Source organism: Phalacrocorax carbo, chromosome 2, assembly GCF_963921805.1.
Source record: "Phalacrocorax carbo chromosome 2, bPhaCar2.1, whole genome shotgun sequence".
NCBI classification, from domain to species: domain Eukaryota; kingdom Metazoa; phylum Chordata; class Aves; order Suliformes; family Phalacrocoracidae; genus Phalacrocorax; species Phalacrocorax carbo.
The window spans coordinates 90186888-90331066 of NC_087514.1; the positions used below are offsets into that span (position 1 = coordinate 90186888).

At 39.7% G+C, this 144179-nt stretch overlaps 2 protein-coding genes across 7 annotated transcripts; one reads left to right on the top strand and one right to left on the bottom strand.

Annotated features, from left to right (window-relative positions):
- Window positions 1-1890: 1890 nt before the first annotated feature.
- DROSHA (drosha ribonuclease III) lies at window positions 1891-76234 on the bottom strand. Of its 5 annotated transcripts, none has more exons than XM_064443435.1 (33): window positions 76170-76234; window positions 75260-75430; window positions 72612-73469; window positions 68771-68863; window positions 67584-67815; window positions 66613-66754; window positions 62816-62970; window positions 59668-59748; window positions 58007-58093; window positions 57805-57891; window positions 54715-54786; window positions 53065-53146; window positions 51689-51763; window positions 48118-48287; window positions 43096-43220; window positions 39829-39928; window positions 36745-36852; window positions 31960-32067; window positions 29353-29491; window positions 28638-28698; window positions 26684-26743; window positions 24587-24686; window positions 21735-21837; window positions 19184-19254; window positions 18035-18079; window positions 14895-15052; window positions 13388-13493; window positions 9548-9689; window positions 8503-8585; window positions 8286-8389; window positions 6190-6282; window positions 5337-5383; window positions 1891-2333 (listed from the first exon to the last, which is right to left on the bottom strand). In XM_064443435.1, exons 3-33 carry the CDS (start codon window positions 73460-73462, stop codon window positions 2203-2205), a joined length of 4011 nt encoding a protein of 1336 aa, XP_064299505.1. In that variant the 5' UTR covers window positions 73463-73469; window positions 75260-75430; window positions 76170-76234; the 3' UTR covers window positions 1891-2202. The 5 variants fall into 5 exon arrangements, with proteins under 5 accessions (XP_064299505.1, XP_064299501.1, XP_064299503.1 ...); XM_064443431.1 differs by having other exon boundaries at window positions 75229-75430; XM_064443433.1 differs by lacking the exon at window positions 76170-76234 and adding an exon at window positions 76139-76167 and having other exon boundaries at window positions 75229-75430.
- Window positions 76235-76238: 4 nt separating this feature from the next.
- C2H5orf22 (chromosome 2 C5orf22 homolog) lies at window positions 76239-91975 on the top strand. 2 transcript variants are annotated; one of them, XM_064443437.1, is made up of 9 exons: window positions 76239-76419; window positions 78931-79076; window positions 80243-80392; window positions 82706-83168; window positions 85197-85259; window positions 87427-87548; window positions 88439-88505; window positions 89107-89246; window positions 90651-91975. In XM_064443437.1, the coding sequence occupies exons 1-9, from the start codon at window positions 76321-76323 to the stop codon at window positions 90781-90783; spliced, it is 1383 nt and encodes a 460-aa protein (XP_064299507.1). In that variant the 5' UTR covers window positions 76239-76320; the 3' UTR covers window positions 90784-91975. The 2 variants fall into 2 exon arrangements, with proteins under 2 accessions (XP_064299507.1, XP_064299508.1); XM_064443438.1 differs by lacking the exon at window positions 76239-76419 and adding an exon at window positions 76468-76533.
- Window positions 91976-144179: the final 52204 nt, after the last annotated feature.

Sequence of the window (144179 nt, forward strand, 5' to 3'; positions counted from 1 at the left end):
GAGAGCAATTTGCAAAGCAACCATACCTCTGAAAATGAAGTCACTGCATTTTCTACTTGTTAAACACATGAATCTGGTCACAGTTAAGAGGGAAGAATAAAATAAAGGTGTACACAGTTACCCTTAACCCTCTACCAATGCACCATTTCAACTTACTGCTAGAAGCTGATGGGCAATTCTACAAAAGATTTTGAAATACAAAAGACTTGAGGGCAGGGGAGTTGTTGCTGCTTGCTTTTCAAGCCTGCTGCTGTTCAGAGGCATTTCAGCTTTTTATTTACAGTCTGAAGCTATGAGGAGTTACAATCACTTCTCAAAAGTCAAAGAACAGCAGCATCCAGCGGAGAGCAGCTCCTTGCCTTTATCTTGTTTTTATCCCCTCCTTTATGTTTTAATGGTTTATTATCACACTCTAAATTACAGAATGTATTTGTTGTTTTTTTTTTTCCCTCTCATCCTCTGAAATGGATTTAAAGCATCAATCCATTAAGAAAAGGCAATCATAGAAGCTGGAAGAAATGAGGTAGTGCTGTGGGGTCAAGTTTTAAAAAAAAACACATTTAAGTGCATCTCACATTGCATGCGTACAAAAATGTGCTTATGAAAATGCACGTATTGATTAGCTCAGAAGTGAAACTTTGGGAAGACATTTGGGTAATCTGAACTTTTCAGCTACGCTTGCATCTATTTTGGCACCTGCAATAAAGTGCTTTCATGAATGCCTGCCACACACCTACAGAAAGGTGCTTCAGACAACTGCTGAATAAGTTGCTCAGCACAGCATGGCCACTGGGCAGTTTTCTTTCAGGAGTCTGTATTTTGGGCCAGACTTATGCATCCACAATCATGAAGCTGCTCGGTATCTTATCACATACATCTGTTACTTACATCAGAAAAGATGCATAAATAACTCACCAAAAAGGATCTGAAGCAGGAAAAAATGCGCAGCTAAGGAATGTAAGAGTTGCATTTGTTTCACCAATCAGAAAAGATAAAGAAGTGACTACACAACGTGTACTAACTCAGAAATCAGCATAACAAAAATGAATGGCTTGAAGTGGGCAAATTAAAACTAGGAATAACACACCAGTATCTACAACGAAGCTGGTAGCCAGAGGGGAAAAACCACCAACAGACGCGGTGGATGTTCCACTTTCAGCACCATTCAGAGGTTTTATAGAAGAAACATCTGTCTGGCTAATACAAGCTACAGAGACCAGAAATCAAGGAAACTGGGTGACTTAAAACTGTACGCCACCTTTGAACTACACCGTGGGGACAAATCCTGCCCTCCTTCGGATCCAACCAGTTTTCAATTAACCTACCTGGAACAGCACCTGTGTGGAGTTTCTAATACACCATTTGACTGTTATGGTCACACTGGTACCTTCTGGACAAAGAAATCAATTAAAGTAGACACCAATTTGATAGGGCAAGAAGTTGAGAATGAAACTAAAGCTGTAAACGTAAACTCAGTACATTCTCTGTGAAAAATGTCATTCTCTCACTTCAGAATTACCTTTGTTTTTCTTTTTCTTAGAGTTTTATAATGCTGATTTAAATACAAAACCCCCCAGCCTTCCACATACACCTCTGTCACACTCCGGATGTGGAAACCACTGTTTAAAACAAAACTGAGTACCTCCTTTGCTTAAATTAATGTACCAGTTTCTGTAAAAGGACCTGAAGTTTATGGCTCTGGTTTAGCAGAGACAAGAAGTATACTTAGATGCAAAACTTAAGTCAGGCACAGGCTTAAGTGCTCTGCTGAATTAGTTTCTCATAATACTTTCCTCCTCCACAGCGGAGTTCATGCAATAACATTGCTGGTCACTGACGAAACAGCATTTGGACATAGGAGACAATTGTTAAACAGCTTTTCCTCCTACAGGCTTTTGAAATTAATGCTTTATTACTTCATACAAGACAGTAAAAATAATAAAAATAATCCCACAACTTCTCATAAAAATTAGAAGGATTTAAAAACAAATCTTATTAAAAAGCCAAACAAACTTCGCACTTAAAACCAAACTAATGAAATACTATATATATGCACACTTTTTAAAGAAGAGATTATGATTTCCTATTTGATATCAACAGGCACTCTTCATTCATCATCTGCAAGAAAGTAGGTTAGGTCTCCATAGGCCACAGTCAGAGTTATTAAATAAGTAAATACGCCACTGCTTCTGTGCCCTCCTTTTATTTCCTTGCTTCTTCAGTCTCATCTGGCTCTCTCTCTTGATGCTCTCTTTCCCACCTCATTTCTTTCAACTCTTGTCTGTACTTCCGTTCAATGAACCGTTTCTGATGGGCCATCTGGGGAAAGTTATCTATACAAGGAAAAATATTTTACATTAATAAACAAACTGGTAACACAGAAAGCCTCAGCTCTTTTTTTTTTTTTAAACTATGATGAGATTAGGGGTAGGGGAAATAATGTTATTACCATTTTTACTCATTTATTTCTAATAATCCATAGTAAACCAGGGCTGTGTGTCATAAGGCTTTGGTTTCTTTATGATTTCCACATCTGTTTCACCTGCTACAAAGCACTGCCAAATATAATACACTCACAAAAATAAAATATAAAATCCTGGTATAGCAACATGGACAGGTATTACCTGGATTTTACATTCTGTTCCCTTAGCAACAGGTGGTCAATACTGAAAAAGGAATGTGAGACTACTGTCAATGCTGTCAGGGTTTTTGTCTTGTTCTCACTCTAGAAAGTATGAGCCGCTGGTTCCAAGCACTGTATAGATGTTTACATTAATATTATTATTATTTTCATTATTATGATTATTATTATTATTTTAGACCATGCAGAATCCACTAGATGCCACACATTATGGCAGCATTCCTCTTGGGAAAGTAATAGTGTAGCAAAATGGAATGCAGTAAAATTTGTTCCTGAAAAAGTTAGTGCTTGGCTCTGTACCAGAATACAGCCTTAGCGTAGTCTAAGAGCATGGATGAGTGAAGACTGGATAAAGCAGACTAGACAAGGCTGAGGTGATGGAGAAATAGCTGGGGGGACGGATGCTTCTGATTTCAGACATTTGTCCATTGGCTGGGACGTATGTACACTGGTTAGAACTGAGGTTGTAAAACCAGCTTACATAATTGCTCTCAATTTAGTGCACAGCTGACAGAATATGATGTTTTCTGCATGACCAGGGTGCTGACATTCATCTGCCTCTGCGCTGCAGAGACCCGCACCCTCCAGCCAGTCAGGAAACTAAGAGGTGGTAGAGTATGTGGCAGCCTGCAGTTGGTGGTAAACCCTGCTGGGATCCCACAGAGCTCTGGGATCAGCACTGGCTACCTACCTGTGTCTGAGCCGAAGGCAAAAGGTTACTACCGCTGACCTTTAAAGCCATAAAAAATCTGGGAGATGTCTTGGCAAATGACTGCTCTCCCTCTAGTTGGCTACCAAGAGAGAATTCAGCTGAGGCTCCTCAGGGAGCACCAAGGCACCCTCGGCACCAAGCGTCTTCCTCCTCTTTCTGGGTCCCAGGCCACACAGATTTGTTCAGCTAGAGAACACAGTGCAGAAGCCATGTAATATGCAGGAATTTATGGTAGAGCAGAATGACGTCCTACTGCTGTGTTTTATTGGCTGGTGAAATTTGTGCCTTTTATTATATATTACAGGAATAAAAGGTTATTCATCAGATAGTTACAACTCGGCCATAGGAGGGTATATTTATTTAAACCAGAAAGCAATCTAAACAAAAGTAAATTGTTTTCAAATTGCTGCTGTTTTTAAAAACACGAGTGCTTTGTTTAACGGCGTTCTGGAATATTTTGTTGCTCATGTGCACCACAAAATGAAAATCAGATTTTCAGCACTGTGCCTGTCAACGTGATTCTTTAAGAACTCTGAAGAACTCAGCTTGGTAGCAACCTGTTTGTTTACAATCCATTTAATACGTTGAGAAGGAAATTTATGTAATAAACTCATCATGGCTATCATATCTATAAGCAGGTACATGGAAATTACTTTTACTTGAAGTCAATCACTTACACATTAAACCCCCGCCCCGCCCCAAACCAAAAAACTACTTCTCCACAAATACATACATACTAGAACAGATGCCCATAGGGGCTGTGGAGCCTCCATTCCCAAAGACAGTCAAAACTTGACTGGCAAGACACTGAGAAACATGACCTAACTTAAAAGTTGGCTCTGTTTTGAGGGGTGGTTGGAGTAGACGACCTCTAGAGGTCGATGGGATTCAAACAAACACATATGTCAGAAAAGAGCTGTGAAGTCCTTGGACTGACAGGAGATGAAGCTCACAGCTGTCCGAGTGGCAATACTGTCACAAGAAAAGCACTCAAAGAAAACTTCAGTAACGTTTTGTAGATATTCAGTGGAGAAGGGAAGTTACATTCTTCTACTTGTCAAATTTACTGGTGGTGAAAAGTATATGTCTAGCAGATGGGTATAAAAAAATTCTGAATTACAAGGATTCACTGTCTTCTGAAATTTTTAAGCCCTGGGATTTCCAGATGCAGAGATAACAGATTAAAAAACTCTTTGGCGTCTGAGGAACTGCACGTCTTTCCTTTGAATCAAATGCAAAAAACGTACCTCCCCGTGTTCTTCCGAATAGAGAGCTTCTGCTGCACAAAATGCATGTAATCTATTTGCTTACAGTACACTCACACCTGGCACTTTAACTCAATGGACTCAAGTTCTTTCATGTAAGATGTCTGCATACACTCACTCCTTTCATATTTGAGACTCCGCTGCAATGGAGGACTGCTCCCATGCTAGCTATCCTGTGCATAATTTTGAGATGCATACACAGATCACTGGCTCCTCAGCTGATGTAAGCTGTTCTTAACAGACAAATATTGACTAAAATTGGCTGGGGATCTGCCTGCAGATTTTAACCTAGTCTCCTGTATAATCTGAGATCAACTGTTATTTTCTAAATTGGCAACTGAAAAGCATTATTCCTCCTCCCTAAATTAGAAAATGAGACAACCACACCATTAGAGACTAAGCTGTCTTATTCCACTGAATATTTAAGCATGGAAAATCTCAGTGAGACTTCACTGCACAGGGTTCCCTGTAAGTTGCAACCACTGTAGCTGATTAACTCCCTTTAAAAAAATACCTATTGGTATCATATTAACTTAACCCATTAAAGATTTGTCTTGAAAGTACTCAAAGGAAAACCTGCTGCTCAGAAGCTGTCGGCATTCACCACAGACATGCTGTTCAAATCTTATCCCCTACAAAACCTGCACCTCAGCTCATTGAAGACCAAGGATATAAATTATAATTATAAATTATTTTCTTTGTTGCCCAAATATCTTACATTTTTCAAGTGCGTCCATTGCAGCTCCCATTTCTGCTTGCTGAATACTGTGAAAGCCAAACAAAAACATGTCACATGAGATCTAAGTTGTACAGAATAAACTAAAGTTTCTGACAAAGTGAAACACTAGCTACTGTTTCGTAATAAAACTCTTTGGTTAACCAGTAGTTAGTAATTCCCAGAGTGTATGATGTATCAGCCTTTCCATAAATATGTGAGCAATACACTACAGCTCCAGCAGAATATTTTTAAGCACAGATCAATAACACTAACAGAATATTCTAGTCCATTCTTCAGTGAACCGTTTGCTTTTACCTGAGAGAAAAAAAGGAACAAAAACACAGAGGTGGGAACATTACAAAACCAATGATATTTTTATAACCACCAGCAGATTTGGTAGCAGAAAATAAGATGAGGTCTTTGGGGTTCATGGCTGAAGTCTCTGCAACTTGAGAAACCATTCTAAAATGCCTAGAAATAATAACATCAGTAAAAAAACCCGGAGCACCTTGCACCCTTAACTTGCCAGGTTAAGTTTGACAGCAATCCAGTAGCAAAGCCAAAGATAAAGTCACTATTTCCTGGAAGCTGTTCTGCAGTTTCTAGTCTGAGAGCCACAAATGGGTTAGCATTGCCAGCTACCTTATAGGCAAGTTCACCAGAAAAGCTTAAGAACCAAAACTATACAGACATTGAACCTTTCAGGTATTCCTGAGGCAGAAATTCAGAATAGCTTGAAGAAGGCTCTATAGCTTTCTTTTTCTAAGGCAAACCTTGTCTATCTCCATGGCTAGTCATTTTGGACACTGCCACATTCAAACTTTAACACCATGTGATTAATTTTTCACTATACCTTGGGCCTTTACCACACCCTATTCGTTCTCCTTTGAAGTAAACAGCTACTGTGTATGTCCTGGCATGAGATGGTCCCACTGTCTGCAAAGTCCTGAAATAAGACAGACATGATTTATTCAAGCAGGAAGTATTAAAAACCAGAACCTGTTTGTGGCACATACATCACCAAGCTTTCAGTCTGGTCAATACGTAGAGTGGAATTAGTGCAAAGCATGGAGCAAGGGTCGAAAGATGCCCGTATAAATAACATTAACCCAGAGATTACCAGTATGGTACGCAATAAAAAAGAGAAATTTACATAAAATGCTCCTTGCTTATATTGGTTGTACTTATTCCTCCAGGTTCACTCAAGAGCACTAAATGAAAATTAAAACTTTATAGCAAGTGTTTTCATAGTGTGTTACAGTTTGCATTTTTGCTTATAGGTTAAAGTCATATAAATTGATCATAGCTGTGCAATTGCAAATAATCACACCAATATTATTACTATGGGTACTAAAATTTTAGTCCCTGAATGTTGTGCAGTTAGCAAGGTTTTAAAAGGCCTTTATATTGGGCGTGGTTGCTCTCCACATACTGAATTATCACAGGGCAAAGAAATTTTCCATCAGCTTTGAAAAGTTACAGTTTGTCACAAAACAAACTTTCCATTGAGCTAAAGTCTAGGACACACATCAACAACCATCTAAAGGGGAAAAAACTTAATTCCCTAGACATACAACGAATTGCTGCTTCTGTTGTTTCTTCCTGCTGTCCCAAATCTCTCCTCACTGCTCAGGTTCTGTCCACTACCTTGTTTCTTTCTGGAAGAAGCACCAATTTCACATCAATTTTTAAAGGATCTAACTACAGTTCTCTGTCTCGGTGTGCTGTGACAAGAGCAAATAAAACCCACCCCAAATTTAAAAGCAATAGTAGTGACTGCACTGAAACAGATAACCCCAAGAAAAGGAATTTAACAAGATAATGGGAAGATAACAGCATATTACTAGCTCTAAGCTGTACTAAAAAAAATCAATTTATCATCACAGCAAAACAAAACAAACATTTGGTACTTGATACAAAGTGAGTTTTACAAGAATCAGTAATTGTTTCTTTTGTATTCATCTCCCTCACTCAAGACAAAGCTGTGAGTCCTCATATAGAGACAGTGAACAGTCACATTTGCAGAGCATCAGTTGCAGTGTTAAAGCGATCATATTACTGCAGTGCAGTTTGTCACTATAACTGAACTGCTACATTTCATTGAAAACTTTACTTCAGTAAGTGTGACAAACTCACTTAGACTTTCATTCTTCATACCTTTTTGATATAATAATCCCAACAACATAAGCCTTGAACTTTCATAGCCTTTATCTCTTCTTTTGGGGACTAACACTGCACACATCCCTACATCAAATGAATGGATATGGACGTGATACACAACCTTAAATTTGTTATTTTGAAGCAGCTGTTATGCTATTTTACAACTGAGAGAAGGCAGATCCAGCCCATCCAGCTTCATGTATCTGAGGCGTACAAGTTAAGAGGTTCACGGCCCTGAGCTCTTCTACCACTAAATAGGAGGACATACGTGGGCTGAATTGCACAGCAAAAATGTCCAAAACTTGTGTTATCCTTCAGTGCCTGAATCCATGGATTAGAAACAGAGCTTACAATCAGGATGTGTAACACAAGGCATTTACTATGTTTGCATAATAACATAGAGTGTAGAGAAACTTCATACTATGACTAAAAATAGAATGGAAACAGCCATTGTTCCATTTAAAATACTGTCATTCCTTACATTAAAGGAACAAATATAGAATGATGCCAGTGAAATACTCCATTCGAACATTAAAAAAGAGAATATATTTGCCCTTGAAACTGTACAAGGTAAAATGCTGACTAATTTTTCCTTGCAATGGCTTAAAAAACCTAAAGCTTGGAAAACATTGGTTCAACACTCCATCTTCAGACAAAGAGAGACTGGAGGGCTTGGATAACTACAGTAAAACTAAACTATAGGAAAAACATTGGGCAACTGATCACACTTTCCTCCCTATACAAGACAGACTGATAACCAGCTTGTATCCATAAGATGCCAGTTCTTACTTGTAAAGAGGGATGTCTGGCTCTTTTCCTTCTGTCCTGAGAGTCAAGCAGCACTGCTGAAGCTGAGATTTAGGATCATTCCAATCCTGATTTAAAATAAACTCCTGTAAGAAGTTCACAAAGATGCTTTTATGATTGTCAGACTGTGGTAGGAGTCCAAAACACAATAATGTGTTAAAACATAGTGGCAGGAAAGTAGGAACCTGACTGGTCTTACCTTTAGCCGTGGAAAAAAGCATACGTTCATGAAAGTGTGAACATATTCCAAATCTTTATCAATGTACAGGGCAGCAATAAAGGCTGAGGGGGAAAATAAAAGGTACTGTCACTCATCCAAGGAGAACATTAATGGGCTGCACTTTTTGAAACAAGTATCTCTGAGTACTCTAAAGCCATATTCAATTATGTTTCACAGCAGTGATCTGATGAGGGTATTATTATCCTGCACACACAGGAAAAAATAAAGTTGACCAAGAGATTAAGTGACTTACCCAAATCCACTCAGTCATTTAAAGAGCTAGAAACAACACTCAGCTCCTAATCTCACATTTTAACCAGGAGACCATGGATACTTACAAATAAATCAGTACTGGGTACCGCAAAAAAGTTTTAGATATAAATCACTCCTGTTTGTATGCAATTTCCATTTGCTAAGAGGATTTGTCAAAAGCCAAGGGGTCCGAATGGCTCACAAAATACATCAAAATATACCAGATACAGATTAATTTTCTTTGCAGAATATTTATCGCTGTTCCCACTTTCTTTGGAAAGAAGGTAGCACGAACTTTCACAAATGGACTAAAAGTGATTAAATTTCAATGTAGCTTTCCCTCTTGTGGAAAGAAGCCTCCTAAAATGCAGCCAAATGAACCACAGAAACATTCACCTGCTGAAGGAACAACTTTATCTTCCAACAGTGGCAAGAACATATTAATGAACCATTGAAACTGCCGTTAAATAGCTCAACTCTGAATACAAGCTTTAACTTCCTAGACGTGCTTTTGACCTGGCCTCCGTGACCCCTCAATTTCTAAGCCTACAACTTCGTCTCGGCAATTTCGCATCCTTCATGCTTTTGTATAGGCTTCAAAAATGTAGGCTGGTGTTCAAAAATCTGGCTTTCAGAGGTATAGGAATAATTCATTTGAAAACCTGAACATACATTTTTAATGTGATTTTGGGGATTTTAAATGGCTTTTAAACAAGCCCCAAGGAAAAAGAAGTTATGTAAGTACTAAGCTGTTATAACCAAATTAACTCACATTCCAAGAGATCAGCCAAAGTCTTAGTTCGAAGAGCTACAGGTCTTTTTGTCTTGTCGTTAGTGATGGCAAATTCTTGCATACCCAGCTCTTCTGCCACCTTGGCCTGCGTCCTGTTGTTCACTAAAGAACTTCGCAACAGCTGCAACAGAAAGAAGTTCCACCCGACAGTAACAATTAGCAATGTGAAAATATAAAAGGTAGGGAGAGCAGGGGGAAAAAATTACTCTTATCCTTGTAGCCTCTCACTTCTCTCAGTTTATTGACATTTTGTTTCAGCACACCTCAAATAATTTACATAAACACACACTCTCATTCTTTCTACTGCTGATTTTTCCTTCTGTTTCAATTCTTTTCACCAAATTTTATCTACTCTATGGATACATTACTTCTGTAGATACGTCTTGCATTTAAAATGCTTGTTTGTGAGCTTCTTTGCAATCACATACCATCTCTTCATCAGTCCTGTACTTCTTCAGCTAACCTGCATTTTTCTAGTTTAAATAATAGTTATATACATTTTTCCACAAAAAATATAAACATACAGTATTCTGGAGTCTACAGAGCACTCCCCAGTGTCCACCAAATAAGAAGTAAATAGGCAGTATATAAAACAAATGCACATTAAAGCAAGACAGTCTAATGTTTCAGAACAAGCAGATGAGGAAGCTGCTCCATTCGTTTGGCTGGAGAAGAAAATGCATAGCTGGACAGCAGGTATGTACTCTTGCTCTACTGAAGGCAGTATAGGTGAGCCGATGCATCCCTAACCAAGATCCATCTTTAACATTTTCAATGTATGACAATGCCCAGGACACCTGGTTCTCCAGCAGAGTTCCCTGAAGTGCTTAACGCAGGCTCTAGGCAGACTGCTTAAATAAACATAGAGTTCTGCCAAAGATACAATCTCATACAGATTAAAGGAGTATTTTGGAATTTTAGGGTTTCATAAAATTTTTGACCCCCTGGTTAAGGTGAGCTTTTTCCCTGTTTGTTCACTTTTCTGCTTTAAATGAAACAGCATTAATTTAAGAAGTTAGGGATATTATGGGAGGTGGCGGTGGGAGGGAAAGCACGTCTTTATCTTCTACTGCTTATATGTAGGCTAGAGTTGAGAAGCTCAATACACATTTTTTAATTCTCTCTTTGTTTTCCATGTCACATTTGCTCAGCTTATTAGATCCAACTTATATGCTACCTGGCTCCAGCACGTCAACTGAGCTTATGAAAATCAAGATGTATTTGCTGCACTTTGATACTTCGTCTCTGACAACAGATAAATAAAGAACAGTATGTTCATAATTTGTTTGGCAATGATGTATGAAGCAGATACTCACAACTTGATCTTCATCAACTAGGCAGACTGCAGATAGGATTATACCTGCCTCCCTAACCTCTGCTTAAACTCATCTTCTACTTGTTCCTTTCCAAAATTCTTCCCTTTTATGTCCTTAAGATAAATAAACAATACTTCCCCCAGCAAAATCCTAAGTACAATATGCAACCTATGAGATAGAAGAGCAGTATTGTGTGACAAAAATCTGTTTCTTGTAATGAGAGAAGGATCCCTTTTGCTGTGTTTGCAGAGTATTTATTTAGATGGGACCTGTAATCATGATTACTAGTATCATAAAACAAAGAGCAACGTATACACTACACAATGAATTAAAGATGGAAAAAAAAACCCAGTTAATCCTTCTAGCACTGTGGTTATCACCTTGCTCCATATTAGCATTTGCCTCCTCTACAACTGTGAACTGGCAAGAAACTCAATTACCCTGAATCATACAGGGAAAACACAGCACCCATACCTTCCTAGCAACTTTTTTAGAGCTAGTCTCCACTCTGGCAGCGTGCATCATTGTAGAGACTGTAACATGTGACAGATGCTCAACTGGAGCTTAAATCTAATTACAAAGCAATTTTTTTTAATTCTTCCATCTTCACACAGCATACTACTACCCATGACTGTAGCATAAGCCAGTACTGGAGAAGCTGTATCCTCCAACAGCCAACAAAATTTCATCCTCTTTTTCAGCAGATCACTTGGCTATCTCAAAATATGTAGACAAGACTGTGTTCTCCTTTCTTTTTCTTAAATATAGTTAATTTACAGATGTCTCTCCACAAGTAATGACTACACACTAGGAAGCTACTACATTGCCAGTCAAGTGGAATCTTCCCGTCTTTGACCAAAATTGTCCTCGCCACTACAGACACCATTTAGCTGATGTTCCTTTATTACTTTGAACGTAAGTACGTTCCTGGATAAAGGGAGAAAGAGCTCAGTGTTTGCTGTTTCTCTTCAGAACCCACATCATCAGTCTCCTTTCTCACAGGTCTCATTTCATTTGTCCTCAAATTTAAAAACATTCTAAGACAATTTTCTTTTGCACTGCATGTGCATCCCCAAAGCAGAAATTTTATTCTAGGCACTGCCTACTTCCCCATATCTTAATGTGTTTTCAGCATCCATTCCACTCTAACTTTGTAGTTCCCCCTACAAACTTGGACTGTGCAACGTGTTCCACTTGCTAACCCACTAATCGTTGTATTAAGCAACACAGAGACATTCTGATCATTGTTCTGAGTCTTTACGGCCATTAATAGCAACACTTCTTCTCCTTCCTGCTAAACAGTTCTTGAAAGATTTATCTTACTGTAACAACAGTGATGCCTACATTCTTAAAAGTCACTCACAAGGCAAAAAAATCCCACCAGTCTTGGATTTCTGCCTTCTGGTTTTGTTTCCCTGAAGAATTAATATGACAAGGCTCTTCCCTTTTAACTTTTACTTCAAAAGTTCAGGCCTCATCTACACTCCATCTCCTAAATGGTGCAGAGGAATCCATACAAAAGTAAATGAAAATTAAGAACCAGTAAAGAAAAATTAAAATTCCTTTTAGTCAGACCATGTACTTTTCTTCTTGTAAACAGCTTTAGCCCAAAAGACGCAAGAAGCATATTCTTTAAAACACATTGCCTGCTAGAGACTTAGCATCACCATCCCTTTATTGATTTAATAAAACCACCCCGAGTAGCTAAGAACCTACAGTGCTACTTCCTAATTTTAACTAGAAGACTTGACTCTCATTCCTGATGCACGTATCACTTTTTTATTCTAGTCAAGACTTGAAAACTAAGAAAAATTTAGTAAACCTAAGAAAATTTCTTCCTCACAAATAAAGCCACAGCTGTCTAGCTGCAGTACTAATTGAATCAATTGAAAAAAAAAAAACCTACATAGACTACCACCCTTTGTTTTAAAGTATTGTAAGTTGCTGAAAGATCCCCAAACTGGGTTGTTCAGTGCCTAGATAAGAGACGCTGAAAGGCTACAGTAATCAACAACAAATGACTATAACAATAGTAAAATTAAATTCAAAAGCTCCAGATTGAAGACAGGAGCTCCAGACTGGAGACAACAGGAAAACCAGACTAAAACAGATTGCAAAAGCTTCTTACCAGGAAACATAACCCTGCCCAGTTGCAGGTTCATCTGAGTAAAAGTCATGAATAAGAAAAGTCAAGGGATGTGCCTATTTAAATAAATTAAGACACACAAGAACTAGTCTTATCTCCCAATTTCATCACTCACATCCTTAAAATCATTGATCCATTTCACAGACAGAACAAAAATTATTGCACTGGGCTCATAAATCACCATTTCCTATTCATTGCAGTGCTTATGACTTAAAATTAACAAAGCCTTATTAAGAGCAGTGGTTGCTGAGGCTTCTTTTATTAATCAAATCCAGAATAATTCACTAGCTGCTCCCATAATTCCAGTCTCCATCCCACTCTTGCTCTTCTGGAGAGCATGACTGATGGCAGTCTCACCGTTAAGTGCCCTTCATGATGATCGGGGAAATGGATGAATAAATACTCTGTGGCTACCAACTGCATTATGGAGTCACCCAGGAATTCCATCCTCTGGTTGTGGCCTCTGAAAAATGAGACATCAATGCAGCAAAATCAATAAGCACTCAGGGAGGAAAAAACAAAACCAGCATGCACACACAAATTAAAATAAAAAGTGATCTGAAAGTGAGCCTTGCTCATTTCCAAATGCATTTAAGACAATTTTCCAGTGTTAACCAGGTGAGATGAAAACACAGTTCATTACTGTTGTAACACCAACTTTCAGGGTGAAAGCAAATATGGGTAGCTACATATAAACACAATTACTAGCTCACAGATCTGGGACTAACTGAAGGAGAAGAGCAGCTGACATCAAGTTTGTAATGTGATAAGGTCTCTAGCTGTGTTGTCCAAAAAACGGATTTGTCACCTGGTGTGCAATGAGTCGCTAATCACACACTCAGGAGAGACACTGCTAATTTACATCAGGGTTGCGCAAGCCTGGGTGCTTGGTGGATTTCTACAAATCGAGCACACCGAAGACAGCTACCTCATTCTACCCATCTAATACATATTCATTCTAATCTATACAGGTTGCATAATGGCATTAAGTCACTCCTCTCGGCTCCCGTTCAGATTCTTCTGCACATGCCTTCCTCTCTTTGGGGGTCTTTACAGATGAAGTACCCTAACCCTTTCTACTCATATATATGGTCACGTGTTACGCAAGGACAATTTAAAGCTATTTTCTCTTGCCAACTTTCCATAATTTCTTCTAACAGAAACGCTTGTCCTTGATTAAATGTATGATTGCTGATGGTCAAGATATCCCATCCCTAAGCTTAGGTTAAATATTAAAACATGAAACAGCGCTTGATCAGAAAGAAAGGAGTCTACATTTATACATTTAACGTATACAATACCTGTTTTTTTTCAAGGAGGGGTTGTTCTCTTACACCTGCAACTTCTTACAAGAAAGTGAACTAATGAATGCAACAATTTCAACAGAGCAAAAGGTCTGTCCATTCACAAGAAATAAAAGGATCAGGGTTTAAACCAATGTGAGATCCTGGACTGTTATGGTTCTACTCTTCGTTTCAAAGTGGGGCCTGGCAGCTCTACACACCACAGAACACAAGGGCTGTACTTGGACCAAAAAGCATGATTTTACTTCTTTCCTCTTCTCAAATGTACCTCCAAGTATGTTTTGCTACTGTCTCAGGAGTGATGTGCAAATATCAATAACGCAGGAAGCTCAGAAGAAACACTGGGATGGCTCTCTAACATCTTCTATAGTCTTTCCCATGGTATCCATTACTGACTATGGTCAGAGATGGGATACTGAGCCAGGCGGGCTTGCGAACATAGCTGCTCTATTCTCTTCTGGAGAAGAGATGTAACATCTAGAGTTTGTTTACAAACAAAGCAATCTGGGATACTAACAGAAGGACCAACAGAGCTACTTGAGGACTTGCTGTGTACTCACAGAGTCAGATGGTTAAAGCCTACTGTCCTCAGAGTGAACGCACGTGCTAGAAGCCGAACATGAGTAAAGATGACTCCAATTGCATCCTCAAACTCTGTAAGCTTTTGAAGAACTGGAGAAGTCTCAATGAGTTGCCTGTCAGTATTGGACTCCTGCAGCTGTAAATAAAATGAAGTGCAGACAATGACAAACTGACCCTGTTTTAGAACTTTTCAGAAAAATGCTAGCCTTCTGTAAACCAAGGGCAAAGAAGAGTGAACAGGCCATTCTGTGGCCAGCTGAACTGAGAAAACCCAGTTTCCTCTGGCTTTTTTTGTCTTGGATAATTACTGCTCAAAGATGTGAGCTCTGATGTATGCTTTTTTAGCAGTTGCGGCATTTACAACACATTGCTTATATGTTCTTGTCTCTACATGTGGATAGCATGGACTACTTATTTTCACAAAACATGTATAACTGTACATGTCTGAGTTTTCTAATATTATCACATTGTTTGCAACTGAGCAACAGATTCAAAAATTATTAGAATAGGGCTGGCAGACTAACAGCATGTCAAGATGAGAAAAAAAAAATCTATTTCTCCCACTTTCCTTCAGTATCAAAAAATCAAGAATAAATACTTAGTATATGAAATTTAAAAGGGCACAATAACACAAGAAAACTTAAATTATCACTCCGGGTCAGTATCTTTTCTTATCGGTGTCTTGTCTGATGTCCTTGATGTGGTGACACTGTTAAATGGCTTTCTGCAGCTGGGCAAAGGCAAAGGCTCAGGCGTTTCCTCCAGCGACTCTGGGCATCTCTCTTGTATAGCAATGCCTCAGAGGAGGAATCATCCAGATGAGGATGCCAAAGGAAAAGTAAAAATAGCCACAGTTTTGTAAAGTGGCATTAAGATCCTTTTTGGTTTGTTGCCTGTCCCTTTTCTATTAATTAATTACATGCAATTTGACTTTTTCCTTAAACATTACTGAGCTTTCAGCTGACATTTTCATAGAACTACATATTCTGACACCAAAATCCCATGCTTGGGTGTTAATGGTCAGTCTGGAGTTCAGTTGCATGTGGGGTTGAGACTGCTTTTTGCTTCCTTATGCTCCCTTTATATTTACCTACACGGAATTTCATCTGCCTTTTTTACTCCGTAGTTAGTCACTCTTGCATTCTCACAATCAGACTGCAATTCTTCACCCTGCTCTTGTCCCTGCTACCCGGAATAATTTGGTATTGTCAACAAAGTGCCACCTCACTGCTCATCCTCTTCCCCAAGCTGTCGATGCGAACAGCCTGTACTTCAGCAAAGATCCCTAGGGAAATCTGCCAGTGATCTCCATCTCTTGTAAGATGTGGTCATTTCACTCCTGTTCTCTATTTCTTATGTTTCAGACATTCCTTTAAATCTTGTAAGGACTGACAGTATTCACTGGGGATGCTTTTTTTTTCCTTCTTTATTTTTTTAAAACACATTTTTAAAGGCCTTTCATGAGTGCCTTTCCAACAGCCTCTTAGGAAACCCAGCAGACAGTACCATCTGCATCATCACATGCTTTTTTGTCTCCTCTAAAAGTCTCCTATTTGTTAGTGATGCCGGACTTGCCCTTACACGTTGACTCTTTCTAAAGAGACCACATTTATACAGGGGACCATTAATTATTTTTTTCATTACTATTTCTGCTGACTTGACTACTGCCAAATAACAGGGTTACAGGCCTTCAGTTACCATCTTGCCTAAAGCTTTTTTTTTAACTGGCATCTGATCTGCCATATTGTTATTGTGACTTCAATAACTTTTAAAATGCCATTTTCAGGCTAGGTGTGCCCAAAGGCCAACATGAGCGGCCCGTGTTTCCCCTACTGGTAATTAGAGAGACAGGATGGCTTCTGGGACATGGAAGAAAACAGATTTTCATCACACAAGTTAAGGTAGTAGCAAGAAAAGGTAAGCTGCATATACTGACTGTCCCCAGACTCTAAGCAGAGTCCAAGTCTTCTTTGGGAAAGAGGTTAAAATAAAATAAAGTAAGAGAAAAGAAAGAAATGTAGAGTAAGAAGAATTTTCTTGGGAGCTTGTGCCACTATGCAGGACAGCTGGTGCTGAATCTCCAAAGTTCATCTTCCCATTAAGACTCTCTTCTGTTTACAGTCACAGAGACTAGGTCATAAAAAATGCTCCATGTGCACTGACTCGCTGCTGAAGATTTTGTCTATGTGCCCATTGCAAAATCCATACAAATATATGAGACTTTCCACATGGAGGCCTCAGAGTGACCTGCTAGAAGAATACACTCATAAAAAGTTTCAAAGGAGTCAAACGGACTGCACAAAACATCAGAGATTTGGTTGGACAAATGAAACCTCTCAGATGTTCATATGATCCTGAACACCTTACTGACCGGACGATAATTTGAATACAGCCATTCTCGTAGCACCCCTGCACACTTGGAGAATGCTGCCCATGTTTGCTGTGAAGACAAGGAGCTATGGTGCAGAGAGGGTCTGTGACCTGCTCTAGGTCTCCCCCAGAATTCAGTCAGGGAACAAGGACTGGGAATCCATTCTCCCAACTTCCAGCCTCATAAACTAACAACTTGTGAACTTATATGCTCCAATACAAGAAGCATAAATCAGTCTTCAGACACCTTCGTAACTTCAGTGTTTACTTGGTATTAACGCTACTGGAATCACCAAAACAACCATGCTGTCATTGTGCGCGCGCACACACAAAAAAATCAGAATCACACTCCTATTCCGTTCAACTAATCCCTTCCTACTACTAAGGTTTCAGTCTAATTTCAGGTTAACCAAATATGTACATGGATTGTTTTTGTACCCATTTTCCTCCAAGTTTGAGAAGATGAACAAGTTGTTACCAAAACGTTACCTCTCACTAGATTTTTTCCAAATGAGAAACACAGTTATGTATCAAACATGAGCCAAGGAAAGGTGAATGATTAATCCTCAGAGAGGCAGAGACACATTACCAAAAAACCCCCGAACCAAACACAAAGGTAAATATACACCCTCCTTTGGCTACTTTTTAGCACAATTTCCGAGATGTCATTACAATGGAAACCTATGGAAAAGCATCCCTGAAAATAAAAAAGAGCTATGAAATTTATTACAGAAAGGGATACACTTACTTGGAGTGGGTGTAGCGGATAATTAAGCCATACATCCCGCAGGTCCTGCAAACATTGAGAGATGCCTTTAATGCTCAAGGGAGTCATTTAACAAATTCCACAGTACTAAATAAAATGTCATTACTTGAAATACTGAACTATTTCAGAACCTGGCTCTGCTTACTGCAAATTCAATAGTGCTGGCAAACTAATTTTTAAAATCATGTATTTGCTGTTCAAACTGCCTGTAGTTCTCCCAATTAGCTTGTGTCAAAGAGGTGGAAAAATCCTTGAACCAAATAAAAAGTGGTTAAAGGAAGAAAAAGATTTATTTAAGCCTCAGGACTAACTTTATTTGCAAGTATTCCTCAACAGCAAGTTTGACTTCACCAAAGGCAAGGACTAAAAAAGAAAAAAAACCACCCCACATTTATTTTCTTCTATTTCATACAGGCTTCCTTCACTACAGGCACTGAGCAGCAAATAAACACTGAGTTACAATAGGCTTCACAAACCTTTTATTTCTAATAAGCTTTTTAATTTCACAGACTCAGAGATTTTCAAGAAGGAAAAGACTGTATAATTCATCCCTTCAGCACTGCCACGTGTATTGTCCCAGCAGTATGTACTGGTTATTTTCCTTAGCCATTATATGGGATAAATTCCAGCTAACAGTGATCTAGGATACAGTATGGAAGAATAGATCAGACTTCATTATGCAAGCGGGTAAACGTTGGATGAAATTCCCTGTATTTCTTCCCCTAGATATGCTTAAAACTTTTAAGGGTGGGAGGATTTAACTGTTGAAACAGGAATAATCACTCTACTTGTGCATCATTTCCCCAAAGCATGCCGCTTGGATCCATACCGCCCACCTCTGTAGTTAGAGCAGCACTTTGAATGGATGTCTGCAGGTTTCCCACGCCACCCACCCCTCCCTACGCCAACCAACGAACAGCACACCTGAGGAAACACCAAAATTTTTTTTGCCTGAACCAGTACAGCTTGCTGTTCCAAACATGCTATGCTACATTCAGTTTCCAGGCACTAAGTACGACAGGTGTGTTCCCGTTCATTTGTGATTCTCAAGTAAAATGACGGACAGGAAAGCATGTCTTCAGTTATTTTTAAAACCGAAATCAAATCATATCAAATCAAATACGTAAGTACCTTGTCATTGAAGAGTAAACGTCCAAATAATTGTTTTGCTTCTTCTAGGCTCCCCTCTAGATAAACAGCTCCTGCATGAGGGGACCAATACGTCAAAGGTCAATATGGCATTAGTACTTAGAAAATTGCTAAGCACAGGAAGATGTCTGCTTTCTTAATCTCCAATAAATTTATTTTTTAAAAGTATGCTTTCAGTAGTAATAACTATTTTTTTTGAGAAATTTAACGCATGTTAAACACCAGTATAAATCAATGGTCATAAACTGCACTGAAGAACCTGAAATAGTGAAATCAGTGATAGGAAAGGATACATCCACAGAGCAAAGTTTAAACAAACTAGGCTAGAAGCAATTTATTTCTAAATGCAGTTTCCAGTAATCAGCTAACTATACCATATATGTAGATAGTGAAAGCCATGAAATGCATTTCAATAATTTTCATTTATCCTGTACTTTCAACAACATTACATTCTGCAATATAAATGAGGTGTCACGACTATTCCAAACCTCAGTATCTACCCAGTATCACAATAATACACTGTCTGAACTGGAAACTGCACCTCTGCATCCTGCATCTCTCAATTGCTGGAGATTATGATATTACGATCCTTTTTTTTTTTTTTTTTTAAACTGCATATACAGCCCTCTCTAGGCCTCCACAAGGCCATTAGAAACAAGCTCTGCAAAACTTGTGCTAGCATACTGTATGTTTTGTGTGTACCACATACACTCTGTAACTGCAGGGGCACTTTATAAATTCAGTATCAACATTTCATCCTTTGATACTCTTTACGGGTGGGCTTCTGAAAACCTCAAACTAGTTCTTGTAAGCACATTTTTATAAAAGCAAAAGGGATACACAGCTACATGAAGAACACAGAGAAAGGGAGTCGATGTTCCCACACACAGGGAGAACATGGCTTACCTTGCTGTGTCTTTCCCCACCTCTTTCCTTTTGATTCCTGACTAGGTTAAGAACTCTCTTTGGACTCTTTGGAGAACAGTTTGAGGGTTTATAAGACTGTCTTGCCAGAGGCATATTATGAGAGTACAGAATTTCAAACAGGTCCTAGGCAGTCTACTTATACTTCTGGTTATTGCTTTCATCACAAGGAATAAGCACCAGACTTTTACAAAGGTAAAGTAGGAGCTCCAGACCCCACACAGACTTTTACAGTCCCTTAACAAGCTTAACAAGCTCCCAGATTTTAGCTATGGCCTCGAAAAAATCTTATTGCTCAATTCACTTTGTGACCAACTTCATATTGGAGGTTAAACAGCAAGCTTGCTCTCTTAGAAAATCTCAGTGCTTGCTAAGCAGTTCTCATCATTACATCCTAGACAAGCTGAAGTATACGAACAAAGCCACAGATACATATCTAGTGTTTCTTTTCTGTTTCGGGTTTTTTTTTTTTATTTTTAAATTAAAGATCAAAGCACTCATGGAAAGCAAAATAGACTTAAAAAGAAAACTCTTATTTCGTGATGAGATGAAATCCAATTTGGCCCAAGGCAGAATGCACAGAACTGTTGTCATCTAAGCCAACTATGATCTATTTTTCAAAGCAGGACAAAATGCTTTAGGAGCTTGCGTAGTATGAAAAGACCTGGATCAGGGCTAAACCATTTCCATAGCTAATACCATGTACAGTACATTTGAATGAATATGAAGGCCAATCAGTGAGATTTATCTTGCTTTTTGTATTCAAACAAGTAATGTTTTATGAAAATATGCTATTTAAAATAAAGCTTGTGTGGATATAACAGATCAAATTTCCGCCTTATTGCTTGCTTATTTGGTAACTGTGGTCAGGCAGTCCTGATTTCTTCTCCAACACAGCCAGTCACTAATCAGCATCTTAGTGTCCAACAGCGAATTTGACACAACTCCCCTTCATTCTCAGCTACAGGGTTTTGGTAGCTTTATTACACCAGCCATGGCATATTGCCATGCTTTTTATTTGTAAGTAAAATGCAAAGACCAAAAAATATTTACTTGGGAAACGTCACTTGTAATTCACAGGAGAAGGTTAGCAGGACACAGAGGAAGCAGGCTGGTGACTTGGTTGGGAGTGCCTGGTGCATTCAGAAAGCAAACTGCAGAGTGTAAAATTCAGGGCTGACGTACAACTCCACATTTTTCAGGTCTGCAAGTACTATTGGAAGCAGTGCCCTTTTCCTGCCAGGCCATGGTGACTGAACTACTCCCCCAGACGACTGCAGGTGGTGGGCCATGGTGGCGCATGAGAGGTGGAGTTCTGCGGTGATGGACAGAAGTGCTGCGCCACAATGGTATGAAACGGGTGCATCTTCAGTACGTGGGAGGCAGGATACAGAAGATGAGATTTTCATTGTAATATTGCACACTCATCATGTTATACATGTGGCATGTGTGCAGAAGATAGGAAGAGATGAAGATTTAAGGAGCTTTTCTACCGCCTACCCTTACTAACACTACTCAACAGAGACCCATGTCTCTTCCATCACAGTGAACACGGCATATAGACATATTAAAACATAGCTGTCTGCACACACAGGCACACATGCTTTACCTATTAGGGCTTCAAAGCAGTTGGCCATGGCATGGCGGAGATCCGATTCCCTGCAAAGGTCTGGACCATGAGCATAAAGCATAAATCGATCTAGTTCCAGCTTCTGCAGAATATGTGGAAAGAGTTAAAACCATGGCTTTAGAAGTATAAGAGTACCCGTTCTAGTCACTAGAGTTCAGTTACACTATTGTTTTGCAGCAACTGGGTTTGAGGGACCTTTAAAGCTTTTCTCCATAGTGTCAGTTCCTACATAGGCTAAAATTAAAAGACTTCATATTTGTTTATCAGAGGCAAGCAACTATAGTGTGATACCATGGGAAAGCTAGGAATTATCAAACCAAATTGTCAAGAGAAGCCAGATCAAAACATGTTACTAGTGAGATTTAGGAATGAATTCAAGAGGAAGGCTGAGGGTGTGACAGAAAAACAGCCTGATACCAGCTGGATGGTGCAATGTGCCGTGTTTCTTGCTGGTAGTTTGCCCTCGTGTGATTTGCCTTCAAAAATGCCAAAGGAATGTTCAAAGGGTGAGGAGTTAACACTGAGGAAAAAGATTTTGCCTACAAGAAGATAAAGTACAACAGTGAGGAACAGGAACTCTCTTAAACACAATGCAGTGAACATCTGGCTTTTTCCTTTAAGAGTGCCAACAGGTGGCAGGAACAAAAGCCTCTGGGCACTGCAAGCAGAAGACTGATATTTTAACCTGCAGTGCCACCTAGCTTTCTTTTTCTTTTCAAATGTGCATCATTAACATTCATCTGTTGCCTAAACCATAGTTCTGCTTGCCAGTCAGAATCTCAGGTAGTGAGTCAGATACCTTACATAATATATGATAATTCTGCCATAGAAATGCAGGCAAGAGCTACTCGGTTCTTTTTACATATTCATCTTTTTGACACAAAACCATTATTGAGATTTTTGAAGAAGAGATTTGTGCATCTTGCGAAGTCTGTATGAGAACAGGTTCTTCCCAACTGGGTGTAAGTTTCTACTGACTAATTTCTCATTAACTTTCAACTTCATCCTCCTAGAGTATATTTCAGATGTAAAAGTGGAGACTAAGTTGCTTGAGGTGCACGGTTTAGGTGCATTTCAATTGGAAGAAAGGAGTCTTCCATTTTCAATGAATGAGAGCCCATTCACTGTTCCAGAACCCAGGGAATTAGCAGTTACAGTGTTTCACTGCACCTTATGAAGTGCAGGGAGCACTCATTAAAGTCAACATAAAAGTGAATGTTAATTGTTTTATATCAAATTTAAACTTTGTACAGATTATTGTCATTTGTTCATGTTAACTGATGTTGTTTGGGTGTCCCCTCCCTCCAATGGCTTATCTCCTTTTTTTGGAGCTTGCATTCAGCATATTTTGCCTGAGTTTTCCTTCTCAATTTTGATCATAACATGTTTCAGGTTATTTTTGAAATTCCTGCTACAGTGTCCCTTAGAAGCTACAGAAATTTATCATTTGATCCTTAATTAAAACAGCATTCCACATGCACAAGAGAAATTGAGGAGCTGAGAATTATATTGAGGAAGTAAACTGAATGCAACATGACACTGCAGGGGATAATTAAAGGGAATGAAACCAGGAAGGTCATATAGGATATACACGAGGAAAAAGGGTAAGTTGGGAAATCAGGAGTTTACAGATACCTAATATTTACAGGTGTATCTAATAAAAATAAACACAGTTTAAAAAATATTGCAATAAAAATTTTCAGAAGTTGTCCACGTACAACGATAAAGGCTGTGAACAGAGCTTTAAGAATATATAAGGTTTCCTGATGCAGATTTTAAAATAATAACATGAATTCAAATGTCAGACAGTTCAATTTGTTAACAAACCCCTGATTTGAAACATTTCAATCAATTCACGCTTATCTAAATCATTACAGAAAGTTTTGGAAGAAAAAGATTTTGTCCACTCCCTACCCTCTGCCCCTCCTGAGAACTTAGCAAAAAGAAGACATGTTAGAAATGATGCAGTTTTTGCCAAAGTCTCAAGATTGGATATGCTTGTTTAAATTACTGTGTGAATATGAACAGAGAAGATTAAAAGACCACTTGAAAACTATCAGCAATACACAGTGGACATGTGTGTGCGCATGTGTGCGTGCACAGCTTAATACACTACATCAGTAAGTCTCAGACTGGTTTTTAAAAAACAAGCTAACAAAATCAAATCTAAGGGAATACCAAATTATCTACGAATAGAGACTTAATCAACTTTCTATATCCTATTCCCCCCGCCAGTATCATGTAGAGATGTAAAAAGCTCTGTCATTCGACAGAATTAAATGAAACAAAATTCAGAGGTATCTCAATTTTCCCCACGAGGTAATACAACTTTTCACCAAAAGCTTTTCTATTGTATCCCTCTTCCACAGTTCACAGCAAATCTGAAAATGACTCCGTAGGTTAGGGAGCAGACAAAATAATTTTTTTTACCACTTTCTCTACCACCTGCTGTTCTTCCTCATTATTCTATCAGGAAGACCTTTTAAAACAACCAGTTTGTTTCTTTTTCTTCACTAAATTTCTACTATTACTTTCATAACCTGTACAATTTAAAGGTAAATATAGACACATCTTCAACATAAGCATCCTAAAAACTTATCCCTCTGCCTGCAAAAATTACTCCTAAAAACATGCTTTGGAGAAAACCATAAGTCCTACTTCATCTTCAAAATCTACTCCCAAACTGAAAAGAGTTTCCGTATCCTGAATCTCGTACACAAAATATGGTAACGAGACTGATGTTCAAAGCAGGCAGATCCCTCAAGAAGCAATCCATGCACTAATAGCATCCTACCTACAGGTGTCAAATAGAGAGATGTATAAAACTGTACCTTAGCCAGCATGGCCAAGTGTTGGTTCTGGACAATAGCAGTGCGGTATGTAGCTAATCCTCCTTCCTCCAGAGTGGGAAACAGGTAGTACAAGTGGACACTGGCGAAATGAAAAGCAAATCAGATGCTATCAGCATTTGGTTAAAGATGAACCACAAGTGCCTCTAGGGAACAGTGCCTTTCCCTCAGATCCCAGCTGGTAACACAGGTTCCCTCCCAAGGTGGCAACTCAGCTTGAAGTAAGGTAAAGAAACAAACATTAAAACAGTGGTTAATAATATTTGACTGGATAGTACTGGCAGAAGGGGAGAAAGAGTGCTGTTTCTCTACCAGGTAGCACACAATCTCTAAATTCCTGCAAGGACATGCACTTCCCTCATCTGAAGGTTTCTATCTACCAATAGCAGTGGGTTCAGCAAGGTTGACACCTAGAGGATGCTGAGGAATAAAGCACAAGGGAACCATCACCCTTGAGAAACTCTGTGCCACAGTCCTTTAACATGATACTAGTGATTCAGGCTGCACCACCACCCAGGGTACTTGTTTTACAAGTTTCTTACAGTACTTCAACAGATGCTAACGGAGCCAAAGAACAGAACTCAACAGTCTGTATTTATCAAAGGTGTGAAGTCATTAAAACCACATTTTACAGAAAAAAAATTTAAAAAAATCCACAGGCTTTCAACTGGTTTTAATGATATTTGTCATCATGCACGTAAGATACTTCATAAAACAGAAACAAAACAAAAACTAATTCAGCGATCCAACCAAGATCTGAGTAATGGACAAATGATTCTGAATATCTTCATGTATGACTATCTAACCCATGTCAGAAAGAAGTTAATATAGAGAAGGTTTTCAACATCCCACACATAAGGCAGTGGATGTCACTAATTATTTAAGTCTTTTATTAACCCAGTACACAGGGAAAACAGTGCAGATGGATGAAAGATTATTTAAGGAGAAAATTTGCTATTAAACTTCAAGGCAATCTAATCAAGCATCATAATTCACAAAAGCAGAGACCTGAAGCAGAGAGTTAGAAAAAAAATTCAGACTTAAATAGGTGCTTACATGCTCTATTGAAGAGAAAAGTAGCTCAGCCTTTCTCTGAATTGAGACAAAAGTTAGCTCAGAAAGTCAGCTGGTGCTTGATGAACAATGACAAGGAAAAATGCAAGACATTTTAATCAGCAAGTCTTCTATCTTACCAGCCTGTACTGTTGTATGAGAGAAAAGGCCATGGGTTTTAAGGGCAGTGGAGACCTTTATAGACGAATAGCTTTTAATACTGAGTAGCTAATGGCTAGCAGAGGTTAGCAGAGAATGGAGATGGAAGGGCAGTTTTGTTATTCGTATAACGGACTTGCTTAAAGAGAAGCTTTACAGTAAACAAGACTACTCCCCTATTAAAAATAGTAGAAAAAGAAGTTGAAAATGGATTATAATCTTTATTTTGTGCAAACTCCCTGCCTCTAGTACTCAGGTAAGAGGGGCCAATGTAAGTAGCTGGTAATATCCCTGTACTGTTCACTGATTTCAGAATACTGAAAAGAGATCAAAACTGGAACAGTTTTTGATGAACCATGTCTTTTTTTATTACTTCTGAATAAATTACATTTGTGCTCAACTATTTTATTTACATACAGACATTATGCAAGCTACAGCCCTAACAACTAGAAACGTAAGAACTGCAATGTATTCAATATTACCAATAAACGCTTTTTTACTTTCAACTAGAGAAAAAGAACCCATGGAAACAAAATGGCATGCTAAGAAAAATATCCTTCCTTTAAAAAAAGGGTACAAAGTTCAACTTGTCTGTAGCTGAATCATCTCTAATCCCAATCAATTTAAAATTGCACTCCATGAAATAGAAATTCTAGCTTTTCGTTTTGTAATTTTCCTTGTTGTATCATCAGCACTGAAGGAATTTTCAAGACAGCTGCATGTAGATGTGCAGCTCTAAATATCAGGCAGGACTGCAATCACACAGAGTCATAAACTAGACACTGCAAAGCTTAATAAGCCCAGTGGTATGACAGTAACATGACAACAACAATAAAGGTGAGGACTGTTGAAGAATTCCCCATTTACCTCGTTAAGAACTCCACTACAGCATCTCCCAGAAATTCTAAACGCTCGTTGTGGTTAATCCTGAAAAAGGCATTTAAAGGTTTACTATCAGCTAAGTAACACATGCTGGTTATTTACACAATACAATTAAAACAGAACAAATCAGAGTTGATTGCTAATCAGCCACGACAGACGTTCCTGTAGCCTCCCCCACCCTCTCTGGGTAACAACTACATGAATCTTGAAACTCGGGACTGACACCACCACCTTTGAAATTTTCCTATGTTCCATTCTGAGTTATTGCCAGAGCTTAACAAATGGAGACAGGGAACGGTCTCTCTGTCCATCAGAGGGCACCAGGTGATTGAAACAGCCTGTCTTCAGTCTTCTGCATGCAACTAGGGAAGTGTACATAATTAACATCAACACCTGCAGGGTGTGAAGACTCTGCAACAGATTCGTCGGTATGGCAGAGCTACAAGGGCGTAAGTACTTTCATTTTTCACAGCACCGTTAACTGCCCTGTTTTCCGTTACTTCCTTTGAGCTCAAAAGAAAAATGGCTGTACAAGAAGATGCACTCAAAGATGCCATTAACCTAGTAGAATCTTATATTTCCTGTGGTTTCCTTTTCTTCTACCACTGCTCCTGGTTTCCCTTTGTTTTGCATGAAGTTTTATTTCCTCCAAGCTCTCTGCCTGCTTATACAACAAAGAACTAGCAGGATACAGCAGCTGAAAAAGAATGGGAGCTTGTCTTTGAATATATACAAATTTCTGTTCTACAGATCAAAACATGTAAGTAGCACCATTTTGACTTCACACATGCTTGTGACAGAATCAAGGCCATTGCAACAGGATTTTATTTTTGTTTTAATTCAGAAGATCCTTCTCAAGGAAGCTTGAGAAGCTTCAAGTGTGTGAGCGCTTTTATTGTTATTTGCACTCCCCCAATAACTCTTCAGTTAGTTCAGTTTCTGAAATAGCGGGCCTTTGTTATGGGCTGAAAGAATTCAAGTACCTCTGCTGCGTAAAACAAAAGTGTGAGCAAAACTACAACTCCTCTGCATAGCAACACAGCAGAAAACACAGATCTCCCAGAAGTGGGATTTTATATTTGTGTGTTATTCTGTGAAAACTAATGCGATTTAGCCTTACCTCACATTATCTTAAGGCGGCTGAAATAAGCCTGAGGCTGTCTCTCAAAGACAAGGGCGTGGTCTACCTGAAATAGTGTTTGGGGGACACTGCAACAATAATTTATTCTGAATTCAGCTTCTCCCTTTCCTGAGGTTCCTCTAAAATGATGACTCTTAAAAGGTCCAGTTATAGCACTAGTTAACTAAAATACACTCTGCCCTCCAGTTCTTGCATTTAGGAGATTGCACATGCAACTGTTTCTTGCATTAGCCCTGTGAGCTTTGTTCATTCACTTTGGCTATAAACCACATCTTAAACATTATTTATTTGCGCAGAATTCTTAGTGGTCCTTTAAGGATTATCACATTACAACGTTAATGTTTTTTGCACACGTCTTTAAATTACACCAGTAAATCAGCGAAGCCCACGTTCAGTATCACACTCACGTTAACAAGGTGCCGTGCTAGGAAGGTACTACTGTGAGGAAACGTGATGGAGAATCCAATTTATAGCAATGATAACAATAACGACAAATCTTATTTTTTACGCTGCAGAAAGCAAAAAAGTAGCCTTTTAGTCCTCCTCATTTCAAGGATAAACAAAAGTGATAGAATTATCTGTTAAAACCTTCCTCAGGAGTTTTCTGCAGGCATGTCAAACATTTACTATGTCACTTCTAATGGAGGTTCAGCACATCTTCATAATATAAAAGTCAATTCAAAATGACTTTTCATTTCAACTATTTGCCAAAGCTGTTACTGACAGTAAGTTGGTTGTTTCTATTAAACATCTCCCTCTGCAACAGCTTCCCTACTTGAAAACAATTATTTTCATTACCTGGAAGGAGCTGGATCATCCTGTCCCAAACGGGACATAATATTTATCAGGGTGTTTATCCCTAGAAATAGAAACAATGCACTATTAAATAAACAACCACTAATTCAACCTGAATAGGCTTAGAAAATAATTACTCAGAATGTTACTTTGTAATTGCTCTACACAAGATCATCCTGTTATTTACAGGGTTTGCTTACAGCAAGTATAATCCTTACAGATGCTCTCTGCCTAACTGACCGCAGTCCCACTACAATACTATTGCAGTTTTGCAGGGCGCCAGATAAAAACATCACCTTCGCAAGAAAGAGACATTCCAAACATTACCTAAACAATAAAATATTTACTTCATTACGGCTTAATATACTTTTAAGGGGTAACAAATATTCTGCAGCAGACTACATATTTTCACATTAATAAGATATTTTGTAAAAATATCCTCCCGTTTTCTCACCATGTTGAGCAGCAAATTAAGAAAACAATACTTGCCAAAAATAAAAAAATACATCCTCCCGTTTATTATCCTTGCTTTTTCTCAGCTCTTTACTTGTTCACTAATTTGCAAAATCCAGTCTTTTAGAAAGATCTCCTGGTGTCTGTGTATAACCACTGAAATCCTCCACTGAGAACAATGGCCAACGAAACAAAAATGGACAAAAGCTTTTCTTACTGATTAAGCGTAAGGTGAGAGAAAAATGGTAGTGGTGTAACAGCATACCTTTTTTTCTCATGTGCATATGGTGAACTTTTCTATCTCCATACTTTGGTTGTCGAATCCCACAGTTGGATAAGGAATTTCTGGCATGATCTGGATTCATACCAAAGTTTAAGTGATGGCTTGGATGAGTCATGGCAAGCTATAATATAGCATATACAGGAGAAAAAGTGTTAGATGCATTTTTGCAAACGTAAGAAAAATATCTTAGACGGGTAGTTAATAATTGTTATTTTTTAGTTTGAATAAAGGCTACAAAGTGATGTTGTGAATTAGTAGCTTGGTTCCAGCAATAGTACATCCTACATTTGTACTATTTCAGATGTCAGAAATAAGAAACATTTATGCCCAATCATGAGCTTAGCTAATTAACTTTCAACAGGGTTTTTTTTTCTTTAACAAAAAATTAGTTTGGAAGAAAAAAAGCATGAACTGTCAATTTGCCCTAAGAGTTTTGCTTACCAGCTTGTCTGACCTGATTTCAATACGTTTGCTTATTTAAACATATATTCATTCTAACATTGCAGAATAGATCTTCATATTAAAAATATGAACCACTAAAAGAGTTTCTCAACCATCCACATATTTGATTTAGGTTATTTAAATATCTACAAAACTTTCCTACTTCAAAAAAACCTAACAACAACGACCACCAAATATATTATCTCTGGCATGGTTATTCACAGAACTCTTTCTCTCATGACTATACAGGTCCACTCTTTAGTTAGAGGTGAACAGCAATGGCAGGATTGGTCTCTGTTTTAGATTTGTACCATCTAGCATTATCAAAAGCTTACTCTGCTGCTGACACCGCTACAAAAGTGGCTGCAGCAAACAGAACTACAGCTAGCTCTTAAGACTCCATCCTGCAAACTCACACATCTTCTCTTTCTTTACACATACAGGCCTAAAAATATTATGCATGTATAAATGTATGTGTACACACACCTTGTGTATATATACATATACAAGAGATACATTGACAAATTCAAGCTGCAGAAAGTTACTTCTGAAACACTTGCAGGACTGGTGCTGCAGGCTGTGAGCAAAGACAGCCCGGTAGTTCATTCAAACGTTGCCTGTGGCTTTCCAAACACAAGACTTAGAGAAGTTTACTGTCATTATTTTAGAGAGTAAAATTACATTTAATCAACAATAAGAACTTTCTCCAAGTCCTTTCTAATTCCTTTTTAATATTAGTAAATTTGTCATAATTGCACATTCGCAGCTTCTGCTCCATCTGAACAGGATGACACACTACAACTTCTCTGAATAGTTATATTAATGTAATCTTTCTTGCCCAGCCTGTACTTTAAAAAGAACATATCATGATGAAGCCGGTAAAAATCAGTGCAAAATAATACATCTAATATTGCCTATGCTTAAGTAGGTGACTGGTGTTACACACATTTTTAAAAAGCTCGTTCTCTTCTGGAACAAGTTTGTAGGTTTTAAATAAATTTGCATAGGGATCAAGCATTAAAAAGTATTTGTTTTATAACTAAACATTAATTTGACTAATGCCGACACACTTGATTTTCTGCTTTCTCCCCTTTTCAACTGCAATTTGCTTTTCGGTTTGTGTGTTTGGTCTCAACATCATGAAGATTCCCAGCACTGCATTTTTATCTTTCATATTAAAAGTAAGGCAGCCTGCAAACAACCAAATCCTACAAGATGCTCAATGTTTAATGAAACTTTCAGTAGGACAAGCCCTGGAAACCAACTTCTAGAAAACAGAGAAGCTATGAGAAAAACTTTCTCTGTAAGCCTCTGCTTAAAGTAGTCTGGGAGTAAAGTCTCCATACAATACAGAAACTGCAAGTTTTGAACTTAGAGAAAATTCACCTTTCTCAGCTCCAGTCAGTGGAGAGAGAGGGTGCTTATTTCAGGGGGAAATCCTGAACAGAACACTTCCCTTCAGTAACTTCAGAAGAAATGTAAGGAGAAAGGGGCCACCATGCCAAGCGTCAGCCCTCTGGAGCTGATCAGTTCCAAATATGCACTTACATAAATGACTGGTCATGCGACATGGATGCATTTAAAACAAGTAAGAAATTCTCCTCTCCAGTTCCTGTTTGTAAATGCAAAAAATTTTATCATGTACTTGTAGAAATCAAGAGCTGAACCGAAGTTTGCAAATTCCTTTGCACTAGCTATAAATGTAGAACAAAAAGGCAATACTCAGGTTATTCTTTTTTGGAACAACAGACTAGAAAAGTAAGAAGCAAGGCATGTACGCTCATCTGCAGAATAACATCATATTCTTCACAAATATCTAAAAAAAGAACTTACAGGGAAATAATGAGCTATGTACCTCACGCTCTTTTCAGTAAGCGTATTTTTGTCTTTCTACACATCACAAGCAAATCCAGACTTACCGCTGGAGCAAAAGTAGGTGTGTGCCTACATGCACAACAGATGTCTCTATTTAGAAGTCTCTTGGGATAACTGAAACTTTTGAAAGATGTGCAGTGCAAGTAATCAAGTACGCCTAAGCTGTGGCAATGCAGTGCATTTCTCAAGTTTCTGCAGCAGGCAGGATTATGGATAAACTCAATAATATTAGGAAGACAAACCAGCAAGTAGTTTATTTTTTTCATATCTTACCTGCAGCAAGCATCTATCTCGAAAAGTGTAGCCTATCAATTTGTCCAAATGCATCAGACACTGATGGTAGCGGACATGGTGGGTGAGGACAGGAAGCATCATTGCATGCTAAAAAAATAGCAATAAGGAAAAGCATTCAACTTCAGTGCACAAAGTACTCAGCTGACACTTTCCATTTGTCACAACACTGAGTTTTACTGTTTTGGTTTAAATGAGGAAAAAAAAAAAATCATGGTTTCCCAACATTCATCATCAGAGCACTTAAATAAATCAGATTTGCCCATCTGCATAATCACAGTAGGGACACAGCCCCACCCAGACTAAATACATACATACATAAAACTAGTCTTCTACTTAAGTATTTTGAATGAGGTAAAAAAAGTGTCTGGTCACCAGTAACAATAAGCTGTGACTGAATACAATGCTATATGTTTGTGCCTTCCCATTTAACACCCTGCAGGTTTAGGTTAGTACCAAGGATGAAGAAAGACCATTTCCCTCTGCCTCGTAACATCAGGGAAGAAGCACTTTATATCACTTTAACCAGCTTTCATCAAACAACTGTAGCTACTTGATTTTCAAGCACAGTTATTAGTGCCTTGCTTCGTTCCCTTCTGAGGAAGAATTAAAGGCTTTTGAAATGCCATAGTCTGGCACTTCCTGGCTTAATGTGCTAAAAAATATCAGAAAGGTTGCTGTTTGATCATCTAGGAAACAGATAATGGCTTTTTGTTGAGAAAATTTTAATAAAAATTTAACTATGTTGCAACAATGAAAGTCTCCCTCTTTTAGTGTTGTAAAGCAGGAATTCTATACTAATATTGACTTTGGATGGATCTGTCTTGAAATAAGCAAGCAGTACAGTTTGTCAGTGCAATAGTACAGCAAGTATGACATCAACATAAAAAATCTTGCATAAGAGTGAAAAGTAAGAGCTCTAGGAGAAATGTCAGTATTTAACGAATGTTATGCACATGACCATTTTTGTGACACTGATATCAAATTTCAGTTCTTCTATTCATTCCTATTACTGACATGACGTGAACATATTCAAAAGAATTATGTGTTTTAAAAGAATCAAAATCTGAGGACTATCACTACTAATTTCAGAAAGAAGAATGTGTATGATTATAGAACATGAGTGTATAGCGTGGAGAGATGCAAGAAAAGCCAGCACACAAAGCAGAGGTGTAATTTAGAGAATAAATGGTGTTATGCATTTCTGCATGTCATTAAAGAAAGAACAGCAGAAAATATAAACTGATGAATGTTAGAAGTCAAGAATAACCAATGGCAATACTTTCTGTTTAAGTAAGACCGCAAAATTCTTGAGAACTGAACACATTGTTGGAAGGTAAACATAGAATCATTTAGGTTGGAAAAGACCTTTAAGATCATCGAGTGCAACCACAAACCCAGCACTGCCAAGTCCACCACTAAACCATGTTCCTAAGCACCACATCTACACATCTTTTAAATACCTCCAAGAGTGGTGACTCAACTACTTCCCTGGGCAGCCTGTTCCAGTGCTTTACAAATCTTTCAGTGAAGAAATTTTTCTTAATATCCAATCTAAACCTCCCCTGATGCAACTTGAGGACGTTTTCTCTTGTCCTATCACTTGTTACTTGGGACAAGAGACCAACACCCGCCTTACTACAACCTCCGTTCAGGTAGTTGTAGGGAGTGATAAGGTCTCCCCTCAGCCTCCTCTGCTTCAGACTAAACAACCCCGGTTCCCTCAACCTCTCCTCATCAGTCCTGCTCTCCAGACCCTTCATCAGCTTCGTTGCCCTTCTCTGGACACACTCCAGCACCTCAATGTCTTTCCTGTAGTGAGGGGCCCAAAACTGAACACAGTATTCAAGGTGCGGCCTCACCAGTGCCGAGTACAGGGGCACAATCACTTCCCTGCTCCTGCTGGCCACACTGTTCCTGACACAAGCCAGGATGCTGCTGGCCTCCTTGGCTGTCTGGGCACACTGCTGGCTCACGTTCAGCTGGTTGTTGAAACAACACCCCCAGGTCCTTTTCTGATGGATGGAAGTAACTAGTTAACAGCAAGAAAGACTCTCTGGATCTCTGGCAGAAAACTGCAAAACCACTCCAAGCAAACTGAGTAAGTGTAAGTGAAATTTTGTTTTGTTACCATTTCACTCATTTACAGTTTTCTTCGTGTAATCTACAAGTTAGTGGAACACCCCTCTTATCTCCATATAAACTGTACAGGCGTGCTTCCTATGTCTTCCTTGCTAGAAGGAACTCATTACCAGAAAACAAACAAATGAAAAAAAACCCAAACACACAAACACACAAAAACCCAAAACAAAACAAAAAAAACTTGTTTCATGGGGCAATGGGACAACTCTGCTTCCCTGCCTGTATGTTTCACTACATTTGGCAGAAAGAGTCCCTCAAGCAAGGTTTAATATTCTTTATACCAATCCATGTGGCCGTAAGTTTGAGGAGTGAAATATAAAGGTTTAGATTTTTATCAGCTGTGGTGCAGTGAATGAAGAATTGACATCTCCCTGGGAGGACACAGAAGGCCTTTAATTTGACTCTTGCAGTTATACTGACAAAATGCTGCTTTCATGGCACTAAATACTTGATTGATTCAATTAATGTGCATCATGTTGGATTATAGCCACTTGATGTTTCTGATGTTTTATGTATTTATCTCTTTATAAGAAAATAAGATATAAAAAAAGGTGTCATGAAACCATATGGCACAGGAGTTATCCCGTAACCTTGGTACTTGCATCTGGCTATAAACATACAAGTAACTTATTTTTTTGTTTTTAAATATATATGATTTTAACTACACTGCATGTTCTTTTCTTGCTGCAGCTGGCATGGCAAGGCAGGGACTCTCTCAGGTGCCCCCAGCTAGTGCCACCATCCCCAAGGCTGGCAGATGCTCCTGACCTGAAGCTACTAAGAACAGCCAGCTGAGCTGAATTATTTTGAAACGCATAATTTCTCTCCTCACCCTGAACACTTAACACAGCTGTACACGGCACACCAGCACCAAAGCAGGGAGGGTCTGTGCATGGGGGGTGGTATCTTCTCATCATGGCCCCATCCTGCCAGATGGCATAGTAAGTGCCGCCCAGCTTAGTGGCCAAGTAGTGCACTTCATCGACTGGAAAACTTCAAGTGACACAGGTAGAAAACAGCCATTTTACATTTTTGGAACATTTCACTCATCCTTTTTCATCTCCCTCCAAGCACTTCCTTTCTGAGACCACAAAGACCAGTGTTATTACTGCTATGTGGAACTTTAGAGCAACTATAAGCCATCAGAGTGACTTAAAAGAGTTTCAATCTTCTAAATGGCAATGCTTTTAAAAGCATTAATTTTAAATCACTGCACTTTAGTTCTGCCCACAGAGTTGATTTATGTGTATTTAGTTTTAGTCTTCTTTAATCTGGGAAAAAGCATGTAGCAACAGCAGCAATCTTTCATTTTACAGACATACAGTTTGCCTACTCTTGGCCTCTCAAAGAAATCAAATCAAAGGACCTTCATACCAGAACTGGCTGATTTAGATGTTATGGCTGCAGATGGGCACAAAAACGTGAAATAGCTTTACTTTTATTGTTCCTTGTTGCTGTGCTGTCCTTCAACAACAAAATGAAACAGGAATATTCAAGATGACATTAAGAGATGATTCACAGAAGATATTATGAATAACACAGACTATTTGAAAGCTCCTAAATTAGGAATTTACACTGTTTACTGAACCTGTAAAAATAGATACAGTTCAGAACAAAAAGTTGGAAAAGGGCTGTAATTTTCCTCAGCTCTGTGAGAAGATACTGTTCTACTATTCTCTTTCTTTGACTTCAGAAGCAATAGTAGCATCACAAGGAATGTTTCAGACAGAAGAAAAGCAATTTCAGTTATCAGCACTTCTCTCCCATTAGAATTTCCCCTTTGGCCTTACCAGACTTCTAAGATAACAATGGGATTTCTACCTATACCTTTGCCTGGCAACCCCCAAAGTTTATACTTCATACTGTTAAGTTAATATTAAATTGTAAGTATTTAATTTTTAAAAAACTTGTCCAAAACAACAGCTAAAAAATGATCCAAGTATACCTCTAGTATACTTATTTGGCTGTTACAAGTACTTGAATTTGGTAACACAATAGTATATAAATATTGCACTTATTTTTATCCTATCACAAAGCTGGTGGTCGTCAACTGCTTCAGAATAGGATCTGGCAGAGATCTGTACCTTGCAGATGTCATGCATATGAAACAGTATCTGAGAGATATCTTCCTACTGAGGGTCACCCTGATTTAATCCAAAAGTTAGGTGTGGTGGTTTGTTTTTTTTTTTTCTTTCTTTTCCTTCAAGCAAAAAGATATTTCTTCATGCTTCACTGTAAAATTGGTTTTTTTAAAAAAAAATCTCAATAGAAAAATATATCAAAATAAAAATATCTAAAACCAGCTCAATTGATGGATGAAGAAGCCCTTGGAGTCCCCCACTAGGCTCAATATTTGGCTAGCCTCCAGCCTCAAGCTGGCCATTCCTACCCCCTCTCCCTTGTGCTAATGAACCAGTGGCAAGAAAATTAAAATTTTAAAATAACTTTGTGTGTGGAGGGGGTGGACAGAACACTAGAATAGTTCCCTAAATCAACAGATATTACTGAGGCAAAGGTATTAATTTTCATTGGTTCTTCAGCTGAGAATCACAGCAAACCATTGCGAGAGGTAAACGGCAGCTATCAAGAAAGAAAATACATCAAACGTCTCTGCGGTTTAGTCACCTGGCAGACATCAGAGCGTATCCCTGTTTTCCAGAATCCCTGGCTACTCAACTCGACGGTCACTTCACGTCTCATTGTATTCTTCTGACGAATTTTCTGGAGTGCTTCCTAGACAGGGAGAGAACAGAGCTCCTGTGAAGACCTTTCTACAACAAAGCAGTATCAGTGCACACATAAATGCCTTCACAATACCCATTTAAGGTTCGGTTTTGGTGAGCAGTTTCTAAGACTAGTCCAAATCTTGTAACTGCCAGCCACAGGCTGTGGTGGACGTGCCGGAGTACAGCGTAGGCAGAGGATTTTGGTACACCGAGAAGAGAACAGAGAGGACTACATTTTTTACGGCAAATGAACAAACCAGCCCAACTCATACATCTGACAGGATACATAAGAAAGCAAGTTACGGTCCTTATAATGAAAGCACCTTCTTTACCCCTGTGTGCAAAAGAACCTCTTCATTCAGGTCCATCACCGTGAATACACCTGGTTTGATGCATTCAGGGGGAGTAAGACAGTAAAAGAAAGGCTTTGTTTTGTGATCTCGGCTACTTCGTAATAGTTCCTGTTCAACTTTGTCAGTACTCCCAGTCTGGGAAAGGGGTCAGCATTCACTAGTCCTGGAGCCTATTATAATAAAATCTATCAATATTATTTGATTTCAAATATTTTTAAAACTTTGTTATGCCTTGAACACTGGCTGTTTGGTGTTGTGCAAACAGTTTATTTGTCTCGAGAAACTATAAAAGGGACAGGCTCATTAAAAGAAAATACTTTCTATAAAAATGGAACATAAGAAAACCGGCTAAAATAAATCACCCCTGGATCAGGATCTCCTAGTTCCAATTCCACAAAGCCCCCAGGGTATGCAAGCTCCCAACACAGCATGCACGAATGGTAAAGACTCCCTCAGTGCGCTTCTTTCTTCAGAACACAAAACTTTTTAAAGCTGCAACCCATCCTCCCCCTCCTTCTTCTTTTCATTACAGGGCACTTGCTCAAAGCTTTCTCTTCCCAGCTTCCAGTCTGAAGCCTGTGAGCATCTCTGGGCAGGAACAGGCTCTGTCTTCTGTTCTGCAGAGAGTAACAGAGTGGTTCCAAGAGGTGCATCTATCCAGACGCGGATTCATCAAACCTCAGATACCTCAATACTGAGGCATCTAGGGTAGGAGGCTAGTTAGCCCTGGTTCCTTTTATATTCAATGAAGGGGGATAAATGGCTTCAAAAAATGCATTTCTCTCTCCATTGACTTCAAAGTGAGCCTTCAGGTCCAAATTTATGCACCTGCTGTAAACGTTCAAAGTTAGGTTAGAAGAATAAAGCCCCCAGGCATGACCTTGTCGCAAATAATATCATGCAATCTCATAGTAGTGAATGACCGATGGCAGAGGGAACCGAGATGCTTACAGCACTGCACCCCTTGTGCATTGCCTAAAATTTGCATTTCAAGGCTGTGTCATTGGGTGTTTTCTGAGACAGGTGCTATAGTGTTTACTAGAGCTAGCTGTACTTTCACGCTGACTGGCTCAGGAGCACTCCAGTGTTACTCATAATACATGATACATTCATTATCTTTAAAAGCTTATGTACCAGTCAGGTGCAGTCCTACAGGTCCTTCTAAGTTACTGACATATTCATTGGCAAAATGTGTAGGTTATCCTCACATAAAGCTTCTGCTTCAGCCCCGTATGCCTCTCAGATGGCAGACAACTACTTGATAAACCCATTATCCTAGATAATACGGTCTAGAAACAAAAATCAGCACACCACACAGTAAGTGATAGAATGCTCCTTTGGTATTTATCTTTTGAAGCAAAACATAATCACCCCCCTACAAGCAACCTGCTACAATTTTACAAACAAGTCATCCATTAGCCCCTAATGAGGGATGCCCATAAAACAACGGTCTTCCCTTCTACTTGCTCTGAGTGTAGAAAGCTGTAGCAAACACAATCATCTCCTATAAGGACAAATTTTTTTTTCATTACAACTGTGGCACAGTTAAGTCACAACATTGTGTTTTTTCCTATTTACAAGTAAGGAAGCTAAGAGCTTATTTAGTATCAGCATAAGTAAAATGTTAACTAAGACCCTTGCCTATGTAACAGCATACTATGCTTTGCAGAAGTAATAAAAATCAGGTGCAACGTCAAATGGATCATTTATTGCAACCAAACCTACACAATTAGCAAACTGGGGAAGACTCAGGAATTGGACTTAATGATTCTCTTGGGTCCTTCCCAACTCAGGATATTCTATGATTCTATGAAACATCAGGGTTTCTAATCAATAAATAAAAACACAACACCACTTAATTAAATTCCATCCAGTACCAAAGAAGTTAATTTCTCCTCTATGTATTGTTTACGTAAGTTGTCCAATTAAGAGTGCCTGGTAGACATGCACCAGACAAACTCAAAGCTTCAGTCCAAGATCTTAAAAAAGTAAATATCTGAGAGCAGGGTGCTTTAGTCTATATTTAGGTGACTTTATTCTTCTAATTTAATTCCCAATTGGTTGAGTATCTGCACTTAGGAGATGCTTATTGCTCATCACTTCGGGGAAAAGAAAGAGAGAAAAGACAAAAATTCAACACATACCTCGTTTGTCATTAAAGATTACTGAAAATAACAACCACCAGATGATTTCAACTCAAAGATCTGTAGGAATGTCACTAAGACTTCCTAATAAATTACAGTTTAAAACCATGCACAAGTGTGGCAGTTTTTATCTCAGAAGAAAAATGTTTAAAATTATGAGCCAGTTAAAAGCGCACTCTGAAATAAAAAGTCCTTCTCTATGCTAATTCTTGAAACCATTAATGGCAACAGCTATAAAGAAGTTACGGTTCTATAATGATCATTTCTATAACTGGGTAAAAAACTTGCAGTAGTTTGACGGCTGAAAAAAGGGAAAAAAATCCATTCACTAACAAGCAAAGATAAAAATAAAATCAGTGTTAACAGCCTGAAAAGAAAATCTTTTGTGAAGGATTTCTATTGTTTCCAGAAACAGGGCAGTGATATGGCTGTATTCCATCCTGAATTACTGTGCTCAATTATCAGTTACAGGAAGGCCCAGCATACCTCTCTTTGTGATAATTTCTGTTTATCAGCCTGTTTGACTTTGGGACTATTAGCCAGCAAGTGACGCAGCTTCACATAACTCTTCCACAGCTTTTGGTATCTGAAGGACAAAACCAGAAAACAAATATTTTGGTCAATACCACAAAAGTTTCTCACCGTTTGTTCTTACGAACACACCAGCTGCTAACAATGCACCCATATATATGCAGATTGTCCACAAGCATCTTTTTGCTCCAGAAAAAAAAAAATCTCAAAAGCGTTTTCCAAGAGAGGTGACAGTGACCCTGCAGTTGTTCCAGTGGGGTGGACACAGCAGCAGAGAGAAGGCACTACTGCGCAGTGTGAGGTGAACAGCAAAGCTCAGGGCAGAACTCAGGTCTCCCAGATATACACCCATCCTCTCCAAAGGGCCGCCTCTACATGCTGAAAAGACCTGCCTGCAGCACGACATCTCAGTTCAGGCAGGTGAAAACTCCCTCTTCTCCACAAGGTTTAACTACCACTCACTGAAAAGCAGTAGTAACCTTTCCCAAGAGGTGTCTGTCCTTACACTGGCTGAAACATTTCAGTGAAGGACATAAGGAAAGCTCTACAAGTCATGTGCAACGTGAAGTCGTTCTGTGAACAGTGGAATAAAAGTTTCATTCCCTATGGGTTTGTGCTGAATGGAAACAGCAAGTCAAGTCTTCTCTCTGCTTAGCATATACTTAAGATTTCTGGTTTTCTCCAACCATCTAGCCTTTTCATATTTTGGGGGTGTCTAATTACACATGAATTCCAATAACAGAACTTCTTCCTTGGTGGGAGTCCCTCTGCGACCTAGCATGCCTTTTCACAAAACCTGTAAGAACTTACTCCATTTGTAGATAACATCCCACCATTATATTCAGCTGCAATTGGCCAACAGGTTCAGAAGAATCATGACATGGACCCTGTGTCCTTAGCAAACAATGCTATCTTCAAAACAGTATCCCCTCTGTAGAGTTTTTTCACGAAAACCCATAAAACCAGACTTTTAATAGGAAGCCGGGAATTAGAGGACAGAGGAAAGAAGTTCACCCAAGTAATTTATTTTCTTTTATATTTACATTATAAAAGAAGCATCCTCAGCACCAAGAGCAGTGGTTTTAGTAGGAAGTTACTATATTAATGACAAAGCAGTAAATGAAGCAGTAGCTCTTTTAATATTTCCTAATCTTCCCAGCATCCCTCATTCACAGGCACACAAACACATCTTTTCTTATTGGCATTTTTTCCATAGATATTTTGCTGCAGCATTCTTGAATGTATACTCTCTGCCTCTGGAGATGCTGATATTTTTCGAGTCTATAAACACACCTGAAATGGTCAATCCATAGATTTTTCTCAGGCCCTGTTCTCCGCATTTCTGCAATCTGCAGAATAGCACCCCTATTTCTGACAAATCCCCATCCAAAGAAGAAAAATGAGTTAATGAACAAATCAACCAACTAGAAAAGAAACAAATGCCATGAAGAGGTTTCAACCCAAAAATAAAAACGTGAAACTATGATCTACAATGTACATTTTACTAATAGTATTAATATGGGTGGAAGAAGTTCTGTTATTGCAGTTAAGTTTGAGAGTTAATGAACAGATTACAATAACAAAAACTCTGTATTACAACCTCATAAAGAGAAGACACACTAGAGGAAAATCTTCTCTGAACATTACCTATTTCACACATACACCAGAGTTAAGCCTGAGATTTATGATGGCACCACAGAGGTCTTTCACAGAAACTGCTTTGTTACTTTGTCAAAAAGAAGCACACTTAAATTCTGTAAAGCAGCTCTGGGGAAAAAAAAGTCATGGAAATTTTAATGAAAGTTAAAATTTAAAAGTGTGGGAGGAAAAATTTTTTGTATCTTTATACTGTTCTCAATGCAAGATACTAGAATTTTACAAATATTAAGAAATTCAGCATCAAAATAGAGGTGGTTCTTATATTCTTTGGTCTAATTATTCTCTCTTTTTTTTTCTAATAAGAAAACTAAAAGATGAGGAGAATTAAAAGTCATGCTCAAAGTCAGAAGAAGAAATGTTATCTGGATAAGCACTCTCTCTCCCCACTTCCCACCATATTAAATCTAAAATTCTCGGCAAGGAGTTGTAGAAGAATATGTCTGTGATGCATGCACACGTGAGGGGCTGGGCCTCAAAAATGCATGTGAAATTCAACATCCTTAAAAGACACTGGAGGAAAATGCATGAGGAAAAAGACAACCTTAACGATACATGCACAAGAGCTGGGCTCTGTACTGTCAACATTCAAAAAACACATCTCCAAATCATTAGAAGAATTCTCCGAAATTGTCAGAAATTAAGAACTGTGAACAAAATCCAACAATCACTTTTATGTCACTACATGAATCCACAGTGAAAAAGTATTTCTCGCTCTGCCTGAAGTTCTGATTCCTTCTCCACTCCTTCATTACATTCCTCCCAATCTCTATAACGAGATGAAAGGTACAATGAAAAGTAGCATAGACGCAACAGCTTCCAAACTAGGAAACGGTATGTAGGCTTGATCCTTCAAGGCACAGAAAGAGACAACCAAGTACAATATGGTAGGGTACAAAAAATGTAAATGTCATGAATAAAGCGAACAGAAGATGACTATAATCTTCATTATTAGATGTAAGACCTGAAGAGCATCTAATTAAATGATCAAGAAGTAGCTTTGAAACAAGTCAGTCCTTTTTCATACGATGCACGATAATACTGAGGAAGTTATTACCTGGAATCTTCTCCCTGTCAGTAGCATAAAAATATTCAGTGATTTGAGAAATTTAAAGGAGGAAGGTCCATTCAAGGCTGTTAAACAAAATGATCTAAATACATCCTCTGGCTCCGAAGTCCATATGCTCCAGACCTTTGGGAGCCTGGGTAAGTATTTCTCCCCCTCTGCCATCTTGTTACACTATTCTCTCTCTAAAAACCTGCAACTGGCCTCTCAGAGAAATAATGTGGAGCTTGAGGAATCTTTGGTTTGACCTAGAGGAGCTGTTCTTACGTTGAGAAATTTCATACTGCACATGTATGCACATTTACTTCAGCAGATCCTGAATTATGCCAGGAAAAAGAAGTTATACCTTATATTTTCTAATTTACAAGAGCTAGTGTCCAATGCCATAAGCACTAAGCTTTATATTGGACTCAATTAAGCACATAAACAAGCCCTATTTAAGCCACAAATGACAACAGTAATGAGTTTCTAAATGAAAGATGGAAGGAAAAGCATCTTACTGAGGATCTCCAGCATAACTGAGTTGAGCAGGTCGTATGCCAAAGTGGACAATAATGGGAAAAGTAATTACATCGGGATTGAACTGTTCGCGGTCCAGTTGATCAATACGAACTGAGCTGGGTTTCTAAGAGAAAAAACAAAATATACATAATTGACAACAGCCCCATGGAAAATTTATGGCCTCTAGCCCATACTATCCAGGAGCCATGAAGCACCAATATTCCATGCTTATTAAAATGCACATAAAGCTAATCATTAATATTATAATATTTGACAATGACAATGACTGAAACAAAGTGGACTTAACTCTCCCACCTAAAAAAGGAAGTCTCTTTATTTTCATTTTTCAAGTCAGGAAATCTACAGTTTGATTATTTCCGAGGACTTAAAGCAACTTTCTTTCGTTGAACATCACACTGGAAAGAAAATCAGGATTAGCATTCTGCCATCCAAGTTCCCACATGCCTGAATAGTTCACTAAGATCAGGTTACGTCTCTAATTTTAATTCTGTTCCTCATTTCCCAAAGCAAGTGAAGCCATTATTAGATCCATTCAATCACACCGACTAAACAGCATTAAAAAATCTGTCATGCTACTCTTAGAAAAGGCTCCTAGGCTGATGTGTACAATGAGGAATACAGTCTTGTATAATGAGGAGACTTTTGTCCTTTCTACACTTCAAAATAGAAGTTCTTTTTATAGTTAAAAAGGACAGTGTAGAAGGAGGCAACTTTCACTTCACCTCGAAAAACGCAGAAAATGAGTAATTGCACATCACTGTATAAGACATGCTGCTTACAGAACTCTCGATTACTTATCTAACATATTTAAAAACTCAGCTGAAGGTGCACAGTTTGTCTCCAAGTAAACGTTTTCTCCATTACCTGGCAAGCTGCTTCGTTATGTGCTTACTTACTCCCTACTTTGCAATCAGCTGGATGAGGCCATTTTTTTCTGCTTGTCTAAGGTTTCAGAAAAAGGGCATTACTTCTACTTACCTGCATCTCAAAACTTCTAATTTAGCATTGTGAATTTCTCAAAGATGAGTTTCACAGTTACAGAAACAGCTCCCACCATTCTCTTCACAAAACAATAAAAACTGTGTCAAGAACAAAGCTTTTACCCTTCACACCACCTTGGTAGAACCATTCAAAGGAATCATTTTCTGCATGGATAAGCAAAGCCGATTCTAGAAATAAAGGTAAGCCTCATCAGGTGGACACATTTCCAATCTACTCTAGAAAAAAAAAACCAACTTACTTAAAACTTTGATGTTCAGCTACAGAAACATTTCCAAAGGAAAAATGCTTATCAGCTTCCCTTTGGAAATGATGACTGAACATAAAGTTACATCTCCCCAGCCAAAAAAAGACAAAAATTTAAAAATCTAAGTTAGTTAGCTCAAGCTGCCAGGTTGTTTGGTTTTTTTCTCTTAGGGAAAAAAAAAAAAAAAAAAAAAGAGAAAAGGTTTTCCCCATGGCACTTCCAATAAAAAGGGATTAGAAGAACAAAATCTAATGAAAAACATGGGGAGGATTTGTAGCAGCCAGAACGTTGTTCTCTAAACCAGAGGTTAAAGTCCTGAAATTTAAGTTTAGCTGCTCTTGTTGGGTTTGCACGAAGCCAGTTTGAAAAGTTTTTAGCTTCACAGAAGTTGTTCATTGGTTCTGCCCTTTCTTAACATTAAAAATAAGAAACTTCTCCCATTCCCGCCCCTCTCAAAAAAGAAGCCTTGCTACACAACTACTCCTCCGAGATCCAAGGCAACAAAATATGATTAACAGTATATGAAACAATAATTATGCTCTATACACCAATTATAATCAATATATTTTTAAAAATTAGAGACAATATTTTCCTATTCAAATGTTTCACATTTTAGACATTTCAGAAGTAATCTGAAGTAAGTAATCTGATCAGAAGTACACATCAAAAGTAATCTGATCCTCAAAATTGTGAAAGGGAGAAGAGCTTTCAATACGCCTATAGCAGGGTCTGTGTGAAACGTGTGGTCCTGGGATCACTCAAAACTAGACTCTTTACTTATATGCCACTGCCTTTGAGTTTTGTCACTCAGTTACATAGCTGTTCACAGGCGCCTGATAACAACCAGGACGAAAGGACTCCTTATTTAAGACTTAACCACAATTGCTCCTTCACTGATGGTTATGAGAGGGGAGTAGCTAGGCTATGCTTTTCTCCTTCAGCACAGTGAACACCAGCTTCCTCTCCAGCGCCGTTTCTGAAGGTTAAATTAACAAACAGCACCATATGGAAACATACAGTATAAATTGTGCATCAGCCGACAGGACACAAGCAAATTAGATATTCTTCTTCCAGATTTTTATCCTTGTGCTCTTTTAAAAGTGTTGTGATAGACCATCTAATAAACATAACCTTTTAAAATCTCATTGAAAACCAAGAAATTCTAACAGAACAGAGGCTCATTATTTTTGTTTCCTACTCCAAACCTCATGAATCAAGGCTTTGCTGGTATTAGAAGACACGATAAGATTGCATGCTGATGTAGTACAAAAGTATGTTAGAATACATATATATTTGTACTAGTGAGCAAGCAGCAACATTTTAGAAAGAAACAAAGGGTGAAGTATTGAAGAGGATTAAAATTTGTGAACGTTTAAATCTATTCCAACACCAAGTTTCACTGAACTAATGAAACACCATGAATAAATTAAATGGTTTTAAATAATGCTGGACTATTGTTAGTTATTTAAGTGAATGGGCTTTATATGCCTATCCAAATTTTTTCCCTTCTTAATCACACATATACGCACCTCACCTCTAAAAAAAATAAATACGTATATAAAACTTAGGTCTGCTCACAAGACAAATCATTATTTCTGAAGTGATGCTGTTGAGGAAAGCAACAAAATAAAATTCAGTGGTTTTACTTTGTTGTGCCAAGTGGATAAAATTGAATTGAAGAGCTGTCATTTTCAAAAACAGTTTCACATTTTCTCTATAACAGAACTGTTTTATCTTCTAACGTTGTAAAATGCATGGAAAATACTTCCATACTCTATTTTTCACTTACTTTGATACCCAACAGAATATGCTGCCGTGAACAGAAGATATCCACAAACTAAGGAAGTCATTGCAATCTTCTTGAGAGAAAAACACATGTTCTAATGATAATATTATAACATGACAACATTTCAGAGTGCTGCAGATTTCTTTTATGCTTACATATTTTGATGTCCACACACATCTCTAAAAACATTGTCTTGTAGAATGCAAACTTTGTCAGTAAAATCACACAAAATCTCAAAATTAACACTACCACTCACAAACTGCACTGCCTTGTGCTTACAAACATTTACAGTTCAGTGACACAAGGAAGGAGCATACATGTCTTCCTCCACTGTAAACAAAAAAACAAGTTTTCAGCTAGCTGAAATCAGCATATCTTCAGCAAAACTACCCAGGTTATGTCAGCATACACCGTTCAGGTGCTGACAACTTGTGCACTAGCATGTATCTTGTATGACAGAAAGCACAGGCAACATTCAGTTAAACAGTTACGGCTGTCTAACAATTTCTATTATGAGATTTTGGTTTAGCACTCAGTTTTCATCAGCTCAGGTAGAATTTTCCACAGTGAGTGTTCACGTGTATTCTGTATTTCATGTTCCCACAGATTATCTTATTTTCCTTTTGGTCTAGAAAGTTTTAGTCAGGACAAAACCACTCAGAACTAAATCAAGGGAAAAATAAATTATCCTGCCCAATTTATGATTAGCTTATAGTTTACTAAATGTAATGCTGCCACACTTAAAAATATGAACTTGAAAAATATATTTAGGAATTCACCTTGGCTGCAGTTTGGGGACAGGTTTTTCAGTTAACAAGCTAAATGTCTCCTTAGGCATGATGCCAAGTCACACTTTTTCTGGAGAAACTAAGATGTTGAGTTATGAGCAAAGGAGGAAAATGAAGTTAGAGAAAGAAAGGTATTACAACGGCAAAAGCTGCATGACAGTCTAAAATATTAGGTCCAAAACACGTCTCTACTACCAAGATACCACTTTGCGATACCGATCAAAGCACGCAAACAGAATCACAGGTTGGAAGGGACCTCAGGGATCATCAGTCCAACCTTTCTGGGAAGAGCACAGTCTAGACAAGATGGCCCAGCACCCTGTCCAGATGACTCTTAAAGGTGTCCAACGTGGCCGAGTCAACCACTTCCCCGGGGAGATTATTTCAACAGTTGACTGTCCTCAATGTGAAAAATTTTCCTCTGGTGTCCAATCAGAATCTCCCCAAACCCTGCAGCTTTTAGCAGACATCATCTGTTCTTGTGACCTACATTTCTTAAGCATGAAAGTCAGGAAAATGGGCTAAATTCCCATAAACACTGGAGTTGAAAGGAGCTGTGTTCAGAGAACATATGCTTTAAAATACTAATTGTTCCAAAAATAATAAGGCCATAGGGGTTTCAAGCTTGGCACTGAAAATTAATGGATGCATTCATTAATGCACACAAAATTCCTCAGTGTGAGAGAGCGCAACATAGAAACAATGTGGAAAAAAACACATAAGCAGAAAACACCTTTTCCATATTCAGGGCAGAATCTGGACAGAGCACTTTAAATAGAGCTAGGGTGTCAAAAGAGGAAGATGAAAGAAAATAGCAAATTGTTACTAATTCCCTAGTCCTGTGTCAGGGAAAAGAGAAAGAAATCATGCACATAAAGACTGAGAAAATAAGAAAGTAGAGGAGCAAACTACAGTTTCAAATACATAAAATGCAGCCATTCCTTTTAACATGCACATTTGCAGATTGAAATGGTGCATATCTGGAAATCTGCCCTTCAGTAGAGCAGCAGAGAGTGCAATTCTTCCCAGGGTTGGAATAAGTCAGTGAATTGTTCCTATAGCAATCTGCAACTGTCACTGGTCATTTATTCCTTTTCCAATTCAGCCTGTAGCGGACTCTCCGAAACAAGACATGTACTTGTCATTGGGTTGTTCATAAAAGCAGAATTATTTGCCCTACCATGCCAGGACTGGTAACAATCATCCCTTTGCATTCTTCTGCATATTTCTGCCACTCCAATTCTTCCCACTGAAGCATGTTGGCAATCTCCTCTTCAGGCACCAGAGCTTTATTGCACCGTAACAAGTAGAGAAGAATCTGATGCATTGAGAGCACTTCTTTTCCTCCATCTTAAAAACATAAATAAACAAACAAACACATTGCAGATATTCACTCCTAAAGCATGAGCAAAAGAGAAAATATGCAGAACACAAAATATTTAGATGAGCAAAATAAAATGCAAAATGCTTAAGCAACTTGTCAAATATGAAGGCAAATGTTTTATTGATGAATACTGCACGCGCCTAAACACTTTGCTAAACTGGAAACAATAATGGTAATGGTAGCAAAAGTAACAGTTTCATCATAATGCAAAGCTGAAGTTTCTAACTTGCCTGAAAAAAAACTTCAGAATGAGTAGGCAGAACAATCAGTTACACTGTCCAGTTATGTCTTCCTTTTCACACTTTTATCATTCTTTTTACAACGGTAGTTAAAAAGCCTTTAGGCATTTATGTGGCTTTTATAAAGAACACTCAAAATTTTACGGGATACTTCTGGATGAATGTAGCAAGTTTTCCTTGCATTTTAAATTCATCTGTAGCACTTACACGCTGTACCTGCAGTAATGAAGAGCCTCGTGCTGTCTTCTGTTACTAAATGAATCAATAGTACATGAAAACTGCTAAATACTTCCAAGACCCCGGGAAACATGCACAGCAAAGGCTGCTTGTAACAAAGGAAGACAGTACACAGTACAATACACATCTGACTGGCTCCAGGTAGCCAGTTACAGATGTGAAGATGCAAACAGGAAAAACGAGTGAGTGACAGTCCTGACAGACCACCACCCAGAAGACACTGACTACTCAAATTCAGTACTTCCGCTCATATGAGTAAAAAGATAGACATGTTAGTGCAATGCTTTAATTTTGACACATATCCCTCCAACCTCCCTCGTTCAACGACGGGGTGTTAATTTGTAGGTGTGAAGGCATCTTCAAGTTTCATCTGCACAGAGCACAAATGTTGATTTCCCTTCCCCAGGGAGCAGGAGCAATCTGGGCCTGCCACTGAGTACATTCTCTCTATCACTAGACACAGGCAAAAAAAAAAAAGAATGAATGGATTAAAACCAGAAGTAAAGCCTTAGAGCAACATGGGAGATGATGCCACAGCACAAGGAATGTGGTCCCAGGCACACAGGAAAAGCGTTGCAGAACTGCTGCATAACACCAGTGTCGTGTAAAATCATGTCCTCTACAAGACACAGGAGGGAACAGTGCATCTCTTACTTCAGCTGGGATTACAGCACTATGGTACAGAAAAGATGAAAGGGCTTGGCCCCTTAGAACAATTAACCTCATTCAAGCTCCAAGAGGGATTCTTAAGTGGGGAAAATACACCCCAAACCTCACTGGAAACAGAAAATTCTTCTAAATCACTACAGGGGCACATATTTAAATGTGCAACTTTTTCCTTCAAATTAAAGGTGGATTCAGTTTACCAGACTTGTCCTTGTCAACAGCTAGATTATACTGTTATGCAAGAGGTAGCCCATGTCCAACAATCACTAAAAAAAAGTGCAGCCTCACTCACTGAAGACCATGTACCAGAAGGGTACAGGTTGCTACACATAGCTGTGCTAAACAGTAGTTAGAGACCTGACCTTTTCTAGGTCAGGCTATGCAGCACTTGGGACCCTAAATGCTTTTTCCAATCTTTTACTCTCTTAATATGTTTATCATCATAAACATCTATGACAATGAATACAATACAGCAACTATTCTGCATGCTATGCATCTCTGGCATCCAGTAAACCAGGTATGATTAGCTCAAAGCCTAGAGCTACCCCAAGGCCTGTCTCTAAGTAATCCACATAGAAAACCTGACATCCCAAACCTCATATTTTCAGGCCACGGTAGAAAAATAAGAAAGAAAGAAGAGTAGAGGGGATGGGAAATCACCAATTCATTTCTATCTTTAAAGAGACAGTTGATGGATGTGTGGAGGTCTGTTGCACCAATACATCTTCTTTGATTAGACACAGATAAAGTAAGTTCTGCAAACATACCTGAAGGAAATAGATTCCCACTCTCTGGAAATTAAAAATCTCCAAGGATATCTCAAAAAATAATCAATACAAAATGCAAACTTGATGAAAAAAAAAAGTCATAAAGATGCTAAAAGGCAACTATATATGCAGAAACATCAGGGGAAAGGCATTTTTATAAAGATTTAGAAAGCTGGGAACTTTAAAGAGGAAGCACACAGAAATACATGTTATAGAGACTTATCTCCCCCATCAGTAAACAATCCAACAGCGCAGAAAGAGCTGACTTCTAAACTAAAATAAAAAAAGCCAGAATATAAAACCCCCAAACTAACAGGAAAACACCCTCAAGCTACACAAACCAGGCAGGTCAAACTTGTTCTCATTTTGTGATGAGGTCAAGTTAATCAGCCACATGTGGCTTGATAGCTTATTTTGTAAATTGCTTCAGCAGAACCAAATCAATGTTTGCTAGTAAGCCTCAGAGCTCTGCTTCTGATTGAACAGTGTTGTACATCCAGGAAGGAACAACAATTAGAAATATAGTCATCTTGCCATCAGTACTCTCCACAGTAATGAGCCAAACCTCATTTAGCCACAGCTATAATTAATATCCCAACTAAGTTTCAAAGCCCAGAGCAGAGAGCACCTCCAGGCCACAGCCCTCTTGATGAAGATTGCTCCATGTCTCATCTGCACCCTCAGTCCAGCAGCTGAAATGCATCCTCCTGTCCACACAACCCTTCTGGAGCAATCACTGGCAGGATCTCAGCGGGACATATTTTCAATGGAGCCATGACATTTATATCAACTGAAAGTATGTCCTAGTATCTTAGGATGTGTTAAATGCCTGCATAAGCTGTTCACTCAAAAAGAGCGTAATGCTCCACACCAAAGCTTGTCCTTGGCTGGCAGGCTAGGGTTGAATTGCATTGGAATGGTGTTTTTCTGTCTTTCACCATTTGCTGCAGGGTCTAAGCTTGCATAAGATAAAGAAAGAAAGAATCAGAACAACAAGTGCTTAGGGGTGCCAATCATGCTGACCCTCAAATCTGCACATCAATAATTTTAATATAATCACTTAGTATCCTGAAGAGCAGAGGGAACATTAAATGCAGTGTCACATGTGAGATTAGATCCTCAAGTGCCATAGCTCCATCACAGGGCAGGACAAGGATGACCCAGCACTGCCTAAAATCACCATGACAGACAAAAGCTGGAAGTGAGACTTGGCCTACCCATCTGAATCCCAGTTCTGAGTAAACCCTGAACACTGCCAGCAAGCACTGTCAGCTTCAGATGGAAGCACCGGATCTCTATATTCACTGAACCATGTGACCTGCAATAAGTTTTTGTGTTGGTTATTTTTTTTTTTGGGGGGTGGTGGTGGTGGTGTTTTTTGGGGGGTTGTTAGGGTTTGGGTGTTTTTCTGTGGTTTTTAGATCTAATTTCCATAAAGCTACCTAATACAAACATTACCTGGAAGAAATCTCACAAATCGCGGCATGAAGTGAAATCTGGGGCAGGAAATAGAATCATTGTCAGTTGAAGGACCTTAAATATGAAAAAAATAAGGAAAATTTATGAACAGCAACATATTTGCAAAAGGAAAAAAAGAAGGCAACCCTGCCACAGATTAAATCAATGAACAGTGATTACATTTGACAGGACCTAAGTTTCAATCAGAAAAGTAACATGATGCATAGCAGAGAGGACCAGAGTAACAACTTCTAGTGAAAGCTTTCACCTGGACAATTTCAAAGCAAGCTACAATAACGAAAAAATTAAAAGAATCTAACAAAACCACAGTAGTTTTATTTAAAACAGTGCTAGAGAAAAAAAATGTTTCATATAATTAATTCAGTTAAGCCTTACAGACACAAGCACTAGTTTATTAGTCCCTCTCAATTGGTGGGTGTGTTTTGGCTACAATAACAAAGATAACACGGAAATTTCCATGACACTATCTCGTGTTTTTTTCACTTCCTATTTCATCATCCGAAGCTTTGCATGTAAATAAAAACAAAACCAGTAAGCACCTGGTGTTAAAAATAAAAGAACAATCAAAACCAGTGATACAAAAGACAACACTGATATTAGAATGCCTTTAGTATCCCAAAGCCAAAGGCGGCTACAAGAAAACGTATGAAACTTGTATGCTCCTCAGTTTAACTGCAAGAAGTGCAGAGTGCAACTCCATAGGCAAAGTCAAGACACCAAAACACACGTACAGATTTTAAAATGAAATTCCTTTGATATTCTCAGTTTTCTGTTAGACCAAGTGAAGGATCATCTCTGAAATTCTCCTTTGTTGCAGTCTTCACAGAAACATATTTTCATCTTGTCAAGTCAAAAACATTCAGCTATAATGATACGTTATTCCTCTGCAGCTGTCTGTATGACACTGCTTTGTAAGTTGATTGTAGAGAAATACTGTATGAGTAACTTGTTTGTTAGCTTGTAAAAAAAGAGAGAATAGTTTACCTGGCATGTAAATACCGTGCACATGATACTGTGCAATATTAAACATACAGTAATATTTACTGTTTGATTAAAAAGAACAGTTTTGGATTAGGGAAGAAATTTAGTTTATCTGCAAGAATACAGTGCCAAGTTTGTGCATTTTAATAGCTACAGCCCACACCAATGAACTCCAATGTATTTCATCTTCTTAAAGAACAAAGTGGAGATTTGTGTCCCTCACATAAACCAGCATTTGACTTTGTTCTTTTGAGGCCCCTCCCCACTTGTTTGTTTTTAAACCAAAAAACATAGCACAATAGAGTCCTATTTACAAAAGCTGCAATTAATTGGCGTTTTGTACGGGGTTTTTTCCCCTCCTAAATAAAAGTTACCTTTAAGATTCCAGTCATAGAGCTCCAAAATATCTTTGAACAGATATGAAGAGAACAGCTCAAGACCTCTCACGCAAAAATTCTGGGAAAAGAAAACAAAAATAAAGCATAATTATATAATACTGTAATACAAATAATGTCACTCATATATTTAAAGAAAACAATCAATAAAACAGCATCTTCATATTTGCCAACTGCTAGGCAGAGCTTTAGAAACAATGTTGATATATCTGTAATCACCTACTGTGACATAACATAGTGCTTCAGAAAGCATTCAGAAGGCATTGTCAAGATAGCATTGTAAGGAAGACTCTTTAGTCAATGTCCAAATCAACACTGAGGCAGAAATTATGAATCTCTGATAATTCGCCACGTCCTAAAACCCTGTCACCTGAGCAAGGTAAGCAGATGACATACTTCTGAGAAGGATCTTTTTCATAATTCACCTTTTTCTACATGTTCTTATTAAAAATTCATAAATCACCATCTGTGATATCATTCTTACTTCCATAGCAATGTATCAGTACAATGCAAATTAAGGATTTTAACCTCATGAGCCAGTAGGAAAGGAGAGGAGAAAGAAAAGAAGAAAAAAGAATTACATTCTTCCCATCAAGTGGGGAAGTAGCTCCTCCAAAGCAAAGAGCTTTCATTCAGAAATGAAGGAACTTAAAAAGCCTTCCTTAACAAACAAAATCAGGCCAGGTTGATATAAATTGTATGTGTATGATACCGACCATCAATTCCAGACCCAAGGCATTTTCTTATGCAAGAATGCATTAGTAAAGGCAGTCTGCAAATAGTGCTGCAGCCAACTGACCAGGAGTCCAAAAAAAGGTCAAATTCCCTTTTTGCTTGGTGGCCATTTGTCACTTTAGAACGATTCGGAGACAACACAGCAGATTCAGGAACAAGAAATGAATTGCTTTGATCACAGTAATCTTGCTGGGGAATTTCAGAGCTCTTGCATATATTTAGATGCTGTTGAGCAACAAAAAGAGAGATAACTAGAAAGAAAAATGTAAATATATGTGACTAAATTAAACACTGATCCTATCTTTGTAGTTAATATGCAGGGGTATTTCTGTACCTACACATGCTGTTCCACTGCAGCAATTTACTTCACAAACTGGCTTCACCAGGGATTAATTTGTAATAATAATAAAAAAAGATTATGAACTGAATCTGCTTTGTTTGTATCCACCGGAAATTTGTTTTGGCAACAGCTTATATTAAGTACTGATAAGCAATCTTCAGAGCTTCAAACTCATGATTAAGTTTCAGCTCTGCCATTGACTTATGTGGTCCTGGCAAACCAGCACCTCCATATGCCTTATTTTTGTCATCCATAAAACGATAATGCCTAAACTCAGCTTACAGATAAGAGTGCCTGACATACGTTGTATATAACTTAAAATGAAAAGAAGCTATGGATATAAGCACTTCTTACTATTTGATTTTAATATATGATAGCCTAGGTAGATGGATTTGTGCTAGCACTTGTGAGTACAAGTTCCTTTTCAGCCATTTTTTCTGAACACAGCCTGTCTCTCAGAGACTTCACAAGATGGGATTCTAAACAGTTCAATCCATTAAGCACATCAACAACTCATAACCCACGCTGACTTTTTGACTATTTATCCTTCTTACCTCAGGCATCATCTCCTCAATGAAATGAATTGTATAGTCAATGTTAAATCTGATTACTTTACACAGAGGAATCTAGAAGGAAAATAGAAATTCAGCATGAAGAACTATACAGCATCAAATGTATAGTTAATACAATTTTGTATGTAAACATATTACTGCCTGCTGAAAAGGGCACTTACTAAAACAGCTGCTCTGGGGGAACACGCAAAGACAGGTACACAAGCACGTGTAAGAGAAGCAACAGTTCTAACTTCTATCTCTGTAATAACACAAGGCTGACAGGAGGGATGGTAAAGGCAGATTAAATAATGCCATCTGCTGGAGACAAAATTTTGTTTAGAAGAAAAAGCAAAGCTCAGTAAACCCGTATCTTCTCTCACTTGTATATTTGGAAGTGAATTTATTGTTGGTGACACAAAATGTCAGATTGATACAGTGACCAGAAGGCAAGGTGTTTTTAGCATACTGCCAATTCTGTTAGCTATGCTGTCTAAAATATGGCTTTAAGTCATAGAAACACAACACAAGAACTTCAGGATAGATTTAGACATTTATAATAACTCCATCAATAAATATTCTCAGAAGTTCACTCAACTAACTAGTAAGACAAACACCTAATTCCTTTTTTTCACGTTTGAAAAAAAGGTTCCTGTTTGCGAAGTCCATGGACCGCTGAAGGTGTATGTTTGTTTCTTAAGTGGGATTTTTTAAAGCAAAAATGCTAAATTTCTAGAAGACTACAGAAATGCCTAATCCTACCCTACATATCTACAGCTCTTTGCAAGTTTTACTATTCACTGGCCTTGCAAGCATAAAAAACATCTTAGAACAACTCAATGGTCTGTGAAAGTGAGGCAACCCAAGGTTATTCTCCACTGATAAGCACACAGATAAATATCTGAATGGTGCTGGGGTTGCACTGAAATCAATGGATTTGGCAGAGGCGCAATATTCTGCTAGCATCTTCTTGCAGCCCACTGTCAAACTTTTGACTTATTTGTCTACAAAAATCTGTTGATATCTGCGTGATAAACTAAGGAGCTACACCAAACAAGCAAACAAAAAATTGCATTTCCTGCAATTTGATACAATATTAAATGTGAACGCAAAAATAAAAAACCCTGGAAGACAAATGTCCCATTTAGAATCTGAGGAGAGGAAAACCTGTCACCTTTAAATCAGCGGGGCTTTTTTTAAGAAAAAAATAAAAATAGAGGAGTGTTCCCTTACTTTCTAATATGTAAGTTCAACCAGGAGAAGATATTCTAATTCAGAAACTCAGTAGCCTGTGGTATTTTTCTTTGTATTGAACAGAAAATGAATGCTTTATAGAAGTGACCGTGACCAAAATCTCCATGAATTAGAGTTCCACATCCACAAGCAAAAACATAGCAAAGGAACATGTGGTTGTACTATAAAGTTGGTTTGTTATATTAAAAAATTATAACTTCTCTTATGACTGTACTAACCGTTTTCCCTAATATCTGACCTGCTCAATTATTATTGAGTAATAGTAATAACAGGGGTAAGACTTCTAACAGTGTGCAGAGCTAACACTTCAAACTACAGAAATTTGGTTCATTCAAAGATGTTGGTGTTCAGATTTCTATTTTTGCTACCTTTTGCCACCTCCCTTTTATCACACGTTCCAAAATGTCTCTCAAACAGCCATTTTTATGTTGTCAAAATCATCTCAAGACAGCAAAAGACTCCTTCCAAGGGGCTTTATAGCTGTTAGTAACAGGAACTGACAATACGGTGTTGCTTTGTATTCAGCTCTGTAAAAAATAAATAATTTGCTGCCGATCACCTCCCCTATTTGGAATGAGAAAAACACAGACACACTTTACAGTAAGAGTAAGCTCAATGTCTTTACTAACTACTCAAGTCTGACAAGAAGAGTTTTCCTTGATCTCTGTATATGAAAGATTTCCATAACTCTCTGCCTTCCTGTCACACAGCAGACACAAAAATTGTAAAGATACGGTGGTCTTTCTACCCTTTTAATGGGAGTAAAACTAAACTGTTCTTTTTGCTCGTTTGCAAAGCGAAAATGTAAAGCCTCAGGACAAATACGCCTTGAACCTCAAGGCTGAGTTAATGCTACCTGGCAGGACTGCTTCACACTGCAACCCCATGGGCTGAACTCTACTCTCTTACTGACTTCTCATCAACATTACAGTCCCTTCCCTGCTCACTGAAAGTAAAGTGTTGCCATATATATCATGCAAGCAAACTGTCCTGAAAAAAATGCTTTCTTCTCAGTGCCTCGCAGTTCCAGTATTCTTACATCCCAGTCCGGTACTGATAACTGGGTTTTGGCATTGGTGGTGTAGCTAGTAATAGGTATAAAACCAAAGGAAGAACTAAACTCTACAACATTTGAAAAAACAGCTCTTGAAATATCAAGATAACAAAAAAATCTTCAAAATGTACAGAAATGAAGTATTTGCATATTTTTATTCAGATATGGCTAATAGCTTATATTGGAAAAGCAGAGCAGTCAGGTATCAATCATGTTATATTGTTCTTGCTATATTTTCTTTCAAAACATTAATTGCCTTTACCTACAACTTTTACTAAAAATCATAACTTGCCTACTTCCTGAAGAAGCTGAACAGATGTTAGAAAGTAGTGGATATGTCTAGGTAAGCTTTTAGAAGAGAGAAATCCCTTTACAGTGGGTCACTGAAAAAAGTCCATTTGGCATTTAAAAAAGGGAAAACCTTTTTTTTATTGTTGTTGCTGGTTGTTTAAACATTTCAACTTAACAAACCCCCCCATCCAATTTAAATCCAATTAACAGTTTTAACAATTTATTCCATGGTTTATTTCACTTCCAAACTGTGAAACATAAAAACATTACTTTGATGCACATCACAGTCTCAGTCGCAGTTTGAAGACAATGCTTACCACAATTAGTCAAGGCAAAACCTGAGGCTCATTAGCACAAATGTCTTTCCGATGTCCCCAGTGCTGGTGAGGTTTTTGTAACATGCATGTGCCGTTGATTTAGAGAAGTTCTATTTCAGGGCAGAAGCACCTTGCCTTCCCAACAAATACCATGCATGTAGTGATGAACGTACTTACGTTTGTTAGGGGTGCGTGTGCAAACATTGAGAACCCTTCAAAGATATATTCATGGTCATCATACTCAATAACAGTAGGTCTGTCTGTCTAAAAAAAAGCAAAAAAAAAACCAACCACCACACAGTAAGCCAGAAGTAGTACTACTTCTGTCACTGAAAACAAAATTAAGAGTCCTAGTTAGAATTATTTATAAAGTACTTACTAAGAAGTTTGTGGGAGGCGACACAGTAATTCGATAGTGGTATAGTCTTCCAGCATTGTTGGTCATGGGGCGACATGGTTTAATGGGCTTAAAGAAAGAGATAAGTAGAATTATGTGTAGAGTCAAGGCAAATTTAGATTAAAAGAGAGAATAAAGCATTTCTAATAGCCATGAAATATGCACTAAGAAAAATTAAATAAAAGCAGGTAGTCATAATTAAGCATTCCGGGAAGATGGAAAGTGGGGCCTTATCTACATTTTCACTTTCAGAAATATTTTTAAAGCTATTCAAAAGGAAAAAAGGGTGAAAAACATTGCTGTAATTTTTTATTTTCTATTTGACTCTCCATCTTTCTTACGTACCAGACTAATTTCCTCTTTTATATAAACTTGTTTCAGGAAATTGATTTTAAAAGCTTACGAAAAGAAACCTAGACCTCACATGAGAAGATCTCCAAGTCTGTTATCAAGATAGGCAGGTATCAGCTCATCTGTTTGGGGCAAACCTGGGGTCTGAAGAGAAGGGATTAGTCTATCACCAAGAGGCAGCTCTGGTAACTGCTCTGCCTGCCCGGTTGTAATGCCTGCCTGCAAGGTCCAAAGGCAGCCAGCTTTCTGTGCACTACGATACCCAGGATTCATGTTTTCTTCCAGCTTGCTCTGAAGGAGTCCATTTTAAAGACCTAAAAATCCTCAGCAGTCAGACAAAACCAGTTTCTCATATGCCCTACATCCAATTTGCTTCAGTTCAGAGGCTGCCACCAGCCTGTTCAGAATACATCTGTATAGCAAAAAAAAAAAACAAACCACCATCACTGCAGCAAGCAGTGCTGCTCTAAAGATCATTACAAACGTTGGCCTGATGGTGATGGCAAGATAGCTACACCACTATGCAGCTCTGTGCACTTTGCAAAAACCATCCAGTAACTAGGGTAATTACTCTGGTTGTTCAGCCCCAAATTAAGCTTCTCACTGCTGTAACAAGACAGTTACAAACCAGCCAGTTTAAAGCTAGGCAGTTTTATCTACAGGACAGTGTGAAAACCAGTATATCCTAGGAGACTTTCTGAAACTGCAAATTCCCAGCTGGCCTTGCTCCAGGGAGCAGCTGCCTTCATGCAGCAAGTTTCATATATCAGTTTTCTCCTGCTAAAATTTTCTCCCTCCTTCTCTGCAAGAAAACCATTAGATGCAATGTGGGGAGGAATGTTTAAACTGCAGACGTGCGCTAGTGCTAAGGCGAGAACACCTCTTGACAAGCTTCCTGCTCCTGTCAGGAGCAGAATTACGATTTTATTTACTTCTCCTTTTAAAGCAATCCCTTCACAAAAACGGCCCTCATAACATACTCATCCACTTGAAGATGGTATGTCTTTGGCCACAAGTTCTTTTCTATTAACCTAATTGTGTTTCAGGAACTTAAAAAAAAACCCCAACACCTAGAACTAATCAAATACAAGCAAAAGTTTTCCATTGTTTTCAGGTGGATTTCATTACTGGTATTGCATTTTAAACATGAGGGTACAAAACTAAGTGAATTAAAGTCACACAGGAGTTTTTATTAAGCCTGTAAATCATGGGAAAAAACCTTCAAATCAAACCACGTATGAGTTTACAGCGGAAAGTTTGTATTCATAATTGTAATTCTTATAATTACTTACCTCTTCACCAGGATAAATGCCATGTCTTATTCCTGTTCGTCGGGCTTTAGCACTGCACTTGCACAAAGGTCCATCATTCATCTGTCAAAAACAAAATAGGATTCTGTTTTTACTGAAAAATGGTTTTGGAAAAGTATGTTGGTTTTAATGCCCAGAGTGCTGATGCTTCTAAAAGCCTGTCATGCTTAGATTAAGTGGATGTTCTTAAGCCAATAAAACTGAAAACAGTATAGACTAATGTAAGAAAACTGCACACCAGCATTAGAACTTCATCACTGTTTCAGAAGCACAAGACAGAAAAATGCTCTCAGCAGAACTGTACCACTATACTATCATATACATCTTTTCCATTTCCTATACATACAAACAGCACACTGTCTGTCTAAAATGAGATTCAGGTCTTATACATGCACATGCAAATATTTACAAGCTGAAATCTCCATGTTCAAACAGTCCCACTCAGTTCACTGACTGAAATCCCGTCCCTGATTAACCCCTCTGCGATGCGGCAAGCCTATCACCAAAAATATGCACAGCAGACCGTTTGAAGATTTTGATACTTTAAAGAAGTAATGAGAAAACTTCAAACACATCCTGCGAACAGATCAGTAAAAAAGTGGAAGGGGAGAAAAAACCATCCAATTCAGTATTCTGTATGGGTGCATCAAGTAGCTATATCAAAAATGGCCACTGAACGTTGTATAAAGCTAGTGTCTGTCTTTCGACTTTTATGACCAAGTTCAATGCAGACTATTAATTACTGCAACACACTAAAGCTTTTTGCTCTTAACATTGTGCCCATTGCAGAAACCCAGCAGAAAAAAAACCCAGAACCAAACAAGTGAACCAAATGAAGTTCCTAACCCTAGGCTTCAATGGAGTTTTTCAAGGTTTGAATCCAAGAATTGAAACATTCTTTTTAGATTTAGAAAAAAAAACAAACACCTTGCAATGCAATACAAAAACCAGTAGAACTTTCCATGGCACTATAAGAAGTTTGAAAATGGAAATGGCATCCATGGTGGGGCTAAAGAGTATCATCAGCAAATAGATATAATGTGAAGATACCTCAGGAAGCAAGAGCCACCAAACTGCTGTCAACGTAGTCTTCAGACAGTTGGGAGAGGGATGCAACTTTTTAGTTTCGATGCTAATTCTTGGAATGTTAATCTCAGTTTAATGTCTTCAGACTGGCACAATGCATACATGCAAAGGAATATAAGTAGGGCACTTCTCTACTCCGTTGGGAACTTAGTCATGCAGTCTTAACATCAGAGTGACATGACATCTGTTTGTTCACACATTTTTTTTCCACACTCTGAGACCCTTGAGGAAAGTACACGCTCAGTGAAATTGAATCATACAGGTAAAAGCATACTTCCTCACTGGCTTATACAGCCACAAAACAGGAGGGAGTTAAAAATGCAGTCAATAGCAAATTGCTCATCGCTCCCCAAAAATAAAGGCCTACTGAGGCTATTAAAATAATCATCACTTATTTTTGAAAATCTCATCCTTAATTCTTAGAACTGTTCAGCACTAACTCTGCTTCTGTTACATTAAATACAGACCAAAACTGAGGGAGATGTGAAGTACCTGTAAAGCCCAGGACCTGAGAAGCAAGTCAGATACCTATCTATCTTGTCCCTAATGACACAGCCCATGGAAAACAATGCAGAAGAGAAATCATGAAGTGGTGATAAAATGATGTTGAAAGATCACAATTTTACATAAACTAAGGCAATGGCTTCTAACTTCCTCTGGCCAACAGGGCAACACATACATGCAGTTAACACTTGTAAGCAAAAGGCCACTGTGGTGGCACCGGCTTTAACAATTATTTTCTGGCAACTCCCAGCACTGCTGGAGATTATCCAAAGTAACAAACACTCTGCTCAGACTGAAGTGTTGGGAAGATCTATCCTAAAAATCTAGTTTTGTGTCACACTGTGTATTTGTACATGGGGGTGTACACAGCAATCATTCCTGGTTTATGTAGTGATAGTTAGAAAGCATTTCGGCATACCAGATAAATACCCAGGAAAACTTCAAACCTTTTCAGATAAAATCTACTCAAAAGCAGTACAGCACTGACAAGCTCACAATGATCTGATTTCAGGCCCTTCAAGAAAGATGAAGAGTCGGTCTCAAGAAAGTTTTTGGGAAAGAGAGTTTTTCAGCAGAAAACTCATAAACCACACATTCCTGAATCTATTCATCCTACAGTTATTCCACTTCTTTTTATTTATCTAATATTCTGGACTAAAACATTACTTTGAAGTGTACCCAAGAGCTACACAATTTTTTCAGTTAAATATCTAAACAGTTTGCTAATTTTGTTTTCCATACAAATGAAAACAGCTAGCTATGCTAAGCCAATTTATTTTTTTTTTTAACTGGAAGCATAAATATGAGTCTGTAATAGAATATTCAACAGACCTTTGAATTACCACAGAGGCAATAAGCATTGCGGTATCTATTGGCATTATGATTTGTTGCATGCTAAACTCATGCATCACACAAAGTGCCAGAAAAATAAATTTACTGAGATGCCATTTGACAATGAGTTAGAATAGACTGTAAAATATTTAAGTAAGAAAGATAAAGATGGCAAATTTGCAAACAAAAACTAGTCTTCCGTGCAATGTATACATTCAAAACAACACTTCATGAGCTCAGCAATTACATTTAATGAGAACTATAATCTCCATGCAATTACAAAAGAACCATTAGACAAGAAATTAGGAGCATTAACCGCATATTTAAAACATTATTTATCATTATGAGCTGAGAGCTTTTAGGTGAAAAATTTGTAAAGGAGGTAAGCATGACGCCTTTTCTCCAACCCAGAATTCATCTGTGTACTTTTATCTCAGGGCTAAGAGGACAGCATTAGTACACTGTTAGCAATTCAGGTTTTATTAGCACACTCAGACGTGATTCCAGCTGAATAATCCCCATGGTTCATGAGCAGGAACCACACTCCTGAAATCAAAAGTGAAGTGCTTTGAAGAAGGTGAGAGAGAAAAGGGGAGTAAAAAATGTGTACTGAAATAGACGTCACTCAGCATGTTTGATAACAATGCAGAATTTTAGGTCTGCAGGGGCGAATGACTTTCAGACACAATACTTCTTCCTTGCACCATACCTGTCCTGGGTCATTGTACCACAGTTCTTCATGGAGGCGATCAGGGTGTGCTTTTTTACGCTTAATTTCTGCAATGACGTCAAAAACTTCGGAATCTGAACTGCTAGAGCAGCTGCTGTCATCTTCAGAGTCACAGTCTGAGTCACTGGAGCTCTCTGATTCACACAGGGAACAAAGTTAGCTGAAAAACACTGCCACACACTCTCTTCTCCAGTAGCAATGCATTCTCTAACATGATATAACTAACTGGCATAAAGTTGTGCATGATGGTCACACTAACAAGAAGAGGGACAGCAACTGCATTTTTAATTAAAAATTACAGCAAATGCTATGGATATTAAAGGCCTACAACAACTGCATCTGTGTTTGGCTGTCCAGGAACACCACTGATCAGTTGTAGATGAGCAATTTCAGTTACTTCACTATAGAGCTATAACCAACACAAGTATGACCATAAAGTTAAAAAAAAAAAAACCACAGAGAGAGAAAACAGGAAAAATACACATAACGTCATTAGCATGAGCTGAACAGAACCTCTTGTTGTTTAAAAGTTAATTCTGCTTGCTATGAGAAAAGTGCTTCTCTCTAGTTCCATTCTACCTAAAACTGTTCCTGTCTGAAGCAGGATATTGTCTATTTAAGGGTTACAAAACAGCACACATGGATAGAATTATTATAGAACATGTACTGTTAGACTAATTTTTCATGATCGATTATTTCTAATAAATTCATTATCACATATTAGAAACCAGAGACAAGAAGAAAACCTGGAACTACCAGCTGAGTGAATCCAGCCACAAGTTTTCTGGAAGCCCTGTTCTGTGAGTTTTACTCCTTACTTTAAAAAAGAAAACAAAACCAAACAAACCACATCACTTTTATTTGTATTAGCTGGAACAATTTTTCTGATATATCAGAGGGGAGAACAATGCTAAAGGAAAAGAAGAACAGAAGATGGTCTTAGACTTGTTAAAATGTGTCCTTTGTGGTCCTGTCAAAGTAATGTTAAGAAGTGTCTGGTATCAATTTAAAAAAAAAATCCCAAACCAAACAAAAAACCCAGAGCCCGATCTCAGGTATGTCTAACATTCTGTGGTACTTACAGGTGACTCCCTTTCTTATGTATGCAATGTTTACTCATTTCCACAGACAATCTCAGCTCCAGATTAAATAAATGTCTTCATAGCCAAAACATATAGCATGAAGCAAGTAAAGTTTACTATTCTTGGAAGGAGGGATGCAACATTTATTCCATTTCTAAGCTGTGACTTAAGAAAAAATATATTACTATGCTGCCAGTGCTTTGAAATACTCTGAAACTATGGTTTAAGATATGTGTCTTTACTGAATACAAGCCTCTCCTTAGTTAAAAGAAAAAGAGGGAGAGAGAGAAAATGAAAATATTCCAGTAAAATATGCTTCCCTTTTTGTTTTTTTTTTTCCTTCCTTCTTTTTCCTTTTGAATCAAGATGTATTTCTATACAGTCTGTAATTCAGCATACAGTGTTATTAAAATATGTTCTTGGGATATATGGTTTACAGAGGTCATATGCTCAACTGCAAATTTTGGCTGAATGTGCATAAACGTATAGTCCTACAAATATTCATAAGCACTTGAGTTTTAAAAGTTTTCTGATAAACATTAATTAGTTGTTTAAGTCTAATTTTAGGTGCAAAATGAGTGTGGGACCTATAAGAGTGCCATGGTTTAGCCCCAGTTGGCAATCAAGCACCACACAGCCACTCGCTCACCCCTCACCCTACACCCACGGTGGGATGTGGGAGAGACCCTGAAGAGCAAAAGTAGGAAAACCCGTGGATTAAGATAAAAACAGTTTAATAATTGAAATAATAATAATAGTTGTTGTTGTTGTTGTTATTCTTAATATTATTATTGTTAAAAAGAAAACGAGAGAGAGGAGAGAGGAACAAAACCCAGGAAAAACAATTGATGCAACAGCTCACCACCCACCGACCGGCGCCTAGCCAGTCCCCAAGTAGCGATCACTGTCCCCCAGCCAACATCCACCCACAGTTTATATGCTGAGCATGATGTCAGATGGTATGGAATATCCCTTTGGCCAGTTTGGGTCAGCTGTCCTGGCTGTGCCCTCTTCCAGCTTCTTGTGCACCCAGCAGAGCACGGGGAGCTGAAAAGTCCTTGTCTAGTGCAAGCACTGCTCAGCAACAACTAAAACGTGTCTATCATCAACATTATTCTCATACTAAATCCAAAACACAGCACTATACCAGCTACCCGGAAAAAAATTAACTCTATCCCAGCTGAACCAGGACAGAAAGCTGGAATTCTGAAAGACCAATGCAGAACTTTTGGATTTCACATACTGAACTCAGCCTTTCATGACCTAAAAGTGCTCTTCAAGTGCACCAGCACCTCACTACTGTACACAATTACTGCTAACGCAAGGCAGAACAGAGACAACATTTACTTAAGTACAGACACTGCAGAAACATGGCTGTAGGATAAGCTGGCACAGACACCAAGTCAGCCCAGGGCACCAGTGCAAACACAGAAGCTTCATATCTTCCAGAAAGAGTGGAAAAAGAAACACAGAGGAGTTACTCTTGGCCCTGTATTTTAGCCTGGAGCAGCAAAGGAACTCTTACTGCAGGGATCCAAGGAAGTGAAGCTTTACACAGCTACGTTAAATGTGGTAGTTCTGTCCTTGCTTTATCCACATGAAAAGATACCTACTCAAAAAACCCTGCAGTTAACTTTGATAGTGATTCTTGAGTGAATTTATATATGTAAAAATTCGCTATTCAAAAAAAGGTAAAAAAAAGGTGTTTCCTTTACAAAAGTGAATTCACATTTTATTTACCCTGTGTTTATTGTTATTCTTTCATCTTTGTTTTATTTTTTATACTGCCCACATGTAACTGACCATGTCATTATATACCTGTGTTTCACCTTTAGAATTTTTGGTATATGATTTTTAAAGAGTTACTAGGCTCAGATACGAGAGCATAAGCAGCTGAACGGGCAGACATGAAGCATCAGTTAAAAAGCAAGCCCAGTAGACTATCTAAATTTATGTGACATGCCTAAGAATTTCTTGAACAAATGCAACTGACTGAAAAACATACTCTGAAACACTGAAATGCTGGAAGTATAAGAACAGCTAATAGTTCTCTCAAAACAAAATAAGAAAAGCAACTTTCACTGACTTCTGAGTAGACAAATTGCTATCAAAAAGTATGCCCTGCTAATTCAACCAGTATTTTCCCAATAACTGATACAGCTAGCTAGCAGACTTATTTCACTGCAAGAAGATCCATATGGGAGGTATCTGACAATGCAGGCAAACTACACTTTGAAAACAGGTACTTCTGCTTGAGATCACAGTAAGCAGAGTTGGACAACTGAAATACAATCCAGAATAAAGACGAACTCAGTGCCATAACAAGCAGCCATATGAGTTTAACAGCACTATTCTCACTTCCTTTTTAGAAATATAAGACCAGGAGCTCCTCAAAGCCTCTTATGCACTGTGCTTTGGCCTATCTGATCACGCTCAGGGTGCCTTCATGCCATGGAAGAGACTTAAGCATAAGGCAGTGCTGGATACTCTCCATATTCCCTTATGCTTTCTGGGTAAAGAATCTAGTTCTACTTCAGTCAAAAGCAACAGTAAAACTCCCATGGATATGCAACAGAAAGGAGGGACTTAAAACACATGCATTAACCTTCCAACATTATTAAATACAAACCTCTTCCAAAAACAGGTTAAATACAGATTATTCCATTTCAGAGCTTTGTCATCATTTCTGCGTACCTAAATCTTCATCCAGCTTGGTCTTTGGTGGCTCCCACGGTGGCCTGGCTGCTTTGGCCTTTGCCTGTCGCTTTCCTAACTCCTCATCAAACTTTTCATACAGATCTCGGAGCTTGCTTGTTCCTACCACAGTTGAGTCCCCCTGATAATTAAAAAACAGAACAACAGCAACAAAAAAACAAACCCAGAGTTGAAAGATCACATGAACACAACATGCATGAGCATTTCACAATGAAAAGCAATGGGGGTAAAAGATAGATCTCAGTGTAGTTCAATGAAAGTTAAAATACTTGTTTACGTTTTAGACAGATGAATTAGCAGAGATATTACTTCATTTGCTGGTGCATTATTATCAAACCTTTGGCCTAACAAAGCAGAATTATGGCTCAGCATTGATTCTCAACAGGTTCAGAAGAAGCAGGAGACCTATGGAAGTGTTTTGCAATTTAAAAGAATTTTATCACACGCAAGAAATACAAAGCTTAGCTCATTTTCTTGCCTGCTTTAAATCACCATGAATTCACTCTCCATGTCATTCTGAAAAAAAATCCCCACAACCAACCAACCACAAGCAAACAAAAAACCCTACAAAAACCCAGAAATCTCCCCTCCTCTGTCACTACTCCACCAGCAAGTACCAGGCCAAGTACAAAGAATCCTGACTTCCTGCTTCTACACAAAACTTCTCAAAGGTTGTGGGAATATATGGCGGTTGAGGCATCTTTGCTCAAATAAAGGAATAATGGGGAAAAACCCAGCCTTCCCTTCCACATACCACTAATCTGAATGAAAAGAGACTGAAGAAATTGATTAAAATAGAGAATACCAACAAATAAAGCCCCTAACTGAGGTAGTTGGGAGGATTAAGTGACACAAAATATGATCCTGCTGAAGGGTGCATATTAATCAAGTAATCAAATAATCAGGAAAGGACTGTGTACAGTAATTTTAGAGTTCTCTCACAAACATACCACTTGATCCATAGGGTCATTGGAATAATAGCTTTCAGAATGGGTACAGCGAACCCAGACTGGCTTAAGTAATTCCTCATCTTCCTCTTCATTTTTTTCAGATGCATTCTCCTCTGATTCTTTGTCTTTGACAGCAGTATAATTTTTCTCTTTGCTGGAGCTCTGGTTCTCAGACCACCTTTCTCTGTCCTCTTCCCATCGGGGTCTCTTTCTCTCTCTGCTTGGAGACCGGCTTAGTGGGACAAAGCAAACAAAAGCAATTCTCGTTATTATTTTAACAGTGACAGTTTTATAATAGAAAACAAATAGTTTGCTTCAGAGCAGTACATCATTCTATCATGTAAACTACAGCAAAACCCAATTGCCTCTTCCTGCTTTTAACTTCTCACCTACTATAAAAATTACTTAAAATTGAAAGTGCTTTTGTATTTTAAACCTTATTCAAGAATTAGAATGAAAAAAAATATGCTATTTTAGATTAAAACTCCTACTTGCATACTAGATTACTTTCTTTTCATTTTGTTCTAAAGTTAGAAGCTCATCACGAAAAACTAAGAGTTACTCTCACAACCAGAAGTTACAATATAAAGAAGTTTTAATATATAGCCCACAAAGTATTTGCATGAGAAAAGAATTAGCGTTTTACTAGAAGGATTATACAGAAGCCACACTGCTTGTGTTACCTTAACTCTGGCACTCCTTTGAACAACACAACATTTGATATTCCTTATGTATTACAAGAGCAATGCTTTCAGAAGCTGAATGCAGGAAAACTACTTCTTTTTAATCTCCTCTGTCTACAAAGCCAATAATGTTGCACCGATTTCAAATAGCCAGGATTCAGAAAGATATTTTTTTATATATCAGTATTGAAAAAAGCCCCTAAAAGATGATCTAAACATAGAATGACTTTAAATAATCTTGGTACTTTACAGACTAGAAGCAGATGTAAGAGGAAGTCTTCAGGACAGAGCAGTGAAGCCCTCTCTCCAGAGACTAATCTGGTTTCTAACTCTACAAGGTCTTGAGATAACAGATATTTGCATGTATACGCAGATGGTTATAAAGACACTCTTCCTTTCCGAGTTTCAAACCAGGCATGTATGCACATTAACATACACAAAAACTCACGTGCATGGATACACAGAGCCTCAAGTACACAAGATAGCAAATGTAACCTTCCTTACCTTCCTGCTCTCTTGTAATCTTTTTTGTAGGATCTGTCTGGTGATGGCGATCTTCTGCTCTCCCGGTGCCTATGCCTCTCCCTCTCCCGCTCCCTTAGAGAGTTCAAAACATAAGTTAAATAAGAAATCTGGCATTTCCTACATTCCACATCTGAAAGGAGCACAGAAGCAAGCTGAGATAGTGTTATGCAAAATGACACACATGATGACTGCTAAAACCCCAGACATTCTTAATGCTGACCTTCAAGAAATTTGTAAAAGGCAGTCACCTATCTCCTCTGCCTTTGTCATAAAGCCATCTATCTCAATACGACAGCCAATTCATACCACGCAAAGGTAACTTCTATAAATTCACCACTTGTTGCCATTCTTCCTTTTCTGTTATGAATGGCAAAGGGTAAGATTATTGTATCTTAAACCATTCTTAGTGCCTCAAGAAAGGTAAAGAAAACCTATTCCATGCACAATAGCTTCCTAAGCTCCAAATCATTCACATGTTTCAGGCAAGCCCTCTTCCCCCTCACAGCTGCCTCAGACACACAAAAAACTGACACAGAAAATCTGCATCATGCTGAAACTACAAATCTCATCTACAAGACGCAGCTTGCACATACACATAAAGAAGTTGACCACCCAAACATACCTCTGGGAAAAAATGTTTTAAATTAACTGAAGGCTTGGAGAAAAAAACCTAGGAGTGTTGGTCAACAGCCAGCTAAACACAAGCCAGCAGTGTGCCCAGGTGGCCAAGAAGGCCAAGAGCATCCTGGCTTGTATCAGAAATAGTGTGGCCAGGAGGAGTAGGTGAACGATCACCCCTTTGTACTCTGCGCTGGTGAGGCATCACCTCAAATACTGTGTTCACTTTTGGGCCCCTCACTACAAGACAGACATAGACATGCTGGAGCGTGTCCAGAGAAGGGCAACAAAGCTGGTGAAGGGTCTAGAGAACAAGTCTTATGAGGAGCGGCTGAGGGAACTGGGGTTGTTTAGTCTGAAGAAGAGGAGGCTGAGGGGAGACCTTATCACTCCCTACAACTACCTGAACAGAGGTTGTAGCAAGGTGGGTGTTGGTCTCTTCTCCCAGGTAGCAAGTGACAGGATGAGAAGAAATGGCCTCAAGTTGTGCCAGAGGAGGTTTAGACTGGATATTAGGAAAAAATTCTTCACTGAAAGGGTTATCAAGCACTTGAACGGTGGTTGAGTTACCATCCCAAAAGTATTTGAGAGACATGTAGGCATGGCACTTAGGGACATGGTTTAGTGATGAACTTGGTGATGTTAGGTTTATGGCTGGACTTGCCTTAAGGGCCTTTTCCAACCTAAATGATTCTATGAAATTACTGTGTACATGAGGCATCAAAGATCACACAGGTGGTCTTCATACTCTGCTAACAGCTGACAGCTCATTAATCCACAATCATTTGTGTGTCTGTCAGGACTCCAAGTAAATGAGTCTGCTGATACACAAGGAATTATAAACACGTGCCTCAGGTGGTTTGGTGAGCTAACAGAATGAGTCAAGATTATTTATGTGTGTATATATATATAATGTTTTCATATGCATAACATGAAATAGAATGCAAATCTACAAAGTACAAAGTTCATATAAATTATCTGTTGCTCTTCCCCACAGCTGTTCAACTCTCTCTGCTTGTGCCTTCTTCAAGCATGGATTTCAGTCTTCAGTGAGAGTGTATTCTATGCCATCAGGTTTGCCTGAGAGATGGATGCTGTGCAAAAAACACACCAAGGCCGGCAAACAGTTCTCAATAAAATAAAATAAAATACGTTTCAAGTAAATCTGGAAGCTGTTGGCCTCAACCAGTAATCCACAAGTGTTTGAGAAAGAAGCTGCTGAAAACATGCATTTTCAAAACTTAAAACTGCACTTTAAAATCTAAACAATAAATTATAAAATTACGTGGCAAATGTTTGAGTTACCTACAAAGGGCAGAAAATTCCACAATCTCATCCTACAGAAAAGGCGAATGCCTTAATGCCAGACGCATTCAGTTTTAGGAAAATCCTCTTTTGGAAATCAAAGTAAACTTACTGAATGTGAGATTTGGGGGTGGGGTTTTCTGCAATACAGCTGTCTAAGGTTCTGCAATTAAATCTCTGCATATCTCAAAGTGGCTTCCTTTCCACAGGTACTATGTGTAAATTCATGTTTCACACGACATGAGAAAGCTCAAAGCTTCTAATATTAGAGCACGTGATCCAGGTGCCCTGATAAATATTTAGATTCTTAACTCACCAGTATCTCTCTTCAAATATTCTGACCTAGATCATTAGACAAAAAATATACTCGGCACTGGTGAGGCTGCACCTCAAATACTGTCTTCACTTTTGGGCCCCTCACTACAAGACAGACATAGACATGCTGGAGCGTGTCCAGAGAAGGGCAACAAAGCTGGTGAAGGGTCTAGAGAACAAGTCTTATGAGGAGCGGCTGAGGGAACTGGGGTTGTTTAGTCCGAAGAAGAGGAGGCTGAGGGGAGACCTTATCACTCTCTACAACTACCTGAACGGAGGTTGTAGCGAGGTGGGTGTTGGTCTCTTGTCCCAAGTAACAAGTCATAGGACAAGAGAAAACGTCCTCAAGTTCTGCCAGGGGAGGTTTACACTGGCTATTGAGAAAAAGATTCTTCACCAAAAGGTCAAGCACCGGAACAGGCTGCCCAGGGAAGTGGTTGAGTCGCCACCCCTGGAGGTATTTAAGAGGCATGCATATGTGGCACTCAGGGACATGGTTTAGTGGTGGACTTGGCAGTGATAGGTTAGTGGTTGGACTCGATGATCTTAAAGGTCTTTTCCAACCTAAATGATTCCGAGTCTATGATTCTGTTCTAAAAAGAGCCACCAAGAGAGCAAATCTAAGATATATGAAAGATTTAAGTTGTGATGGTTTACTCTAAAATACCACCATGCAGCAAACTGTGTCATGTCAGCTCATAATTTTGAAGTCATTTGTGTCTATGAAGCAGATGGACAAAAGCTTCATGATACATTCTAAAATAGGTAGTCCACACTCATCCATCTGAATCATAGGATATCAACGTAGCCTACAACTTGCCCATTTCTTTCAATTGGTGTATGCTAATTTTCACCTCTGTCCTGTCTTGAGATCACATGCTGGTTTGCTGAGGTCTTAACCCTGAACAGAATCACACAGGCAAGTCTAAGCACCCACCGGAACATCCCATGCAGCCTGACGCGCCTGCACTGGTGTCCCATGAGGATGAGGACAGAGCAGGTTGAAGAACACTGCAGAACATGCTTTTCACTAAAACTCCTCAGGGATTAGATACATGCACCTATCAGACTATAAACCCCTCCAAGTGCTGGTTCTCTACAAATACAGGGCTTCCTCATCAAGAATGACCAAATTCAAGTAACACTTGGAACCCTAACTCTGGTACCTAAATCTTGAAATTTTAAGTGCTGAGACTTAACCATTTATAAGACTCAACTTTGAACACAATCTTTTGCACAAAGTTGTGCCAACTCTACTTTCACACTACACGTGTATAAGTTTCTATGGTAAACAGCCATAAGAGTAGAGCTCAGCAATCCACCCAGTTTTCAAACAATAGCTTCTTTGCTTGCAGCTATCTCCGTGGACAAGGGAAACAAGTCTGCCAAGCTTGCAGAGGTGAGGCAGAGGCAGTGTACCTGAAAGACATTGAACCAATAGCTCTTTCCACTGGACCAGAGTACTGGACACCTCCCAAGCTAGAGGGACAAACGAGGGTGAGGAAAGAACATCGATGCAAACAAATACTATGGGACAATGATGACAGCTCTCCCTCTGCAGGCAGAAGATACTTCAAGTTACCTGTTACGCTCATAACTTCTGTGATGAGGCGATATCCTTCCTCTGTCATAATCTGTCCGGTGCCGACTGCTTTCCTGCCTCCTCCTATCTGGACTCCGGCCTCGATCCCGACGATCCCCATGGTTAGTGGACCGATGCCTGTCACCATGGATGTGCCCATGTTCACGATGTCGGTGCTCATCATAGTGCTTGCTCCTCTCAGGAGACCGGCGATCACTTTGCAACTTCTCTCCCTGGTACTGACCTGTGTGCCGAAAATGGCTGCTGCCGCCACTGCTGTTGGTAGTGCTGCTCTGAAAGGAGCCAGAGCTGTGCTGATAGCTATTGAAGTTAGGTGGTGGGAACGATTGCTGTGAATACCCTGCGGAGTACACAGGCTGGTAGTTGACTTGCTGTGGTATGACTGGTGGGGGGGGAGGATGCGGTACTGTGGGAGGAGGCATCATGTAAGGAAAGGTGCTTTGCCCAGCAGGAGTTCCTGGCACAGGAGTGTTGCTAGGATTTGGCACAGGCGGAGGAGCAGGAGGGAAGCACGGAGGCACCGGGAAGCTCTGCCTCATCTGGTGGTTTGGAAATGGTGGCCTCATGGGACACTGGCTGATGGGATTTTGAGTGGAAGGGGGCACTGGAGGAGGATAGGGCACAAAGTCTGGCCTGGGAGGTATGTAACCCGTGGTTGGAGGGTTTGAATAGGTTGTTGGAGGGGCAGTTTGCTGGTCATACTGGTATTGTACGGAGGGCTGTTGTGGGTGAAGCTGCCGTAGGTTCTGAGGGCGGTAGGTCTGTGTGGAAGTTCTTGCTCCTGGTCCCCCCTGACCACGGGGACATCCTCGCCCGGAATGGAAAGACATGGCTCACCTTTAATGAGGAAAATAAAAGTCCAGTGTCATGCAACGTTTGCAGGATGTCCTTAATGTATTTGCAGGAACTACTCCTGAAGTGCTGAAATTACAGTTTCTGCAATTTCCCTTAACAGAAGCAGTGAACAACATCCACTGTCTTTCATGGGAGCTTTGTGCTACTCAGACCTCTAGCACAGGTCATTTATGCCCCTTTGATTCTTTTAAGCCTCTAATCCATTAAAGCACTCTCTTTAATCCAGAACCCAAACTGGACAACGCTCTCTGACTTAGAGGAATGTTAATTTCAACAAATGATTGATATAATGACTGGCCAGGAATACAAGCACCTCTACTAGACACCTTGATATAAAGCCTTCTGATTCCCCACACCAAAGAAACTACTCACTTTAACAACTGCAATTGTCAGCCAAAGTCCCATAATGAGGAAGCCTTTCTAGAATATGATTCTAAACTTCAGGCAGAGTGACTTTACTAACACCTCACTGCGAGTTACCTGATCCAAATCATGTAAATTTTAAATAAGATTGTAGCAATTTACATTCACAATTGAGACCCCAGTTTAGTGAGGTACTGAATTCAAGAAATAAAGTATTTTAAGTTAGGTAGGAATATTTTTGTAGAATGAGAATCTTACAAGTTACAGAAAAAAACTTCATGTAGACTGTGCTGTTACTCCAATTTCAATGAAATAAATGTTTCCAAAAAAAATCCCTGAGCTGCCAGCTTGGCCTTATTACCTTTCCAGCAACTGCTTCAAGTAGGCTTAAGTCTTGCTGAAAACTATGCATGTATTTAATGCATTGTATTAAAGTTTATAAATGAAAACCACTGTGCTTCATTAAAGTTAAAATTCATTCTTTAATTACAATGTAAAGTTCAAAAAAACTCGAAAAAAATAAAAAAGCCCCAAACATTTAAAATAAATCATTCATGGTGTCTTGGCTGGAATAGAGAGAAAAAACAATAATTAGTTAAGCAGCTGCAGACCTTGAATCCTGTTTTCCATAAAAGGGAGGGAGAGAAAGAAAGGAGAGTCACACACATAAGTGGAAAGATCACCAGAGAAAGAAAGCAAAGCCTCCCTTTACTGAGGCTTTGCTGACACCGAAGTACACACAGAATATTCTCCCACCTGCTGCCTGCAACACGGCCAACCTGGACTGCTCAGAGTACTGCTTTCAGCTGCATTCTGCTGCCAGTGCTGCAAAAGATGTACCTTGCTGAGAGACAGCAGATGACTTCTGGTGAACCAACAAAGAAAGGAAAAGAAATGAAGGAGGAAAGGACGGACATCAAGGAGGAGGAACCAAGTGGACTTTAAGTCTCTCCTTACACATGCAGGGCATAGTGGGGGCCACTAGAAAGGGTGGTGGTAGCTTTCATTCCCTCCCCAGGGCAACTGAACAAAGGCCAAAGTAAGCGAAAATCCTGCATTCCTAGGAGGTAGCAGCCACGATGGTAAAGCCACTTGTTCCTTCCAGTCAACCTGTGCCTGCCCCATACCATCCAACCTCATAAAGGCACTAAGAAACAACAGTGGCAGGAAACAAAAAAGTCCATTTCCATTATTTTGTGTGGCAATAGTGCAACCTTTTGTCATCATTAATTCTAATCCATTAAATACTGAATCTATTTGGTTTAGTTCTCTGGTCACAATCTTACACAGCTCAGGCTTGTAAGATAAAACTGTTTTATAAGCTGAAGATGCTTACATACACATTTCATTTAAACAGGCTAAAGTAAACTCTTATTACCTCAAACAAATTAAAGCAAAGGCCACTGTACCATGCTGCCTTGCCTTAAAGCGCATTTCTTCTTAACATGTCACAGGATTCAAACAAAAGGTCCTGTTTATCAGCTCACTGTTAAACAGAGCTCTAAGACATCCCCAGCACCAGAGAACCACTCTGGTTCTACCACCTTAATTTCACTGCTTCAGAATGGACAGAATCCCAGCTGCAAGAAAATACAAAGGAAAAAAAAAAAACACATGAAGTGATTTTAAACACCCAAATTAATTAAATTAAAGCTTCCTCTGCTACATTCTTTGGTCACGTTCATTTTCGTTTAAATTTAAGTAAGTTCAAAAACACCGTAAAGGGCAAACTCTCCTTTTCCTATCACCTAGAAGAAGCAATTCATTGTGCCGGTGGAAGCCGCCACACACAAAAATAAGGTCAGTACCTTAAAAACCACCAAAACACCCTCTTCTCTCACTGCAGACCCGCAGCTGCGGGCAGCGGGACTGAGACCAGGCCACATCCAGCCACCGGCTCCCAGCGGTCTGTAACGGCGGCGAGAGCGACACACGGGCGGGGGGCGGGATGCGCCGCCGCGCTGCCCTCCTTCGCGCTGCCCTCCTTCGCGCTGCCCTCCTTCGCGCTGCCCTCCTTCGCGCTGCCCTCCTTCGCGCTGCCCTCCTTCGCGCTGCCCTCCTTCGCGCTGCCCTCCTTCGCGCTGCCCTCCTTCCCGCCGCCGCACCGCGAGGCCGCCCGGGCCCCGCCGCCCCGACCCGCACCGGCGCGAGGAGCTCGCCAGCACCGGAGCCACCGCGCCCCCTCCGCCCCAGGGGCCCGCCCCCGCCGCCCGCCCTGGCCCCAGGCCCCACGGCGCGGCGCGAAGCGCCGCGGCCCGCCGCAGGGAAGACGCGGTTCCCTCACCCACCCCCGCGGGCAGCCGGCCTCACCAAGCCCACCTGGCGCCCCGCCGCCCAGGCCAGCCCGGCCCGCAGCGCGCCGGCTCCGGAAGAGGAAAGCGGTGGGACGGCGCTGCGGGCGGAAGCACCCTCCGCCGGCAGGGAGGGAAGGAGGCTGGGCCGGGCTTTGCCCTGCCCGGCCCGCGGCGGCATGAGCGGGCCGGCGGCTGGCAGCGGGGCCCAGCCCCGCGGGGGCTGCCTGCGGGCCTACCCGGCGCTGCCGGTGTGGGTGGTGGAGGACCACCAGGACGTGAGTGCCCGGCGCGGGGCGGCGGGGCTGGGCGGTGAGAAAGGGGAGTCCCTTGGATGGCGCATGGGGAGCCGCTTCGTTTCTTTTTTTCCCGCGGCGCGGAGGCTGAGGCCGGTAGGTGGAAGCGAGGGGCGCGGCCCGCTGGAAGCGCTGTGCAGTCGGGCCGGGCTCCCCCCGCGGCGGGCGCTGCCTCGGGAACAGCCCCCGCAGGCCGCACGCCTGCCTGCCCCGGCGCTGGCGAGACGCGAATAAAGTTCGGCGCCCGGGTGACCTGAACATCCTTCCCGATACAGTGATTAAGTTAGTTAATGTCGCGATCGCATTTTGGCACCTTTTGGAGCAATCGTTGCTGACGGGTTTGGTTTGTTTGTTGGGGTTTTTTTCCCCCTTCTTTGGGTCGTAGTTGCTATAGTGGAGATAATGCCTACATGACACTGCTCTTAGAATTAGCTAGGCATTAGTGCAGCACTTGGAAGCTCAACCCTACACAGTATATGGTGTGCCAACAGCAAGTCTGTAAATGTAATCACATCCTAACAAGCAGATTGACTGCCGCTTGATGAGAAATGTTAAATTTGGAACTTTGCTTTTTCAGTTAAGTAATTAAACAAGGGAGTGAAGAACGAGTGGCTTTTGAACTGCTCTTTTTTCTCATACGGTTTGTTTATAGTGGCATAAACTGAGGCCTTAGTCCTAAGTAAGCAGATTCTTTACCCAGCGGTGCAGAAGCCTGCCGATTTCAGTGAGGATTGCTGGGGGCATGAAGACCTTGTGGAGGAAAAAGGAAAACACTAACTCTATCAGTGTTTTGTAAACAGAAAATTTTATTGTAATAAAATTTATGAAAGAAAACATGTTTTGAACTTGTGAGTAAACAATTTAACGCAGACCATTTTTGCTAAGACTCACTGAAATACATGATGCTGGATAGTTAGTTTGCTGTGGTAACCAAGGACTGAGAGCATCACCATGACTACAATAATGGCTATTAATGATTCATCTTTGTTTTACTCTTAATACTTCTGTTTTCAATTAACTTAGCAAAGTCTATTCATACAAAGCATATACACTGTTTTCAGTATACGCGTGTGAATGCATTGGTCTGTCTTGCATAAAGCATTTATGACCTTTCATCCCAGAGTGTAAGAACTTCGCAGGAACTTTATGTAGTGCTTTGCTGACGCTGATGTTCCTCTAGAGCAAGGTGTCACTAGATGCAATGTACTTAGATTAATAATAATAGCTGGTATAAAGGAAATATTTTTCTTAATCCAAAGTAGGAGAACTTTTTAACTTTAATTCCAAAAATTGTAGGTTTTTGAGGTAGGCCAGATTACTTTCTTTTTCCAAAGAAGTATTAAGTCATGGATCAGGGAACCCTTGTTATTTTTAACCTTGTTTTATCTACTACTACAGTAGTACGCATATTACTGCATATGTAGTGGGTAAACTGAGGAATTTATTACTGGTCAGATAGAATACAGTCCAAATTTCAGCTGTCAGTCATGGTTTATGGTTGTGATCATGCAGTGCACAGGATTTCTCATCTTAATCAGTTTTATGCCAAAAAATTAGCCCAGGTTCTGTTGTAATATAGAGATCATGTGTAATTTTTATTGTCCAGTCCTTTTACAGTCTTCACATTCCCTGTATAACAGGAATGTGATTCACAGTCCGTGCTGGATTTGTTCTGGCAGTTAATGCAGTTACCATTCCGTACCTGTGGGAGGGACTCCATGTACTGCAGTTCAGTGTAAGAGGCATCATGAATCAGCCATCAGTTTTCCCATTTTGCCACTGTGCATTGTTGCACTTCAGTGGTTCACTTCACTGTAAATTGATGAGTTGCCTCACTTCCTGTTTTTCCTACCTATGAGTGAAGACCTTCAGCTGGGGATAAGGTTGGCCAGTTGAGAATGGTAGTCTCTTTGTTGCAGCCACTAAATAATGTAGGGATAAGGAATTAAGTCCTTTCTTCAAGGAGGATAGGTTAAAAAATCAGTTAAAGTTTAAATGATGGTGGGGTCAGTTTTCATTCTCTATCAGTTAACTTATAAAACACAAGTAATGAGATGTTTTTGTCTCCCCAGCACCCATGCATGGTGAGAAAGCTTTATAGCATGGAGAAGGCAATGCAGGGTCAACATTCTGCAGAAGAGGAAAGGCATTCCTGGGATTCAGTTGTAAACGAAAACAAACTAGGAATTAAGTTGAATGATGAGTGAGGAGAGCTTCTGCAAACAAGACTGCCTGTAAAGAAGGAAAGAGGGAATAAAGCTGTGACTCTTCAGCAGCTTCTCATGTATGGAACTCCTGGGCTTATAATGATTACAGTTCATGAGCAGTCTTGCTACTGGAATTGTTTCCGCTTTGTATTGTTTTCCATCTCCTCCTCCCGCTAACCCAAATTCAGAAAAAATAAGAGTGGGACTAGTGTTTTTGCTGTTAAATCTGTTGCATTTTTTAGGTTACTGGTTACAGTGGAAAATATTTTTATTTGTGTTGTTTTAGGTGCTGCCTTTCATCTACCGTGCCATTGGTTCAAAGCATCTTCCTGCCAGTAACATCAGCTTTGTTCATCTTGATTCCCATCCAGACCTTCTTATTCCTGTGAATATGCCTGCAGACACTGTATTTGATAAAGAAGCTCTTTTTAGGTAAGTCCTGGGTACTGCATCAGAGTACTTGTAAGTCTGCTTCCACTGCCTTTGATTTACAGGGGATATTGGTATGACTGCTTAGGACGTATGAACAAAAGAGGTGTAAGTCAGCCTCAAATTGTATCTTCTGTTTTTGCACTTTTGCTGAAAACTTTATTTCTTTGGATGGAAAATGTTATGTTTGTGTTTTTTGAGTGTGGTCAAATATCTAAGTCGTGTGTCAAGCAATCTAAGACTCGGCAAATTTAGTATATCGTTATTAGGGCAGTTAGTTCCCCTGAGTAACAGGACAGCACCCTGAGTGGATGCTTTATGTCTGAAGAGCTGTGGTTTTAAAACAGCCTTTCTCTTTTCCTACTGAAAAATTGACTTTGCAATTGAAACAATGTCTCTTGTGTTGACGTGGCGAATATGTGAAGTTGAACAAGATTTTTCTGTTAAGATGATTAAGACTAACGTTTTCCCCCAACTTCTTACGTAGGTAACAAGCCACAGAGTGATCTTTGCTATTGCCTGTCTTTTCCTATTTTAAAATAAGTATTGATTGCTTTAGTGTTACGGTGATTTACAGCCATGACAAGATGATGTAATTGGTATGTAAGTAATTGATCATGCTACCTGTAGTCAATATTTTGTTTTCTTTGGTGAACGAATAATAAGGTTTGTGGGCTATACCATATACCTAAAAAAATACGCTGTTGATAATTGGGAAAGTTGCTATTCTGTAGGTGCTGATAGACTCACTTTAATTGCTGAGATTATATTTAAAATCTACTCAGAGCAGTTTACCATAAAATACTCCTTGAGGAAAGTTTGAAGTTATTTAGAATATCGTTGATGATGCTGCTTGTACTTTGCTCTGTGTGATTTATCAAGAGATAAAGGACAACAAACCGTGTAGTTTAAAATCAAAGTGCCATACTAAGCGTGAAGCTGATTGCACTCTACAACCCTAACTTTTTAAATCTACTGTAGGCATTTCTGGTCTCTCCTGTGAATGAAGATTTCCCGCCCATTTTTTGTGAATCTTACAGAGAGTACTAATTTCAGATGATTTGCATGGGGGCTTTCAAGATGTGGAAAATGTTTGTTATGTTCTTGACCATATTTTACTTACAGGGAAAGTAACAGTATTATCTCTGGCCTTTCTGCATTCATTACAGTGAATTAAGTATTGAGAACTGGATTATGCCTGCTGTTTATGCTGGCCATATTTCTCAAGTAGTATGGCTTCACCCACCCTGGGCTCAGCAGATCTCGGAAGGGAAACACCATTTTTTAATTGGGAAAGATATTTCAACAACTACGATCAGGTAAATTGTCTGCTGCCATATGCTAATAATATAAATGCTATCTCTGTAGCTTTTTATGGGTATTTTTTGTGTTCTTGGATAAAGATGGAAGTTGTATTTGTGAGTTTCTTAGGACCTACTGTGACTGACACTTTGTGTGGGTGGGTACAGTTAAAATTGTGCCTTAAATTTTTTTTGTTATAGGTAATTCTAGCTATTCACATTTCATTTCAGCTACCCAAGTTTTAAATTAGTTATATTCTTTAAAGTCAAAATCTCAGCAGTAATTTTAACAAAGAATTTTGGTAACAGAGGGCAGCAGTTAGATCCTCCTCAGTCCTCCCTTATCAGGACAAAACAAACCCAGTTCCCTCGCCTTCCCTGTCATGTGCTCCAGCCCTCTCATCACCTTAGCGGCCCTTCTTCAGTTTGTTTTCATCTCTTTTGTCCTGGAGACTCAAACCTGGGCAGAGTGTGTCACATGTGACCTCACTGGTGTTGAATAAGAGGAGAAATCTTTTCGCTTAATAATTCTATTTTTCTTGTGTGTGTTTGTTTGGGTTTTTTTTTTTGGGGGGGGGGGGGGAGGTTTTGTTGGGGTTTTTTAAGTTAATATACTAGTTAAGCACTGAAACAGGTACACAGGCAGATGGTGAATTCTCCATTCTTTGACAAAGTAAAAACTCAACTGGATGAGACCCTGGGCAGCCTCATCTAGCTTTGAAGTTAGTTCTGCTTTGATCAGATGATTGACAAGAGATTTCCAGATGTCCCTTCCAGTCTTAATCATTCTGTGATTCGAGTTCTGGTCAGAACCCCTCATGATTTTGCAGGATGCAGTCAATGACAGTTTCACATTCACCATATTCACTGTGTTGTGGTTTTTTACAGCTTGAATGGATGTTTACAAATCGTGTCTCTTGCCAGCTCATCAGAATAAATCTTCTGAAGCAAGTTTAACAGAAGGCAGCAGAGAAATGCTTTGGTTTACCACCTAAAATAAAACACAAAAGCTCTACAATTGTGAATCTGAGGCCTAAAGTAAACCTAAAAAAAAAAAAAAACCATGCTGGTGCTTTCAGTTACATTTAACCATAAGAACTAGCACACGTACAGAAATACTTCATGATGTCTGAATAGCTCTCCCACAGATCCTCTGGTCACCTTAGCAGCCTTTAAAACAACATTTCCAGCTGCCTTTTGAAGACGGTCAGGTACCTTTTCTTCAGGTTCTAGGCTTAAAAATAATCATGAAGAAAGAAAGGGATAGAGTCCTCAGAAGTATGAACTTCCTAAATGTTTTGTTGGTAACAGGTGGCTGGATATGCAGTAGACATCTTAGTTAGTGTCCCACCTAGGGAAAGGCTGTAGCATGAGCTCATGTTGAACCCTGGAGAATTTCTGAGAAGAGGCCCTATGAATCCCCCGTCAATAAGATGAAGTTGTGACCAGGCTCCCACCTTAGCAGGCCTCAGATAATCCAGCCACAAGACACAGGGGGAACTAAGCCTCAGATTTCTGCTGCTTATGAATTTATTTGCCTTTGTGATTGACTGATGACGATACCCTGTTGTCAGATGAGGCCTTAACACAAGTGAACAGTTCACACTTACTATTTTTTAATCTGAATTTATTATTCTTAAAGCTTAATGATGTACTGTAATATGGCTTGAAAATATTCTTTAAATTTTCACTGTAAGAGGAGTTTTTTGCATTATTGGGTTTTGTTTGGGTTTTTTTGTTTTTAATTAAGTGGATGCCACTGATAAGTAGCTATTCATCCTCGAGTTACCTGCTGTCCCCCACTTAGAATAGGGAATCTCTGGTGGTGGTAAAGAAAACTTAAATACTACCTATTAACTAACAATATTTTATTTTTACTAAATCAATATCCATGGGTTTCAGGGCACTTCTCAAATAGAACTAACAGAAATTTCCTTATAAAATAGGCATTCCAAGACATAATATCCATAGCTTTGCAGTCTTACATGCCATAATATTGACAATAACTTGTTAAATTCTGGATGTTGTCTTCAGAATGGAATTCAATGGCAAATTAACCTTAGTAGAATCTTTTTCTTATCCATTAAAAACCTGTAGGCCATCATAAAAAAATAGAGTGAATTTTAATATATTGATTCAGCAGTAAAGAAGTAGAAAAAACTTTAATTTAAAAACCTGCAGACTAAAATAAATAGTTTTGCGTACACAGTTGTATTGCTTTTGTTACCCATCAAATATGTATTCATTCTTCTCAGGATCCTTAAGTGTACATGCTTTTTCCCAAGCTCTTTGCAAAGATGTATATTAATTGTGAGTTATTGTCAATTGTAGGGTTACAGGTACAGATCATTACTTTTTAAGTGATGGCCTTTATGTCCCTGCTGATCAGCTAGAAAACCAGAAGCCTTTAAATTTGCATGTCATTCTCATCAATCCTACTGAAGCACCAAACAGCCAGGAAGAGAATGGCGAGGTAGCATCTGCTAAGAGACTGAAGCTAAATACAGATGACATAGCAAGCACCACTTCTGCCTCTTCATCAGTGGTTCCTGGTGACCTTGATCACAGCACCCCAAGTCTGAAGAAGAAGGAAGTACAAAATGCAAGCACCCCAAACAAGGCAGAAACATTGTCAGAGTGCTCAGCTTCAAGCTCTCTCAGAAACAGTGAATGCCCAATAAGAGAAGTTGTTAAAGATGTCTGTCGAGTACTGCAGAAAGGGGATGCCTATGTTTTAGACATTGACTTAGATTTTTTTTCAGTTAAAAATCCATTCAAAGAAATGTACACACAGGTAAGCATGACAATGGAGAGGCCTCTTACCATTCACAAAAGAGTACCAGTCCTTAGCAGTTATGTCTATGGAGAAACTTTCATCTGAGCTAAATTAGCTGATCAGCTGATTATGATTAATGATGTGTGGTAATATTTTAAGGAGAGACATTCTAAGAGAATGTACACTCCAAAGAATTAAAACAACCTAATAGGGGTAGATCCTTACACTTAAAATTGGTATTGGGTGCACATTCAAGCTCAAGAGGTGTATGGCTCACTTCTGCTTGTTGCTTGGAACATAAAAGCTATCCTTGGGTTTCCAATGGTGATGTTCCAAATACCCACAGCAAGATTCATCAGGAAGGGATGACAGATTGTATCATTTTTAATGATATTGGAAAGCCACAGTGGTATCAGGAGAATCTGCCTTTTAAAAAGGCTTGGCGGTGTTGATTATCTAAAGGGTGGTAACTTGTCCCGATGAGAGGCTGTTACTCTCATTTCCTCTGGACTGATGAGTATAAGGATGAGCGAGCAGCTGTTGTCTCTAATGCCATGGCTTTGAGCTTAACGCTCTGCCTTGTATTCCATTTGTAATGGCTGCCCAGCAAAAGTAGCTCACCTGTATAAACTCATAAATACGTAGATGCTCAAAGGTGCAAAGCAGTTAGCACCTCTTCCTGATGTGACCAGGTTTTTCAGGAACTAACTAATGTACCCTGAAAATTGGGTGTGCCATTCAGGTTTACAAATTCTTCTGCAATATCCTGACTGTTTTTAGCATTTACATTTCTCTTTTTAACAGTTTTAACTTTAGCCTATGCTGACATCTTCAGAGTTTCAGCTAGACTACTGCTTCCTTGTTCACTGTAAAGAAGTGCATATAGTGTCCCTCACCCCTGTTAGCTTCTGACATGCAGCATTTATGATCACAGTATCTTCAGACAATGAGCAGCGCTGGTTGTTCTGAATCACAGAGAGAAGCGTACAGCAAAGGGAAAGCACTGTGGAAAGAACAAAATTCAATACCCCTCTTAGGGCTTGAAATACATTCTGAATAAAATAATGAAGGCAGGTTTTTGTTTGGGTTTTTTTTGGGGGGGGGTGTGGTTTTTTATTTCGGTTCCTATGCTTTTTTTTGTTTTGTTTTGTCTATGATAGGTTCTCAGTTCTAGGAGCCACTTTCAGAAGTGGACTTGCACAGAGCATCCAGTGTACCTTTTTTGATACAAGAATTTCATTTGCAGTTAATATTTCTTAACTGTGTTTCTTCTATTGTAAATTGTGGTAATTCCATCCAAAAATTGTTCCCAAGTTAACACTTGAAATGCAAGAATCTAAGGAAAAGATTAAAAGCAAATATAGTTCACTAATCCAGAAGAGTATTGTCTTCCCACCAAAAAAGTCTAAAATCCAAAACATTGCCCTAAAGATGCATTGTAGTTTTGTAAAAGTTGAATAGTCTACCCTTCCTTTCTCGCGCTGCTGTGAAAAATTAATGAGTGTTCACCTTTTTAATGCTGTTACGTAAATAATAAGATCTCTTTATCCTTGATTAATTAAACCTGAATATTATCAAGGAGTAGGGCTGACAAGCCCCTCTCATAGTTTACTTGTTGGCCAACCAGCCTGAAGCCTTTTACCTGTCCTGTTTTCCTTTACAACCATACTGTCCTGTGGGCTTTGTCTGCCTAAATCTGCCCTCTCAGTTTTACTCAGCATCTCATTGGGACCCTAGTTCAGCAATATGTATGTTTAATTTCAGAGACTCTTTAACAAAGATGCTTTTTTTTTTTTTTTTAAAGCTGTGCTCTTGAAGTCAGGTTTAAAGTTAAGCAACTCCAAAATGTTTGACTGAGGCCATTAAGTATTGCTTTCTCAAGCCTCACAGCCTCTTCCTCACCTGCATTTATAGAGAGTTATCTGCAGTACTAGAGTAGAGGAATTATCTTGGTGATCAAATTCTTTGTTTTAAGAAGGAAGGCTTTGAGGATTTTGTCTCTCATTTGAAGAGTCTAATTTTTTGCCTCTTTTTTCTTTTTCAAAGACAGAATATGAGCTTTTACAAGAGTTGTACAATTTCAAGAAGCCTCATAGAAATGCAACAGAGGTATGGTATTTCCTTGTGGGATGTATGAGGCGGTGATTCTTTTGATTTACCCAATAAAAATGAGTTATGACAAGGAAGGAACCTGTGAAAGGTGCTTAATGAAGTGGTCTCCAATTAAGCTATGCATCATGCTGAATGCTAATCAGCAGCATCTTAGGGATTCTTTCCTATTAAACATTTTGGTTAAACATGTTAATTGCATAAATATTTAGCATAAGTGTGAAAATTAATATCTGTAAACAAGGTAATTGACAAGGAAGAAATGAAAACATAGTAAGTCATCTGCAATCTTGTTCTTTTTATGGCTCAACAGGGCTTTGTTTTGTTTTTTTTGTTGTTGTTTTGGGGGTTTTTTTGTGGTTTGTTCTGGGGTTTATTTCCCCTTCCAGGCTCTCCCCTTCCTTGCCCTAGTGGCTCTGATAATCAGAGCTGGGCTGAATGCCTAACTGGTATTTTACCTATTTGTTTATGTGGAAAGGCTGGTATTACACCACTGTAATGTACTTATCATTGTATGCCTTGTGTGCTTCTGAATCATGGAAGTGTAAGCTTGCTGTAGCTGCCAGCATAGTCATTCAGCCGTGAGACCAGACCATGGAGACAGCCATAGTAATGGTCATTGCACCAAGTAATTTCTAAAGAAGATCTTGTCTTTGCTTTCGTAATCTCAATGCATACAATTATCACAGATCAATGAATCTGAATTAGTATGTGTGTATAAGGAAATCGAGGCATGTGGAAGATTGTCAGATTTATTTTCATATATCTTAGTCAATCAGCAATAAAAACAGGTACCTATGTAAAAGGTAGTTAAATATAACAGGGGTAAATGCTTTTGATTTAAGTGCCCAATATGATTTCAGGGCATAAGTTATTTACAAAAGCCAACAAATTTATAGGAAGCAACTGAAATTGTTAGCAGGCAGTGAGTAATGGATAGGTATAGAACTGAACAAGGCAAGACTAGATTCATGGGTGTTTTTATAGTGAGACAGTCAGTTTAAAGGGTTTGAAGGTAGAAAGCTGGTGAACTTTGTGTTTTTCGAAGTTTCAGAAAATAGCCTACATGTCTAGTTCCTTAAAATCTGTTTTTGTAGTTCCAGAGTACAGTTAGATGTACGTTTCTATCATACTACAAGATAATAGTGTGTTGTTTGGGGTTTTTTTTGTTTGATTTTGGGTTTTTAGTCATATAGAGGGGGATCGGACATGTCTTTAAGGTTAGTTACTGGTGCTGCTTAGAAAAGTATCTTATTCATACCCCAGGATAGGATCATAAAGGTGTACTTCATTCATGATTGATACCCTCAGCTCCTCTTAAAATGTCATCCAAAGCTGGTATCGCTGGCCAAAAGAAGCAGCATCTGTTATATGATACAGCCAACAGAATCCTAAGAGGGAAGTGTTATGGTCTTAAATGTTACCCAGCTATTCCGATGTGCTTTTAAACAATTTTCCTTCACATACCACTGCATTTTTAATACCAATAATGAAAAGCATTGCTTTTCATTCGATATGTGGGATCTTTTTCTGCAAATGTTTGCATGTACAACTGTATTCATGTATTAGCCTCACTCCAAGAAGACTGCCTCTTTATGTGTTCTGAACTTTTTAAGAAAGGGCCTAAACCTTTGCATGATCAGAGCAATAACTGACATTTTAAATTAATTCCATGTTTTTTCAGGTACACAGAGTTAAAACAACTTTGAAGCATCAAATAACCCATCTTGTTTTGTTTTTCTGAACATGCATTTGATTTAATAATATTGGGGGGTTTTAAACTTAAAAAATTAAATTCTTTCGTTATAAAAATGTAAAGCTTGTACTCATCTGAGCGTTTCAGTTCTATAGAAACAAATCCAACAATTAGTCATGTACGGTTTCTTAGCTCTCCCTGGTGTATTCTGCCAGAATGTAGATGTGGCTTTTTTTTTATTTGTTATGGGAAAGAGAAAGCAAAGAGAGGTGATTTATTCTGAAGGTATAACAGCTTCTGCAGGCATTCATTCTGATCCTCTTGAAAATATATTCTGTAGTAGTTAATCAATTGTTTCTGATTCCCCACTTCCAGTAGATCAGTCATTTCAAAATTTAAATCATAGGGCAAGCCATTACATTCTTGCCTCATTCTTCTTCCTAACATACTTTTATATGTGCTCCCTTTAAGGAGGGCTTGCTGGATTGTGTTGAAAGTCGTGTTCATCAGCTTGAAGATCTGGAAGCGGCATTTGCAGATTTGTGTGACAATGATGACGAAGAGACCGTACACAAGTGGGCTTCATATCCTGGGTAGGAGATTTCTAAATGGCTTAAAATGCAAACAGTAGTTGGGGAACTGATTAGCCCAGCCCTTTGCTAACAGAAAAGGAGAGAGGCTGGATAGGATCTATGCAAGGCTACCATTTTTCCTTTAGAACTAGAGGAGAAAGAGTCAGACAAAACAAAAGAAAAGGCAGCCTGCTGTTTTCCATGCTATGGTAAGCCTTCCAAGATCAGCCTTGTACAGCTTCATGCAAATTCTGTTGTCTGTGGAGGGAGGCACATTTGGTGACTAAAAATTTAGTGATCTGTGTGAAGCAGAGCTCTCAAAAAAAGCAACAGACTATGGAAGATATGGAGAAGGATTTCTTTGGTGCTCCCAAAGGTTCTGCTCTCTGTGGAAAAAAGGAAGTGAATGAAAGACTATACCTGAGCAACAGCGTTCACAAAACACTTCAGCAGCATCTGCTATGCTTTTAAACAAAATGTTTTCAGCTGAAAACAGCAGAAGTCCAAACTTTCCCTTGATAGGAAAATAATTCATTTTCCCCATCAAATGCCGCAGTTACTGCTAGACTTATCTAACAGTGATCACAAACATTTCCTATCAAGTTCATGTGACTTTAAGCTACAACAGCTCCTCTCCAGGTCTGCCCTAAAAGAATTGCAAAGAGGCCTTGCCAGAGGCAGGTATGAGTGTAGGGGCTTTCTAAGAAAGACCTGGTGAAACAGTACAATAGTGCTGATAATTTCGATTTTTCTTAGGTGCAGAATGACATGGAGGGGCAACTTTCATTTTCATATCCTAGGCCATGATAACTTCTACTTCTCTCCCTCCCTCTCTCCCTCCCACCCCTTAAGGTAAACATATGTGTTTCCAACTGTTTATGTAAAAAGCTTTGGTTTTGTTCTAACTGCAGAATGAAGCCGCTTGTTCAACTAGTTCACAGTTTGAAAACCAGGATTGAAAGCCCAGACTACGAAATGGTAGGTGACTAGGTAAAAGAGCAGAAAGTAGACAGATTTCAAAAGCATGGCTTCAACAGGGAGGGAAAAGATCATGCTTCATTTCCGACTTGCTTCTTGATTCAGGACCGTTTGAGATTTTGGTCGTTTTCCTTTTTTTATGTCTTATTACTTGGGCCAGCTTTTCTTTTTAAATCTTCTAAAAATTCTACTCTGCTTGCCTGTATTTAGGTAACATTAACATGATCTTTCATGACTCTGACACCTCAGGCTGCTTCCTGTGAAGGAAGGTTTAATTTCACAAGTGTCTTGATATACTTTATACAACTTAAGGTACCTATTTGTAAAAGATAAGACCTATCGTCTTCAAAGGCTGCAGCGTACTCTGAATTCGTAGGAGAGATACAGTGTATTGTAGAAAATGAAACAATCCATACAACCTCCAGAATTTTATTCTTTTTTTTTTTTTAAAGAACAAATTGGGGTAAAACCCCCAACTCTTACTACCTGAAGAGGTGTAAGTTACCTACTGGGCTAGGGATGGTATCTTAGAGACGTTTTACACAAATAAGCTATATCAATAACTCACAACAGAAATTAAATCTGTTTAATTTACATGTAGGTCCATCAGGCTGGTCTGACCTGTGATTATGTGGAGCTTCCTCACCATGTTAGCACTGAAGAGGAGATCGAAGGCCTTATACAGTCTGTTAAAGTTCTACTGAAAGATATGCCTAAGCCCACACTTGTGACAGTTGCTCGGTAAGAGTAGATAGATGCTTTTACTTTAAAACGCTCGGACTGTGCTTATGAAGCTAAATGATTCTATCAATATAGCACTGGTTGGCACTTCTTAAATCCTGTCTTGAAGTGGAAGTTTCACAGCGTAGTGAAAATTGACATTTGAAAATGTCAGTCATAAGGCAGTGACAGTATCTACACAGCTAAGGCAAGGTTCTGCACGGATGGCCAGTTTTACTGGTTTGTACTGTACTGGTAGCACAGGTATCAAAAGCAGTGAAAACATGACGACTCGGTGAGCTTCAGCTCAAGCTAAATAAAGCCTGTGATAAGTCCTTGTGTGTGTTGAGATGGATAGCTGTCACTGGGGTTCATACATCTCCACTACAGTTATTACTTAAGCTAGTTAGAGTAAAGCTAGTTTGGACAAGCCTGCATGGGTGAAAATGACACCTTCCTTACTCTCTTGTTCTAGGGTTCTTTGTGCTACAGATAGGATTTCTGTTTTCAGTGAAACTTCTGATGGACATGGTTTTCATCTAATACGCTGAAAGGGATTTATATTCTAGAAGGCTCTAGTAAAGCTTTGTATGGGGTAAAGGTTATGCTTCCAGGACTGTAAGGGTATTATTTGGGAGAACAGGATGGAGTTTGAGGCTATGGACCTGGGAGACCCAGGGATCTGTCCCGGGAAAACTTAGTTTGAAGATCGCAATGTATCTGTTGACAAATTGTTGTAATTTAATCACCTCAGAAATGCTAACTGTGCCCTTAAAGGAAAGGCAACAATAGCAGAAGCTGATGAGAAATTATTTTTGTCAACAAGAAATAGTATGGCTAATACCTACAACAAAAGAAAGCTGTATTTCCTGTGCCAGCTGCAGGGTTATCATCCAGTGTTGCAGACAAAATACAGAATCGTTTATGTACACCTTGACAAATATAAAATCCAAGAAGTGTGAGCTCTGCTTTTTTTATTAGTATCTGTTTGCAGTTCAGTAATAGATACTGTAAATAATGTTACATCCCAGGGATTGTGAAGATTTGTTTTTCAGGTTTTCCTACCTATTTTACTAGCAGCATTTCAATTTTTCAGTCTTAACTTCCCACCAGTCCTTTAATTAGATCATTTGCTTGAACTTTGACTGCCAACATGTTCTGTGTCAGAGTCAGGAAGAGAGTAGAATTGGAGACACGAATAGGTCACATTCCTAATCTGCTCCAGACTTTCTATTTGACTTCAGGCAAACTCTTACGAGTAGTGAGGAGAAGCACAGCACTATGCTTTGAAGGGATACTGGGGCGCAGAACTCACCACTCTTGGGAAATTGCTTCAGTCTAGACACAGAACATTGCAAGAATACAACATGTGGTGATGGTGGTGATATCTGTATTCTCTCATGCTTTTTTCAATTCCTTTTACAGATCAAGTTTGGATGACTATTGCCCTTCAGAGCAGGTTGACATCATTCAAGAGAAGGTTCTCAATTTACTACGCTCAGTGTATGGCACTCTGGATGTGCACTTGGATTACTCAAGCACCTCATCATCTTTGTGACCTTTCTTCATGTGTTACCCTCTAATGCAGTGGATTAATTTAAATTGCATATTAGCTATGGTTGCAAGGGGAAAAACACTAATATTTCAGCAGGTGGCGCTAGAACCCAAGATGACCGCGAGCCAGTTTTGAGTTGCATTGCTTTCTCTAAGTCAGCTGCATCTGAACTGTTACCTGCCTTGGCTTTGTTCAGATTAGTACTGTGATTACTATTTTTATTGTCTTGCTTCTTAAAATTGGTGCAAGAGAAACTATTTTTTGTCTATAAAATGTATTTTTTCACCTGATTTAAGTGTCTGTAAAAAAAAATAAATATATATATATATATAACTTCCTAAAATAAATGGATTTGTTTTATGTAATTTAACTTTTTTTGGATGGAATTTGATGAGTAACAATAATGTGCCTGAGTTGCATTGCACCTTTTTAAAAAATTATCAGAATAATGCCATTAAGACAATAAATTTACATTGTGATCTTTCTTAGCTGCCGTGCTTGAGATGATTGGCATCCCCCTATCATTTCTGCTGAGCAGCTTATGGGTTCTGCCCCATCCACAGAATATCATTTATATTTATACCCTGTTGCATTAATATTGTCTTATTTTGCCTTAGACTATTTCATTGGTGAATCAGATAATATCCCTAATGTACAGACATTGGCTTGGTATTTTAATCTTTACATGTTTTTGAGGATAAAAAGTATGCGTGCATGTGCATGTTTTTATCTATTGAATCCTGTAAGGAGTTGAACTGATGTTTTTTTCTGAAACAAAGGTTTAACTTCACTGAAGTCAGCAGCAAAACCTTCTGGACCAGGTTTTCGCTCATTTCAATATTGCTATTTGGAGAAAAAATAGCTAGTTTAGAACAATTTGATTTAGAAAACAATGTCGTTCTAGAGAAAACTGCCAGTTCCAGAGGGGGAAAAAATAAACCCCACAGGATCTATTTGGGAATGAAACTGAAATGGGAAAGAGAAGATACCACCTAGAATATTGAATTTTGCTTGTAATTTCTTCTTAAATAGTTCCGTTCATATGTTAACATTAGTATTTGCTCTATGGAGGCTTTGTGCACTTTTATAGTTTTTTACTACTTCTGTTGTTGATCTATATGACTATATTATATACTGTAAATATGTAATTATTTTAAAATAGCTTTTCCAGTAGAATAAATGCCATGACCATGGACCCATTTTCTTCATGCTTATGCATTCTGTCACAAAGGTGTGGCCAGCCTTGGATCCAAGATCCTCGATACGTCATTAACAGCCATATATCGCATACAGAAACTAGGCAGAGTCAGATCATGTACTGCTTGTGTAAAGTTTTTTTCAAAGATACACTCTTTGCTGGGCTTTGAATAAGGTAGTAGAAAACAAACAAAAAAAAACCCACTGGATCAAAGGTGCCACAGGTACTCCTGTGCTATAGAGAATTATGTTAGCCCCAGAAAGAGAAGTGTGCAGTAACAAAATTCTGCCTAGTTAATGATGCTCTGCTTTCCTTTCCCAAAACAGAGCATCTGCAGCACATCAGCTTGTACCGGGTGCGGGTGCCCCGGTGCCGGCAGCCGCCGCCGCCGCCGATGGGGGCAGCCGGGGCGGCCCCTGTGAGGAGCGGCCGGGGCGGCCCCGCGCCGGACACAGCCGGTTCCAGCCGGCTCCGAGGGCGCCACCGCAGGGCCCGGCCGAGCCCCTCAGCCCCGGGCGGGCACGGCCGGGGCACGGAGGGAGGCAGGGACGGGGGGCAAAGGGCTGCCCGGCAGCCGGGGCTGAGGGAAGGGGGGTGAGGAAGAGCCCCGCCAGCCCCGAGGGGAGGAGAGCGGCGGGAGGGGAGGAGGCGCTCCCGGCGCCCCGGCACAGATTCCAAGTATGGCTTGACCTCTGTCTGGCACAACACCACGCCACATTTTCATTGCAGTATTTCTACGTTTGATCTGTGCTTCAGGACAAACACAAAACCCCACTTCCATCTTTCCTCTTTTTCCATTCCCTGAATCCCCCTTTCAAAATAAAATGACAGTCAAAGCAACTTTTGGCTAGATACACGAAGCAGTTTGCAACATCACAGATCAGCACCCAGAGAAAACAGGGGTCTGGAATCTTTCCACACTGATAAATAACTGCCAGTCACTTCCATGAACCTGTCATGCTAGCATCCATTCAGTCCATCCACCTGGCTCCAGTGCTGTGGCTCTGCCCTGTTGGCATGGCACAGCCTGGCCCGCACCTGGGCCACCCTTGGCTCTCTACTCCTGGATGGAGCAGCCGCCATGGCTGCGCCCTGACAGTCAGCTCAGGCCGTCTTGGGTCTTGAGCAGGCCATTGGCAGGCACAGCACTTGACCTCTACCAGGGCCTGCCCCCATGACTCTCCCCAGTCTGGGTGCCGTGGGGCCTGGCCATTGGGCTGCAGTGTCAGTTTATGAAACTGGCTGCACAAGCTGGGTGGGAAGAGTGAGCCCTCGGGGCCCACTGTGGCTGAGGGCCAACGGAGGCCCCCACAGGTGAGATGGCCGGGGCTGACTTCCCCACAGGACCTGGAGCATTGCCTGCCGGACTTGGCTGCTGCTGTCAGAAGGTGGCGTCCAGCACACGGGGGAGAGCCTACCCGCACCCTGTGGTGAGCCTGTTACCTCAAACATACATATATATATTCTTCTTGGATGAAATAGAATAGCGCAGGAGTTATGAGTAATTAATAAAGGATCACAGCTAGGAGTGGAAACAAACACCTGAGAATTTCAATAATGCTTGAGCCAGATAGGAGGGTATTAGCAATGAATGCCTCATTGACAAGAACCTCCTAAAAGAACACAAATCAGTAGAACTTCAAGGACTAACAGTGGAAGCATCCTGCTACGAAGAAGGGTGTGAAGATAAGGGAAAGCCACAAATCAGTCAGCAGTGATAAAAGGGAACATATTAGTCCAGAAGGCACTGAAGCGTGGAAACTGGGGGAAAGGTAAGTCCGGCAGGGGGAGATTGCGACCACTGACTCAGCTGAGGGACGAAAGGACTACCCCCCCAACTCCTCTTGCACATGCACATGCTTTACACTTAAGCGGAGAAGATACAGACCAGTGGAAGAAAGGGATGCCTAGTCAGGTCAATTATTTGTATTAGATAAGCACGGTGTGTTAACTGTTACGTATAAATGTCAAAAAGAAATTATAGTAGGTGTGCATGTTAGGAATTATAGTTAGGTGCGCACCTGGTGCCGAATAAAGTAATGCCTGCTCTTTCACATGCTCCTTGTTAAGAAGTTTTATTCCCAGCTTTCGGTGACAAGCCCACCCATGTCTTCCTTCCTCTCCCTTACTATCCCTTCAGGAGGAGCCCACGTGTGATTTTTACCAACTTCACGGCTTTTAAATGAAGTGATGCCTATTTTGGCTATGGCCCACAACAATCAGTGCAGGTTTTTGCAGCAGCCTTGGCTTTAGATCTCTGCCTCTGTATGCTTCTCGTTTAACTGGCCCTATACGTGAGTCTGATCATCTGATTCACCATGGTCTGAAGGATGGGGGAGACTTAGTACTACTAGCAGCAAAACAGCTGATGTAATTTGGGAGCTGGGAAAAGAAGTGGTACAATTAAACAGAGGCCTCCTCACTAAGTCCTCTGTGAAAAAGTGGGCTGCAGCCCCCTTTCAGGGGACTATTCCTGCAACTTTCCTTTTCCAACACAGACTTGGAATAGGTGCTGGCCCAAGACGGCATCTTGAAGTTCTTTGCAGTAAGATCTTTTTCATATTTTCTGTTGTATTTAGTTGATGTTTGGAAGGCAAATTTCTCTACTTCAGCAGTGATACCAGGTGTATATATATGTTAATGAAGCAATGATAATTCTGCAGTGACATATCACTGCTTATCTTGAAGCTAAAATTTATGTTCTTATTGGAGTACTGTGATCACCATGGCTAGCAGTATTTAAACTCCTCATAAGCCTGGATGCCTGAGTTGTTGGTGAACAGAAGTCTACAGGCTGCACCCAATGCAGTACTGCTGTTAGGCCTTGACTGTTATAAGAGATGCAAATCTTTGTTAAATACTAGCTGCTCGCCTTCTTGACAGGTAACTCAGACAAGGGAACAAAACATCCTGCACTACCCCAGTACCAAGAAATGCTAGTTTTAGTTACTTGGCAGAAAAGGCAGTTGTTCATGACAGATTTTGGAACAGTAATTAAAATGAAGTGTGATTTTAAGGCATAGCTGATGTTTTAAGTTCTAATGAAACCACAGAGCACTCTCCTCAATGTTCACTGCGTTAAGATATGCTGTTAATGCTGCGATAATTAATGTAGGTCAGTTAGAAAGAACTAGAGTGTTGTGAACTATACAAAACACTGTATAAATAATGAGTCTGTGAAAATACTGTGCCTGCAACCACTGCCTTCCACAGTGGCAGCTCCCTCAGTTCACAGATGGCTTATTCCTAGCCTATATTGTGGTAATCTGTGGTGAGTTTAACATCAGAAAAAAAGGACATTTATTCTTTGGCTCAACCTTTAGGCAATGAAACAGGTAAATATGAGGTATTTCCCTAAGACAGGGCAGTAACCTTACTGGGTTTGTGGTTGTGAGGGCATATTTACTTGCCAATTCAGCCAGTGAAAAAAAAAAAACCACATCAAAACCACTTCCATAAAAAATAAAAGATAAGTCATTGTCATAGGAGACTCTCTTTTGAGGGGGACAGGATGCCCAATATGCAGATTGGACCCACTTCTCAGGGAAGTCTGCTGCCTCCCTGGGGCCCATCTTAAACATGGGACAAGAAAACCTCCTACTCTGGTACAGCCCTCGGATTATTATCCATTAGTGCTTTTCCATGTAGGCAGCAACAAAGTTGCAGTAAGAAGTACAAGGGCAAACAAGAGGTATAGGCAGGGCAGGCGAGGTGGTAGGAGGGTGCTGTATGTAAGGGGGGGGTTGGATTGTATGGTGCTGGCAGTTGGTGATGACACAGTTGAGAGCCTCTGGGTAAGGATCAAGTGGATGTTGTTGTGGGAGTCTACTACAGACCACCCAGCCAGGATGACAACACCATTGAATTATTCTGTAAGGAATTAAGGGCTATGACTAGATCACCCGCTCTTGGCCTTAGGGGTTATTTTGTCCTCCCAGATATCATGTGGGAATATCATACAGCCGGCACAAACAGGTACAGGAAATTTCTGAAGCATGTTGAAGATAAAATCTTGGTGCAGGTATGAAGGGACCACCAAGGAAAGGTGCCCTCCTAGATTTGTTGTCTGTAAACAGAGGGGGACACATCAGCAAGGCAGTGATTGGTGGCTGTCTTGGTCACAGTGACCACAAAATAGTTGAGCTTCAACTCATTGGTGATAGGAGGAAAAGTGCCAGCAAAACTTCAACCCCGGATATGGGGAGAGCAGGCTTTGGGCTGCTGAAGGAGCTAGTTAGTAAAGTCCCCTGGGAATCTGCTTTTGAAGGTATTGGGGTCCATGAATGCTGGTCACTTTTTAAGAGCCATCTCTTCAGACTGCAGGAGCAGGCATTTCCAAAGTGCCAAGCAAGCGGTGCAGAAGGCCAGCTTGGCTGAGCAGGGATCTTCTTGTGGAACTTAGGTGGAAAAGGAAAGTGGACAGCCACTGGAAGCAAGGACAGGTGACGTGGGAGGACTACAGAGATGCTGTTTGCCACTGTAGTGAGAAAATTCACGTGGCCACAGCTTGATGGCCAGCACTGTGAAGGGCAACAAAAAGGGCATTTAAAAATATGTTAACAGCAAAAGGAGGACCAGGGATAGCATTGGTCCATCACTTGATGAGGCCAGTTATCTCATAAATAGGGCTGTAGACAAAACAGAGGCATTTAAAGACTCCTTCACCTGTGTCTTCAACACCAGTGATGGGCCCTGGGACCTCCAGAGCCCTGTGTTGGAAGACCATGAATGAGGGGACGATAAACTCCCGCCAACTCTGAAGTTATTCAAGACTTGCCGCTCCAGCTGTATGCACACAAGTCTATGGGGCCTGATGGGATTCATCTCAGGGTACTGAAAGAGCTGGTCAATGTCATCGCAGGACCTCTCTCCACTATTTTCCAATGGTCTTGGGAGCCTGGAGAGGTCCCAGTTGACTGGAAGCTGGAAAATGTTGTCCCAGTTTTCAAGAAGGTTAAGAAGGAAAACCCTGGTAATTACAGGCCTGTCAGTCTCACTTCAGTGCCTGGCAAAATTATGGAGAAGGTTCTTCTGGGAGTTCCTGAAAACCACTTGAGAGAGAATGCAGGCATTGGTCATAGCCAGCATGATTCACGAGGGGAAAGTCCTGCTTAACTGACTTAATTTCCATTTATGACAAGGTCACCCACCTAGTCAACTAAGGGAACCCAGTAGATGTGAGATTCTGGATCTCAGCAAAGCTTTTGATACTGTCTCTCACAGTTTCTTTCTGGACAAAATGTCCAGCAAAATACTAGACAAGTCCATAATCCTTTGGGTGAACAAGTGGCTGATGCATCAGGCTCAAAGAGCTGTAGTAAATGGAGTTACCTCAGGCTGGTGGCCAGTCACTAGTGGGATTCCCCAGGGCTCAATTTTAGGGTCAGTGCTCTTAACGTTTTTATAAATGGTCTGGATGGAGAAATCGAATGTACGTTAAGTAAGTTTGCCAATGACACTAAATTAGGAGGATGCATGGACTCCCTTGAGGGTAGGGAGGCCTTGCTGAGAGATCTGGATAGACTAGAGAGCTGGGCAGTCACCAACTGTATGAAATTTAACAAGAGCCAGTGCCAGATTCTCCACCTGGGATGGGGTAATCCTGGTTGTACGTATAAATTGCAGGACAAGAGGTTGGAGAGTAGCCTCATGGAAAGAGATCTGGGGATTTGGGTCAATGGCAAGTTGAATATGAGTCAACAGTGTGCCCTGACAGCCAAATGGGCCAACCCTGTCCTGGGGTACATCAAGCACAGCATAGCTAGCTGGTCGAGCGAGGAGATTGTCCCACTCTACACTGCACTGGTGTGGCCCCACCTCGAGTACTGTGTGCAGTTTTGGGTGCCTCAATATAAGAAGGACATCAAACTCCAATAGTGTGTCCAGAGGAGGGTGACGAAGATGGTGAAAGGTCTTGAGGTCAAGACTTAAAAGGAGCAGCTGAGGTCACTTGATTTGTTCAGGTTGGAGAAGAGAAGGCTGAGGGGTGACCTCATCGCAGTCTACAACTTCCTCAAGGGGGTCAGTGGAGGGGGAGGTGCTGATCTCCTCTCTCTGGTGACCTGTGGTAGGACACGAGGAAATGGAATGGAGCTGCATCAGAGGAAGCTGAGACTGGTCGTTAGGAAGAGGTTTTTCACTGAGAGGGTGGTCGGTCACTGGAACAGGCTCCCCAGGGAAGTGGTCCCAGCACCAATCCTGTCAGAGTTCAAGGAGCATCTGGACAATGCTCTCAGTCATATGGTTTAATTTTAGGTAGTCCTGTGAGGAGCAGGGAGTGGGATTTGGTGATCCTTATGGGTCCCTTCCAATTTAAGATATTCTATGACTCTCTAATTCTATGTGTCTGTGAAGCATGCAAAACCTTCCTTCCTCAGTTTCTAAACCCATCACAGTACAGGTAGGAAGATCAGCATGGCGTATTTGTGGCACCCATCTCTTCATGGTATGTCCTCACCTACTACCCAGTAGTGTAGTTTCTTAGTGTAGAGAATGGGACAAATTTAGTCTCTGAAGTTGGTTCCTATTCTTTATATAGACGGGTGGGCCATTTGGGAGTCAGAAATAAATCACTGAATAATAGCAAGTTGAGTTGCAAGAGTGTTTGCCTCTTTGGAGCAGTGTTTACCAACCACTGGCAATGGGAAGGAATGTGGGGACAAAAGTGCCCTTGCAGTAGTGTTAGAGATCTAAATTCAGTTATACATGTTTAGAAAGGCTAACAAAAGTCACAAATCTGCCTCTTACTTCCACCAATATACTTGTGATTTTGTCATAACAGTCATCTTCATCAATGGCACCTTTACAGAAAAAAAGCTAGTTTTAAATGCAATATTAGGAAATAAAGGAAAAGATTACACCATTGCTACCAGTTTTACACATTTGTGTTGTATGGCACGCTAACATCAACTAGTCCAGTTTTACTTAAGGACCATAGATTATAATGTCGTCTTTTCAGTTCACAGCTTGCTTTTTCATCATAGCCAAAAAGCACACACATTACTAAAAACACTTAAAAGGAGAGAAAATCTACAGTAAAGGTCTGGAAGGAGCTCAAGAAAGGGCAAAGCAAGTGTCTTTGAAGTATCCTGTTATAGAATTTTTAAATAATGTAGAAACATAGGACATTCTTTACAGCCCCCTGAGAGTTAAAAAAGCTTTCAGAACAAAGCTATTAGACATTAAAATTACTTCCTGAAAGTAAAAAGGCCATTAATTTCAATTGTGTCATAAAAGTTACCTGAAGGAAGGGCCTTTAGCTGGTCCCCAACCTATTGAGGGGCACTGCATCAGGCTGGTCCTTCTCAGAAGATCTGACAGGAGGAATCTGCCCTCAGGTCAAGAAGGGTTCTGCAACAGCTGTTACCACCTGTGATGGTATTAGAGTCCAGGCAGAGCACTAGGGTACACTTCTGGGGCATTTCTAAGCGTCTGTAATCCTCTTGTCTGCTGTCTTCAGGTCAGAAACATTAAGGAAGGCCAACAAGGCAAAATTAAGTGTTTCTACATGTCTTTCTTGTCTGAGATTGGGTGCTAAATGAATTTGGCTGTACCAAACAATTCTACGTGAAATTTCTGCTATTTGTGTCCTTCCTCCTACAGAGGCACTAGAAAGATGAAAGTTCGTTGCTGACATGTTATTAAAAAAATTACATCTAGACTTGCCTTTTCAGGGATCAAATATTTTCCTTGCTGCAGAAAAAGCTTCCTGCTTGAATGGAGTATATTAATTTCTCTCTGCAATCAGCATTGCACTGATTTCCACTCTTAGAAGCACCCATCAGTTAGATAATTCTCATACCCATGAAAATTACCCTTCTCTAATAAATTTTGAGTGCAAAGTCTCTGAGTACCCTGCAGTTCATATTAGAAAATGGTGTACAAATGAATTCATTCTGGGGTGCTGTGATAAATTCATAGGCAGGCTGCTGACCTGGGGAGAAAGGATTAACTCTTCATTTTTTCCCAAAGAGGACAGAGGGAAGGGAAACTCAGAGCTCTTGTCCTGTCTGGAAGTAGGCATCCAGGAAGGCAGTCACCCAGAAAAAGGACAGAACTGCTGAGAAGCAGGTGCTGTTGAGCACCTGCCTGTGTTTCTGGCTGAAGCGACTTACTGTGATTCATCTGGAAAGGGCTGAATTTATAAACCAGCATACACTCCTCTGACAGATACTCTATGCCAAATGAAAGTCTAGCTCAAGTTCCACTTCATGTTCATAGTTACACCTGGTCTGCCTATACCACATTTTCCCACAAATATGATATAATTTAATGTTTCCTTCGCTTTATTTGTGGCTATTTCTCATTTATGTGGACTGCAACCAGCCACCATCAAGTGGGGTTGCTTTTTGCTCATGTGATTATGCAATAGCCAGCTTGCAGGGCTTTAGAGGAAAGACCGCAAAGCAAACAAAAGCCTTCCCAAGAACCCGTCTGTCCATAGCATTGATGAAAAACTGCCTGGTTCATGACTTATTAATTCAGGCTAGGGTGGGAAAAAAATGAATTTCAGTCTGAGGGCTTAATTTTTATTATAGCATGTTGATGACTTTTAAAAAACCTTTGCTGTGCCTGGCTCAATTTGCTTGTCATGAGATATGTGGCAACTACATAGCAAATGGGTTTTACAGCATATAATTTACTTGTCGAGAGTAAGTACTGAAAAGCATTCCTATCCAAACTTTATTCTGTCAGAAAACAGGAACACTGTCTTCATTGGTATTTTTGACTGGTACAAGGCAACATTTTCATCTTGCTTTCATTTACTGAGTACTTGTAGAAGGCCATACCTGTACTTTAGAATATATTTTTTGAATTCTCACTCCACCTTTCTCTGCAGGCCCCTCCAGATGACCAGCAATTAATTTTTTTCCTAAGTCCTGTACATTTTTTTGCCACAGGATGACACTTGAAGAACACATATAGGTGAGAAATTCCTCTGACCCACTTTACTGTGAACATATTCATGCAAACACTTCACTGGTCAGGACTTCTGTCCGAACAAATGCAACAACTGCTCAAAGTAACGGTTTTCTTTATGGGGAATGTATTTGGTGACCTAGATCCAGCTGTGGTTTTTGCTCTTTCTTGCAAGAGGACATTGGTGCAATATAAGTTTTTACTTGTCCCAATACCAATGGACACTTTTGCATTTAACATTTCACGTATTTCATCCAGAAAATAAAATTAAAAAAAAAGGTACATTGTAAAGAACTTCCTCAGGGTAAAGAAAGAAATTGTAGTTAAATGAACTGGAAGTATTCGTTACTTACTTAAGTAGTACAGTTAAAGTATGTTGTATCCTTGTGTCTGGAAAAATAAAAACATTAGAAACAAGTTTAAGCCATTTACTGTTTTGTATAGATATGCTATTAAAGAAATTTGATCAGAATAGTGCTTTTTAAACACCATCATGAAGGCACCAGGATTATAATCAACTTAGTTGAAATAAAGAATACATTTTTTTTGCAAGGAATGAGCAGCTGCCACTTCTAAGAGAAGAGTGGGTTTGTTTTTAAATAGCACCTATTAACAGCAGAGTGACTAACATAGGTATTCACTACTCCATCAACCTCCAAAATTTGAGAGCCTGTGCACACCCTGGGCAGCATACAGAACAACTCCAGAAATCTCCAGCCTTTATCGCAGAAGAAGCAATAATAATTAAATTATTGGTAAAATTTGCCATGCTCTGCTCTGTATAAAGCCCCTTAACTGGGGCTTAGCATAACAGGGCAATGACTGGCCACTCTAACACAGTCACCAGCATGTAGACTGCAACCCTCTTGAAATGAAGTGGGAGATGTGCTGGGCCCACTTGGTGCCCCAGCACATTCAAAGTCACAGGCAGAAAAGCGCAACAAACCTGGGCTTACTCCAGGGCTGGGGGACACTTGCAGTCCCTCATCCTGACTGATGTGTACCACCATGCATTCAGGTCACCCCTGCCTCAGGTACCCCTCACGCCCTTGGAAACATCAGCTACAATGGATTTTAGAGGTATCAAGATTTGGATCTTGCCAGGGAAATCTGCTGTTCTGTCAGAGGAGATTTCCAGCTTCAGAATCAAAAAGAGTCAAGATTAACTCCTTGGTGGTCTGCACCTCCCATGGAGGGGCAAAGATTAAGGATGTAGAGAATGCAAGTTGTGCTTACTGGTAGAAACTTATCTAAAAGGGGAATAAAGGAGAGAGAACCCTTCTCTGCAGCTTGAGTGATGCAATTTTTAATTTGCCCCTTGCTTTGCTGTGTTTTGTGGAGGGTCTTTGCCAACTAAATGGAATATCCCACCTCCAATTTGGTTATCACTGCAAAAACAGATTCCTGCATCCTCACCTGCTTTTGCTTTTTGAAATTTTACCGTTACTCTTTTGAACTTACTTGACTTTAATCAAGACGTTGCCAGGATGACTCTGGAAACAGAACTGAAAACATCCAGAAAGTTTTTATGTTAAGTAGTTCTTAAGATGTCTGCACATCAAGATGGTTGTCTCCCTGGAAACATTAATCTTTAGACCTACTATTTGCTCTGAGACTTTCATGCCAGGTATACATGATCTTTTGAACACGTAATAACATTCTTTAGTTCTTGTAATTAGATAACTGACTTGGATTAATTAGCCTGGAACAGCAGCAGTGTATTACAATGAAGTGCAAGTTTAAGAATGTTGTGGGGTTTCTCCTACAGTTAGAATTTAAAATACTGTTTAAAATGACACTTCATTTCCATTTTTATTCTTAAATACATCAGCACTGACTTTCTTCTATGTCAAGAAATGGAATAAAACTGACATTCTTCAGCACTGCAGTAAGATACTTTTTTCTCTTCTCTGAGACATTGACACAGGAGTCACTTAAGATGGGCCTGTTTGCAATACAAGCTTTTTTTTTTCCTTCAAATTTTGAGAAGGAAAGCCTCTTAAAACTGCATTTATCCACTACTGCTTTGAAACACAGAACAGCTAGCCTTTCTTGAGTATGATATTTATGTTTAAAAATGTAGTATTTGCTGCAGCTTTATGAACTGAAGATAGTCAATGGTTGCATTTGCATCTATGCACGGATGGAGAATTGGGTAACTCAGACAGAAAGCCACAGAGCCATCCAGAAAACAGACAATAATTTATTGGACACACATGCTTTATAACAAATCTTGAAAAGGCATAGCTTTGGCTTCCTCTTTAACAGAGAACTAAAACTGAACTGAATGGAGAGTTCAAGGTCAGAAGCAGAAGGTAGTACCTGTGCTTTCTTTTGCTTTGTGTCGTGGTTTAGCTCCAGCCAGCCACCAAGCCCCAAACAGCCACTCACTCACTTCCCCCAGGTGGGGTGGGGAAGGGAATCAGAAGAGTAGAAGTGAGAAAACTCATAGGCTGAGATAAAGACAGTTTAACAGGGAAAGCAAAAGCCGTGCGTGCAAGCAAAGCAAAACAAGGAATTCATTCACCACTTCCCATGGGCAGGCAGGTGCTCAGCCATCTCCTGGAAAGCAGGGCTCCATCACGCCTAGTGGTTATTTGGGAAGACAAACACCATCATTCCACATGTCCCCCCTTCCTTCTTCTTTCCCCCCCCAGCTTTATATGCTGAGCATGACATCATATGATATGGGGTATCACTTTGGTCAGTTGGGGTCAGCTGTCCCAGCTGTGCCCCCTCCCAGCTTCTTGTGCACCCAGGGAGCTGAAAAAGTCCTTGACTAGTGTAAGCACCACTTAGCAACAGCTAAAAAACTCAGCATTATTAATACTGTTTTCAGCATAAATCCAAAGCATAGCCCCATACTAGCTACTAGGAAGAAAATTAACTCTATCCCAGCTGAAACCAGGACACTTTGTGTGGGTACAAAAAGCAAGAATGCTCTAGGAAGTTTGGCTATTTATTTCTGGCAGAAATGTGTTATATATGCTTAAGAAAATCAGAAGGAATACAGAAAACTGTAAAAAGAGGAGGACATTCTAGATTAGCTGGCTTAAGTTACAGTAGCTGGGTATTAGTATTGACCCAGGACAAGCAATATGAATTCAAATTTCTGAGTATGCAGCAGTAGTAAGGGAACCAAGTGGTATCTGTTGACTAAAAAATGTCATCTACTTCATCCATATTTTCAGCTTCATGTGCAAGAGGACACATTTTTTTAAAACACATTTCTTGAGGCTAGATCTTATTTTTATGGATGCATACATGTCCCTGGAATTAGGGTCAAAGTGAAACCGATTTTTACAATTTTTTGTTGTTTTCAAACAATAGGAAAAAAACAGCATATGAAGACCTTCCACTGCATCCTGGGCAGGACACAGCCATCAGATTTCTGTCTGAAGAAAAAGAGGTCTATTTAAAACCCTAGAATCCCAGTTTATGTAGGAGCTCATCATATCTAGTTAGCTCTCACCTTTTGCTTGAGGAAACCAAAGGCCCTAGGAGTCTAAAAGTCACCCCGAGGGTGAACAAACATTTAGGGCTCTGCTAGTTTAATCATACCTTAATAGGCAATTATCCTAATGAGACCTGCAAGTGACAGGCTTTGAATTAGCTGTTATTAGTTAGAAGAGTGGTCTTAGGGTTGGAGTAAAGGAAAAGAAACTCAGGAAGAAGCTCAGACAGCACATCAAGCCTAATCCAGTCCCTGGGTTAGGGACTGCACTGGGGATAATTCTCTGTCTTTTAAAAACCTCAAACCTCACTTGCATCCCACACTGGAAATTTTAATTTCATGCAGCTTAGCATTAGATTCATCACTCACCACTATCCTTTGTGCAGACACTTTACATGTAATCCCAAAGTGATGTTTGGAAAAGTAAATAATCTTGCTTTGTGGTTCTATGTGGCTCAGAGCATCTAAACAGATAACCATCCTCTTGTGACCCTCCAATTCCTGGAGCCCCATGAGCTGAAATTGTTTCCTGAACTGAGGAATCCTTCCTGACCGTGAAGATATTTGTTACTGTCACTAGGTGGAGCAAAAAATGCATCGCTTGAAAGCTGCTTGGAGGACTGGAAGTAAGGTGGAAGAAACCCAGAACCTTTGCAAGTTCATCTCCTGACTAAACTGTGATTATGAAAAAGCAATGGGATAATTCCCTCCTGGGCGTTCAAAGATTTTCTGTTATATTGAAAGCTCAACACTACTTTTTACCATTTTAATAGCTGATGCATCTCAAAAAAACTTGCAAAGAAATAGGATAGTTCTAAGTAAAATAAGAAAATATGAAGGATGGACTGACAAAGTATCCTAAGGTACCTAATTTTTAAGGAAAAAAAGCCTCCTAATCTTATGAATATGTTTTTTTAGTAACAGTTTTAACCCAAGCATAGTATAGATATTCTCCCTGCAAAGATGCAGGGCCTATTGTAATGTGCTGGATAAAAGTCTTAAGACTGTAAATACTACTGTTACAGTACATGGATGTCTTCAATAAAATTTGTATTTGTTTCTTATGTTCTCATCTGTCTGTCTTTAGTTATGTCTGGATGTTTCTTTGTTAAAATCACTGGTAATGTATCTCAGCTGGAGCACACCGTGTGAGTCAGCACAGACAGGACATAGGAACAACCACAAAACCATGGACAAAATGCAAAGAGTAAATTTATTTTTGTTGCATCACCAATCAGGGCATCCCTGAAGCAGCACCTGGGCAGAGGCACACAAGCGGGGATGCAGGCATTGCTGAGCTTGGTCCATGCTAGACAATCACCAACCCTGCTGTTTTTCTGACAAATCTCTAAAAATTCACTTAACTCTTTTGGGGTGTAAATACATGTAATCTGTGGTCCCCCATCCGCTTGTTCCTGCTGCCCCCTCATTTGTTTGAGGGGTCATGCTTCCACCACCTCCCTGCCTTCTAAATCTGACTCAACCTTGGAACCCAAGGATTCACTCCAGATATTTCCATCCCATTCCTCAGGATCCTATGAAGGTTTTGGGATGAGAGCATGAACTTAGGAAATCAAAACCTTACTTTTTCCATATTTGTCCCTTTGTTTACTAGCAACATACGCTACCAACCACTCTACAGTACCTTGCAGCCCATGGCACCGCTCTGCTTGAGTAGTAATTACGTCTTGCCTTTGCCTCTTATAAAGTCCCGATTTCCCTTTCCAACTCTCACATTTTACTCTGTAACGCTACGACTTCATGATCAAGAGCTCTAAGACTAGTAACTAATGATCATCCCAATCTCTCTGCTAACTTGTGAGAAGACTCCGAAGCCGCTTTCCATGGCAATCCACGCATAACCAATTCAGTTGTCTGGGGGGTAACCACTGCCTCATCATCTGTTTCAGGCCATGCTTTTGGCAGAGCCAATGTAGCCAGAAAAGTGGGCGTGGGGGCCCAGCACTCAGTACTGGGCCATCCTGGAATATGGGAGTCACTGTCATGGCCTCCCTAGTCCCCAATTTTTTTGCCCACCATGGCATAGCTGTTCCTGGATCCTGCTGACTAGGCCAAATGCATGAGTCAGCACAGACAGAGCACAGGAACAACCACAAAACCAAGGATGAAATGCAAAGAGTGAATTTATTTTTGTTACCTCACCAACCAGTGGATCTTCTAGCGTGGACCGAGCTCAGCGGTGCCTGCATCCCTGCTTGTGTGCCTCCGCCCAGGTGCTTCCCTTTGGCCAGTTGGGGTCAGCTGTCCCAGCTGTGTCCCCTCCCAGCTTCTTGTGCACCCCCTGCCTGCTCACTGGTGGGGTGGGGTGAGAAGCAGAAAAGGCCTTGGCTCTGTGTAAGCACTGCTCAGCAGCAACTAAAACATCCCTGTGTTATCAACAATTTTTTCAGCACAAACCCAAAACATAGCCCCACACTAGCTACTATCAAGAAAATTAACCTATCCCAGCCAAAAACAGCATACCTAAACATTAAAGAAGTGGCTCTGGTCTGAATTTTCATCTGGTTCTGTTTCATGGTAGGGTTTTTTTTACAGGTTAATTGCAATTCACTTGGGCATACGTAATTTCCAATTGGGTTATTTAGCTCTCTCAAGGAAGGAGTCACCTTTGGAGAGAGACAAATCATTCCAGCCTCCCTTGCTAAATGCTAGTTACATATTTTCAGCAGTTTCCATAAATGTCCTAATGGTTTTGCACATCTTGTACCATAGGGAACTGCATTGACTGGGATTGCTTACCTTTAGCACGATTGTTAGCATATAATTTTACTCAAGGCCCTTGACAAAACAAAGAAAAATAACATTACATCTCTGCTTGTCTTTCATTACATTACAGAATGAGGTCTGTTATATGCAAAATTAGGGCTAGACGTCCTAAAACAGGTCCTACATGTCTTGCCCTCACCTGCTCTAAGTGATATTAAATCTTAGATTTATTCAATGTACAGTGTCAGTCAGTCAAGAAACATCTCTTAACAGTGTATTAACATGAAGTTGAGGTAATATGCTGAATCTCACTATACTATGTTCTGTTCTAATGTTTATATCCTTTGTACTCTGCTTGCTACCTAGCATCTCTTCCAGCCATTCCTGTTATTGCCATAAACATGTTTTGGAAAACACAAATTTAATAAGACTCCAAGGCGTATGAAAGCTTTCTGGAACGCTCTGCCTTGCACAAGATGGTCCTTCCCTGTCGCTTGATTTCGCTCACTTCTGAACACTAACATACAAGCTAACTCAAATACTTCAATGCATCAAAGCCTCCCTTGGGGCTTTCTTCTCTTCACTTCAGCTTTATTTATTTTTTTCACTTAAAGGTAGTACAGGTCACCAGCATGTACATTCCCATTCACACTGAATTTCTGGTATCACCTGTGTAATTCCAGTTGCCTGAACTCAAATGCCTCCTTGTTCCAGGCAGCTTCTCAGAGGCCTTCCCTACCTTGGCTCTAGGCTAGTCATTAAACTGGGAGGTGGCTGGTCTTCCTCAGTCAGCACACAGGGCTAATTCTCAAAAAGCAACTCTGATGTGATAAATCTCAGTCTTTCCTCACACCTTGAACATTGAAAAAGAACGACAACTTTTTTTTTTTTTTTTTAAATTCATGTTGCTAAAACCAGACCTTGGATGGATTCTGTTTCCATGCTTGTAAGCGCTATTTTATTTCAAGTAAATATGGGACTGCTCACAGCTAGGTCCTTAAAGTTCCTGAGAAGTGCAAATAAAAAGCTGATGCAATAGTGACTTCCATTTCCCAGATAGTCGAAAAGTTTCAATGCAGGCAACGATATCAGACATATCAGGCAGAAATACCTCACTAATAAGATTGCTTGTCTGCTTGTTTATAAATTGCAAGAATAGAAATATTTTATAAAATTTATATGATACAGTTTTCATACTTCAGCATTTTTACCTGTAATTTTAGTAGTTTGTAAAAATTTTTCCTACTGAGGTGGTCAAAATTGCTTGTTTTTAATTTGTTTACTTCAATGGGGAGTCTTTGAAATATTTTTCTAAAAATCAAAGAAATGTATGAATAAATAAAATTTCATCTGAAAAGTGAAAGGTTTTAATTGAAATAATATCAAAATGTTCCAAGGTATATATTTCAGAAGAAAAATACATTTTTTGACACAAAAAAAATGAGTAACATTAGATAAGAACAAGAAAAAATATTGTCAACCAGGATGCTAGAATACTGTCTAAAACTTAACAATTGTTGGGTCGGTGATTTGCTGTAATTAATTTCTTCTGTATTTTTCTTCCAGAAGCATTCCTTGTTGTATTTCATGTCACATTATCTAATGTGAAAGAAAAAAAAAGTTCATTTAAAAAAAACCACCACAGCTGTCTGCAAGTCACAGCAGACTTCCAAGACCTCCCTTTTAGTGACATCTATAGTTCCACAGGAGTAATCAATAAAACTGATGAAAGGGCTTTAACAGCTAGTTTATTTATTGCAAATACTTTATTTACTTCATTTAGTAAACGTTAGCAAAAAGCATGACATACTTCTGGATGTTACAGATTGATCTGCTGTGTGGAATTGTTTTCTTTTTTGTGTGTATGAAGTATAGCATTCCAGAATGTTTCATTTTTGCAGCAGTTTATTTACTCCTGATAATATTTATGTGTTTATTTTCTGAAATCTTTCTTCCACTGTCTTTGATGATTTGCTTTGTCATTGATTGATCAGCTTTGATGATTTTCAAATCAGGCCAGTACTTATTTGTTCCCAACAGAAAGTTATTTTGTCATGTGAATAGGACCATCCGATGTTCAGCTAGGTATAAAAAGAAAGTGATCATTGTATTGCTAACACTTTGCAACATGACACATTAAGAATCACTTAAGACAAGCTAATACAAGATTTAACTTGTAAATATAGTGCAGGTATGAATAGGATATGTCATCAATGGCTTTATAGATTTACCTGTAGAAAACGTTATGTAGAGTTATAAACAGCTGGTTGGTCTCTGGTCTTAGAAGAACGAATAGGTAAATTCTATAGCTGGAATGTGTACAATACTATCCCTTATATGTACATGAGTGCACACCTATAGCTGTACATACAGTCTGTAATTATAGACTATATAGCCATTCATCTTTTATTAAAACTTTCTTTAGACATACATCAATCTTAATCAGCCTACACTTTATTCAGCCTTCTCAATCCCAGTGAGTGTTCCACTGATTAAAGGAGAAGAGGAAGAAGAAATTGTTATTCCATCATTTTTCATGTTTTTATTGCAGGATTTTTAATCTCCCTGATTCTTCATGTATTTCTGATTGATGAGTGAAAACACAGGAACTAATAAGTTGATATTGAAAGGGTGACTATTAATATAGTAAGTACCTTTGACATTATCTCAAATATGTTTACGCTCTGAGAGTTCTCGCTGTGGCCAGCAGGATTAATACTGTGGCTATGTTTTGATTTTCAGAATGATGAATTTCCTGAGGATGGAGTAGCATTAGACATGAGCTGTTTGCTGGTCAAGTTGTATATATTGTTTTCAAACAATGATAGATAAAGAGAGGGAAAAACTTTTTTTTTCCTTTAAAAATAAGAATGTAACATACAAGGAAAATAGTGTATTGTTTGTATTTGCCACATTTGGAAAACTGATCTTCCAGTTGCAAAACATAAGTCTGAGAAGAAATTTATGGACAAAATAATTTTATATATATAGTCACACACATGAGTAACATGGGCATTTGATAGGGCAGAAAAATATTTGCATCTATGATCTAGAAGTTTTAATTACTCATAAACTGAGGAAGATTTCAGGATAACAAAGGATGCTGGTGATGATTCTCCAGTCCTGGAAGGAAGGGGCAGCGACAGACCTACTTACCTGCACTCTGTAATAAGCTATCAAGCAAAAGGAGCTGAATTAATACTTTAAGCCCTAGCCATTCTGTAGACGGGGGACAGAGAAACAATTTGGACTGGAGGAGAGCTGGAGAAGTTCTCAAAATCGTATAGTGTATATCCTCCTAAAGAAATGAGAAATCTATCACCACAGTGTTGGAGTAACTGTGACTGTTGTTCTGTCTTCCCTTTCCCCCAAATAAGTGCTGAAACTGTTGATCTGCTTCAAGCAAGCTCTATAGACGATTAGCATCTCAGACTTGTCAGCCTCACCCTCCCATAAGCTCTGTGTAAAGAGCAAACCAGGAACTGGGAAGAGACATTACAAATGTTCCCAGTGAGGCAGCAGCATGAACCGACTCTTTTAGATTCCAGAGAGTACATAGACACACACGCACGCGTGCACACGGTCACACAAACGCACAACCCTTCTTGACCTCCCAGTGGTGGAGAGCAGTCCAGTAGCTGCTCAGTGTCTCTGACACAATGGCATCATGCAGAAGACACAACTGCACAAGGAAAGAAGCCTCCTTAGTTCTGGTTGATCTGAGTCTCTTTGGTCTTCACCCAGTCTGCCATGGTCTGGGCTAAAGCTGTCTATCCCAGGGGTCACCCCCTGTGCATCTAGGATCAAACACAGCAAGTGTGGACACAAACATGAGAAAGAATGCAGCAGTCAGAGATGAAGAGGAAACTCATGGATCAGCAAACCAGGGGTTTGAGGGGCCACAGGCAGCTTCAGAACATCTGCAGCAGGGAAATGCAGCTAAAATCGAGGTCAGTAACTCAGAGTGCAATGGATACAGCTGTTCTCTGCACCACGGTTTCCCAAGATAAGAAACTCCTGCGCAACACTGAGCCTGGGAGAAAGACTTACTTTGACTCTGATGACACTTATCTGTGAATATACTTTTACTAGTTTCAGAGGTTTTTCTAACAGTGGCATAGGGGGTGTTAGAAGGAAATGTGGGCTCTTAGTGTTTCCCACGTAATCTGAAACTGATGAGTTTCAAGTTGCTGGCGATTGAGTAGAAATTGCCTACCAGGAGGACAATCAGGAAAGTAGGCACCTTGGGCAACAGCCACAGCGTCATCAAAGGCAAAAACATCTGAATCAGCCCTTTACTGCAGACAATAGTTATTCTCTTTTCTATGGGTTAAAGGAAGGTTATAACAATTTTGACCCTTTTGAAAGTTGAGCCCTTTAGATACTTTAGAAGGCCTTTTTGTTGGAAAATAAAACAACTGCTAAAGGTTGTCTCACCACCTCATTTTGCAAAGTGAAACCTGGGACCTCAAGATGTTTACAAGGGCTGGACATTGTGTCCTATAAAAATTAAGTAATCAGTAAAATATGTCTACAGGAGATTTCATTCCTGTTAGTCTTTAACTGGACACTGAGGCACAATACTTTGGAAATCACTAATATTATATATTTTTTCTTCTTTTTTCTCCTGGAGTTGTTAATTGATGTGGTAGTTTATATTAGGCTTTTACTGACAAAGTTTCCTCATTCAGCAGTCATCTGGAAGGTTCTAGATCTGTGAATAAAATTTCTTGCTTTGGTCTTATATAGTCATATACTTCTTTGTCATTGTGAGAAAATGAAAGGCTTTCATGTGTAGCTTAACAATTTACTTTTACTTGCAGTGCTCAGTGTGCCATTAAGAGATGTATAGGTACTTGGTAATTCTGGTCTTTAAATTATCTGCTGTAAGGGCAACAGCTGCTTCACCCAGATAGTATGAGACCCTCAGGGCTTTTTTCAGTTTTCCCTAACTCAGTGTAACTAGTTATAGCTCTTTTTTTTTTTTTAGATTTTTACACTTCATCAAATGTGTTTATACTTAATTTTTAACATTCCTCAGATATAAAAGAGATAGAAAGCGTGTTAAGAAAGGTGACAGACCTTTAAAAGGAGATGCCACAAGCTCTACTTCTACTGGGGAAAACATAATTGAGAAGCTGGGGAGTTCAGAGGGTGAATCAGGTAGCTGTAATGAGGCAGAAGTGGTGTTTAGTGGCTGTAGCAGATGGTAGCTGGTGAAGAGGATGTGTGACATGGTAAGAATGGAAAAGCAGAGGAGGATGAGAAAGCTGTGGGGTGGGTCTGTGGAGCTGCTTGAAAGTCAGTCTGTGTTTGAAAGTGGTCTGGATGTGCTTATTTATAACGAGTAGGGACTGGGGACTGCTGGGTTTATTCTCATTGATCAGCTAGTGGGTAGGAGAAGACTGTTGAAACTTGAAAGAGTAACTGGACAGTGAGTTTGGGAAGCATGCCTGGGGTTGTGTGCACGTGGGGAACAGTGCTTCCTGGAGAGTGGTGGTGTTGAGCGATACATGGAGTTAGTCCTCTGCTTATGAAAGAAAACTACTCTAGCTATCCCAGTCCCAGGACTTTGCTGAACTATATAGGTGAAACAAGGAAGGGCTGCCAAATAACCTGGAACAATGAATGCTGCTTAGTCTCAGTAGCTGTGGGTAAACAGCTTTGTTTCACTGAATGCATTTAGGCTGCATTTCTTGAGGTGCCCTCAAAATGAAAAAGTCACCTAGGGATTTCTCTTATTGCTGAGGATGGGAACTGTGTAATATTGTAATGTATGTAGCCAGGGGCTGCATGCGTTATATCCCCTTTTTCCCCTCAGAATGAGAAAGCATGAAATAAAATGGCAGGAACTTTCACTTTTTAAAAACCATGTTGGATTTGTAAGATAGTGGAATCCTAGAGATGAAGGAGAAATAAGTAGAAAAATTGGGAAACTGATTGTTATTAAAGAATACCACTTAATGTGGTGGTCAGCTGAAGTAAAGGAAGAGGCTGGGGGATGAAGGGATTGAGACAGCCCTGAGGAGAAGGACTTGGGGTTACTGGTGGATGAAAAGCTGGACATGAGCTGACAATGTGCGCTCACAACCTAGAAAGCCAACCATATCCTGGGCTGCATCAAAAGAATCGTGGGCAGCAGGTCAAGAGAGATGATTCTACCCCACCTGGAGTACTGCATCCAGCTCTGGAACCCTCAGTACAGGAAATACATGGACCTGTTAAGGTGGGTCCAGAGGAGGGCCACAAAAGTGATCACAGGAGAAGAAAACCTCTTCTGTGAGAACAGGCTGAGAGAGTTGGGGTTGTTCAGCCCAGGGAAGAGAAAGCTGCGGGGAGACCTTATTGTGGCCTTTCAGTACTTAAAAGGGGCTTATAAGAAAGATGGAGACAGACTTTTTAGTAGGGCCTGTTGTGATAGGACATGGGGTAATGGCTTTAAACTAAAGGAGGGTAGATTTAGACTAGATATAAGAAAGAAATATTTTACAATGAGGGTGGTGAAACACTAGCACAGGTTGCCCAGAGAGGCAGTAGATGCCCCATCCCTGGAAACATTCAAGGTCAGGTTGGATGGGGCTCTGAGCAACCTGATCTAGTTGAAGATGTCCCTGCTCACTGCAGGGGGTTGGACTAGATGACCTTTAAAGGTCTCTTCCAACCCAAATTATTCTATGATTCTATTCTATGAGTGGAATTAACATGAGATTGTTCTGCAAAGGCTTTTTCACTTATTTGATAGTTAAGCTGCTCAGCGATACCCTCTATTATCTAGCACTAAATTCCTGGTAAAAAGGAAAGTTAAGCTATTTGTGTGTATTGACACCTTATCATTGAGATCTTCCTAATATTAACAGTATTTAAGTGAGGTTTTATTTCCTGTAATACTTCAGCATTGTTGGTCATGATTTGCTCTGCCTGCTTTTCATGTCCCTAGTCAATGGCATATATTCTTCACTGTTATTGGTCCCTATTAGTTAGGGGACCAGCCAGTATTCCTAAAGAGAACTCTTTGATAATGCAAAGCCTTTGCATGTGAAATCTCTTGCTTTCTGATGAGGTAAAATGGTACTTGATGTCTGTGTTCTCAGGCAGAAATGCTTTAGTGTATAGGTTACACTAGAATACTACGGAAGCCCAGTCTGACCCCAGCATCTCACTGCAGGAGCCTTGGGTTCAGGAACAAGGACATCCCAGACACAGAACAGAAAGAATCAATATGTTTTGCTGACCTCCAGAAGAGTTGAGGGACAACTGTAGGTCCTCTACCTCAATGTTTCTTGGGGGATTAGCTTACTTCTAGCCTAACTCCTTGATTGCCAATGTTGACTTGCTTGGTTGGCAAAGCCAACTGGACTTTATCTGCTGATTCCTTAGCCATACATGGGAAATCCAGGTTGTATTTATCCCCTGATTATTGACACAGTAGATGGCGTCAGCTTTAGCTTACCTTTGGGAACCGCTAGTAAACAGGTATGGCTGTTATACAGTCTCTCTTCTAACTGTACACTTGCTAGGTAGAAGTGTGTTTGTTAGACATGAAAAGTTAGCCTTCCTTGTGAAGGACTGGAATAAAATGGCTGCCACAATTTTTATCAAAATGTTTTAGTGTTTTCATCTTCTAGGACAGCATTGTCCCAGCTGTGGGCAGAAGGCAACTGTCACCTAATACGGCAGTAATTACAAGGTCTGTGCATTGTGTTCAGAGGATCCTCAGGGTTTGAGTCTTGCTGCTCTTCTAAAATCATACAATGTCTAAAACAACACCTAGAGTCTTTTTTGGTCCTTGTAAATGAATAATTCTTGCAAAAAGCAAGCAGATTTGATTCTGCTTCCTTCTATAACAGTGGGAAAGTAGGCTTCCCCTGCCTTCCTCCATCCCTCAGCACAACTGCTGCAACAGCGTCATGTTTTCATCTTGTATCTTTACATGACCACTTCGAAGTGGTGTCCTCCAACAACAAAAAAGTGCAGCTGGCATCATCATGGGTCTTATGCTTGGAAGTACTTTAGGCTTTGGAAAACTTCAACATTAACAAGCTTCAAGTCTCTCTTGTATGAAGCCCAGAAGTACTGTCCTATTAGCAGGCACCCTTGATCTGTGAGCTCCTGACTGATGGTATTCTCTTTCTTAGGGGATGTACACAGTGAGCCACTGAGAATGAAAGGGGTGTAGTGAATGAGTAGTAGTGAATAGTGTCCATGAGCTGGATCTCACCATAAATATAAAGAAAGTTTTAATTAAGATAAAAATCCCTTCACATTGATCTATTTTGCATATTTTATGTAATAAAGTTGCCTATTGAAATAATATGTCAGTATAAGTTAAAACCATTATTTCTGATACTTCTACATAAGTGCTTATAACAGGAGGCATAAATATGATTAATTTTTTCACATAGTCACTGAATAATGCTTCCTCCTAATTTTGTACTTGGAATAGCAATTGTTTCTCTGACTTAACATCATTTATTGCAGACTAACCTATAAATATTTGCCAGAAACATGCTGAACTGTTCTAAGCTAAACACATTCACTTCTTTGAAGGTAGGCCTGACTATGCATGTACTCTCAAGTGGAAGTGTATGCTGCTGCCACCACTTTGTCTTCACACATGCGTCCTCCTCCCTCCTCCCTAGCTATTGAGAAAGTTAGTCTTCAGCTGGAAAAGAACATTCCTGCAAGTTGCTTGTCTCTGTAGGTGTGCTTCTTTCTCTTGCAAATCAGCCTTGACAGGGGACCCTAGCTAGACATGGAGACGACTGTTTTCTTGCATCTCATGCATAAGGTCCTGAGCTTTACTTACACTAAGCAAGCTCTGATGCTGCCTGGAACATCTTGATCCATGCTTTCTATTGGATAGCCACAGAAACGGGTCTTAGTCACTTTTTTGTCTCATGTTTTGTATCCGAAAGCGCCTTATTGGGAGAAGTACTTCAGCTTCCACATGAGTAATTAAAAGGCTCAGGAAAGTACATTTTCAAGATGTCACAGGTGTTACATGAAAGTGCTGATTGCAAAATTGCTGAAAGAGTGAGTGATATTCTACTCTGAATGAAGCTACTTGCCTGGGATCTTTACTGCTTTTGAACAGTGAGGCTCAAAAGAAGGGTCAGATGCCCTGACTGCTTGAATATTCAGCCTACAGACTTCACAAACATGGAAGCAATCAAGTCCTAAGCCTTGTGAAGTGTTGATTGATTCAAGTTTCTGTAGGAAGACATTAACAAATCATCTTTGTAGCAGTTCAGATTTAGGAATTTCTTCTTGCATAAGAAGGACCCAACAGAAGATACTCACTCCAGCCAGATCCTTCAAAAATGAATGGGGAGTTAAAATTTCTCTTTTGCTGCTTACTAAGCCTTTAGGATTTAAGCCAGTCTGTTACATGAAAATGGGTGTTTATTCTTCTGTGCCCTGAACCCTGGAGTTTGGAAGCGCTCAGCCTGGAAAATTACAGGCTCCATAAAGGCTTACATCCCCTGCATAAAGTTTAAGGATCCGGGAATGCAAGCTAAGTTCTCTCCAGGTGCAAACAGAATCAAAGAATGGCTGAGGTTAGAAGGGACCTCTAGAGGTCACCTGGTCTGACCCCCTTGCTCAAGCAGGGCCACCTACGGCCAGTTGCCCAGGACAATGTTCAGATGGCTTTTGAGTATCTCCAAGGATGGAGCCTCCACCACCCCTCTGGGCAACCTGTGCAGTGCTTGATCACCCTCACAGTAAAAAAGTGTTTCCTGATGTTCAGAGGGAACCTCCTGTGTTTCAGTTTGCACCCATTGCCTCTTGTCTTGTCAAAAACACCTCTCTGGGGACTCGGAAGGAGTGTACATAGACTCATACACTGTATAAAATAGCTTGATCTTTTTCCTTAGCAGGACCTAAGTTTTCTTTTGGGAAAAGCCCAATTCCATTGATAGAGTTAGAGCTGTTGTGACTAAAACTTGTTGCTTTGGGGGAGTCAGAAAGGCTTCAAGAAAAGAAGCGCCTAAACAAAATTTACGGCACAGACGTACAGAACTATAAAGATAAGGACACCGCAGAACTACCAAACTCCTCTCTGGAAACCACCTCATAATCCCTGAGGTTCCACTCAGAAGCACCCAGGACAAACACGCCTCATGACTGCCACTGTCGTAAGGGGCCTCAGGCAAGAATGCACTCAAGGACATAATCTTCGCAAGACTGACAGGGAATGTCCTGGAGGGATGCAAACAATGTAGCAGCAGGCACCAGTTGAAACCAAGACCAAAGGAACTAAGGGCACCTCCTTCTAGATAAGAGTCAGAACACCAGTTGAAACCAACCCACCTTGCAATACACTGTGACAAGATTCCTCGATGGGCCAACTCATGACCATATGTGGAAGAAGGGACTTAAAATGCATGGGTAATTCAGATGCAAGTATTATGATTCGTTCCAGGAAATCTAATGCATATATATATAACTGAGTAATATAAGCTTTGTCCATCATGACTTGTGGGATGCACATTAGGAGGAGTGATCCCCTGTGCAACCAGCGCTGCAATAAAGAATACCTGCTTTTCAAGGCATCACCATGCTGTCGCCTGCTAAAGGCTCTTGCTAATATCACCCTTTAATAAACTGTGCAATGGTCCATTCAGGGAACATCCCAGGTAAGTCCTGTGTCTTACTTCCCTCTGCTGACAGCTGTCCAGGAGGTGCTCCTAAGCTGTGGATGGAAATGCCAGTAAAGTGGCAGGGGTGGGGTTAACAATATGTATTTAAAAGTGGACACTTCTACATATTTGTGAAGACATATTGCTCTGTCAAGTCTTTGCTTATTAGGCCTTATAATCCAGACTTTTTCCTGGGTTTGGAATTTCTTGAATTTCTTGAAAATTAAGACTCTTTCCTTGAGACAATGCACATTCCTCCTGTTTTCTCACGTTGCTCAAGTTTCCCTCTGCATGTGAATGGCAGTGTAAGGCATTCAGGGGAGATTATTCTGAGTGAAACTTCAAGATTTTTTTGGAAAGCATTTTCTGTCATTATGTAGACCAGAGACCTTTAAAAGATCCCAGGAGATGTCTAACTGTCATAAAGAAATTTTATCTTGTACTAATCCACCTTGGCCTATCTTGTATAAAATGGTGAAACTCTGAGAGCTTTAAGCCCACCAGAACAGACAAGGAAACTCACCAGAGAAGATGGTAACATTCTTATTTTTTTAAATACATATAAGTACTGCTTCAGACTTTGTTCAGCTGAAATAGCTCAAGAGTTGTGAAGGAACTGTCATGATGTAGAAACATTTTGCTAGGAAACGTTTCTCATGGTACCTACTTACTGAGGCAGTTGTCTCCTCAGAAGGTAATGGCTTCAGATATAATTTTAGTATTCCAGGTTAAACAGCTCTTGTTATCTTCATTCACTGCTCAAGAGGTTGTGATCTTAGTTCTTAAGACAATTGAATTATGCTAAAATAATAGCAGCAAATTGCATTCACATAGGAATGTGAAGAGTGTAGTAGCTTGAGATTACACATAGGAACCGAATTGCTCTTTAACATTAATTTTCATTGTTATTTTGAAGTCCATCTGTACTGAATCTTTCCTGTGGAGACAGGTTGAAAGAAACTGGCATTTCTCAATACTACAGTTATTGTAGCATCTTATTATCTTCTCTGAGATAAATCATTCTTCAGGATGAAGATGAAGCTGCCTTCAATGATCACTGATTCTTATTCAGTTTCAAGTAAAAGGAATTTAAAACTACCTTTACATTCTGATTTTATGAAACAGAAAAGATATGAAAATGCTACTGTAATCTATAAAATTCATAGGGTAGGATTAGACTTTCACAAGAGAAACAGAAATGCAGGCCTGTATCGCTTGCTTGAAGTGACACAGCATCCAGCAAGAGGCTATAGCAATTAAATATTAGAATAAAAACAGAGTTTTTTCAGAAGAAGATACAGAAGGGAATAACAGTTTAAAGATGTGCTTTTACTCTGTAGAAATAGAGAGGAATGTACTGCAGAGAAAAATTAAAAATGGGCTATTGCCCTTCTTTCTCCTTTCTTCCTTTTTGTAAAAGCTGGTGGTGTATGTAAATTGTCAAGCTATTTGCATTAGATTAAACAGTGAACTTTGATTTCTCCAAGGCATAAATTAGTGTGGCTCTTATCCTGGACAAAACAGCTTCATGGATTCAGTTGTCTGTGGTTGTGCATGCTGTCTCAAAATGTGATATGCTTTCTGAGGTTTGGGGCAGGACAGTGAGTAGAGGCAATGTTGTCTAAATCAGAATTCACTACCATGTGGAAGAAGTTGACTCTAGGTATAGTGTGACTAGCTTCAGAGGAAAATAAGTTAAACATACTGGAGCTGGGGGCTATTTCCCAGGCTAGATGCAGCTCCTAAGCATCATGCTTGACTGTTAAATCCTCAGGGTGGTCCTGATCTAGGTCCTTGTGCCTCCTTGCAAATCCTTGGGGATTTCTGATCTGGGGCTTCTTGTTTCATGAAACTGTAACTCTCGAGGGGTCAATTACACACTAATAAAACTTCTAAGAACAGAAAAAAAAAGAAACTAAGAAGGGAGGAAACAAGATCTGATGAAGTTCGTTCAGTCTCCCTGTTCCTGAGGAAAGTTGTTCAACAGAATCCCTGTTCAGGCTCAGATCTGCCAGCCTCCCACCTCTCTGGAGGTTTATGATAACTGGCTACAGCTATCTTTGGTGAACAGGGTTTTCTTAATAACTTTCTGCTTCAGAAGCTTTTCTTCAAGATGTTTCTGTCCCTGGTTGCATACCCATGAAACACCTGTGATAAACATTATCTTGGTTTAAACACTAAGCAGTAGCTGTTGCTCTTGAAGATAACATGGTATATATACCTAGAATCTGAACATTTCTGTGCATGCCCTTTCCTTAGTGCAAATATCTTTCTCCCTCAAATCTATGGAGTCTCCCTCTTCAGTATATCTTGTTAATTAAAGATAATATTGCTTCTTTAATAAGTAAGGAGAAGCGATGGAGTCCTGAAAACTCTGTCTCTACAGACTCAAACCCTGAGCTTGGCTGTATAGATCTCTAGCATAAAGTTAGATACAGCGTCACATCAGTTCATCTAATTTTGTCCTGTGTCAACAAGGAGCTAATCCCTACTTTGTAGTGGTTTATCTAAGCTGAAACTCCACCCATGGTACCTTTCTGTTGAAAAGCTTTTTTGCGAATGATCATCTCCCTCCTACTACTTCTGGGAATTTCTTTTTATTTTCTGATTATTTTGTAGAAATTTTTTCTGCCACCTGTAATGCTACTCCTTACAGTGAAGCATATGGTTCAGCAGAGTAAAAAACTTTCTGTGCTTCAAGCTGCAGCTCAGCCTGCGGTTCTTTTCCCCAAGTGCATTTTTTAAAGATGTGGACTCTGTGCATGTTAAGATGTCCTTAAGAACATAAAAAAATAAAGACAGACACATGTATAGCAGCCGCAATATGCAGGATTGAAAACAGTAAGCAATGGATAAAAGTGGTAAAATGGTAAAACTGCTGATATGAAAATGAGAGGGAATGTAGCCTTGACTGTCTGTCACCATCACGCTCACTATTGCAGCATAATCATTCTTTTGGTTATTGCACAGAACTTGAATCTCAAAGAAGGCATCAATGCAGACAGTACATGTGCTGAACTTAGGAATGTAATACATGTGGCATTAAGGGTGGCCTATAATTGGGCTCATTTAAACAATTACTAGGTATGAAATGGGTTGTTTGTTCTCTCTTAGGTATAATGTTCATTTAATAGAGTTCTGTTAACATTCAGGTTGGAGAACAAGGCAGGACTCAAAAGTTAATTGACTGTTTAGTAGCCTGTTGCATGTGAAGATCTGAAGTGAACTTTCCTTCATACTTAATGAGCTAGAGCTTTTTAAGTCAGAAAATATTTGTTATAGTGCTCCAGATGTTAACATAAATGCCTAGGGAGTCCTCTAGTTTAATTTGTTATGCTCTCATTTAAAGTTCCCTACAATACATTTTAAAGGGTAACATGTGAACCAGGGGGAAAAATTGATCACCTCTTACAGAAGATTCTTCAAAGACTGAACAAAACCATGCTTCAGGACCTGACAGAGCTATAAAGCAGACATTAAGAGCAGACTATTGTTTATGGTGGGTGACAGGGCTCATGTCAGAGACAAACACCGCAGTTTGGAAAAGGTTATTTATGCTCTATAGAATCCATCTGAACAGGGGTCTTCTTGCAACAGAGAACATATCCTTGGGATGATGCAGTTTTTATTAGGTTAGAAGGGGCAAGGGAAAAAGTGTCAATATACTTTGGTTATAATTCTAAAATGTGTCCTTGCTTCTATTGCTTTCATAAAATAAAAATGTCTGCAGATATTGTTTCATTATCCTAACTTAGCAAATGTTCAATCAGGGTTTAAACTTGAGGGTAGGTAAAATACATGTGACCAGTGTTGAGAGGAATTAATTGTTGCCACTTAACTTCCAGTTCCTTCCATGCATCAGGAAATTACATAGAAGTGCACCTCAAAAGTTCTCTTGCCTAGGACAGGCCCCTTTGATTGAAAGTTATTTCACATTTTTGGCTCTGCATAAAAAGTACTGGTATAACTACAGAAATTATCAAAGTTGTCAGAATTCTTGTTCATCTCAATTAAAAAATAGAGCATTATGAATTCTGCTTCATAACTAGAAATTACAGAGCAGAATTTCTCAATATCAAGGGATTTACTTTTTCACAAAGAGCATAAAAAATGCATGGCTTTGTCTAAATATCAATGTTGTAGTTCAACTTATATGCTTACAGCAGTTGAGAAAACTTTTAAATCTTTTAAGATTCTGTATCTTGTTTTATGCCTACATATGCTTTTAAGGGAAAGAAAAGCATTGGTCATGGTGTACATTAAGGAGGTGTGACAGTGTTAGTCTCTTGAGTGGAACTCCCAAGGCAAATAAGGCCAGGATTGCTGTAGGAGTGTTGATCTTATAACTGAGATCTTCTAGATCAAGGACTGCCGTTGGTTCCAAAATTGTCATAGCCAATAAATGAAAGTAGTCTTCTGTGCACAGATGGATAAAGTAGGGGGTTAGGCTATTGCCAGAACAACTTGAGGCTTCAAGGACAAGCAGGTGATACTTCTTTATTGCTGCTGTAGCAGAGTAACTGTTATTATTGAGAAAGTACTGGCTGCTACACTGGGAATATAAGGGAACTCCAGGACTGGAGAGAGTAAAAGGCATCTGGGGAAGGAATTGTATTGTCAGGTATTGTGTAATAAGGGTCCAAGTATGTCAAGCTTACACATTTCCTTCCCAGAGGTCCTTGAGAGGGAGGCTGGGGACAGGGTTGAGGGCTTGTAAGGAGGTGAGGGAGGTTTCAAGATACATAAGCTGAAAGTACAGAGGGAGAGGAGTCAAAGTATGAAAGATGGAGAAGGGACCACTGGGGTAAAACATGCTTTTGTGTTCAAAGAAAGTCTGTCCATAGCAGTGTGTGCAAGGGGCAGCACAGAGGTGATGTGTGCCAGGCAGCCAAGCTTCTGTGAGATTTGTGCGAAGACTGCGATGACATGGAGGAGGTTGGTTTAGCCCATTATCTTCAAAAAGCAGCTTCAAAACAGAAGTCTGTAGACTGCAGTCCTGCTACAGCAACACCACCTCCTCCAGAGAAAGTCATAGGAACATATTGACTAAAAGATAATCCATGTATTTGCCATTTCTGTCAACACATAGTAACATTGTGTATCTGTCCGTGGACCTGATGGTGTTATAAACTTTCTAACCAAGTTGGTATGTGCAGTGAAGAGACTGCATAACCCCTTTCCTGTGACTGCATTCATCTGCCCTAACATGGAGGTATTTGAACAGCAAACATGGATGTGATTTTGTGGGCTGGAGTATGGGTTCTCCAGCACATATTTAAATGCAGAAGGTCAGATATCTAAGTTCATTAAAAAACACTCTTAAATTACAGAGCATCTGTCTTGCAAGATATGCATTCCCTTTAAAATCACTGTGCTATGTCATGCTTTCCTTTAAGTTGTGCAGTTGTGGACTTAACATTGCTAGTTGCTTTTGAGGAAACAGAACACCAGCCTCCAAATCTGCCTGAGACTTATTTAATCAAGTGGCACTTCAAACCTCCAGGCAGAAAAAGTGACTGTCTCACAGCCCATGCATTCTCTTGAAATGTACAGGTCATCCTCCAATTGTCATGCAGTACTGTCAATTGATTTATAAAAGAAGAACCACATATATCCATCAGAAACAAAATTAGCAACAATCCTCAAAGGCAGCTGAGCCCCAACTTGTACTTTTTTTTTTTTTTGCGAGAAGAAGGTCCATAGATTCAAGAGCCTGTTTTTAGAAAATAATAAATTGATTGAGCTACTAATGCAAAATGGAACCTAATTTTTCACCCATTGTCTTTGCTAGAAAGAGTTCTGTTGTCTTTACTGGGTCAGATGTCCCAAGCCTAAAGCAAGAGATTCTTATCTACATCAGTACAGTCGATTCATTCAGAAGTAAGACTCTACGTTATAGTACTTCGGTGTGAAGAAATTGAGACAGGTCATGGAATTTTTTTTTTTTAAATGGAGAAGTAATAACTGTAGGTCAATATATTTGCGTAGTGGATGAGTTGAATTCTTACAGAAAGAAACTACTTAGGAATAAAACCTGAGGCTTATTGAGTTGATGAATCTGCAACCTATTTATTATTTCTGCAGGAAAATATGGGCTCCCAGCAGCTGCATTAAATGTTCTGCTGTGTGGTGATTTGTCAGTGCTGTGACAATTGCTTAACTGTTTAGGGACCATCAGATGCAATATATATTTCATCATTGTACACAATCTACATCAAAAAGGAAATTGCGTTATTACAATGCATTGAGCATGTCCAATTTCAGAGAAAACAAATGATTCTGTACATACTTGCTTCCACTTGTAATGCTTTTTTACAGCTACTTCTGGGTATATACTGGAAAGTGTCATTAAGAGAAAATGGAAGAAACTGTTCAGTTCTAACCAAATTCTCACATTTCAAACTGTCTGTTCCAAGAACACAGGGAGAGCTTGTGATATGTTGCTGAACTGAAAAAAAAAATTTCTTCTTGCCAAGATTCCTTAAATAAATAATAAACCGTAACTATATTCAGACATACACTGCTTGTTATGAAAACAAAGAAAACTGCCGCATGGAACAGATACAAGCCAAAACTATGAACAGATGCAAAACGCAGCAGAGATCACAACTGCTATCTAAAATGCAGATTGCCAGAGATAATATCTAGGTATGTTAGAGCTTCTTTTTCAATGTCATACGGTACTCAGAGCTAATAGGATCCCTCATGGGTCTCAGATAATCTAAATTATTAATGAAAACAAGTGTGCTACAGGTCCTGTGGCAATAGTGTAAATTCTGAAAATCCAATGGCATGTTAACAGGAAGATGTAACCAGAGGAAATTACGATGACTGCCAAAATGTCATAATGGAGTTTAAAATTTATCCTCTCTAAGCAGAGGTACATCAGGCTTGAAAAGGTAAGGTTTGTTTGGACTGAGAGCTTGACAGCTCGGTGACATAGTATTTTCAATATTAAAAGATTGTTGCAGCCTTTTCTAAATGTATTCACATGGCAGGCTCTGGTCAGCAAGGGACAAAAGCTCACCCCAAAAGATCAGTTCCTGAAGTATCGAATTTAGTGAGACAGGGGATCTTAACTGTTGTTTCTGACTTTCTGCCTGAACTCCTGAGATGTGGCAGTCGGTCAAAGGACTAAACAAATGCTACAGTTGTCACCATAACCTCAAAAGCACTGGGAATTTCTAAAACCTTGTGGTACAGAGAAAAATCCTGTGTTGATATCTCCTTGCCAAACACTTAGGTCTAGTGATCCTTCTGCCTCAGCTGAAACTCCCCTCCAAGGCTGGGGAACAAGAGTATGACTGAGAATTCACCCTATCATCCATTAAACATGGTAAGGTCCATTGCCCTGTCCTTTGCATTCACTAGTTTCTGAGCAGAGGTGATAGAATAAAGCCATACCTGGTTGTTTTCTTCTCTCTCACCAACAGCTTCAAAAGAAAGCCTTTAAGACCAGTTATTGACATTTAAAAAGTAAGTCTTACTGTTATCATCTTTGGTAACTAATACTTCTCTTAAACTGTAGCTGTCCATACCATACTGCTAAAGGTTCAGAGCCGAAACCTGATTGCAGTGCAGTTTTGCAGTGAGGGAGGAGATTATATCTCTGCACTACAAGGGGTAACCCCTGAGGGGCTGAAAGGAGAAGACAGCTGCTTCTCGTACACCCTGGCAACTCTTCACAAGTAGTATCAAGTCCACTTTTGTGTAGGGCTGTGAAAGAAAGACATGTACCTTCCACCATTAGAAGACAGCAGTGCTGCATATGTTCACGGTTCTGCACTTTTGAAAAGACTGGGATTTTTCCCGTGTGAGAAAGAATCACAAACTTCTGATAAATCAAGGCTAAATAGGGGCATAAGAGCCTAGTGACTAGACTTCTCTCAAACTGATAACTGAAGAAAAGCATCATGATATGATTAAACTCTCCGAGGCATGAATTACTGTAAAAGGCAGTCTTTGGCAAGTCATCAAAGCTGTTCCTCTGCTTTCTTTGCATTTCTAAGGATGTAGTTGTATTGATAAGGAATGGAGATTCTGAAGGCTCACTTTCCCTCTGCATATTCCCCTTGCAGCTCTGAAAGCTGGCAGTAAAGTACTCTCTGTTAACATCTCACTCTTCATCAGTTCCACTAATGAACAGACTGTCTACTTCGCAAATAATGGCCACTTAAGAATCAATTGATTGTGCTTCGCTGTGCTACTGCAAATTCTACCAGTCAGGAGATTTTTGGCAGCTCTAGACTGCAAATCTAGATACCTCTGCAGGCCTTTCTTGACAGTTCAGAGCACCTTAGTGAAAGGTAACAAACTCTTAAGTAGTGTTTAAATGTCACACCTCTGTAACAGGAAGACAGAAGCCCAATGAAGCTGAATATAGATCTGTCAGTTTACCACAAGAAATAGCTTCTGTTAAGAACTATCTTTGCTGTTAAGACCCAGCTGTAGCTATAGACTGCAATATTTTTTAACCACAAATTAACACAATGGGTTCAAATTCAGCTGGATCTGTGTGCTGATAGATTTGAATACACCTCCTGTACAGCTGGAAGAACCGATTTTGTTGTTTTAAGTAGAATTAAAATCAGGTTATCATATTTCATTTTTGTGTATAGATTTGCCTTTATATGTGTATGTTAGGTAGATTTTAAAAAGTTCTTCCGATATTACTTCACTGACAAAAGATGAATGCATAATGATGCTAACAAATCAGTAAATGCTACACAGTTAATATCCTGTAACTGTGAAGCCCCACGTCTTCAGTTCAAAAAGAGTTTGTATTAACACATGAAGCTAACCCATACTGAGAAGACAATGCAAAGACTGTTAGATTAGTGACCTAGCATACCTAACATCAATTAAAGGAACTGTTACTGTTAATCTAATGAAAATATATTTTTGAGTGCTGAAGGATGTGATAACAAGGAAAGTGATGAACCCTCTAGTTTAATATTAAATACCACTTTAGTTAAATGCTCAAGTGGTGGCAATAACGCAGAAGATAAGAGCTGGCAAGCGAAGATGAGCAATGGCACATAGCACAAACTAGATTAAACCAGATAAAACATATTGAAGATTTATGGCTTTCATTAAATATTATTTCTCAAGGATAGAGGCACTCAATCACATGGTAACAGGGGAGCCAATGACTTTCAGGACTCTGCTATAGGCTGTGCACGTGTGAACACCCACTGCATAAATGCTTTCTCTGAGTTCTTCCACTGGATGTACATCTCTCAGATTAATCCAGGTAATGTGTATCATAAACTGACAGATATTAATAAATCGAAAGTTATGGCGTTACTTGTCATTATCACCTTCTAGCTGTCTGCCTGCTCATGCTCCAAAGGCACAGGCATGTGGATCTGAAAACTATTCTGCAGGAAACCTAGTTCTTTGACAGCTGAAAATGACTTGAACTAAAATTGCTTAAAGTCTCAGAATCGTAATCCTTTGGCACTCTAAATCACGTAGTCATATCCAACAGGTACAGCATTTGGGCTACTTCATAGCTTCAAAAATCTGTAAATTTACTCTGTCTTGCCTATACTTCCGTGTCCCATGTAAACATCAGCATCTGACAAGGTCTGACAACTGTCGATCCAAATGTTTGATCTCAGCCTACTTTTTTTCCTTTTTTTTGTAGAGTTAAACTTAAGTACATGTAAATAAATGTAGCTTAGATCTGTCTGACACAGCTAGGAATGCTAAGTAGTTGGGTTTATTTCATTGTAAAAGACCTAAAAGACATTACATTGTTCAAGGAAAGGTTTGTATCAAATCTTCAGGAAACAGAATTTTCATTAATTCATTCCTGTATGTCTTTACTTGTGGAGCAGGATGACAGGGAGCACAGGGGAGAGGAAAATACTTTCTGTTCAAACTTCAAAACCACTCTGAATGCTAAGCTATGAGAATTTTCTTCAAATATCTACAAACTTTGGGCTAGCCAATTATCTAATGAGTTTCAAGAGAATTGCCTAGCTATGGCTTAAACATGCTGAGCTGAGATACCAAGTCTCTCTTCCCTCTCAGAATGGATAAGGAATATATCTGGGAACTTTTCAAGCCTGTGAAGCAGATTTTGGCATATTAGGCAAACACAAAGCTTCTCTCACGATGAATAAAAATTAAACTGGAGAGTCACAGAGCAGTTCCAGAAAAGCAGCTCTGTCTGGGAAGGTATAAAACGGAAAGGCTGCATTGTGGCGGAAAGAAATGACGTGCAGTAAGATGGACATAACTTTAAAATCTGGGTGATCAAAGGTAAAAAAATGATATTGGTTCTCCAAGTTAGTGCCACATATTTACCTTGAATAGATGTTCTAGATAAACCTCAGTAAATTCAGGTTAGCAATTAGTCTAAATAGAGAACTGAAGACCCAGCCTGTAGCTCACCTTTCAGTCTCTGCAAAAGATGTGCTATCTCTTGGGTGCATTGTAATGGCCTGTTAGTAACTATGGAGCTCTAGGAGCAAAAGCTGCCTTTACTAACCGTGGATGCTATCAGCTTTTCTACTGTGCATCTTCATTCCACTGCAGCATGGGTGATTCCAACTACTTCTTTTATTTCTGGCAGTCGAAATTAATCTGGCCGCTGTTGAAAAACTGTGGTGTTGGTTGTGAGCTCTCATTGAGACCAACATTTGCTAGAGTTTAGTTCTACCAGCAAGATCCTCTTGTCTGCATTATTGTTTGAATCTGTACACCTGTTCACATGGCAACATAGGTCAGTTCACAAAAACTAATTATTTCAGGTTCTGTGGCTGCAAGGTGTCAATTGTTATTCAGGGCTAAGGATTATTTACTCTTTATCACATAGGTCAAAAAGCAGAAGGGGAGATTAAAATGAATCCATCAGCAACCAAATTGACAAGTTATTCTGAAGTGTCACCCAGAAGCTACAATTAAATCTATGAAATTTTAATCTTGCTTTGAGACTCCTGTCCTTTGCGTGTTCTTCCTGCACCAAAGGCATCATTGGAGTTGCGACAGCCTTCACAGAAGTGACTCAGCCAGTGACTGCTGAGGCTTAGTGCAGGCTGCCCAAATCTCCGATGGATTTTGTGGCAACAAGCTGGTCAACAAAGACGGCAGCTGAAGTGCCCACATTTCCTAGATTTAAAATAATCTCAGCAAACAGAAGTAGAGGCTGCTTTTAAAAAAGGAAGGGGTATTCTGTATATGTGTGTTTTTGTTTTGGGGGTTTGGGGACTTTTTTTCTTGGTATCAGCTTAAATTAACAGGCCGTGTTTTGAAAGGAGTACTAGCTTTGTGTTTTATGCAGACCTACAGCACATCCCAGGGGGTGGCAGAACATCCATAGCAGGACAGGGCTCACTTGCCTCCGTCTGGTGTTGTTCTGGGTGTGCACCCTTGTCTTGCGCCTGTTACAGGCTAGCAGATACAGGTCTAGCTAACACACCACAAACTGCAGTGCTTGATGACACCTGCTAAACAGCTTTTTCAAGCCTGTTTTCTCTATGTTCTCAGTTAAGTATAAAACTGTTCCTCCTTTGTCTCAGTCCCTTGGAGCAGTTGTCATTTAACGCTCTATCTCTAGCTGGATAAAAGGCATGGCTTTACAAATTACAGAGTACCATCACATTTGTTTTCCCTAGCTGAGCTGTGCACTGGGAACTCCTACAGGCGGTCATCCAGCAGGGACCAGCAGCAGCATGGAGGTGACCATGCTGTTGGTTGGACTTCCCAAGGCAGGGAAGGGCGCTGCAAGCAGCAGCAGGCTCTGCCTCCCCACCATGGTGGGACCTGGGCTGCGGCTTCCCAGCAGGAGCCAGGTGAGAAGTAGCCAAGAGAGGCTTGGTGGGGACCTCACCTCATGCTTGGGAGCTGCTTCAGAGCCCCAGCCCTAGTCCTGTCCTGACCACTGGCCTCCCTGACCACCCAGCCTGCCCCAGCACCCGCTGTACCATCACCTTGCCTGGGCATAAACAGCCCATGGTCCCCTGGGGCCCTCATATAACAAAGGCCAACATGAAGTTGTGTGAGAAGAGGTGCTGAACTGCATCCCACTGGAAAGGATTTCAAGGAGAAAGAAGCTCTCCATTTATATGGTGGCTGCTGCTCTCAGCAAATTTGAATTTGGTAAATCTTTCTAAGCAAGTCAGCTGTCCAAGCTCACCATCTTTTTTCTTCTCCTGACTGGGCAATACTCACAAAGTCTACAATATGTGACTCGTTCCACTGGAAAACACTTAGGCTGGGATGGCTGCAGTCGGCTGCTTTGTTTCCCCACTTTCTCAGAGTGGGAAAGAGGGTGTTTTCTCCTTATATATCAGAGAGAAACTGGCCAGAATCAGGGGAAATGCCATCCTAACTTCTTCCCATGCCAGTCTGGGGAGTCAGGGGAACTCGCCTTCAGCACGTCTGAGCTGCTGCTGTAACTTCCCAAGTGGGAAGCACATGAGTTGCTTGATCTGAAAGAATTGTCTGACACACAAGTTTATGGCTGTGATTTTTAAATCGGGATGGGAGAACTGGTTCCTGTTTTGTTTGCTTATCAATGACTTTGATGCGTGACCATTGCCTATATATGTGAGTTGCCTTTTCAGATGAATTGCAGTCACTGAACACACACAAGTGGACATCTGAAAAATATGAAAATTATTTTTTCAACTACTGTCAAAGGAGTATGGGAATACTGTGGCTGACACATGCTGACACAAGCTAAAAAACAGACTCTTTCCCTGCAATGGAGGAAAAAAAACAGTAATTATACTTCCTAAATGAAGTGCTGTCAATCCCAGTTACAACTTTGCATCTTTTCCTAAATTTTCAGACTCAAATTTCTGGATATGATTGCTCCTTTGACACTATGAGCTTGCATTTCAGAATGCACAAACTGTCGGAAAATAATTGTTCTGCTTTTGAACTGTATCACCCCTGAGCTGGCTGTGAACAAAAGCACTCTAATAAAATCTGTTTCCTGCTAGTATTTGATATCAACAGGTAGCTCAAATGAGAAAACAACAAGAGGATGGCTATTAAACAGCTACTACTTTGCAGGGCGATATTGAGGAAAACTCTGAGATCAGATTCTGTCTGGTTTATGTTCCACTATGAGAAAAATATGCCTGATTGACTAACTTTTTTGTTGCTTTCCTCCTGTAAGTTTTGAGACTCTCTTAAAAGACTGATTTTTCAAGCCTAGTGATCAGAAAGTCAAGCATCCTTTCCCACAGCAAATAAGTAGAAAACCGATGGGTTGTATTTCTGATGTTCCAGTAAGTGTTCTTTGGGCAACCTTGAGGTTTTTTTCCTAAGCCACTCAGAAAAATTTTGTAAAAGAGCCACTTGAAGAGACAGATATGTTAGAGCTGTTCCTTAAAGGATTATTGCCTGTTGAAAGTTGACTTTATAAATAGCATTATGGATGCTTGTAATATATTCAGTTTGGCTGAACAAAATGAACCTCTGTGATGAGATCACAAGTGTGTGCTAATGTTATTTTGTCATTTGTTGACACACTCCTTTTGCTTTTAAAACTGGACATAGTTAGGATCACTGTACTACCACACTGACATTGTCTATGAAAGAATTCTAGAGCTTCCAACTCCTATTACTGGTAAGCCTCCAAGCTTCTGCTATGACACCTTGCTGGTCAGAGCTGCATTAAATTGCATGCTTCTCTTATTCTATCCACTTTTGCTTATTACATCAAATGGTTCTGGAAACTATGATGTTTTCTCTTGGGCCTGAAATGTATTTTAGAGTGCTGATGCTGAAGGAAAGGTTGGGAAGGATGAAAGAAGGAAGCAAAAGGGGAGAAATTAAATATATCTTTTTCCTTACTGGAAATTATAATGATTTCACAAGGACTATTTTGCTCTTCTTTATTAAGCATTTTTATACAGTTGACACAGATTTAACTACAGTAAATGGATATATACTTTTTTTACATAAGCATACAATTTTAAGTGACCAAATAAATGGAGAGGCAGGAAGAAGGCTTAATCAAAGCTGTAAAAATGAAAAGAGAGTGTGTGTAATGTATTTTTTTTTAATTTTTAGCTAGATATTCTTTGATATAGTTGTTAGAATTCTAAATTGTACTGGGAAATTAAATTACTTTTTCCTATGATCATGAAAATCCATTAGTACCAAGAGCCTTAAAAATTGCTTTTCTGCTTAGTTGTTGAATATGGTTGAAATGAGGTGCCTTTGTAATTGCAATGTACAATCTCAGATTATCCAAGAAGGCAATATATGGTGAACTGAAGTGAGGGGATGGGAGGAGACTGATTCCTTAAATAAATGGACTTCAAAACTTACTAGTGATTTGTACAGCTACATGTAGAAAAACTGTTGACTGCACAGCCTCTGTTAACATAATATAGTTACTATTGTTCAGAGAAAAAAATTGCTATTATGCGTATAGCTAATGTGTAGTTGTTCTACAGCCTTTTTTCAGTGATGCTGAAATATGAAAATCTAGAGGAAGATCACTTGATGATCCATGGGTCCCATCTACTGAAACTTTGTGAAAGCAATGTCCCATGTCCTTTATTACCACCATTTGATCTTTACTGGATTGCATATAACAGATTTTTTAAAGGTACAGATGCTTCTGTCAACCTGCCTGGAGTCTTTTGTAATCTTCCGTAGTCTTCTGTCCTTTTTCAGTTACATTTTAAAAAGAGAGGTTGGGCTACCATATAATTTTAAAAGGTTTATAAATACCTGTTTCTAATGGGTTTAAACTGAAATTAGCTCAGTAACACCCTTCATTTATTCCTATATAGTAGGCCAGGAATAAAATTTTCTTTTGTATGCAAACATATACCATCTAAAGCTAAGCTGACCCTACATGGTACTACAAGTCTTACACTTCAGTCTGATTTCTTTGATTACCTTCACTCATCAAAATGTACCTTTAATAAACTTCTGTATCATATTGAAGACTAGCACATCAGTTTAGACTGTTTACAAAGCATCTTAACTAGCAAATGTAATGGTGAAGGATGACTTCAGGCTGAATATATCAACATTTTACTCTAAACAGACTCTCAAAGGACTCCACAGTTCCACTTTCCCAACCATGGCAGCAGAGCACCTTACTCCCCTTCGCTCCTTTAGGCATTTGCAGAGACTGGAGGACATGAACAGCAATATGAATAGCAATAACTTAATTCACAGATGATTCCAGTCACTGCCAATGGGAAGTAGGACATGATAAAGTGTTAGCAATTTTCATCTGTTAGTATACTTAGTGTTTCATTCAGAATCTCTGTGGGAGGAGGGAAAATGTGCTGGAAATTTTCTAGCGTTTGCTCATTTGACTTGCTACAGATGCAACTGTCTGATTCACACTCATTGCTTGCAGACAGAAGTGGTCATTTAAGTGTACGTCTCATCTGTTTGCAAATGTAACCCTTAGCTATGACTTTACTTGCAGGTTAATGCCACACTGATATTAATGGACGATGTTCATGCAGCCCAAAGCTGAGCTTTTCAAGCCAAGACAAAATAGCAGCTGTTCATGTTTGGGAGATTGTCTTTGCAAGCAAAATAGACGAGTGTTTTTTTCTCTCATACTTACCTATTAAGAAGAGGCAATATTTATATAGCATCAGGCACTTATAAATTAAGAGTAACAGAAAAAGAGATTTTCGATTTATAGGTCTTAAAAAAACCTGGTCATATCCTACTTTCAGTAGGACCACAGGCTCGTTGTGCACTTGTTTAGAATATGAAAAAGGGAGTTGCAGTGAAAAAATCTGTCAGTTGCAGTTCCTATTTGCTACTTATTTTGGAATCCATCAACAGTAAGGCAAGAAGGAAAAGGCTTTTTTGGTTAAAGAGGCTGCTAAATGCCCCTCTGGAGATTATCATTCTGCAGCAGAGTTCCTATAAGATGTTAGAAAATTTCCTCAGGAATAAGTTTGTTGTGAATATTCACGAATATCGTGTTCCCTATATTCTACAAGCCTAAACTGATCTAACTACATTATTGCTAACCTGAGATTCTCCAGAATTAGGGAGCTTTTGAGCAAACCAAAACCACATTTTGCTTAATACAAAGGTTCATACTACTACTGGGAGTATAGTTCCTTAGCTGGAAGGCAGTTGCAATTGATCATTGACTCCACCTACAGTGCCTGTTAAATACATAAAATGTGCAAATAGTCTAACAAATTAGAATTTTCACTGACAGTTATAAAACACCTCCAATGCTTTTAATAAGTATTTTTATATCCAGTTATTTCTGGATGTTCTACATCAACGCTGATGCTCAAGGGGATACCTCACAGAATATTGTGTTTTCAATACTAAAATCATATAGCTCACTTATTATCCAAACTATTCAAGAAAGAACTTGTGGGTGTCCTCCCAGTATAAAGGAATGACCCTGATGTGAGCAACAAGATCTTGGCTCAAATTTTCCATAAACGCTGGTACCAGAACGTGCTTTAACATCTGACTGTGCACAGCATTGAGGATACCAACAGCTTCTTATATCAAGATATTATCCACCTACTGTAATTCAAATTCTGGAACTGCTGCCCCTCCCCTGGATTATTTATTAAATTCCTGTGGTTCGTTAGCTATAAAGTATGATTTATTCTAATTTCCCTTAGAGTATTTATCTTTAAGTTTATATTCATTAGAAATCCATGTTTTTCTTAACACTAGTGTCTCTTGTACAGCAGTCTTTTATGAAAGTACTACTTGAAACAGAAGATAATTGAAAATACATCAGAAAGTAAAAGTAACACAAAGACTGCCAAATATTATTTCTATTATGTGCTACTAGGATCTCAAGATCTTAAAATTACTTTTTTTTTTTTCATTTCCTTTGAGTTCAGGTGTGAAGTCTGCTAAATTAAAAATGATGTTGTGAGAAAAATGTATCAGGGATAAGAACCTTTCACTCCCATTGAATCTTCAAGGGGGATATGTTAAAGTATCATGCTGAGTGAGTGCTTTAATCTTTAATTCTTCTTCAGAGGGAAATCTTTCCCACTAAGCACCCTTGATTTTTTCCTAGTTTTCTGACTGGCTCTTATTTTCAAGAAAATGTAAATGTAGACATACTGTATGCTGGATGTGTTGTTATTTAACTTATGCTATGTACTTGGACATCCCGACGTGTTTTGCAAGTATGTGTACAACAGAGAGCTTGTTTGTTAGATCTGTTTGCATGTACCTCTGTATAAAAGAAAGCTAGGGCTGTTGGCATTAAGAAGACTGATGAGTGACACAACTGTCAGAGACAGACCAAACTGGAAAAATATGTTCTGCACAGCCACAAAAGCTAGGAAAGGAGAAGTGGATCTAAATTGTGGCAAGGGAGAACTGGATGAAACATTTTTCTAACAGAAGTATATAAAAACACTGAAATAACTGGCTGGAGAGCTTTTGAAGTTTCCCACGTGGAAACCCCAGGGTGCAAGAAGGCCTCACAGGTTTGGAGTGCATAGAGCTAAGTAGTCCTGCAGCAGCAGGAGCAGGGACTGGGTGACAGTTTGAAGATGCTTTTGTCCCTGTAGTTCCAGGTTACTCCAGAGTGGTGTCAGGGAGAAGGTCTCTAAAGCACTGGGATTCCCTGCTTTGGCCAACACACCCCATGTCTGGAGAGGTTGTAGGCTATGTGGCACTGCAATAACACAGTCAGAGAGGAAGTTACTCCATGTTTGAAAGGAACCATGCTCTAAGGATTTCTATTGATAGCCCAGGCTTATTTCACAATACCCTAAGCAAAAGCTTAGTAGAATTCTATTTCAAGTGAAAACTGAACACACATGTCAATTCAAAGCAAGTAGTCAGCTCTGTGAAAATCAAAGACAGAAACACAATTTGAATACTCTTTTTTTCTGTTTGCTAAATATGTGTTATTCCAACTTTGCTTAAATAAATAATAATAATTTTCTAAAAAAAAAGGAAAAAATTCTAGCTGTTTTGAGCACTGTACTCTTAAAATGTGTAATAGCTTTTTAAATGTTCAAATCACCCTCCACACTTTGCAGCTTTTCTAATTTGCTTCTTTTTATTTACGTATATTAACTACAATCTCAGGTTTACTTTCTTTACCCAGCCTGTAAAGCAAAAAAGCATATTGAATTAACTCTCCAGTAGTGGCCGGGTTGAGTGGAGGACCAAGTAGCATTATAGATTGTGACTTTGTTGGCTAGGACTGAGATTTGGTACCGAACATTAGCAACTGGAAAGCTTAACTTCTGCGATTAACTTCACCTTTGCAGTAGCTGTGTGCATGTTACCATGGAAGCATACTTGAGAGGGAAAACTCAGCTGCGGAGAGGGAATTAACTGTCTCAATATAGATGGAGATAACTTTTACAATGTTAACTTTCTTCTTATATAAAACTCTTTGCAAGACCGTAAATCCAAACCAACAACCATTTCATGATTAGACCCAGTAGCAGGATAAAGTGGCAATAACCCACGAGCTGTCTATAGAATTGAGTTCATTCCATAAAATGGAGCCGAGGCAAAGGCTCCCATTTAACCAAATAGGGAAAACCATTCTAACAGAAAAGTACCATGTCAAATCACATAGAAAAAACAACATGCAATGCCAATATAATTGGCAAAGCATTCAGTGCTGTGGCGGGTGGATAACATGTAGGAGAGGAGGAAAAGGTGGGTTTGTCATTTGATTCCATCTCTTCCTGGTTTCATCATAAAGCAGTCGGCTTTGGTCTTGAAACTGCATATTTCAGTAGTTTCTTAATGTTTGAGTTATATTGAGTTTAAGCTGAAAATGGCCAGAGTATTATATAGCTAAAGGTGCAGAAGTACACTTGGCATATTTTCCTCAAAAACACAGTAAGAGTTAGGCTTTTATGTACTTTGAGATAACTTCACTGTCAGTTTAAGGGAACTTTGAAAATGGACCTAAGTCTCTAAAAGGTTAAGACACACCTAAAATACCTCTCCATAAAAATGTTGCTGAAAAAGGCAATTCTGAGTGGTGCTGGTGACACATTTCTCATGCGTCATTGAGAAAATTTGCTCATATTCACTTGTCTTTGGAAGGTGTTGAGTATCTCTCCTTTAGCATTGCTATCTGAGCTGGTAGACCAGACCTCTGCTAATCTCAACATGTAATCCATTCTCTGAGCATTTAGTCATGGGGCTTGAAAATGACCCTTACTTATTGGAAACAATTTACTCTTTTACAGTGTTCTCCAGTGAAGCCCTGTTGTTAGGAGGGTGCAAGGACAGTCTGTGATTTGCTGTGTACATTAACCTACAGAATGTGTTGAACATGTTTTAATTCTATTTACTGTTTCAGTGTTGATCTATCTTCTTGTATTCTCCTCTTTTTTTTCCACAATTTCTGGCTGGTGACTGAAATCCCTTTGACTTCAGTGAGATGAAGGTTAAGACTGTATTTCAGGGCTGAAATCCAACTAAAAGCTGAAGATTTTGGGGGAAAGGACTGAAGTGTAATACTTGATTAACATCAAATAATCCAGAGTATATGTTGTATCAGCCTCTGCTAACAGACAGAGCTATGTTCCCCAGTAAATCCAGCCACACATCCTATAGATGATTTTTTTCTTTTGTCTATAACTTATACTACAATGTATTTGCTTGCCTGATCTCAAACCAAACAGAGCTTAAATCACTACAAATAAGTATTTAATCAGCCTAATATCTTCATCAACAGGAACTGAGCTAGGCATCCTGTTGGCAGAGACAAACGAGTCACATAGCTGACAAAGGATCGAGATGTTTGGTAACTCCGTGAATGCTTTTGTACCTTGATTCTCTCTGTTCTGCTGTTTCATTCCATTGACTTTGAGTCTATGGAGCTGAGTTGGGGGCCCTTGTAGCTCACAGAATTACCTGCTCCCTAGGAACTGAATATAAGCTTTCTAGCTTACTGGTGGCTGAGGCTGGCATAGCTTAATCAAATCACAGGTCATAAATACATGTACTGGAGGTCTTCTAGAGAAATTTCCTGCTCAAAGCCAGAACTATTGCTCACTCTGGGTCAGCTGTGGCTATGGCTAGCCAGGTCTTCAAAAACTCAAACAAAGGAGATGTCACAGTCTTTCTGCATAATCTGTTCGTGTGCTGCACTGCTCTATTAGTGAAAAAGTTTTTCCAAATCTGAACCTTTGAAGGAACAATTTGTGACTGCTGCTTCCTGTTGTATCATTTGGCACTACCAGGAGTCATTTGGTCCCATAACCTTGCTACCAGTCTTTAAGTAGCTCTGCATGCCCCTTAGTCTCCTCTCAATGAATTTAACCAGTCCAGCTCCCTCCACCTGTCCCTACAGGGCACCTGCCCACAGCCTCTGTCCATCATGGTTGTTCTCTGCAGGACCTTTTCCCATTTCTCCACATCCCTTTCCAACTGGAAGGTGCAGGACTGGACACAGTATGCCGGGGCAGCCTCACCACTTGTGGTTTTAGCTGGGATAGAGCTAATTTTTTTCACTGCAGCTGGCGCAGTGCTATGCTTTGAACTTAGTATGAAAACAATGTTGGTAACACACAGATGTTTTGGTTGTTGCTGGGCAGTGCTTGTACTAGTCAAGGACTTTTCCAGCTTCCCATGCTCTGCCGGGTGCACAAGAAGCCAGGAGGGGAGGGGGCACAGCTGAGAGAGCGGATTCAAACTGGCCAGAGGGATATTCCATATCATGTAACGTCATGCCCAGTATGTTAACTGGGAGGGGCTGGCCGGGGGAGGGAAGTGGCAGTCGTGGCTTGGGGACCAGCAGTGTTGGTTGGCGGGTGGTGAGAGGTTGTATCATTTGTGTTTCTGTTTTTTTTTCCCTTTTTCCCTTTTCCTTTTTATTATATTATCATTATTGCTATTATTATTATAATAGTAGTAATAATTATCATTATTATCTTATTTTAATTATTAAACTGTTCTTATCTCAACCCACAAGTCTTTTTTTTTTTTTCTTTTGCTCTTCCAATTCTCTCCCCCATCCCAAAGGCGCGGGGGGAGTGAGCAAGCGGCTGCGTGGTGTTTAGTTGCCGACTGAGGCTGAACCATGGCACCACTGCTGAGCAAAGCAGGGATAAAAGCTTTCCTAAATCTGTTGGCCATCTTTCTCCTAATGTAGCCCAGTATTTTGTTTACCTAATTTGCAATGAGAGCTTAATTTAATAAATAGTAGATTGAATTGTTTCAGAAGAAATTGGGTATGGATAACAAGAAAAGACCTCTAAGCAGCTGAGTGAACAATAACTGGGATGTCAATTTGGGGACAAGAGATGGGTTTGACAGGAGTTTCAGCTAGATGGAGGATGAGTGGCACCTGTGGTCAGAAGGTTACAGGGTCAGGGAAGGTATGAAACAGAAGTGAATAGACTGAGGAATTCACTAGGATAGGTCATTAGTGCTCCTTCAGTAAAAATTTGCACAAGGCTGCTATTTAACTTTGAAGACTTCTGTTCATATCATGAAAGTGCAAACAAAAGAAACTGCATTAACCAAAGCATTCTTACATTGACAAGTCAATACAGGAGGTTCAGATTTTTTACCTGAAGACAAATCACTGGAATAAATGCCTTTAATATTATGCCATTCTGAAAGGCTACTGACTGAGTGATAGGCTGGTTTTAGGTAGGTCTCCATTTTGATGTCTTCTATTTCTGCATTCTTCTGTGAAGTGTTTCTGGAAATGATAGTGAAATCCAATTGGAATCAAGTAATGTAAATCTGTAGGAGGAGGGGTATGTCAAAGGCAGATAGCTGAGGTGCTCATGGAGGAGCATGTGAGGTCATAGTTGTGGTCCTGGTGGCGTCTCTCCACATCATGTGTTTCTCATACCAGGGAGTTCTGGTATATGTGATGAAGCGTTTATGATGTAAGACCACACATCTGAGTTAGAAATCTCTGGGGTTTTTTCACTTGGTACTGAGAGATTAAATTCTCACTGGTAACGACAGATGAGAAATGACAGTTCTGGTAAGGAAAGTCTTTGTTTCTTGCAAGCTGAGGACTGCAAAGCAAGAGCAAGGCATAATGTGTTGCTTTATGTAAAACTAACATATATAAAAAGATCTGCTCCCCCTCTCTTTTTTCCTTCTTGCATTTCAACTTAAGCAAAGATGAAATAAGCAACGTACAGAGTAGCAGCAGTCAGGAAAAGGGGAAGGGGATGAATTTGAACCTTTGAGATTTGGATGTGAGATGATTGCTTTGCTGTAGTTCCTATTTAGTATTATGCCTGAGGTTTGTGTCAGGCAAAAAGCCACTCAGGTCAGTGGGAAATTAAGTCTGTGGCATCTCAAAAGCCAGGTCTGGTTGTCTGAATGTTAAATCAGTGAAATTGCACAGGCAAAAGGTTATTTTTCTTCACCTTCTTTTTAATGACCAAATCACTATTTTTTTTTACTTGAAAGCTGGTAAGATGGCATTTTAAAACTGACCACTTCAAAACAGAGAAAACAGAAATATGGTACAGTCTTGGGTGCTCTTTTTATAACTGAAGAAATAATTGGGTTTTTTTCCTTAGACAACAGAACAAATTAGTGGCAGATTCAAGACAAAACCCAAGCACCTAACTATACTGATTTTTTCTTACCATTTTCAGAGATGACACAGGTATTAGTAGGATGCATGTGTTCTGTTTAACTGTTCTGAAGGGTTAAGGGTTCTCCTAACAGACAAGCATAGAAGATGGTCTCTGGATTATATTTCTCCATGCACCTGTACTCTCTTGACAGATCCATGTTTACAGAATTAGTTATCCCGCAGGAGGAAAACATTTGAATGAGCAGTCCTTGACACCATGAGCAACCTGGTCCCACTGAGTGCTGCAACCAGCAAGCGAGTTGCTAACACAACAGAGTTTCCATGTTGTTGTTGTTATTATTATTGTGGTAGTCTCTTCACCCGCCTGAATCCTCTGAATATTAATCAGGTGCTTTTGCTTGATAACTCAGTGCGTTGGGCTGTTTCAGATGGGTATACGGAGCATGACTAATCTCCATTCACATCTAGCCGAGAGCTGCCGTTAATAGTGACTGTGGCATTCAGCTTATTAATTAACGTTTACAAAATGTGAACCAAATAGCTAGATATTTCTACCAAATCTCATACTTTGCCACTAAAGAGTTATCCTATACTGACAACAGCTGGAGTCAATCAGGTAGAGATGATTTATTATGCTTCCTCTTACTAAGACTTTTTTTTTCCTTTTGGTACTGTCTAAATTGCCATCATAATCCAGACCTCTGTATGCAAAATACCATCCAAATAAACAAAAGCCTGTTGAAAATTCATGTGTAGAGACTAAAACAAAATAAAGAATAAACTCGTTGAAGAAGGTTACTCAGGAAAAGTGAGACAATAGTAGGCAAGGCAGCAGCTTCATCCCCACTTGCATATGGAAGGGCCACTTCTCCAAAGGGGAATTATGAGGCAGGATTTGAGTGAGGCCAGTGAGGTGGGATTAAAGGCCTAGAGATCTCCTGCTCCTCCATGGGGCCAATGGAGAGCACCAAGAGATAGAAGGTTGAAAACTAAGCAGATTTGGTGACAACAGCCTTTCTGGTGGAATAGAAGACTGGGTGATTTTTAATCTTTTTCTGTCCAGCAAGACTATCCACTTTGTATCCACTTAAATTAGCCTGTGTCTTTGGGGTGTTTTATAAAGTATAACAGAGTGTTTATCTAAGTCAGATTTTATGAAGTTCAATAGTTCTTTTTCAATAGAAGAAGAACACCTAAGTGGATAGTACTGTATCATTACTGAAAAAGAAGCAAGAGCAAGGAAAAAAAGTGAATATATAGAACAGGAACAGCAAGTGGGTTTCATCTAAATGGCACAGACTGAGGGTATGTTGTAATGAGCTGTAACACAGCAGAGGCTTTCTGCAAGTGAAACTGCACTCAATCCTTTACAGTCTCATGTTCTCTTCTTTTCCAGAAAGTAATATAATATGAATGGTAGTGTTCCAGGACAGGATCTCATCTGCACTTTCACAAGGATTATGGTCTGTGTGCAGAGGCATGGAAATACATGTCTGAGCATTCCTGACAAACCACACACCATATCTAATACAGTAAATGTTGTATAAAGTCCAAATTGATTTGGTACTTCCAGTTTTCAAGGGTTTGTGCTAACTGAATTAATTTGAAAGGGAAACTCTTTTTTTACCTTGATACAGCTTGCTGAGGAAGCACTGGGGATGAGAGTTGGGCAAAGGAGAAAAGCTTATTAAAAATCATTAAAATGAACAGACTTGATGAAGAACATATTGCTTCTGTGAGCTGATGAGAATTCACTGTGTGGGAAGAAGTCTGCAATAAAGCAGTAGCTATTGTATTCTTAAATGGGAGATCAGGAGTGTGCCTAGTGGAACACTCAATCAGCAAAAATCAGCTATTAATTTTTTAAACCCTTCTCACGTGGATAACAATTTTTCATACATGAAAATACTTCTCTACATACCTTGTCAAGGTAGAATTAAAACCCTTCACTCCTCACTATTATAGGGAATACTGTAGGTTTCTCACCTTGCGTCCTATGTGAAAGCTCAATCTTGCAGGAGAATTAACTGGGGAGGAGCAAAGTTGGGGAAAGGAAATCCATGCTGTAATGGATCCTGCTGCACAGCAGAGTCCTTTCACCTTCTGCTTACTCATAGAAGTGTTCCAACACAAAAAAGGTATGTGCTCCTCAGGCTATATCTGCTTGGGAAGGAAAGCCAGGTTAGTTCAAGACCTGGGATTTGACCACAGCCAGTTCTTGTTGCAGCTATGCCAGCAGTAAGAGCAGCCCTCTCTGCTGCTCCTCAGCCACCCTTCCCCATGCTTTGTCGCAGGTATGTCTGTGCCCTGCCTTTGCATTGCTGACCCAAATTTTGTTTTCCCATCTTAAGGTCCCGGCCTACCTTGAGAACTCTGTCATGGCTGCAGCTTCACCTGGTGATTGCTCAACTGTGACCAGCCCTGGGCTCCAGCCCTGGTACCAGCCCTCCTTAAGCCTGGCTTACTGGGGTGTGGTGGGGCTCCACCTCACAGGAGAGGAAGAGAGTACAGTCCTGCTGGCAGCCGCTGCCCCTCCTGGCCTGTGCCCGGTGGCTCACGCTGACCCCCTGACACCTACCTGTTAGCAGAGTTGTTTTTGTGACCCTGTCCTAACCCATCTAAGCAAAAGCAAGCAGGGCTGATTCAAATGGGAGGTTTCTGGTGATTTGGTTCTTCCCATCTGGCCTAGTCTAGGGAAGTGATGAGCTCCACCAGTGGAGAGCAATGGTCTCTCGGGGTGGGAAAAAATTGGTGCATGGCTGGTGGCACACGAGAGTCAAAACTGTTCACTGGCACATCCTTGCTGAGAAGAGGGTGTATCTACACTGTTATCCCCAAACTGGCAGAAAGTGTCTTCCCAGCTGCTGCCTAACCCAGCCTCCCCAAAGCCAGATGGATGGGGGTGTTCCCCATGTACCCAAGTCCCTGTGAGCGTGTCCAGAGCAGCACCCCTGAGAGTGACTTGATGCTGCCAAGATTTAACCCTAGGTGTACAGGCCCTAGATATTCTTCTGCATCTCCCCTCAGGGCACCTGTCTGGACATTATTTTTACTGTGTCTAAGATACCAGCTACAGTACACAGCTCATAAAATGCAGCTGTGGCTAGTTCCTTTTAAAACCACAGGCACTGATACTGTTGTTAAGCATAACACAGATACTACAGCATCAGGCCATGAGATTCAAACTTGCCTGTATGCCAGGGATGAATTTCGATTCCTGACCCCCCAAAAAGTTATATACAGAGAGTAGGTAACTGTGGCTCATTTGCATTACATATCTTTGAGTATTAAGACAAAGTTACCCTTTTGCTGTCACCTTACTACACCAAATAAGACTTGCTCTTCTGTCTTGCAGCTCTGAAAATAGGCTCTGTTTCCTGGTATTGTGAAAGAATTTCAGATGCTTTCAAACAGGAATGGACAGAGTGCTTATTCTCACTGATGGAAACAAGATATGAAGTATAAGAATTGGGTCTGTATCCCCAAAGGAGGGTGTGTGAAGTGACCTTCTCTACAAACATTCTGCAGCAAAGTTTGCGATGTATCCTTTACTAGTGCACAGCAAACTGAACTATTTTCATTTACGCTTCTTTTCACAGTGGAGATGTAGCAGTGCTCCAGTGTATAATCTGAAAGAAATGTGCTGAGAACTTTTATTTTTTTCAGGGGTAAGACTCATGTCTTACTTAATTTTGAATATCTAATGGAAGTAGTCTTCTCCCACCTTATTCCATTTTACTCTTTTAGATAATTTGCATTGTTTCTCATGCTATCACTGGCTTTCCACCCAAGTTTCATAATAAAATTCAAGCTAGAATAAGAATAAAGTATTTCTCCAGATAAATAGCAGGAATTGAAAACAAGTCTGCTTGGTTGCACCAGTACTGTGCTCCACCATAGGTGTAAATACTATGTATAGATATTCTTCAGCAAGATGAGAAGTCTAAAGGGAATAAAGCAAAATAA

Bases quoted from the DNA above. Each gene is read 5' to 3' on its own strand.
- DROSHA (XM_064443435.1), bottom strand. From the start codon at position 73,462: ATGTCTTTCCATTCCGGGCGAGGATGTCCCCGTGGTCAGGGGGGACCA. The intron at 68,864-72,611 runs GTAACTTGAAGT...GAACTCTCTAAG, and splicing joins AGAAGTTATGAGCGTAACAG to GGAGCGGGAGAGGGAGAGGC. The intron at 67,816-68,770 runs GTAAGGAAGGTT...TGTCCCACTAAG, and splicing joins GATTACAAGAGAGCAGGAAG to CCGGTCTCCAAGCAGAGAGA.
- C2H5orf22 (XM_064443437.1), top strand. From the start codon at position 76,321: ATGAGCGGGCCGGCGGCTGGCAGCGGGGCCCAGCCCCGCGGGGGCTGC. The intron at 83,169-85,196 runs GTAAGCATGACA...TCTTTTTCAAAG, and splicing joins TCAAAGAAATGTACACACAG to ACAGAATATGAGCTTTTACA. The intron at 85,260-87,426 runs GTATGGTATTTC...GCTCCCTTTAAG, and splicing joins CTCATAGAAATGCAACAGAG to GAGGGCTTGCTGGATTGTGT.